The 144,179-nt window shown below is 33.9% G+C and overlaps 7 protein-coding genes and 2 long non-coding RNA genes across 21 annotated transcripts; 6 read left to right on the top strand and 3 right to left on the bottom strand.

Moving 5' to 3' along the window:
* The first annotated feature begins 46,132 nt into the window (after window positions 1-46,132).
* Window positions 46,133-48,248, top strand: LOC145041730 ((+)-neomenthol dehydrogenase-like). Its single transcript, XM_078989891.1, has 5 exons — window positions 46,133-46,260; window positions 46,655-46,901; window positions 46,979-47,044; window positions 47,177-47,356; window positions 47,433-48,248. The coding sequence occupies exons 1-5, from the start codon at window positions 46,238-46,240 to the stop codon at window positions 47,808-47,810; spliced, it is 894 nt and encodes a 297-aa protein (XP_078846017.1). The 5' UTR covers window positions 46,133-46,237; the 3' UTR covers window positions 47,811-48,248.
* A 13,901-nt stretch (window positions 48,249-62,149) lies between these two features.
* LOC145039541 (lysine--tRNA ligase, cytoplasmic-like) lies at window positions 62,150-70,496 on the top strand. Its single transcript, XM_078987578.1, is given in 17 exon segments — window positions 62,150-62,297; window positions 62,388-62,463; window positions 62,582-62,647; window positions 62,739-62,904; window positions 63,003-63,096; window positions 63,180-63,265; window positions 63,341-63,438; window positions 63,506-63,568; window positions 63,633-63,758; window positions 63,834-64,120; window positions 64,223-64,333; window positions 69,468-69,624; window positions 69,708-69,851; window positions 69,967-70,035; window positions 70,106-70,249; window positions 70,335-70,375; window positions 70,457-70,496. Coding segments are annotated over 17 exon segments (1,845 nt in total). The 5' UTR covers window positions 62,150-62,220.
* Window positions 70,497-92,222: 21,726 nt separating this feature from the next.
* On the top strand, window positions 92,223-97,068 carry LOC145041728 (uncharacterized). 12 transcript variants are annotated; one of them, XM_078989886.1, is made up of 6 exons: window positions 92,225-92,421; window positions 92,530-92,688; window positions 92,812-93,187; window positions 93,537-93,702; window positions 93,789-93,892; window positions 94,881-97,068. In XM_078989886.1, the coding sequence occupies exons 4-6, from the start codon at window positions 93,618-93,620 to the stop codon at window positions 95,010-95,012; spliced, it is 321 nt and encodes a 106-aa protein (XP_078846012.1). In that variant the 5' UTR covers window positions 92,225-92,421; window positions 92,530-92,688; window positions 92,812-93,187; window positions 93,537-93,617; the 3' UTR covers window positions 95,013-97,068. The 12 variants fall into 12 exon arrangements, 3 of the variants coding, with proteins under 3 accessions (XP_078846013.1, XP_078846012.1, XP_078846011.1); XM_078989887.1 differs by having other exon boundaries at window positions 92,223-92,452; window positions 92,812-93,702; XR_013680373.1 differs by having other exon boundaries at window positions 92,812-93,680; window positions 96,662-97,068.
* A 981-nt stretch (window positions 97,069-98,049) lies between these two features.
* On the top strand, window positions 98,050-99,897 carry LOC145038462 ((+)-neomenthol dehydrogenase-like). Of its 2 annotated transcripts, XM_078986820.1 has the most exons (6): window positions 98,054-98,201; window positions 98,685-98,754; window positions 98,854-98,931; window positions 99,026-99,094; window positions 99,213-99,383; window positions 99,462-99,897. In XM_078986820.1, the coding sequence occupies exons 1-6, from the start codon at window positions 98,179-98,181 to the stop codon at window positions 99,837-99,839; spliced, it is 789 nt and encodes a 262-aa protein (XP_078842946.1). In that variant the 5' UTR covers window positions 98,054-98,178; the 3' UTR covers window positions 99,840-99,897. The 2 variants fall into 2 exon arrangements, with proteins under 2 accessions (XP_078842945.1, XP_078842946.1); XM_078986819.1 differs by having other exon boundaries at window positions 98,050-98,201; window positions 98,685-98,931.
* A 109-nt stretch (window positions 99,898-100,006) lies between these two features.
* Window positions 100,007-103,033, bottom strand: LOC145041726 (N-terminal nucleophile aminohydrolases (Ntn hydrolases) superfamily protein). Its single transcript, XM_078989884.1, has 11 exons — window positions 102,791-103,033; window positions 102,203-102,253; window positions 101,911-102,031; window positions 101,688-101,772; window positions 101,509-101,590; window positions 101,295-101,418; window positions 100,952-101,052; window positions 100,728-100,867; window positions 100,540-100,651; window positions 100,362-100,466; window positions 100,007-100,277 (listed from the first exon to the last, which is right to left on the bottom strand). The coding sequence occupies exons 1-11, from the start codon at window positions 102,935-102,937 to the stop codon at window positions 100,179-100,181; spliced, it is 1,167 nt and encodes a 388-aa protein (XP_078846010.1). The 5' UTR covers window positions 102,938-103,033; the 3' UTR covers window positions 100,007-100,178.
* A 276-nt stretch (window positions 103,034-103,309) lies between these two features.
* On the bottom strand, window positions 103,310-104,880 carry LOC145038461 (uncharacterized). Its single transcript, XR_013679387.1, has 3 exons — window positions 104,518-104,880; window positions 104,217-104,351; window positions 103,310-103,607 (listed from the first exon to the last, which is right to left on the bottom strand). It is a non-coding gene; the product is annotated as an uncharacterized LOC145038461 (long non-coding RNA).
* A 589-nt stretch (window positions 104,881-105,469) lies between these two features.
* LOC145038460 (LIM domain-containing protein PLIM2b-like) lies at window positions 105,470-107,121 on the top strand. Its single transcript, XM_078986818.1, has 4 exons — window positions 105,470-105,800; window positions 106,078-106,177; window positions 106,267-106,370; window positions 106,589-107,121. Exons 1-4 carry the CDS (start codon window positions 105,666-105,668, stop codon window positions 106,895-106,897), a joined length of 648 nt encoding a protein of 215 aa, XP_078842944.1. The 5' UTR covers window positions 105,470-105,665; the 3' UTR covers window positions 106,898-107,121.
* A 361-nt stretch (window positions 107,122-107,482) lies between these two features.
* On the bottom strand, window positions 107,483-111,914 carry LOC145041725 (uncharacterized). Its single transcript, XM_078989883.1, has 6 exons — window positions 111,756-111,914; window positions 109,452-109,984; window positions 108,812-109,010; window positions 108,624-108,688; window positions 108,261-108,471; window positions 107,483-107,907 (listed from the first exon to the last, which is right to left on the bottom strand). Exons 1-6 carry the CDS (start codon window positions 111,912-111,914, stop codon window positions 107,545-107,547), a joined length of 1,530 nt encoding a protein of 509 aa, XP_078846009.1. The 3' UTR covers window positions 107,483-107,544.
* Window positions 111,915-125,803: 13,889 nt separating this feature from the next.
* Window positions 125,804-127,473, top strand: LOC145041724 (uncharacterized). The gene is made up of 2 exons (XR_013680367.1): window positions 125,804-126,270; window positions 127,118-127,473. It is a non-coding gene; the product is annotated as an uncharacterized LOC145041724 (long non-coding RNA).
* The last annotated feature ends 16,706 nt before the right edge of the window (window positions 127,474-144,179 follow it).

The raw sequence follows: 144,179 nt of genomic DNA, 5'->3' as shown, positions 1-144,179 counted from the left end.
AATACGTTTCTTCGAAAATGTTTTAATAACGTATTTATCATGTTTTTCTGGGAACAAATTCCGCAACATTTTTATTAAAAGAAGTACTCTGATTTTTATAAAGCATAAACAAAATCGGTTTTTTCTGGCCGTGAAAATGGGGATGTCACACCAATCATATGTGATTTGAATATAATGTAAACACTATATTATTAATACAATGGTTGTTGTTGCTTTGATTACTATTATTCAACTATTGTGATACTATACATGACGTCCTCCGCCGCTGAACGTTTCCGTCGTTCTGGTTTGGGGGTGTGACAGTATGGGCTACTCTACCAACTTAGGATGATAGATCTAGGCTTTTCGATGGTCCCTTGTATATAAAAATGATAAGTTGATGGGTTTAGCTCAACCATGAAAGCTTGATGTTCTTTTTAATGGAGTTAAGATGCTAGAATTGGACTCTAGGGTGTTTTTAGCCAAGCAAAGGCTTAAAGTCTTCGATTTTATCGTTTAGGACCTTAATATGATGTTAGTTTGAGGGTTGGATGTTATGCTCTTAAGTGGTTAAGACTTTTGCTCAAGAATTTGGAATCAGGACACTACACGAGGCGTACTCCTAAGTATAATGAGCACACTAGGTGCGAGCCTCGTCTCTGGATCAATCACGTACATAAGGCGTACGAGCATGGTACGCCGGGTGTAGGCTAATAAGTGAGCCGATGGAGTTGTGGACTTGGTTTATTTGGGCTTTGATTTCATTGGGCTTGGACCCCTAACTTCCTTGGATCATTTCTAGAGTTTTGGGCCTTCTTGGATTAGGACATAATGGGCTTTGAAGCCCATTTAGGATTTTGGTCTTTTGGCGCTATTAGGTTAGGCCTTGGCTATTGGGCCAAGTGAGGAAGGGGTAAAATGGTCTTTTACCAAGGGAAATGGACTGATAAATAAGATTCATAGCTTGGTTTATAGCCCAACTTATTAATTGGGTTTTTTTATTGGTTAGCACGGGGATTTTCCGGATCGGTAGTCCGAGCTTTTATTTGTGATATTGTAACATCTGGACTCCTAGGTATATTATTTATTTATTTTATTTTTGAGGTCTATTGAGCAACTGGATGAGTAGGTGCTTCAACTCGTCAAGTATAGTCGTATTTGGCCATGTGGGATTAGTAACCTACTCGACGAGTTAGAGAGTCGACTCGCCGAGTAGGTGTTGTGTGATGAAACCCTAAATCCCTGGGGTTGGGGCCTATTTAAGGGAACTTATGTCCCTATTTGTGCCTCACCAACAGCCCAACTTCACTGAGAGAAACCCTAATTGGCCATTGAGCTAAGAGAGAGTGTTTGATCTAACTTTTGAGTATTTTGGTGAATCTTTTGGAAGGAAAGAAGGGTGATACAAGCAGGGGACGAGGAGATATTGTGGGATCCAACAATCGCTTCACTTAGAGCTTCTATGGAAGGTAAAAGTGTGCACCTTTCTCATTTATTTGGTTAGATCTCTTAAGTATGGAAGTTAGATTTTTACCACCTTTGGTTGGGACAATGAGTACATGGAGTCTATTAGGAGGTCTAGACTTCATATCTGGACATTGTGAGGTCCCTTGAGTCCAAAGGTCACAACTTTATTCAGCCAAAAGAGGGTTTTTGTGCTTAACACCTTATGAGAGCATGTAGTTGGTAATATGGAGCAAATATGCTATGCATAAACGTAAAGATCGAAGCTTTAGATGAAAATCGAGTCTTGGGATTCTAGATCTAGTGTTTGGAGTGGTAGATCTGCTTTGAAACGTCTAAATGAGAAATCTGGTTTAAGGGACTCACCGAGTCCATGAGCTGACGCGATGAGTCAGTTAGGGTTTTTCCAGATGAGCTTGATCATGCGATAACTTGGCAAGTTGGGGGTCAGCTCGACGAGCCGAGCTGGACCTTCACGAGACTCTTGAGGAAAATAGTGGACTCGACGAGTCACATAGGTGCATTTGGCGAGTTAGGTCAACATGGACGGTTGACTCTAGTATTGACTTATGTTGACTTTATGATTTGGCCAAGTCAGAGATTTAGGGACAATGGAGGGGTAAAATGGTCTTTTACCCATCTTAAGAGTTAGAGAGAGAGTGTGTGTGTGTGTATGTGTGTGTGTGTAACCTTCATTTTATTTTGAGTGTGAATAGAGTATTAATTAGAGGTAATTATTCTATGTGTTAGGCGGAGGCTAGTTCGAGACTACATGTATGAGGTTGTTACTTGCTTGCTTATGAGGTAAGTCTTCTCACTATACATACCTAGAGTGGTAATCTGAGTTGTGTGACCGGAGGGTCTTATGTGTTTATATTGAGTATTGTGATATCCTACATTATGCCTTTGTGATTTATGTATTGTATTATTTAGAGCTTACTGAGTTATGACCAGAGGGTCCAACCGAGCTTTGGGACCAGAGCATCCCACTGAGACACATTGAACAGAGGGTCTTATTGAGTTATAGCCTTGAGTGGCTAATGAGCTGTGTGTGGTATTTTGGGGAACTCACTAAGCTTCGTGCTTACCGTGTTATGTGATATGTATTTCAAGTACTTCTCAGAATCGCGGGAAGGCACCGGCTTGATTGTATACCCATCTAAGCTGGAGATATATTTTTGGAGGATCTTGGATTTGCGATAAACAATTTGAAATATGTGTTGATAAAATGATACTTGTGATTTTGAGAAAATGTGACATGTGTTTTAATGTGTTTTAAAATGAAAAATTTTGTTTGAAAATTTCAGTGTTACAAGTTGGTATCAGAGCCTTGGTTTGAGGAATTCGGATGCACTTCCGATGTGTTTGGACTCAAACTGAGGATTTGAGAAAAAAATTCAAAAGAAATAATTTTTCTAAAATGAGAAAGAGTTTAAGAGAAAACGAGTTGAAGCAGTGTGTATAATCAGCCAGAGCCCGAGCGTTGATTTCCCAAAATACCCTTATTTTCTATGTTATGAGAGATTTATGAGATATTATTATGCATGCTAGAGGGTAGGCTACAAATTCCATATTTTAGGACTAGAGTTGCCTGAATTGTGATGCCTTAGCCTAGGAGTTGCTGCTATCTATGATGTGCTTTTGAGTATGAGCTGAGTAAGTATTTAGCAGGAATCACCTAGAGAGGGTTTTTAAGTTGTGAGATAATCTAGGAGAGATGCCTATATGAGCTTGAGAGGGGTCTACTGAGAGAGTAGTCTGATATTCATGAGAGATAGAGTACCTGTGACTTGGGATCCTAGGAGGAGGACTTAGGGTGACTGCAGGTTGGTGTGGAAGGTAGTATTGGGCCTGTACTACTGAAAGCACCGGATCTGTAAGTAGCCCAAGTAAGAATCCTTAGGATGCTAAAGATCAAGTAGGGGTGAGTAATCGAGTATGAGTGTACTCGAGCGAGTATCTGATGATTTTGTGTTGTGTTTTAAAGACATCATGGTGGGTACACGCCACAACCTAAAGAGCAGTGGAGTTAGCGATGACGAGATTCGCAGGATGATTCACGATGACGTGGCCGCAACCATACGAGAGGCTATATCAGAGATATTTGGTTCTATCAAGACCACCCTGATCGAGACATTTGATTAGCAGTATGCTGCTGTTACTGAGGCTGTTGCAGCTGCAGCCACCACAGATGTAGTCGCTACCAGGCTACAAGGAGGCGACTCGTTGTTGTATCGAGAGTTCAGCAACATGAAGCCACCAGAGTTTGATGGGACTCAAGATTCGATTGCTGCGATGAGATGGATCTCTGATATCAAGGGATGTTTTTACACTTGTTCATGTCTGAAGCATTTGAGGGTTCGATTCGCGTTGAACCAGCTTCGCTTTGGGGCAAAGGACTGGTGGAAGTTTGTGACATCCAATTTCACTCCTGTAGAGCATACTGCAGTGAAATGGGAGAGGTTTACGCTGATGTTCCGAGATGAGTATGTTCCCCCGGTGGAGAGGGAACGATTTGCGTAGGAGTTTATGTCTCTCAAGCAGAAGACAGAGTCAATGACGGAGATTAAGAGGATATTTCACGAGAGGGCGTTGTTCTACCTTTAGCACGTGTCTTCTAAGCAAGCATGCATGAACTGGTATTTGAGCATTCTGATGAGGGATATTCGAGAGTTCGTGGCGAACTCATCTTATCAGAATTTTGTCAAGCTTCAGGCAAATGCCCAGAGGAGGGAGATCGAGCTGGAGACTCAATCGCAGCCGGCAGCCAAGCGGGCTATGCCTGCTAATTCAAGATCAAGAGGCCAGAAGGGCCGCACTTGTGCGAAGTCCAACAAGAGTCATGAGGGGACATGTCGAGCAGGGATTTGCTACAAGTGTGGCAAAGAGGAGCATATGGAAAAGGATATCCCCAACGGGTTTGCAGTTTTCTTTCACTGCACCCAGACCGGCCATCGAAAGGCCGAGTGTCCCTAGCTCATTCAGGGGCCAGTTCAGGGTTCTACACCTGTATCTTTGTGTACTACTGATAGTCGACCAGCGAAGGTCGAGACACCGAGGGTTCGCGGGAGAGCCTTTCAGTTGAAAACGGAGGAGGTCCGTGCAGCACCAGATGTCATGGCCGGTATGTGTTCTTTTACTTATGCTATTTTAAGTTATGTTATGCTTATATCATGATGTGTATAGGTACATTTCTTGTGAGTTTTGTACCTGCTTTGCTATTATTCGACTCGGGTGCGAGTCGATCTTTCATGTCACTAGCTTTTAGTCGTCACATCAGTATTCGATGTGATGTGTTGAGTCGACCTCTGAGAATTTCAATAGCCAATGAGCATGCGGTGTTTGCTACTAATGTGACCTAGGGATGTGTGCTTGAGATTTTTGATGTTGAGTTTCCGATAGATCTGGTGTCGATTGCGATGGGTGATGTATGTGTCAATGGGGGCATGGACTGGTTGAGTCGGTTTGGAGTTGTGATTGATTGCGAGTGTTAGGTGGTGACCATATGAGACCCTAATAGGGGTGCGCTTATAGTGTATGGCAAGGGTACCAGATTTGGGTCAGCTTTCTGCTCTGCTGCCAGAGCGAGACAGAGTTTGCAGTAAGGTTGTAGGGGCTTTTTGGCATATGTGATGGATACACGGGTTGCTACAGAGAGGCCAAGTTCTATCGTTAAGGTTTCAATAGTGAGTGAGTTTCCAAATGTTTATCCCAAGGAGTTACCAGGTGTGCGTACATAGAGGCAAGTGGAGTTCCAGATTGATTTAGTACCAGGAGCGGCGCCTATCACCAAGACACCTTATCGCCTTGCGCCACCAGAGATGCAGGAGTTATCCTCACAGCTCCAGGGGCTGCTGGGGAAGGGATTTATCAGACTGAGTATCTCGCCGTGAGGAGCACCGATCCTTTTTTTCAAGAAAAAGGATGGTTCACACCGGATGTGTATTGATTACCGGGAGTTGAACAAGCTGACGGTCAATAACCGTTATCCACTTCTGAGGATCGATAATTTGTTCAATTAGTTACAGGGGGCGTCTTGGTTTTCCAAGATCGATTTGAGGTCTGGATATCATCAGATGAGAGTCTACGAGGAGGATATCCAGAAGACGGCCTTCAGGACGCGTTATGGGTACTACGAGTTTGTGGTGATGCCATTTGGGCTCACCAACGCACCGGCAACGTTCATGGATCTCGTGAACCAGGTGTGCAGGCCCATGTTGGATAGATCAGTGATCATGTGCATCGACGATATCTTGGTGTATTCAAGATCCAGAGAGCATCATGAAGAGCATCTTAGAGAGATTATTGGAATATTGAGGGTGGAGAGGCTTTATGCCAAGTGTGATTTTTGGTTACGAGAGGTCCAGTTCTCGGGGCACCTCATTAACCAGAATGGGATATTGGTCGACTCGGCCAAGATTGAGGCAGTGATGAGATGGGAGGTACTGAGATCCCCCACCAAGATCATGAGTTTTCTGGGTTCGGTCGGATACTATCAGAGATTTATCAGAGATTTCTCCAAGATTGTCGTCCCTCTCACCAGGTTGACCCGGAAGGGTGTATCTTTTATTTGGGGTCCCGAGCAACAGACCTCATTTGAGACTCTTCGCCAGAGATTGTGCGAAGCCCCATTGGTGGCCCTTCCCGAGGGGGTGGAGGACTTTGTAGTTTACTGTGATGTGTCCATTTCAGGGATAGGTGTGGTGCTGATGCAGAGGGGATACGTGATAGCATACGCATCGAGGCAGTTGAAGCCTTACGAGATGAGATACCCCACCCATGATCTAGAGCTAGGGGCGGTGGTGTTCGCCCTCAAGATCTGGCACCACTATTTGTATGGGGTTCGGTGTACCATATACACGGACCACAAGAGTGTGAACTATATCATGGATTAGCCCAACCTGAATATGAGACATAGGAGGTGCCTAGATGTGGTGAAAGACTATGATTGTGAGATCCTGTATCATCCGGGAAAGACTAACATGGTAGCTGACGCCCTAAGTCGTAGAGAAGCGAATTCTTCGATCCGAGATGTGTGTATGAGGATGACGATGATGACTCTAGTCTTAGATACTATTGGAGAGGCCCGGGTGGAGGCTGTGAGACCGGAGAACCATAAGAGGGAGCGGGTGATTGGGCACGTGTCTGAGTTTGTGACAGATAGTCGTGAGCTTATGACTTTCTAAGGGAGGATTTGGGTTCCCTACATAGGCGGAGCTCGGCGTATACTGATGAAGGAGGTGTATATATCGAGATTCTCGATCCATCTAGGTGCACTAAGTTGTATTTAGACCTGAAGAGAGATTATTGGTAGCCTTGTATGAAGAGGGATGTGGCATGGGTAGTTGAGAGGTACTTGACCTGCCGTCGGGTTAAGGCAGAGCACCAGCATCCACATGGTCCATTACATCCTTTAGAGATTCCCAAGTGGAAGTGGGAACATATTTCTATGGACTTTATCACCAAGTTACCAAGGACTGCGCGTGGGGTTGATGCGATATGGGTGATTGTGGACTGGCTGGAGAAGAGTGCTCACTTCCTCGCTATTAGTGAGAGCTCTTTTGCAGAGAGTGGCTGAGATTTATTTGAGAGAGGAGGTAGCACGGCATGGAGTTCCAACCTCGATAGTGTCAGATCGAGACGTGCGTTTTACTTCCAGATTTTGGAAGAATTTCATGAGGAGGTGGGCACATGTTTTCATTTTAGTATTACGTACTACCCGCAGACGGATGGGCAGAGTGATCGGACGATTCAGATGATTGAGGACATGCTACGTGCATGTGTTATGGACTTCGAAGGAAGTTGGGACACTTACTTACCCCCGACTGAGTTTTCTTACAACAACAGCCATCATTCAAGTATTGGTATGCCTCTCTTTGAGCTTCTATACGAGAGGAGGTTTCAGACTCCCATTTGTTGGGGAGAAGTGGGGCAGAGAGTGATGGGTGGCACTGAGATAGTGATGAAGACGACTGAGCAGATTCAGCAGGTCAGACAGAGGTTACTGACAGCCCAGAGTCGCCAGAAGAGTTATGTAGATTGGCGACGATCCGAGCTAGAGTTCCAGGTTGGAGACTTTGTCCTCCTGAAGGTATCCCCATGGAAGGAGTGACCCCATTCAGGAAATAGGGCAAGCTGGGGCCTCAATACATCATTCCCTTCAGAGTGACCAATAGATTGGGTAATGTAGCATACCGGTTGGAACTACATGCATAGTTGAGTCATATCCATAACACAGTTGAGGAAGTGTGTAGCTGATGAGCCGGCAGTGGTGCCATTAGAGGACATTCAGGTGGATGCGAGCCTGAATTATATTAAGATGTCGATTGTGATATTGGATTGAAAGGTGAAGGTTCTGAGGAACAAAGAGGTTCCCTTGGTTCAGGTCCAGTGGCAACATCAGAGAGGGTCTGAGTTGACTTGGGAGCCAGAATCCGAGATGCGAGAGCAGTACCCAGAACTATTTCCAAAGCATGACTTCGAGGGTGAAGTTTGATTCCAGTAGGGGGAGAATTTTAACATCCAGAATCCTAGATATATTATTTATTTATTTTATTTTTTAGGTCTATTGAGCAACTCGACGAGTGGGTGCTTCAACTCGTCGAGTAGAGTCGTATTTGGCCGCATGGGATTAGTAACCTACTCTACGAGTCAGAGAGTCGACTCATCGAGTAGGCTCTGTGTGATGAAACCCTAAAATCCCTGGGTTTGGGGCCTATTTAAGGGAACTTATGTCCCTATTTGCACCTCACCAGTTGGCCAACTTCACTGAGAGAAACCATAATCGGCCATTGAGCTAAGAGAGAGTGTTTGAGCTAACTTTTGAGTATTTTGGTGAATCTTTTGGAAGGAAAGAAGGGTGATACAAGCAGGGGACAAGGACATACCGTGGGATCCAGCAATTCCTTCACTTAGAGCGTATGTGGAATGTGAAGGCTTGCACCTTTCTCATTTATTTGGTTAGATCTCTTGAGTATGGAAAATAGGGTTTTTACCACCTTTGGTTGGGACAATGGGTGCATGGAGTCTATTAGGAGTTCTAGACTTCAAATCTGGACCTTGTGAGGTCCCTTGAGTCCAAAGGTCCCAACTTTAATCAGCCAAAAGAGGGTTTTTGTGCTTAACACCTTGTGAGAGCATGTAGTTGTTAATATAGAGCAAATATGCCATGCATGAACGTAAAGATCGAAGCTTTACGTGACAATTGAGTCTTAGGATGCTAGATCTAGTGTTTGGAGTGGTGGGTCTGCTTTGAAATGTATGAATGAGAAATCAGATTTAAGGGACTCTCTAAGTCCATGAGCTGACTCGACGAGTCGGTTAAGGTTTGTCCTGATGAGCATGATCATGCGGTAACTTGGCGAATTGGGGGTCAGCTCGACGAGCCAAGCTGGACCTTCACGAGACTTCTGATGAAAAGATTGGACTCAATGAATCACATAGGTGCATTTGGCGAGTCAGGTCAACATGGACAGTTGACTCGAGTATTGACTTACGTTGTAACACCCGCAGATCTAGGGTAGTCAATTTAGAGACAATAAGCATCAAAAATGAGTTTTTTATGGAAGACAAATTAGAAGGATTAATCTTTTCCAAGTGGTAGTATATGTTACAAGGGTTAAGTACATATAAAGAACGCCTAAATCCGAGTTATAACAAAAAAGTTATGACTCGTCGAAGTTTTTCGGCAAAACCAACACGGCACCGAGAGACGTAAATAGTGAATTTACGATGGAGGACTTTTTAGCCGTAGTTATCGAAAAAAATTTGTAGTATACGTTAAACTGAGAAGATACAAAAAAAGAACGCCCAAATCTGACTTCGTATGAGGAAGTTATGAATTTATAAGATTTGGCATAGCAGTGCACGACCCGAAACTCAAATTTTAGTTCAAGCAATTTTTCGCATACGCGACTTAAATGAGAGTTGAATATCTCATTAATAGGAACTCAACGATAAAAAGACAGACGAAAACGGAGTCAGTATGTAGAAGTTATGAATTTTACGCGGACATTTAACACTATAATCTCCTCGTACTGTTCAATTTAAAATAGGTCGAGAACAAGCTGACGGAGTTAAAATGAAATTTGTAGATCTTATTTTTACCTACGTGTGGATATAAAGAACGTCAAAAACGAAGCTTGTATGCGAAAGTTATGAATTTTTAAAGGTTGGTTGTCAGCGCCACATGTTATCACCAGGAGAAGCCATGGAGCCTACGCATGTCCACGACGTGAATTGAAGTTTCACGATGCGAATTCTCCCTAGATATCTTATAAATAAAGGCTCGGGGGAAGCTCATTCCTCACACCTTTTACCCTCTCTTCCTCTCTCTAAACTTTCTCTCTCTCTAAACCCCAAAACCCCCTAAAAGCCTAGGTAAACCCCCTAGCACCTGAAGGAAGCCCCGAGGCTCCCGAAGTCCCAAGAAAAGGAGCCTTTCAGCTCGGAAACGTTGCTCCAACAAATTCCGGTTTTGCGAAAAAACCTGTTGTAAGAGAGCTACGCCTACCCTATCGTTAGTATATCTTATGTTTCAATATAATAATGTTATTAGGACCTTATAATAATTATTTAGGCTATTATTATGAGTTATATAAGTATTATTGTAATATCTTTTTAACCACTCGTGGTATGGGGAATCTGATTTAAAGGGCCGCATAAGGTTGTTGGATTTCAGAAGTGCTATATGCCAAAATGGTCCTGCCCTCCGGTGTTTTATGTCTGGCCCCTGTTTGTATATAGTGGTTGAGAAATATTGTTTCGTGCTTCTATAATAGTAATAATATCAAGACTATTAAATAGTCTTGGTGAATATTAGACTAAACTCTAGTGGTAATGATACTAGGTTTTGTCAAAGGAAAATTGTGTTAAGAGTAACGGAGTGTTGTCCGAGTGCCGAGTCACCACCTTTTCAAGTGAGTGCATAGTTACTTTAATCTTACACATAGATATGAAGTATTTTATATAAATTATATGTTATGTGTGCATATTATCTGAATACTTGTTGTCTATGTTGGATGAGTGATTTTATACAAGTTTTATATGATTTAAACCGTATATGTATTTATATCTACATAATATGTTGGGTAAAACATGGGTAGATGAAATATGAGTTGAGAGGTGATATAGACCATGATGTAAGGGTGAGAGGTGGACGATGTGAGAAGCCATGTTCCCAAATGTTGGCCCCGTCATCTAGTTATAGACAGTTCAGTGGAACACTAGTAGACTTTCAACTTGTAGGTGTTGTGAACGATGTGTTCACCGGTGTACTTTAAAAACCCATTGACATATATTTCGAGTGGACTCTCGAAAACGATACTTTCAATAAACGAGATAAACCCGGGTGACTATGCAGACTTAGTGCCCGAATCCTTGCAACTATACAGACTTAGTGCCTAAACCCTGGTGACTATGCAGACTTAGTACCTAAACCCTGGCGACTATGCAGACTTAATGCCTAAACCCAGTGACGATGGACTTCGTGCCAATTCCTTATGATGATCCTTAGGAATAAATGAATGAGGAATAGTTGATTCTTAGGGTATACCCTTAAGAGTAAAGAAGATAATGGAGATGGGTAATTGAGTTGATTAATTGTTTGAAGATTAAACATAATAATTATATTATTGTGGGTTAAAAACCCGACGTATTCACCAGGTTTCCCAACCTGACACACTCAATTTATTTATATCACAGGTGTTGATATGAAGTCACATTACACTGAGAGATTAAGGAGATAAATCACTAGTGATAATGAATGTAATTTCTGTTTATGCTTATGTTTTTGTATTGACGATGACATCCCAAATGTTTTAAAACGAATAAAAATACTTTTATTCGGAAATGCCTTGATAACCTAGTTATCATATTTTACTGGGAACAAATTCTGCAACATTTTTATTAAAAGAGGTACTCTGATTTTTATAAAGCATAAACAAAATCGGCCTTTTCTGGCCGTGAAAATGGAGATGTCACATACGTTGACTTTAGGATTTGGCCAAGTCAGGGATTTTGGGTACAATGGAGGGGTAAAATGGTCTTTGACCCATCTTAAGAGTTAGAGAGAGAAAGAAAGAGTATGTGTGTGTAACCTTCGGTTTATTTTGAGTGTGAATAGAGTATTAATTAGAGGTAATTGTTCTATGTGCTAGGCGGAGGCTAGTTCGAGACTACGTGTACGAGGTTGTTACTTGCTTGCTTACGAGGTGAGTCTTATCACTATACATACCTAAAGTGGTAATCTAAGTTGTGTGATCGGAGGGTTTTATGTGTTTATATTGAGTATTGTGATATCTGTGACATCCCCATTTTCACGGCCAAAAAGACCGATTTTGTTTATGCTTTACAAAAATCAGAGTAATTCTTTTAATAAAAACGTTGCGGAATTTGTTCCCAGTAAAACATGATAAATACGTTACCAAGGTTGATGAGATTAAACCAACCTTTAATCTATAAAGATCGATTAGATCTTGAACAAGTATGTAAATATAAAACTGAATGAACGCAATAATAAGAACAAGTCAAGATTGAATCAAACGTGTCGAATGATTAAACAAAATCCTCAGAAGAGCTCTATTAAGAACATCAACTGTAGAGGATTGGAACTTTACAAGAACGATTAAAGAAACCTGTTATCTTCTAGATGAATCGCAATTTCGCAGATCTCTTAAAAACCTTAACCTAATATGCATGCAAGCGTAAACTTATATACAAAACATAAAAGGTTCACGGCTGGACAGGCCCAAACCGGAATACAAAATAACTTATGCTATCGAGCCCAAAAAGACGCAATCTTCAAAATAAACTTCAGCCCAACAATCTCCCCCTTTGCGTCAATTTGGAGCGAGACCTTCACTAGTTACTTGGGCCAGCAGCTGAAGCAGGTACCTTCTTTTTCACGGTGCTAAACAGACATTTGGTGATGGAGAGAATGGTCTGTCTAAACCGGATGTACCAATTAATCATATCTTCGAAGTACTTGATGTCATCAGCCGAGTTCTCTTTACACCTTTTGATAATGAATAACACATGTTCCAAACAAGTTGTGGTGTAAAGATGCTTGTCAGCTAAAGCGAAGAGACATTTCTGTCCTTCCGCTCTAGTGAACATAACCGAGTTGCGTCTCGGGTCGATCCTGCCCAATAGCATTTCGTTGAGATCACTGGCCGATCCCACAGGAGCGATCTTTGGTTTCTTCTTGAAGACTGTGGCGACCTCCTGATCCATTAGGGCAACCTCCATGATGTAGCAGGCTAACATCCTTTTGACATGGTCTAGAATGGGACCATATTCGGCTTCATTAGTCAAAAGGATATTATACAGGACAATCCAATCATGAGGATTTAGATTCGGTAGATCTGCCAGGGAGATAATATGAGCAGTTCTTGCAGATCCCCGAATCAACTTGAACCGAACATTTATAAAACGACCTTCGGTTTAGGTTTCAGCACCCGAACGTTTACAATCTTCTGAGCGATCCAAGTAAGGTATTGTGGACGAGCAGCCGCCAGATAGAAGTCAATGAGCTCCCTGTCAAGCTCAGCATTCGGGTGGGGGACTTCAAATATGTTTGAGAAGACGTGGAAGATGAACGTCTTTCGAGTCAGCGGCATATCGAACTGCGAATCGACAGTGTTGTTGCAGTCGAACGAGATAACCGGCTCGAGCCATAAAATGCTAGGAGTTTCAATGGCCTCTTTAATCAAACGTTCCCTAGTCCAGGCAGGGAAGAGAGTCTTTCGGCTCTCAAGAAGATCGTGGGCTTCTTTTTGTTTGCGTTCGGCTTCTTCAGCTTCTCGCGCCACACGACTGGCATCTTCGTCAACCTTGCGACTGTTCTTTCTTTTTAAAATGTCAGCAATGGTCTCCTTGTCTCCTTCTTCATCTTCTTCCTCAGCTATGTTTTTGCCTTTGTTCTTCACACCCGAGCCTAAGGCTTGACCAGTCGGAGATGGTTCGGTCGTGTGAGTAGCTTTGGAGGAAGGAGGTGGTTTCGATCCTGACTTCTCATCTCCCCCTTGTTTCGGAATGGATACGAAACTAGGTAGCCCTTCGACTTTGTTGAGAAGATCGATGGCCGGAGAGAGTTTTTCAGCAAGAGAACGCCTCACCGAAAAGTTTAAGATGGGATCGTGTGCTTCCAGAATGTTGGATATAGCAGCGTGGACATCCGAAACACACGTCTTGATCACCTCCCTTTCGGATCGAAGATCTTCCAGTTGTTGTTGGGAGTGGCAGAGTTGAGTTGTTTTGACCTCAAGGGCGGTTGTTTTGGTTGCCAGATCGTCCATCAACGAACGCTCGGTTGCAAGATCTTCTTGTAGCTTGGCGAGGCGAGCATCAATGGAGGCACGAAGGGCCGAGTTGTCATCGCTTATGTTTTGGCGAAGAGTAGCGAACGAAGGCAACTCCGATGAGACAAAGTTGGCCAATTGTTGAACAATTGGTTCCAAAGATGTCTTGGTGGCATTGGCACTTTCCTGCAAGGACTTCGGCAGGGTAGAAGCGTCAGAAAATAGTTTATCGACTTTTTCGGTCGCTGCCTCACAGGCTCGAGTGGATGCATCAATTGCAGCAGTTGCTGAAGCCACCGAATCATGTTGAGCCCTAGAGAAGGCATCAACAATTTTCTGAAGGGCAGCTTCAGAAAGAGAGGACTGCTGGTTGGAAGAGGAGGCGAGAAGTAGGTCAATCTTCTTGTTGAGCTCTTTGAGATGCTTCTTTGTTACTGGAGCATCATCCTCCTCGTCACTCTGAACCTGAAACGGACTATAGTAGACCGAATCAAAGATCATATTTTCACCACCAAGATAAGGGTGTTCACCCTCAGAGGCATTTTCAGGAGAGGAAGGGGGTGGTGAAGTTGGGGGTGTTGTGGGTTTGGTAGGATCAGGTTGAGTGGGTGTTGGTATAATTTTGGGTGGTGGTTGAGTATGGGTAGTTTCGGTTGTATGGGTTTTGGTTTGAGGTGGTTCGGTTACGTGAGGTGATTCGGTTGTAGTTGTAAAGATTGGTGGAGGTGAAGGAACTGGGGAATTGGGAAGTGCCATTTCTGGGGTAGGGAACGAGGTGGTGTGTTGCCTCGTTGAGGAGATTCGGCTCCTTGAGAGCCGTCAGAACCCGAACTCTCACCCTCAGAGTCACTTGAAGAAGAGGGAATAATAAGCTTTCGCTTCGGTTGAGTCTTCCTCCTCTTTGGCTGGGGGGATTGTGCAGCTTTCGTTTGTTTCCTCTTTTTGGGAGAAGGTCCCTTTGGAGCTTTGGACGCATGCTTCCCTTTTTCCGCCTTTTTGCCCCTGCTCACCGGTTTGTCTGCATCGTGAATCGACCTGAGCATATCCGGTGTCAGTTCCCTTGGACCAGATGGCCTTAGCTCCTTGATCTTTCGAATCAACCTGCTGTCAGAGGGCACGTCGCCATACATTGACTCCGGGATGGAGCCAATGAAGGAAAACTTCGATGCATCTGAGACGATGATCTTCTTGGTATGGAAAGTACCAACAGAAGACATCGATGCACCGTCAGCAATTGGAACATCAAATCTATCCATGGCTCATTTTGTAATCAGGATCCAGAAGCGGGCCAACAACACCTCAGAGTGTCGGGATGATGAGGAGAGACTTTGAATAAGTTGTTGCCATAGGACAAACCCATAGTCCAGGTTAATCCCATTATAGACCCCGTACATTATGGTTAGGAAAAGACGACTTGCACCGTCTGATCCTGAGCTTCTTTCCGACAAGCCCTTGAAGAGGACTGTAAATAGGCCATTCCACTGTGGCGGCAGGCATGACTTTTTGAATTTAGCAACAGAGGTAAGAACTTCTGTGTATCCCATGTTGTAAAACATGTTATACAGATGACCAATCTAAATCGACTCCGGATGAACTCTTGAAGGGTCAACAGCAAACCCTAGCAAGGTGCAGAAACGTTGGCGAGAGACTGAGGTTTTGTGTTCTGCAATCTCGAAAAACACCCGGTCGACGGCCTTGTCGTAGTATGCAGTCGCGTAGACCTGCGATAGGGCCACCATCGGCACAGATTCGATTCTGGAGAGAGCCGGAACAAGTTGGGAATACTTCAAACACTCTATGACCGGCGACATATAGGAGTCGTACGCCAGTGGGTTAAGATCAATGACCAGACATTGTTGTGGGCGAATGGGAAGGATCTGTGAGGTATCATGAACAGAAGAGGAATCAGCCATTTTTGCAGGTATGAAGAAGATGATGAACAGGAAACTGTTTGGGAGTATTTGCGCTCTGGAAATTTTGAAGGTGGTAAAGAGGTAAAAGGTGGTGTAGTGGGCTATTTATAGTGGGTGATAGGAGAGAGAAAAATCGTTTCAAATCTCTTATGGAAATTTGAATCGGGTTGTTGAGTGACAGATGGATGACAGTTGGGGCGTGCGATGATCACGTAGGAGAGAGAGTGTCAGGTTCCTAGGATCACGCCGCCCAACAAGCGTCGTTTCATAGGGACAAGCCGTTACTATTTCCACACGCGCATTTAATGCCACATGACAAGAGAGAACTTAAGGTTTAAAAGTGGATTCCCGTTAAATTACGATCAACCATTTATTAAGAAATGTTGAAAGGCTTCTTTTAATTAGGCTAAATAAGAGTGGCTTGGAAAAAAAAATTGCAGTAAGAAAAATAAGAACTAGATCCCAAGGGAAGAAATGTTATGGGTTTTAACAATTTCATAGGAATCTCATAAAATTGGAGATTTTAATAGGGTACATTCGTCAATCCTTTAGTGAAAACTTGAGCAACTTAATTGGTCACCGTCAATTCATTAGGTGTTGAATTTTGGGTTTCATTTAGCTCGTAGTGACACGAGACTAAGATCATAAACACAGATGTTGTGTAACCATAAACCTCAGCGGTAATTTCTGAGACTCTCAAGGGTTACTATGATGGAATGAGTGTAGTGGAGAAGTAAAGAGGAGATGGTGTAAGAGAACGTAGTACCTCTGCTGCGAAAATAAGGACCAAGCAGGAAACTCTTAACTCATGTGAGAAAAGAGTGAGGTAGCTCACGATTAGAATAAATGAGTTGGCCTTATTGGGAAGACAAGGTTTGTGTATACCAGGTCATGAAGGCCATTATTCAAAATCTTATGAGGCTTGAGACACATACAGCAGCATGCTTCTAGGGACACTTAGGTATTTCATCAAATTTATCCCCATAAACGAACACGAACACACAAGAAATAAAATAAAAAAAATATTTTTGGAGTTTTTGAGATTAAAAAAATAAGTAAGAGGAAAAGAAAAAGAATAAGACTTATAAAAAATAAGACATAAAAAAAACTTTGGAAAGAATATGAAAAACCGAACCCGAACGTTCAGTTGGTTTCGGTTCTTGAAAATTTTGAAAAACCGAACCCGAACCTTCGGTTGGTTTTGGTTCTAGAAAATTTTGAAAAACCGAACCCGAACCTTCGGTTGGTTTCGGTTCAATAAAATTTTGAGGAACCAAGAAATTTAGGCAAACAAGGAAAAAATTAATTTTAACACGAGGAAAAACAAAATTGTACAAGAAATATACAACAGAGAAAAACTACCTTTGAAGGAATGAGCGAGTCAGATAGTTGAACCGAACCCAAACGTTCGGTTGGTTTCGGTTCTTACGTTTGAGTTTGAGAGGTAGTGTGAGGTACTGACTCTGATTCCATCATACCTAGTCCTTGCAATATTTTATTGAATGATGCTTCAGGAAGAGCTTTTGTAAAGACGTCAGCCAGTTGATCAGTGGTTCTTACGAAGTGAACTTCGACGTTTCCATCTTCCACGTGATCTTTGATGAAGTGATACCTCAGTGCTATGTGTTTGGTTTTGGAGTGTTGCACTGGGTTATGACAGATCCTAATTGCACTTTCAGAGTCACAATATAGTGGGATCTTCTTCATATTGAATCCATAGTCTCGAAGTTGACTTTGGATCCAAATCACTTGTGATGTGCAGGATGCAGCTGCAATGTATTCCGCTTCGGCAGTGGAAAATGACACACACGTTTGTTTCTTAGATTGCCAGCTGACCAACTTCCCGTCAAGGAATTGATAGCCACTAGTTGTGCTTTTACGGTCGAGTCCACATCCTCCAAGGTCAGCATCAGAATAGGCTTGAACAAAGAAGCCTGAGTTGGATGGATACCATAGACCTAAGGAGGTGGTTCGCTTGAGATAGCGTAAGATGTTCTTCACTGCAAGCATGTGAGGTTCGCGTGGGTTTGCCTGAAATCGAGCACAATAACACACAGAAAACATGATATCAGGTCTGCTAGCAGTTAGATACATCAGTGAGCCAATCATTTGACGATAGAGCGTGATATCGACAGCCGGTTTGTCTAGGGATGGGGTAAGCTTGGTGCCGAATGCCATTGGGACTTTGACTTTTGTGTCTCCCATCATACCAAACTTTTCTAGGAGAGTCTTCGTGTAAGCTTCCTGATTAATAAAGATGCCTTCGGGTCCCTGTCTTATGTTTAAACCAAGAAAAAAGTTAATAGGACCCATTGAGCTCATTTCAAACTTAGTCTCCATCAGCTTTCTGAATTCAGCTGTTAAGCTGGGATTCGTGGAGCCAAAGATGATGTCATCGACATAAATTTGAACTATCATAAGGTGGTTACCTTCCTTTTTGCGAAAGAAGGTTGGGTCAACCGAACCTTGTTTAAATTTAGACATCTTTAAAAATTTTGTAAGCGTTTCATACCAGGCTCTCGGAGCTTGCTTGAGGCCGTACACAGCTTTATCCAGAATATAGCAATGATTTGGATGCTTTTCGTTCACGAACCCAGGAGGTTGCTCCATGTACACAGTTTCTTCGAGTTCTCCATTGAGAAATGCACACTTGACGTCCATTTGGAAAACCTCAAAGTTCTTGTGAGCAGCATAAGCCAGAAATATTCTAACAGATTCTAGCCTAGCTACTGGAGCGAAAGTCTCTTCATAGTCTATCCCTTCCTCCTGACAGTATCCCTTTACCACCAGACGAGCCTTGTTCCTTATAACATTACCTTCCTTGTCCATTTTGTTCCTAAAAACCCATTTGAGACCAACAACCGAAGCATCTGGAGGAGTTGGACTGAGGCGCCAGACTTTGTTCCTTTCAAATTCGTTCAGTTCGTCTTGCATTGCTTGAACCCAATCAGAGTGATCTAGGGCAGAGTTAACTGTCTTCGGTTCAACTTTTGATACGAATGAGTTAAACATACAAAACTCAACTTTTGAAAATAAGGATGTCTGTTTTGCCTTCAGTTGTGATCGGGTCAGAACCTTTTCAGATACATCACCAACTATTTGAGAAATAGGATGATCTCTGGTCCATTTGATAAGAGGAGGGTAATTCAGATCAAAGGTTGGGTCTAGTTCAGCATTAATTATTTCTTCTGGCTCAGATTGGCTATCATAACCGAGCGTCATATCATTATGTTCCCCCTCAATTGATGAGCTTTGAAAAACATGAGGTTCAGGTGTTTCTTGTGGTACTGAGCTTCCAGGTGTTGAGGCTTCTTCGGTTGATGAAGGACCTTCGGTTGAAGTTGTAGAATTTGGCTCCCCCTGGACTTGTGAGCTCGTCCCCCCCTCGACATGAGAGTTTGGCTCCCCCTCAACATGAGAGCTTGGTTATCCCTCGACATGAGAGCTTGGCTCCCCCTCGACGGAATCGTTGTTGGATGGAGAGTCGTTAGTGGTTGATTCTCCTTCATGCATTCTTCTTGCAGCATCTTCGACAATCTGCTTCATATGATCAACTTTGTTGTCTGCTGCACCTGCTTCGGAGAGTGAAGCTTTCTCCGGTTCGTCAAAGAGCTCCAAAAATGTCTCGTATAAGTTGGCGACCGAGACTGTGACCTGGCCAGTTAGAAGAATGATTTCCCCAGCGGTGTCTTCTTTAGCCTGTAGCTTCTTGACATAGTTGTCATCAAAGGTCACATAGTATGTCTCTTCAATCCTTCTCGAATGCTTGTTTAGGACCCTGTACGCCTTGCATGTGAGTGAGTAACCCAGAAAAATTCCCTCATCGGCTTTGACATCAAACTTGTTGCGGTGTTCTTTAGAATTAAAGATGAAACACCTTGAGCCGAACACATGGAAAAATTTCACATTCGGCTTTCTGTTGTTTAGTATCTCATATGGAGTGAGTGTGAACCTCTTGTTGAGATAGGACCTATTCTGTGTAAAACAAGCAGCCGAAATAGCGTCAGCCCAAAAATAAAGAGGTAAGGAAGCGAAACTTAGCATAGTTCGGGCAGCTTCACACAAAGATCGGTTTCGTCTTTCGACTATTCCATTCTGTTGCGGGGTGTAGGGAGCTGAGAAATTGTAACTAATTCCCTTTTCTGCAAGAAACTCTTCAAACTCCCTGTTCTTGAATTCGAGACCATTGTCGCTTCTAATGTTGCGAACAACCTTCTTGAGCTGTACTTCAATTTGCTTGATAAACACTTTCAGCTTTTGAGTCGCTTCAGATTTGAGCTTTAGAAAGAACACCCATGTAAATCGTGAAAAGTCATCAACAATAACAAGAATATACTTGCTACCACCGATGCTTTTGATAGATGAAGGACCACAGAAATCGATATGAAGTAATTCGAGTGGTTCAACAACTTTTGTGTTGATTATAGATGGGTGACTTTGACGACTCTGCTTTCCCATTTCGCATGCAGCACACAAATGATCTCTGTCGAACTTGAGTAATGGAAGACCCCTAACATGACCTCCAGTGACAAGTCGGTTGATATCTTTAAAATTGAGATGAGATAATCTTCGGTGCCACAACCAGCTTTCGTCGGATTGAGCTTTTGACAACAAGCATATAGTTGGGTTTCCTTTGATGGGTTTAAGGTTTAAGGGAAACATTTCACCCTTTCGCTCTGACTTGAGAATCACTTTCTTTGTCTTTTTCTCTATGATTTCAGAACCTTCATTATCGAACGAGACTTTGAGAGCTGTACCTCCAACAAGCTGATATACACTAATGAGGTTGTGTTGGAGTCCTTCCACATAAGCCACCTTCCTTATAGTAAAGTCCCCATTTGTTATCATCTCGTATCCCTTTATGGTGCCGAAAGAATTATTTCCAAACTTGACGTTGCCACCATTTGCAAGAGATCTGTATTCCCTAAGCTCCTCTTTCCTCCCTGTCATGTGACGTGAGCAGCCACTATCGATGTACCATTCTTCGTCGAACTGCTCGTCACTTATAACCTGCAAAAATTAGGCAGATTTAGGAACCCAAAGTTTCTTGGGTCCACGTGAGCTTTGCATGGGAACGGGAACAGTAAGAGAGACGTCAACAAGATAAGTTCGTTTTATAAGAGTTGTTTCATCTTTCTTTTTAATGGTAAAAACTTTTATTTTGTTAGGATTGGGTGTGTTCGGTTTGGACTCTGGTTTGGATTCATTGACCTTCTGCTTTCCCTTTTGTTCAGCTGACGAATGAGATTTTTGAGAACAAGAGGAATCGGTGGAAGTAGAAGAATTAGAAGAACGAGAAGAATTAGAATGAAAGGGTTTGGATTGAGAGGACTTCCTGGCTTGAGACTCTAGGTGAACCTTTTGCTTTTGATCGTTTGAGGGACCGTCCTTAGAGTCTTGGTCTCTTTTGACTTCAGAACCGAACCTTTGCCTTCGGTTGATATTTTCTCGTGACCCGAACCTTGGCTTTCGGGTGTTGTGACTTTCAGGCTTTCCTACAGGATTGTTTTCATACTTCAGATTCTTGTCTTGGTGTGAGAAATATGCATTCTGGGAATGCCATAATTGTTTCCTTTCAGAAAGGTTCTTCCTGTATCTATTGTTCCTTTCTCTCTTCCTATTCCTCATCTGATTAGGTTGATGATGAACATTCGCTTTCGTTTTTGGTGTCCCCTTGGCTGGTTCCTTTTGAACTACAGAAGTATTACTTTGAGCCGAAGGAGCAGAGGGAATGTCTTCTTTTGCCGAATGATCATTCTTCTGAGGAATATCTTTTGTACCACTGGTGCTTGGCTCATCGAAGTTGTCCGGCTTATTCAAGGGTTCAGGTATGTATCTTCCTTTGCTCTTCCAGGAGGTTCTTTCAGATAAACCAATGGTTTCGTTTTCATTATCTATTGGAGCTTCCCAGAAGTACTCATCGCAGCCATCAGCATTGTCTTCGTTTACAATAGATGTGAGTTTAGCTGTTTGATTTTCGGTTACTCCTGTCACCTTGTATACTTGATTCGGAGTGGTCCTGACCTTTTGATACACAACTGCTTTCTCAACTAATACTGGGAACTTTTGATGGGACAAACGAGCGAACTCTACTGAATTTTCAGAAATAAGATTCTTGTGGTTTTCAGGTTCGTTTTTAGTAAATTCTGAGCAGTCAACCGTGTCTTCTACAGAAATTTCACTCATGTTTTCGTCCTCGTTAAGCTCAGATGCATTTTCAACATCAATTTTGTTTTCTGAGCTTACGTTGGCGTTTAAAGAGTTAAATTTTTGCATGGTTTCGGTTCTCAGTTTAAGTCTGTCATTTTCATCCAAAAGGTTTTTAAGCATGGCCTTGTGGTCCTTGGATTTAATGAAGGACTCAATTTTGTCCAGTCCATACATGTAGGTCGGATTGACATTATCAGACGATATCACACTCTCACAATTGTACGCTTCGGCATCGATTTCATCCTCCTTAAACTCTAGGAAGGGCAAAATCATGCGATGGATCTTTTGGCCTATTTCACAATCCAAGTGAAGCTGAGTAATATTAGAGTACAAACGTTTAGCAATTAAACAAAAAACATTCCGCTGTTTTAACAATTTTAAATTGTCTCTTTGCAAATAATTGTTTTCGTCTTTAACTTTAACTAATTCCGACTCCTTTAACTCGATCCACATTCTCCGCTCCTCACTTTTCGATGCCACCCTGCTTAATTGGTCAGTTAGGTTAGAATTGGTGACTCGAGTTTGAGTTAAGCTACTATCTAGATGAGAAATTCTTGTATTAACATTTTTTAGTTCTTTCTCATATGAGATTGATGGTACTTTGGATGAAACAAAAACAGATTGTACCTTCTTTATCAGTTCATCGAGCTCATTGAATTGCTGGCTGAGAGGTTTGGCCGTAAAGCACATGTCCTCCTGTACCTTCGGTCCATCGCTTCCTCCATCGGTGTTGTATCCCCGCATTTGAGATACATCAGTTACCATGAAGCATCTTCCTCCACTGCTTTCCTCCTTTGCCACATAAGCCTTTCCATGGGTAGGCTTCCTCACTTCATCGTCTTCTGAGTCGGTAGACCAAACTTCCGTGCTACCGAACTCGTCATCTTTAACCGAACCCTGCACAATGAGAGCATTAATAGAAGGGTTAGCGGTAGACTTCTTCTTTCTCAACTCGTCCAATCTTTTCTGCAACACAGCTTCCTCATCATTTCCATCATCTTTTTCAGCCATCTTCTTAAGGACACAGTCCTTGGCATAGTGGTTTTTCCCACCACAGTAGAAACAGCTTACTCCGGAATCGCCATCCACCTTCGGTTCCTTCTTGTGCTCCTCAGCCTTCGGTTCATTGTTCACCTTTTCAGAGCTGTAACTCCCCTGCCAGTTTCGGTTTTTGTTGCTGCGGAATCTCTTCTTTATGAACCTCTTGGGATTGGACACCATCATGGCATAATCCTCAGACGTGAGATCATATTCCTCCAAGTTGAGATCTTCATCTTCCATCACAGCTTTACTTTTAGATAGGAGGGCCAGCGAACCAAGACTAGAAACGACGTTCTTTTCTTGCACCAAAATCTTTTCTTGGGACTTAAGAATACCCACCAGTTTCGCCAAAGAGTATGATTTAAACTGCTCATGGGCTTTGACTGTGGAAACTACTGCTCTCCATTCAGACCTCAATCCGTTCAAGAAAGTAACCTTCTGTTCGATAAGCTTCCTTTCAATATCGTGTTTGATCATCTTGTTGAGAAGATGATTAAAACGATCAAACGTCTGGGTCACCGTTTCTTCGGCTCCTTGCCTGAATTCTCCAAACTCAGATAAAAGCAAAGTTTGAATAGAATGTTCAAGATCCTCGTCTGTAGAGTACAGTTCACGAAGTCTATCCCAAACTTCCTTTGCTGTCGTGCATGAGCTTACCAACCTGAATGTGTCGGACTAAAGGGCGAATCTGATCAACCTTAATGCCTTAATATTGCACTGGAATTTATCCTTTTCATCTTGTGCAATATCCTTCACGTCCTTTAGCAGATCATTGTACTCCTTTTGTGTCTTGATGATTCTGGACGATGCAGAATGAGAAAACGGTCCATTGGTGATGACTTCCCATATGAGGTACCCATTATCCTCCGATCCAATCACGTAGTCTTCAAAGTGATGCGCCCATACTTCATAGTCATGGGTGTATAAGATTGGAATCTTTGTCGTTGAACCGATGCTGTTGGAAATATTAATAAGGTTTGATTGCGTCGCGTCCATTATAATCGTAAAAACCTGTTCACAGATCAGACTTGTAATAAAGCAGATTAGGGCAAAACAATAAATATCAAGATACGTCAATAAAGAGATGACGGCTCAATAAATATTGATAATTGCGGAAAAACCCTAATGGAAATCTTTTTCACAGAAAAGATGTGTATAGATTACACAGCCTCCTGCTCTGATACCAATTGATGAGATTAAACCAACCTTTAATCTATAAAGACCGATTAGATCTTGAACAAGTATGTAAATATAAAACTGAATGAACGCAATAATAAGAACAAGTCAAGATTGAATCAAACGTGTCGAATGATTAAACAAAATCCTCAGAAGAGCTCTATTAAGAACATCAACTGTAGAGGATTGGAACTTTACAAGAACGATTAAAGAAACCTGTTATCTTCTAGATGAATCGCTATTTCGCAGATCTCTTAAAAACCTTAACCTAATATGCATGCAAGCGTAAACTTATATACAAAACATAAAAGGTTCACGGCTGGACAGGCCCAAACCGGAATACAAAATAACTTATGCTATCGAGCCCAAAAAGACGCAATCTTCAAAATAAACTTCAGCCCAACAAAGGCATTTCCGAGGAAATGTATTTTTTATTCATTTTAAAACATTTGGGATGTCATCGTCAATACAGAAACATAAGCATAAACAGAACTTACATTCATTTACACTAGTGATCTACATCTCTTTAATCTCTCAGTGTAATGTGACTTCATATCAACACCTGTGATATAAATAAACTGAGTGGGTCAGGTTGGGAAATCTGGTGAGTACATAGGGTTTTCAACCCACAATAATATAATTATTAAGTTTAATCGTCAAACAGTTAACCCAATTACCCATCCCCATTATCTTCTTTACTCTTAATGGTCTACCCTAAGAATCAGTTACTCCTCGTTAATTCATTCCTAAGGAATCAGCACGAAATCCATCGTTGCCAGGGTTTACTCAACAGGCACTAAATCCATAGCTGCCAGCACTATTTCATTTATCGACAGTATCCACTCGCAATACATGTCAATGGGTTTTTAGAGTACACCGGTGAACACATCATTCACAACACCTACAGGTTGCGAGTCTGCTAGTGTTCCACTGGCCTGTCTAGAATAGTCTGTGGTTGTCATCCATACTCTGTTGAATGAAGGGGCCATCATTTGGGAAAAAGGCTTCTCAGATCGTCCACCTCTCACCCTCACCTCACGGTCTATTTCACTTCTCAATGCATCATCCAACTCATACTCCATCTATTACATCTACCCATGTTTTACCCCAACATTATCGTAGATATAAAATACATATATAGTTTAAATCATTTAAAACATGTATAAAATCGTTCATCCAGCATAGATAGCAATTATACAGATAATATTCACACATAGCACGTAGTTTATATAAAATACTTCATATCTATGTGTAAGATGAAAGTAACTATGCACTCACTTGGTAAGGTGGTGATTCGGCACTCGGACAACACTTCGTTACTCTTAAAACAATTTTCTTGACAAAACCTAGTATCAATATGACTAGGGTTTAGTCTAACGTTAACCGCGACTAATTAAAAGTCTAGCTATTATTATTATTATTATTATTATTATTATTATTATTATTATTATTATTATATAAACGTTAAATAACACTCAATATAACTCATAATAATATCCCAAATACTTATTATAAGGTCCTAATAACATTACTATATTAAAACATAAGTTATACTAAAGATAGGTTAGGCGTAGCTCACTTACAACGGGTTTTCTCGAAAACCGGGCTTCGCTGGAGCAGCGTTCCAAAGCCAAAAGGCTCTTTTCTTGGGGCTTTGGGAGCCTCGAGGCTTCCTTCGGGTGCTAGGGGGTTTACCTAGGTTTTTAGAGGGGTTAGGGAGCTTAGAGAGAGAGAGAGTATATAGAGAGAAAGAAGAGGGTTGAGGGGTGAGGAAATGAGGGAATCCGACACCTCTATTTATAGGGGTGCTGGCTGATGGACTCGCCGAGTAGGAGGACCTACTTGCCGAGTTGGGGCATGTGGCAGCCTTCTGGTGGTGCCACATGTCCAATTCTGGTGGTTCCACGTCACCCCTTATCGCGTATCAGCCTTCAAACTTAGAAAAATTATAACTCTCGCATACGAGCTCCGTTTTTTATTTTCTTTTTTTCAACTCGTAGGTAAAATCAAGATCTACAACTTTCATTTAGACTCCGTCGGCTAATTATCGACCAATCTCAAATTTAACAGTAGGAGGCGTTTAGACTGTCAAATGACCACGAAGAATTCGTAACTCCTTCATACGAACTCCTTTTTCGTCTATCTTTTTACCGTTGAGTTACTATTAATGAGATCTTCAACTCTCATTTAGGTCTCATAAGCAAAAAACCGCTCGAACTAAAATTCGAGTTTCGGGTCGTGCATTACTAAGCCGAATCTTAGAAAAATCATAACTTCCTCATACGAAGTCAGATTTGGGTGTTCTTTTTATGGATGTTCTCGGTTTAACGTATACTAGAACTTTAGTTTAGATCACTAAGGCTAAAAAGTCATCTATTGTAAATTCACTATTTACGTCTCTCGGTGCCATGTCGGTTTTGCCGAAAAACTTCGACGGCCATAACTTCTTCGTTATAACTCGGATTTCGGCGTTCTTTATATGTACGGAAACCTTGAGACATATTCTAAAACTTGGTTAAGATTAATTATTCTAAATAATCTTTTGTCGAAAAGTCATTTTCGACCCCTATTATCTCTAAATTGACTAGCCTGGATCTACAGGCGTTACAATATCCTGCATTATGTCTTTGTGATTTATGATGTGTATTATTTTGAGCTTAATGAGTTGTGACTGGAGGGTCCACCTGAGTTGTGGGACCAGAGGGTCCCACTGAGATACATTGACCAGAGGGTCTTATTGAGTTATAGTCTCGAGTGGCTAATGAGCTGCCTGTGGTATTTTGGGGAACTCACTAAGCTTTGTGCTTACCATGTTATGTGATATGTGTTTCTGGTACTTCTCAGGATCGCGAGAAGGCACCAACTTGATTGTACACACATATGAGTTGGAGATATATTTTTGGAGGATCCTGGATTTGCGATAAACAAGTTGAAATATGTGTTGATAAACTGATACTTGTGATTTTGAGAAAATTTGACATGTGTTTTATTGTGTTTTAAAATGACAATTTTGGTTTGAAAATTTCGGTGTTACAGATATTCGGCAGCTTGAGGTGAGTTTCTCATTGTGCTTGATGTTTAGAAGGCACCAATTGCATCCCATGATTTCTTACGGATAAGATGCTAGTTGTCTGTATGACTCCTACATGTGTTGTATGTGATATGTATGTCGGGGGAGGCCCAATGTCAGGCAGGCCCTGATGAATGTATTGTATGTTATTTTTCTTAGTGATTATTCCATGTGATTATGTGTTTATATGTATACCGAGAGGGGCCCGACGCCAGGCAGGGCCTGATGGATGTGATGAGGCGGGGCCCATCACATGATATTGACATATCTATTCTGAGCGGGGCTCGATGTTGGGCGGGGCCCGATAGGTGTTGGGCAATGGCCCATTGTATCGTAGATATGTATGGTATTTGGGGAACTCACTAAGCTTTGTGCTTACAGTTTTTATTTTATGTTTCAGGTACTTCCGGATCTAAGGGGAAGAGCTCGGGGTGATTGAACTGCATACACCATATTGTTCCGCATTTTATTTGACAATGATGTATTTGGATGTTTTGGTCATACTCTGATTATGTTATGGTTTATGAACACATTTTGAATGATGGTTTTATTATACTAAAAATTGAAATTTTTGATCTTAATTTTTGGGACGTTAGAAAATCAATTTTTTCTGACTGTAAAAATGGGGATGTCACGGTAACAAAGGTTAAAGGGTGTGCCTGTGTGCTTCGAGTTGTATGTATGTGTATGTATGTGTGAGGTTTTTGGTAAATTTAAGAAGATGGGAAGGATTTGGGGGATTATAGCACCTATGAAGTCAATAATATCGGGTTTTGTTTGGTTGAAATCTTTGAGCTCCAATGGTTGATCGTAGCCTAAGACGACTGAAGCAATAGTGAAAACCATTTTTATGGAGATGATTTGAAAGTCCCAAAAATTTGAAGAGAGAGATAGATAGAGAGAGAGAGACACAGAGAAAAGGGCAGAGAGAGATAGAGACGCATGAGTCTTTGGTGTCAGTTTCTTGATGATATATCCCAAACGCCTTTGTTCTTCATAGAATTTTGATACTAGACGTGCTAATTGATTGAGAAAACAAAGGGTGGGTCTCGATTTATTTCTTTTCTTTACTACCAGATTACACAAACCATGAGACCCTTAAAGAGAGAAAAATGAATCAATAGCAGACCGTAAACATATTCTTTATGGACGATTTATTTTGTCTCTTCTTATGAAATGTCAAGCAGAAAAAATTGGCATTTCTATGCGAAGAGATTGGCTTGGAGAAATCAAAGGAATATGTATCACACCTATAAAATATGAGAAATATCACACAATTATTATATCATAATGGGTATTCAAGAATCAGTATATGAAATTTTAATGAATGTGAAAGAAGTTGTATTGAGAAATAATCTCTATGGAACTTCTGAGGTGTTTATTTGTGTCAAGGGTCCTGGATGTGTAACTACTCTAGGTATCATCTTACCTTCTTATGTAGAAACCCTTGATAATAACAACGTATAGCTAGCCTGACGGAACACATTGAGTTGGTTATTGGATTACAAATAAAGAAGAATCGTGAATATCTTATAAAAGCGTCAAATACCTTTCAAGATGGAAGTTATCCTATAGATCGTGTATTCATTCATGTTCGAAATGTGAATCATAATATTCATTTATGAAAATGGTAACAAAGAGATACTATTGCTCGAAATATAGACAAATGGAAGTTTATGAAGCCTCCCGGAATTCGATTGATTTATTAATTCTCTTTTTACATGCCAAAGAAGAAAAATCAAATTTAGAGGGCAAACAACACATGGTTCCTTTACCCTTTTTTTTTACCTTTTATGATAAATTAGTGGCGAGTCCTATTCTTTTGTTTTTATTTTTAATTAATAAATTATTATAGAAAATAAAAAAAAAATACAAAAATAAATTAAAAGGGCAAAATCATCATTTCATGTTTTCCAATGATCAAAACCACATGAATTTCTTGATTTTGGGACCAAAATGTCCAAAACCACGATAAATTTTTGATTTTGGACCTTTCATGCAAATCGAAAACTTTTTGGACCCTATTAACAAATTTTTGCAAATCACAAGGAACAAATTTACATTTTACTTCCATTTAAACTTCTCTGATTCCTATATTGTTGTGATTATCAAAAATATGAAAGACCAAATTAAATTGACTTGAAATGGGCTTACAAAATGAACTTGAGCATAGTTAGTTGTTGGACTTGTAAACTCTTGCAATTTGATCTTCAATCAGGGACAGTTACACTATGGTTCCCGTAGTGGCATCAGCAACCTCTGTTTTTCGGATACAGTGTAAAAAATTTCGAATTTTTCGTTTTTTCTATATTTGCGCCACTACGTAAAAGGAAAAATGTGTCACCGACAACACCTACGTGCCACCGGCAACACCTACTACGAAATCCTGGATACATCTCTATCTTCAATTTAAAACACTCACTGAAATTTTGTTTGAAATTGATGAAAATTGATTTTAACTCTTGAGCGCATCTTTAACCAATCTTGTACATTTAAAACATGAAAAACACCAATGATAAAACTCGTGCATGTGAACCATATTCGTCAATTCATTATAAAAGTAAATTGGACTTCATAAAACGAATACCACCACACCGTCAGTTCCTTATAAACTTTGGATGTCATAATAAGATGCTCAATTCCTACCAAAACCAGGTGGTGGGGAACCAGTGAAGCATAAGTTGCACTTGCAATAACAAGTGAAATAAAAACCTTCAATTCAATTAGAAAACAAATCATTTTATATTTTGATTTTCATAAAAAGAAAACCAACTCCCACGAAACTCATTGAATAGGCGGAGGGGAACCCATGGGACTCGGCCACTCGGGCTACATTACTTTTTTACGACAAATAAAACATCTTTTAATTCTTGTAACATCTGCAAGACAATTATATTTTAACATAAGCATGTCAATCCCCGTATACATACCACCAATCCACTTATATGCGTCTTTTTAGTTTTTCTTAGTAGCATCGACCATTCTTCATTTTCTTCCATATTTGATAAGAGAATAGTTGCACAGTGATTAAGGAAGGAGGGAATCATTCCCTCTCAAGTCACTGAACCAACTGCCACATCATTTTTTCTTTTTTATTTTTTATCATCTTTCTCAACCCACAACACACGAAAATCCTATCTTTTTGAACCCACTCAACCCATTCAATTAAAATAAAATACGAAACAATCAAATGTGAAATATTAATTAGCAATAGAGTTACCGACGGTACCACTCCCGCTTCAACGAGTTGATTAATTGGTTTTACTAACTCACTTCATCATCTCTCTCTACTTTCTCTCTCATTTTCTGTTGTACCATGTGTTTTAAAACTTGTACCTTAGTTATTTTGTATTTTTTTTAATTGAGCGGGTTGAGAAATATAGCATTTCCATGTGTTGTGGATTGAAAAAGATGAAGAAAGAAAAAGACAAAAATTGATATGACAGTAGGTTCAGTGGGTTGAGAGGGAACGACTCCCTCCTCCCTAAGTATTAGACTTTTTTCTAAGTACTTTTGGTTGGCATCTTCAGCTAGTGTCATCGTTTTGAATATGTAATCGGACATCTTAGTTGGTAGCATTTTATTCGGATCATCCACAAATGGATTTCCATCGGAACAAATATAACAATCTTTTTATTCACAATGTCAGGTATCAACTTTAGATTAACTCATTTTACAATTAATATGAGAATCTTAAGATTAACATTTTATATAGTATTCAAATAAGGTGATAGTTGGAAGTAATGTTGTTAACTGTATTTATAAATAAGATGGGAGATTGAAAGTAAATATTATATAATTAACTGTAACTGTACTAAAAAAATCATATTTTTTGTTATTTGGTAGTAGCACCTAAAATGGTCATCAAACATTTTGCAATGATACATATATATCTATGAAATTAATTGATGGTTATTTTTAATTTTGAGTATGGGTTGGTTTGGGAGGTTTTGGGGTAAACCCGAACCTAAATTAACAAATTTGATTTTTTGTTTTTGAACCCACTGGGTTTAGGTTTTGGTTTGTTGGATCGGTTTTTCGATTTTAACGATGGGTTTTGGTTTTTTGTTTCAACATATGGGTTATTCGGTTTCAAGTCAATAAGCAGACAATAACTATTAATAATATATTAAATGTATCAACTAATGGTTAATCCCTAACTTATCTTCTAGTTCTAATTCTAACAGAGTAATATAACAATTATTAACAATATATTAAATGTATTAAAAAAGTATAATGTATGAGTCGGCTTCGATTCCTTGGGTCGGTTTATGGTTTGTTTTACATATCGGGTCGGTTCCAAAAACCAAACCGAATAACAAACGGAATTTTTCAGTTTTAAAAAATTCAAACCCAAACCTGAATCGACGGTTTTGATTTCGATGATAGAAATAATATTTGCTCGAAGGAATTATAAATATTTACCAAAAGACTCTTTTTGCCAAATGTTATTAGATGCCTTGACATCAGTGGTTGGACATAAATAAAATTACGAGTAGTCTAGTCAAATTTTAGATTAGTCTTTGTAAAAACTTTTAGTTGAAATTATAAATAGGGATAATGACTTAAAATGGTAATATACTTTTTGATTTGTACACATTTTACCACTAAGTTTTTTTTTCCATCCACATTTGCCCCGTCAATTTTTTTAACTGTACATTCAGTCCTTATGTCCGGTTACTCCAACTAAACTAGAAAAAATGACTTAATAAGGTAATATATTTCTCACTCTGTACACATTTAGTCATTAATATATTTTTTTTTTGCATATTTAGTCCTTAATATTTTTTTGTTGCAAAATAAATCATTGTTTTTATACGTATTCAATACTTATGAAAGATTTTTTTAAGTTTTTCTCACGGCATCCTACATAGAAAAAGTGTTCAAGGTGGTTCATGCTTATGACAACTGTGACCTCGAGTGCTTGGTGCTTAGGTATTGTGTTTTGAACATCGAATTTCTTCATACGATCTTAGATTTTAACGATCTTTATATCAATCCATTCGTATTTGAGTTTATTTCAATTTTCTTTTAGATTTACTCACGTTAAAAAATAATATATTTTTTACTTACGATATTATAAAAAAAATGTTCAAACATATATTCATAAAGAACGTATGTATATAAAGATCGTAAGTAAAAATATATATTACTTTTTAACGGGAGCAATATAAACGAAAGTTGTAGTAGACTTAAATACGAACACATGTATACAAAGATCGTTGGAATCCGAGATTATATGAAGACGTTAAAACGTTCAGAACACAAAATCTAAGCCAAAATATAAAACCTAAACAACCAACCAGCTTAGATTAGTCCCGTTAAAATCTGAGTCGCGGCAACCATAAGTATGAACAGCTTCAAACACATCATTAATGATTGTCCCATGTAGGATGTCGTGAGAAAAACTTAAATAAATAAATCATAAGTACTAAATGTGTATAATAACAACAATAATTTATTTTGCAACAAAAAATATTAATGGCTAAATATGCAAAAATATATTAATGACTAAATGTATACAAAGTGATAAATATATTATCCTATTAAGTTATTTTTTTTGTTTATTTGAAATAATCGGTCATAATAACTAAACGTGTATAGTTAAATAATTTAAAGGACAAATACGAAAGGAAAAAAAAACTAAAAACTATATATATATATATATATATATATATATATATATATATATATATATATATATATATATATATATATATATATATATATATATATGTATATTCACCCTTTTAATCATTAACCCTTATAAATATTTATGAGAAAATGACAAAAATAGCCATTTATACAAATTACATTACAAAAATAGCCAAAAAAATCAAAATTGCAAAAATAACCCTCAATTTCGCAGATGGAATTGCCCCATCTGCGAATGTACAAGTGGCTAAAGCACAAGTGTGCTTTAGCAGCTTATACATTCGCAGGTGGATTTTTTTTTATTTTTTTCTCTATATATAAGGCATATGAAGCTTAAAATCTCAGATGGACTGTGTCCATCTGCGATTTACTCTGTATCCATCTGCGAAATTACTTGGTTTTTTAATTTTTTTTCTAGTTTGACTATGAAATCAATTGGTTTGACTACGAAATCAGTTGGTTTGACTACGAAATAATGTTACTATATAAAAAGTTTTGTAGAAAATTACCAGTTTAGTGTTATTTGTTCAGGAAATTTCTTTAAAATTCTCTCTAAAAATGATTGAATATTTGGTTTGTCTTCTAACCGGTGGGAGATGGCAAGTTATTGGAACAAATCTGGAATACATATGTCCTCAGGGAGGTATTTCTGAATTTGCTTTGATATTTTCTGAGTATATTACGTATAGTGATTTTGTATCTTTGGTGAGAAGCAAAATTGGTTTCTTAGACAAATATAGAATTAATCTTCGTTTCCATCATCCTGAATTAAATTATTATATAGCTATAGTTGAAGACATGGATGTTAGAATGTTGATAAATGTAATCAAATGTAGTGGAGGAAGGGTTGTGAAAGTGTTTGTGGTGGTTGATGAAGTAGATGAGGTTAATGAGGGTGGTCACAGTGGAAATCAGTCAGTTGGTAATTTATGCAGTTATAAAGGGAGCAACGATCCGATAGGTACTTTCAATACTCCTAGTGCACCTCAATTTCACAGTGTTGCTGAAAATGTTAATGTTAGTTATTTACCTATTAACATGTGGATCTTGAGAATTACAAGTATGTTGGTGATGATGATGTTGGTACATATCTTAATAATGTGGGTGGTCGTTGTGATGATGTTGTCAAACAAGAAGTTAAAGTTATGAATAGGCGTGTGGTGGATAAAAGTAAAAAGAAAAAAAAATCAAAGTCAAAAAAATGAAAAAAAAAAAAAGCATGTCTACGGGGATTATGTTGATGTTGCTGATGTACGTTTAGATATAACCGACCTACAAACCAATTCAGATAGAGATGACTTGGGTGATGAAGTTAAAGCTAAATTTCCCGATAACCTTTTATACGGTATGCCCCCTGTACAGGCATGCCCAGTTGATATTAATGAAGATATCCCAACACAGATGGTAGACAAGACTCTTCAAAAGATTGAATGTGAGAGTATATTTAAGAACAAATAACTTTTAAAGTGGTGTATTGGTAAAAAATGTCTTCGAGAAGGTTTTCAAACGAGGACAAGTAGATCCACCAAATCAAGGTATGAGGTTGTGTGTGTTTCAAAAAATTGTTCTTGGTTACTAAGAGCAAAAGCAATTAAAAATTCTGATGGACTTTTCCAAGTGAATAAATTTGTTGATGTACATACTTGTTCCTCAACAATTTTGCAACCTAACATCGACAAGCAAACAAATATGTTTTGAGTGAATATCTTGTTGGTGTTTTGGCTGAAGATTATAGTAGAGTTTATCGGGGAAAAGATATTGTTAATGATATGAATGCTCAATTGAATATCAATATCTCATACCATCAGGCATGGCGTATGAAGCAATATGCATTGTTGTCGTTAAGGGGTACGAAAGAGGATTCTTTTACCAAACTTCCAGCTTATTTCCACAACTTGGCCAAACATAATCCGGGTACTGTCACACATATTAAAACAGATGGTGATGATCGCTTTGAGTTTTTGTATGTCGCACTCGTTGCTCGGTTAGTATTATAATATTTTATTAATTTTTTAATTTTTTTTGTTGTATTTGAATAGATATACAATGTATTGTAGGTACGCGGTTTTGTCAAATTTTGTAAACCGACCCTAGTAATAGATGAAGCTCATCTAAAGGGAGAGTTCAAAGGTACCATGTTACTTGCAGTTACTAAGGACGGACAAAACCAAATATTACCGTTTGCGTATGGTATATGCAAAAATGAGTGTACCGATTCTTGGACATGGTTTTTCAAAAACTACGTAATTGCATAGGAAATATGCAGGAGCTTACAATTATATTTGATAGGTCTCCATCTATAGCAACATCCGTTGCCAACATTTTTCCTCACGCTCATCATGGAATATGTGGTGTCCATGTGTATTTCAACATAGTATCTAGATTCGGGAAGAGTAACACAGTTAAAGGAATTTTTTGGGAGGCTTGTAGGGCGTACACAGTTGATGCTTTTGACGCTGCCATGGATGTTATGAAAAAGACAAAAGAACCAGTATGGGAGTACTTAAAAAGTATAAATCCAGAAAGCTGGTCAATAGCACATTTTAAAGGGAACCGATACAATCTTATGTCGTCCAACAGTGCAGAGTCTATAAATGCATTATCTAGACACGCACATAAGGTGCCAATACTTATGTTGATCGATTTTTTTCGTGCAACAATGCAACAATGGTGGTTTCAAAGACGTAACTTTGCAGGTATTAAGTAAACTTTTAATATTAATGTTTTATTAATTTTGATGTTATTGATCTTAACTTCTTCATTTTGCCTGTTTTTTTAGCGGAAGCAACAACAATACTTACCCCGTGGGCCGATGAAATTGTAAGAGAAAACAAAAAAACTTTTACTAAGTGGGATGTTCGCATGATCACAAATACGAAATGCGAGGTCAAAAATGGGGCACAAAATGTGATTATTGAACTCCAACGTATGACATGTACATGTAGGTATTGGCAACTTGATGGGATACCTTGTGGTCATGTCATACGATGTTTAACAGTCAACAATTACCAAGACTGCTCTAGGTATGCATTAAATGCTTACTTTACCGAAACATTGAGGAAAACATATGAGGAATCAATAAACCCTCTGCCAAAGCCATCCGAATGGGAGATCCCCGATGATTTGATGATTGTTAAGCCACCTATAATGGATAAACGTCAGCCAGGCAGGCCAAGAAACACAGACCGCATTTCATCCCAAGGCGAGGGTCCAATTAGAAAAGAGTGCTCTACATGTGGTCAAGTAGGACACACGAGAAACAATTGTACTGGAAGGGCGTCTGGTAGTGGAGCACGTCACACAATTTCTACTGCATAAATGGCATTTAATATTGGTGGTTCAGTGAGTTGCTCACAAATGTATGATGCTGATTTTGATATAAAACAACCTTGAAATGAAGAGTTGTTAACTTATTATGTATTGTAATTTTTTAAAATCTTACAAGACATTGTTATGCTTTCATATTTTAGTTTAGTTTGTAGATTATAACAATTAATGAAGCTTTTTTATTATAATATTTAGTTTATAGATTTTAACAACAATTACAACATGGTATTTAAAAAAAACAACCACGATCCTTTTGCAACCTAATCAGTATCATGATAATATTACAACAATTTTGTAACTAATTTTTAAACTCAGGGAACTGCAATGGGTATTTCTCTTTCTCCATTGTTATATAGTCATCCCTAATTCTCATTTTGTCTTCCAAATGATCCTTTTGCACCATAATGTGTATCAACTACTCGTCCTTCTAAGCAAGTCATTTTTCAGTCGTTTTGATTGCCTTCTTACTCTTTTTTTATCCAATCTTCATGCTCTTTGATTTTGTTTTTATTGAGGTCTATCCATTGTTGAGCTTGTTGCATTCCGATGCAATATCATTAGCACGTTCAGTGAGAAGTCAGGATGACTCTTTGTCCTCTTCTTGTTGTTCTTCAGCCTTCTTCAATTCTTCAAAATTTTCATCTGACATATATGGCCCGTCTGAAGAGGGTGTAAAAAAAGGGTCGCCTGAATCACAGTAGTAACAATCTACTTCGTTGCATGAGCAAACTTCAAATTTGTGTGAGGAACTCATAATAAGGTCCACATTATAATAAACTGATGCTATAAGTGGTATTTATACATACTAGATAGTAATGACAAGTCCAACTTTGAAATAACTAGACAGTAATGACAAGTCACTACAATAACCTGCAAATCGTACTGAAACTCTTAAGTGACAAGACATAAATGACTGTTCGACATGATAAGTCACTGCAGAAAGCTGATAATCGTAGTCCAAATGCAACCATTTCGTAGCCAAAGTTGTAATTCATAGTCCGTATTTATTTATATAAATAGATGTTTAAGATCTAAAAACCAAACACCCAAATCATAAAAAAGAAATGAACTCCCATATTAGAAATGTCGTTGACTGCAACAAGTTCTTCGAATGAATTACCTGGTTCCAATTCTGAAAAGTCATGGACGACAAACGATGTATCGTTACTTGCTCCCCCGTATTGCCTAGTTGGTGATGAATGTACTCGCATAACAACTTTGTTCAACCATGAGATGGGACAAGAACAACAACGTGAAAAATCAAATGTTGTTACTAAATGGATGGATGTAAAGGAAGAAGTGACATAGTTCAATCGAGCGTGTAATTATGTGAAAAGTAGCAAACTTCGTTGTCGGGACGAAGAAGAGTTTTTGGAAGTTGTTACAGATTTTTACATATGTGAGCGTGACGGCAGAGACTTCGAATATGAGGAAGTTTGGAAGGTTGTAAAAAATAATCAGTATTTCATGTAGACCGCTCTATTTTCCGTTAATAATAACCCATGGACTTGTGTTTTATTTTAATGGTTTGTTTGTAGTATGTCCTTGTTTTTCATGTAATTGTTGTAATGTTTGTAATGGTTCATGGAATTCTTGTTAGTAATGTATTCTAATGTATTGTCAAAACTAATGCAATGGGCATTTATTAATAGAACGTTGTTAGATAGAAGATGCATCCAATACATACGAAATACATGAAAATAATGCAATGGACATTTATTAATACAAATTAAACATAGGAGATGCATCCAATACATACGAAATACATGAAAATAAAGGTGAACTCACATAATAAAGTGAAATAGATTTTAAACAAACGGGATATATTTCAAAATACTCCAAGGGGCTTCAAACTGGAATTCCAACCCGTTACTTAATGACTTGTATTCCTCCTTTGCAGCTTCCAAGATGACCTCCTCATTAGCATTTAAACGGTTGTCGTCAATTTTGGTATAAAGATCGTTGAATAATAGAACTTCGGTTTTCAATTCATACCATCTTGCTAAGATGTCTAGTTCGTCACGATCGTTTCTTGTAGCCATTCGGTTTTCAGCGTTGAAAATATTGGTTAAACGGGTCCAAAACATTGGATCGTTCAACTTGCTCGTCTCGTACACATGAATATAAGCACGTGTAAGAACCAAGAGCTCTTCATTGCTCCATGATATAGAACTCATTTTGATTGCAACAAAGAGAGTAAAATCTCAAAAACAATTTTTGAACAGCTGTATTGGTTGTTTAGTAAACTAATTATTTAACTTAAAACTGAATGTCAATTTATAGTAGCTTATACACATAATCGCAGTCCAATCTTCTAATATTTCTGCAATTCATAGTCAAAATTAACTGACGAACGCAGTGTACACAATACACTGCTACTTGAGTTGACATGCCATTGCACCGGGAAAATAAGGAGTCTCTATAAAAAGTTGTTAATATCATTTTAATTGTATCGTATTACTTCCCCCTTGAAATTATGGACTCACCTGTACCACATATATGGAGGAACGAAGAGGAGGTCACTTTGGTTCAAGCTTGGATTATAACTGTAGAGGAGGATTTTCCACCGGGCCCCCCACAAGTTCGCGTTGGATCATTTTGGTCTCGTATCTGACATTTGTTTCACCATTTAATGGGGCGTACTCAATATCGAAGAAGAAGAGATGTCAAAGCGAAGTTTCTGGATTTGAAAATAAAGGTGAAACAATTTCAATGTATTTATAAGAAGTTTCTTAGATGCATGGAATCTTTTAAAGAATGTCCCTCATTTTTAATATGCATGTTGGTTAAGTTAATTGTTTTTCATTAGTTAAGTTGATTGTTGTTGTATGTGTGTTTTGTTACTATTTAATAAATGTCCCTTACTTTTAATGTATGTTTCCTCAATCGCTAATAATACGACATAACTTAAATAACTAATACATAATACGACATAAAATATAAACGGGGTACATGAATAACTAGTACATAACATGACATAAAATAAAAACGGGGGACATAAATAACTAACACGACATAAAAAACAAGAACGGGGTACATAAATAACTAATACATAATACCACATAAAATATAAAGGGGCTACATGAATAACTACTGCATTGAGGGAGGTAACAGGACCATCGTTTCATTTGGTATTTCCCAAAGCACATGTGATGGTATAGTATTCACCAACTCAAATCCATATGCAAGTCGATACACGAAATTAGTGAACTTGTAATCAACCATTTTGTGAATGGCTTCAGACGTACGGTTCTTAGACATGCTATAGCGTGGCCACATGGTATACTGCTTTTTTGCCATTTCCCACAACTACATACCCTTCATTCAAGTTGTACGTTCGTGGTGGCAAAATTGTCATCGACTTCAAGTGTATCCCCATACAAACGTCTTGCCATCCAATTATAAGACTTGTTGACACGTTTTTGAACCTTACTCTCAACATAAGGGGTCAACCCACCAGACAACCTCCCTGGAAAATCTGATAATTTTAGAAAAAATATTAAAACAAGAAAAAAACTAAATATAACAAACTCCCTTACCCACCACTTCAGCCCGTTCAACATACTTTGATTGTATCGACGTATTGATTAACTCAATTATTGTTGTTATAGGAAACTCACGGGTGGATATAATTTGCAAAATTTCAGGGACGTCAATCGATTTAACATTGTAACGTACTTTTGGGAAAAATACTCGTGTCCATTTTGAAATTGCTATATCGTCAAGCCAGTAAATTGGACTCCTAAGCAAGGTGTAGAAAGGTTATTTCATACATGTACTTTGCAACCTTTCCAGACATAAGTAAAAATCATCAATGCTATATGCATTGCATGACTTCCAAAACAACGATTCGACTTCTGTATTGTTATGTCCGACTGTCTCACGTATTTTTCGAGCTATATCTTTAGGACAATATCCATGATACGAATCTGGGTAGGCACTCTGATCACCAAAGTCTATTTTATCACATAGGTTACTTATGAAACCAACCTCTGTATCCTCACCTAAACAATCTTTTAACCTCATCATGAACCATCTCCATGATTCTTCACACTCTAACGTTCCCAAACCAATTGCTAAGAGTAGGGGTTCATGATTTCCATCTAAAGCCACTGCGAAGTGCATTGTTGTCATATAGCTCCCAAGAAGGGTTAAGTAACCCACATATATCAACGGTATCATGCACCTAAGGAAGGTACAAATCTACATGATAAACAAACATATATTAGTGATAAGTAAAAAGTAATTGAAATACATTACCATGAAATATTATATAACTCAATAAAAGAAATATATTATACCACGCAACCTAAAGCCACAAAACATAATTGAAAGCGGTTGGTATCCGTTTTCTTAATGGCTGTGAAGGTATTAGGATTTGTTCTTTGAAGATTATGCAAGAATATTGGTAGCTGAGAAAAGCTTCTTTCGGTGTAAGTACTCATTTTCACAAGCAATTAAAGTGTTTTACAATCCTGACACACATGCAATTATAGTTATATTGAAATTAGTGTCTCTCTATAACTCATACTTCATCGTTCAACTTTTTAAATTCATAGTCAAACCAGTTCATTTCATAGTCAAAAATCACTGACCGACAAGACAAGACAAGACAATGTACTTGTCTGCAGTTCATAGTTCAACTTTTCCAATTCATAGTCAAACCAATTCATTTCATAGTCAAACATCATTAACTGACCGACAAGACAAGACAAGACAATGTACTTGTCTGCAGTTCATAGTTCAAATTTTCCAATTCGTAGTCAAACCAATTCATTTCATAGTCAAACATAATTGTCTGCAATATAATTTCTTCTATAAATAGGTGTAAGTCATTATGAGAAATTTATCTGAGAAAAGAACTCGTATTTAATAGAAAAATAAGGCTAATGGCATACTGCAATTGTGGAGGTGAACGTATCGTTAGGATTTCGGGTACAACTAAAAACCCAGGAAGATTGTTTTACGCTTGCCCATATTTGGTATGATGTTCTTAACGTCATTCATATTTAAACCCTCGTGTTTACATGGCAACAATTCTTACTATCTATGTTTAAATTTACAGGGACCAAAATGCGGGTTTATCAATTGGGTTGATGAAGAGAAGGACCAATCATCTATGGTAATAGCTAAAGTAGCTAACTCTAATAAGCTCTTACAATCAGAAAATAAGAAGTTGAAGATAGCGTTGGTTTGTAGTTGGGTGTTGTTCTTGACAGTTGTTGTTTACAAGTTGTAAGCTTTTTAATATTATTTTGATAGTTTTGAAGTTGTTAGGTCAATAAATTGTTGTATTTGTACTTATGTTTAGAACCGTGTACTTGTAACGTTCAAATGAATGTTGTTGTCGTTCTTATGTTGTAACGTTAAAACTAATAATTAACTAATAATCAAATCCAACATTAATTTACATATACAAAAATATAATCCAACTACATAGGACCAAGACTCGACCCCCAAAAATTTTTTGCCATCCGTTGGCGAAACTCTAAAGTTGCGTTCTTTGGGTCAATAAGTTCACGGATTGGTTGACCTGAGACTAATTGCTCCATAAACATACAAACAAAAACATCGCAATCTCCCAAATGACTACTTTGTTGGGGAACATTTTCTTCATAAATGAATTGCATATTCAATGGAATCCTTGGGATGTTCCTTCGGGCCCAATAGTTAATCTTGTCCAAATAATTTGCCACCCGAGATTCAAATTTGGTAAAGGTTCTATCAGATTTGAATTTTTGATAAGCCACTATACCAAGACTGTCATAAATATGGACTTCCATTGACGTCAATCGTAGTTCCCCAAATAGCCAGTGATTAGGGGATGAATGAATCTGCAATAAGACTTGTATAAGGATAAGAAAAAAAAAAATATATGTTTTTTATATCACAATACAAAAACATAAAGACAATATCGATAATATTTTGAATATAACAAATTAAGTTTACCGTATCGACATCCCACCAAGCAACCAAGAAGTTGGGGTACGTAGCAATACCAGCCATAAACGCCCTCCAATCCTGGCCTTCTTCCAAAGCATGACAAACAAACAAATTTGGAGGCATTATTGTATGTCGGTCGCCCTCAAACCGTCTCTCCATCAATAGTCTATACCAAATGGTTATATGTTGCACAAAATTATGATAGTTTTGTTATTGACTAAAAAACAAATTACTTTTAAAATAATAAATTAACAATTATTTTACTGTTGACTCCAACCATCCGTCGTATGTATGCCCAAACAAGGCGCTCCAAAAATCTCTAACACGAAATTAAACAAACGATGCTGGCAATCATATGAATGAAATAAATAATTTTGGATGACAACCTCACCGCCTTCTACGTAAGGTTGCAGGCGCAACACGGAGAAGTCGTGAGCAACAGCAAAAGCTGGAGGAGGAACGGGGCTTGTTGATTTGATATCAACCTTCTTTTTTGCTCTTCTTTTTCGCTTCGGTGTCGTGTGACTAAAAAAAATATTCAAATGTTTAAATCTCTATCTTTCAGATAATTCACATAAACATAAAATTATAAGTTTATAAATTAAATGAATACCTCGGTGTAAGGAGGGCACAAATACTGTGATGGTTTTCGTGTCCTCGGTTTATCGGGTGTAACTTCTTTGCCATCAACACCATAATCATCATAATAATCAACATTTCCCGTAATTATTACTTCATCTTCGTCCAACACCTAATTTAATAAGCAATAATCTCTAATTAAAAAAATGTTTCAATCTACTAAAAACAAAATAAAAATAAATGTAAGTATAATAACCTCTTTAGCTTCATTATAATCATTTACATCAAACACATCATCATCAAATTTGTTCCCTGCATTGTCATTCCTCTCCTCCGACTCCTACATTAAAAATAAAACATTATACTTACTAACAAAAGACACATTAAAAATTAATTATTAAAATCGTAAAGGTAATATCTATAACAACCTTCTCGTCTTCAATATCACGAAAAATATTTTCAGTTGTATTATTTTTATTCATCACTTCATCTTGTACAACCTAGATTTTTAAATATAAAATATGAACACAAATATTCATATATGTTAATAAAATTTAAAAAATAATGTAGCGTGTAACTAACCCGTTCATCATATTTTCTTTGGAATACTACAGGCTCCTCAAAATTTATGTTATTCCAAATTTCTTCATTATTCACTTCTTCAACAAAAACCTATGTAGGTTGTCGGTTCATAAACACATGTTGCTCTAGTGCATGCAGCCGTTTCAACACCTCGTCTAGATTGGGTTTCCCACTGCCTCTACCTCTGCCATGAGAGCGACCACTGGACGACATACTAGACGAATATTCATCTTGTCTCCTAAAATGGTCCCGTACTGGGGATGGAACTGATTTCCGTTCACCATGTACATACTCTTGAAATGACATATAATAAAAAGATGTCATCTCACCATCACTCGGTAACATGTTTTGTCTTGGTGGTTGTCCCTCCTAAAAAAATAAACATATTAAAAATACATATAAAAGTATAATAATGAAGTTTATTAATAATGAAAAAAAATATTTATAAACCTGTATCTTTGAAAAAATCTTGTTCACGTCAACCCATTTCAATTTTTTTGTTCCACTCCATCGTTTCATCCGAGACAAGTCTCTATTTTTTCTCAATACAAATCCACATGCACGGACAGCCGGAAGCATCTCATATATCCATATCTACAATTTTTTACAATTACAGTAATAAAAATTAAAATTAAAATAAAAAACATAACAATAAAATAATTTAAATATAAGAAAAATTTTATATCCTTATTGCAGCCGTAAATCCTGAGACGGAGTATTTTAAAATTTGACGACGCTCATGAAGTAATAAATATTTATTTATCTTGTTCCATGTATCCTCAAAGTCATCATGAGTAAAATCCCAAAGATAGCTACCCCAAGCGAAACTAACAAAACAAAAAAACAAATTAGTTATAATATAAATTATAACTTTAATAAAATAAAACTTTTAATGTAAACAAAATATACCGATTCCAGACATCCAAATTATCAGCCAAAAAATACCAATATTGTGGCACCCGATCATTTATTTCTTTTACCAAAAAACCTTCACACAAAATGTATATCAAACATACTCTAACTGCATCGGCGTCGTCAACTTCTAAGAATGTTTGATTTAAAATTAAACTTTTCAGGTCGCCGATTTTCACCGAATGGTTCGGAAATAGCCGCTCACGCAATAAACATCTTTTTTTACTAGTTACTAATTTTTCCGACACTTTTTTCCCAATGTTTTTTTAGATACTCCCCAAAATTGAAGTCGGTTATCAAACAAAACTCTTCCGGCCCATATATACTATTTTCGTATTGTCTACTCTAAAATATAAGCGTTTTATTCCATCTTGAGATAAAACATGGTCCGGCCGGATCTGATGAAGGAACATTTTATGGAACAACAATGTGTCCCCTTGTAAACGAGGGACATCCAACAAATAACCAAATACGGTATCTCTAAAAATGTCACGCCTGATACCATCTAAAACTTCAAATATTTCTCATATATTACAGCCCGAGTCTTTTAAGTTTACAATTGCTTTCACATTGAGATAACTAAAATCATGCTGCAAAAAATACAAAAACATATTAGAGAACTAAACAAATATTTTGTTTTTAAAATATATGATTATTAAGTGCAATAAAAAACAATAATATACACATAGTATAACAATTTTTCAACTTAAACCACAAATATATAAACAATTTTCCAAGTTATACGACAAATATATTTACGATAAAAAAAACAATAATATACACAAATAACCAAATAACATTTTGTTAAACGATTTTTCAACTTAAACGACAAATATATAAACAATTTTAAACTTTCTAATTATATAAAATATTTTTCTAATAATTTTGCAAACAATTTTTGCAAGTTATACGATAAATATATATAATTTTTCAAATAAAACGACAACCAAATTAACAATTTTGCAAGTTATACGATAAATATATACAAATTTTCAACTTATACGATAAATACAAACAATTTCTAACAATAGTATAAAAAAAAAATTATACTTCTAAAACAAATATATACAAATTTTCTACTTATACGACAAATATGTATACAAACGACTATTGTGCATATACTGTAATTTAACTATTTTTCAATTAATAGAAATAATTACAAGATAAAAATATACAATTTTTCAACTTATACAACAACTAAGCAAACGAAAAATAACAAATTATAAACATTATTTTAACAATTTATTTAACTAATCACTTAAAAAAATTAGCATATTCTAACCATTTTACTAAATGTACAACCATCCGATGCACACTCTACGCAGTCTCTACTTGTACATTCAAACAACCACTAACAAAATAGCATTTAAACTTCAAATATACTAATAACATATATTTAAAACTATCAAATCCAACTAAATTACCCTTTCACAAACATTATAATTTCTATTTTTTTACACTAACTAACACAATAAATAATAAAATAAAAAATAGTTAAAACATTTAAAGAGTTAAAATCTAACCATATTTGCGGGATTATTGAAATAATCCTCCATGTTTTTCAAAAAACCGCCAAAATTGCGAAAATCGCCCCGAGAGAGAGTTTTTCTATGATAAAGAGTGAAAAATGAAGAGAAAAAAAAGGCTTATATAGGATTTTCGGGATAAAATCGCAAATGGAAAAATCCAAATCGGGATAAAACTGTGCTTAGCTGCTTGTACATTCGCAGATGGAAAAGTCTTTTATCTCAAATGGAAAAATCCAAATCGGGATAAAACTGTGCTTAGCTGCTTGTACATTCGCAGATGGAAAAGTCCATCTGCGATTTGGACTATACCATCTGCGAAATTGAGAGCTATTTTTACAAGTTCGATTTTTTTTGTTATTTTTGTAATGTAATTAATATAAATGGTTATTTTTATCATTTTCTAGTATTTATCTTATATTATTCTTAATCACTTTTCTTTTCCGGAGACCAAAATCGTAAATCAATTGAAGGTCATCATGATAAATCAATTGAAGGACAAATATGAAAGGTCCTCATTCTCGTTCATAAACGATCGCCGCCGAGAAATTCAACCAAAAAATGGCAGAATCTGCGGGAAACAGGTAACTGCTATTACAGTGATTGTTTATCGACCAAGTGTAGTTCTTACTTCTTAATTTTATCATTAGAATCTTAGGGGGTGTTTGGGATATCTTACTTCTTAATTTTATCGTTAGAATCTTGATCTTCAAACTTCAAACCTAATCGGCTAACATTCTATAAATCAAGTATGTCGTCAAACTTTTCTGTTTTTTTTTAGCTTTGCAGCTGTTCCACTAGATTTTTTCTTCCTAATTTGATGCTCTTATTAATTTTTCTAGTAATTAGTTACTATTTTATTGTGTAGTAGATAAGATCTATTTGACAGTAAAACGTCAAATTTATCAAATCTTTCCTAATCAAAAAATCAATTTAGCAAAGAATTGATGGTAAATGTGGGTGTGGGTGTGTATGTAGATGTGCGGTTGTAACAGGGGCAAACAAAGGGATAGGATTTGAAATTTGCAAGCAATTGGCATCAAATGGAGTGAAAGTTGTGTTGACTTCTAGAGATGAAAAAAGAGGGATCGATGCTCTTGACAAATTCAAAGGAACTCATCTTTCTGATCTTGTTATATTTCATCAGCTTGATGTTACAGATCCTGCAAGTGTAGCTTCCTTGGCTCAATTTGTGAAAAAACAATTCGGAAAGCTTGATATATTGGTATTATTCAAAACCCTATTACCAAATATGTAGAAGCAATAAGATCTTACTTTTCATGTGAATTAAATCATGTACAGGTGAACAATTCTGGGATTGGTGGAGTTATGAGAAATGAAGAAGCTTTTAAAGCTTCAAGAGCCGAGGTAAGTGGTTTAACATCTTTTGTTTCATAGCTTGAGTAAACCATTTAATCATCTGTAAATATAATAGTTTTATCAAAGAAAAATAACTGTAAGTTGGAATATTTTTATGATTGAATATTTTCTTGAATATAGGCAACAGGAAGTCAAATCGATTGGAATAAGATACTGATTCAGTCCAATGAGTTGGCTGTAGAATGTCTGGAAACAAACTACTATGGAGCAAAAAGAATGGTTGAACATTTCATTCCACTTTTAGAATTATCAGATTCACCAAGGATTGTAAATGTCTCCTCCTCCATGGGAAAGTTAAAGGTAAAAGTTTTTTGGGAGCTTAAATTTATAGCGTACTTAAATAACATAATTTAAAAGAAAAACATGTGTGTTTCAGGATTTGAAGAATGAATGGGCTAAAGGGATACTGAGTGATGTTGAGAACTTAACAGAAGAGAAAATAGATGAAGTGCTTAATCAGTATCTGAATGATTTCAAAGAGGGGTTGTTGGAAAGCAAAGGGTGGCCCACTACATTGTCAGCATATATGATTTCAAAAATAGCCATGAATGGTTACACGAGAATATTGGGGAAAAAACACACAAGTTTTTGCATCAATTGTGTGTGTCCAGGATATGTTAAGACAGATATTAACTATAATAATGGCATATTAAGTACTGAAGAAGGTGCTAAAACCCCAGTTAAGGTTGCATTGTTTCCGGATGGTGGTCCTACCGGATGTTTCTTTGATAGAAATGGTGTCACATCCTTCTAATGAAGATATACATAAGAGTAAATTACAGTTTTGGTCCCTGTGTCTAGCGACTTTTTGCAATTTTAGTCCCAAATGGTTTTCACTTGCAATTTTGGTTCGTGCTCCAAGTGTTTGTAATGTTGTTGTTGTTGGTTTTTTTTTTTTTTTTTTTTTTTTTTGTGTGTGTGTGTGTGTGTGTGTGTGTGTGAAACAAAATGACTATTTGTGGTTCTTGAATATAACTGTTTTTGGCCACAAAAATATAGTCGTTTTTTACTTGGAACATGACCAAAAATGTTTAAAAAAAACTTTTTGGGACCAGAACTGAAACAACTGGCCATGCTCAGGGACCACATATGTAGTTTACTCTATACATATCATGAAGTAAACTGTATTCTTATTCTACCATTGCTTGATGCTTGCTAGTGATGAACACTGGTTGTTTGTATCTTTTGGGTATATGTACTATGATGACTGCGACTCTTTATTTATTAATATAAGGGATTTGATTTAAAAAAAAGTTGGGTGGTAATTATCACGTAATTTATAAAATTGTACACACGATGAGTCTTGTTATGACAAAAATTATCAAAAACGAAATTTAACAAACAAAAACATAAATAAATCAAATTTATATACTAGGATTCACAAATCAAAAGAACATACTTGTATTTGGATGTTTATAACAGTTTCACTAATCACGAAAATAAAAAGAGATTGATGTCTGCTTTGCAGGGTCCTAAGACAGAAATTCCCTAGTAGGAATCTATCTAGAGAATACAACAATTTGATTAAAATTGACTCTTAATCGTGAAGAAATTCTCCATGCTATCTTGATTTCCCAGAAAAAACGAGAGTGAAAGAAAGTGGTGTTATTGTGTATGTGATGAACCATTTAATCTGTCAATTGATCATCTATTTATAGTGTGCAAATAGTAGTTAAAAACTAAACACTTATACTTGTTCCAAAACCAAAATTAATTGCCTAATTAACTTTCAATCAATTAATTAACAATTAACAGATTTGTAATTAATATTTCAATTTAAGAAGTTGTGTGTATACAAATTAATTAATTAGTCAAGTAGAGCCCAAGAGCTTAAAGGCCATTGACCATTAATTAACTCGATGACAAGCCTAATGCAAGATTAATTTGATAGCTCAATACCATAATTCTATTCAAAATACCTTTTTGTCATGCTTTATACATTTAAAAATATGTAGAGACAAATGTTTATAAAGCTAGTCAATGTTCTTTCTTTACTCTATGTGGGATAATGCTTTTAAGAGACAAAGTCTTATAAGCAAAGTTCCAACAAGTCTAAATCAATGTCGGTAATTTATAAAATTGCACACACGATACGAGTCTAAATCAATGTCTAATGTGAGGCTAGGTTAACTAATGTTGCAAATTAGCATGCGTCTCTACGGTTCTCTTGTTTAGTACCTCTCAGAATGAAAACCCTACAAAAGTTTCATAAGACAAACAAATAGCTTTTTTAACAATGGCATCTTTAAAATTATCATTAAAAACGATGATGGTGGAACTAATGGTTATATCTCCCTGTCTTTGTGATGAAGATGAATATGAAGATGATATCGTAGCTTAGTTGAAAATAAAAAAGGTTGAAGGACCAAATATATTATGGGAACTTTTCGAGTTAAAAAAAATAAAATTTACAATGGGGATTGTCTGAGTTAAAACAAAAGTTAAGGACCAAATGTGCTGATTACCTCAAATTATAGGGACCAATCGTGTAATTTACTCAAAAATATTTGTAGAGACTTCATTGTTGTTTAAAGTAATCTAGAGGGTTAACACATGCTTCACAAGGGATGGAGATGTATGCTAGTGCTTGTAACCACATAAACTACAAATTAACACTATTAACATTGAAAGTCAACTGTTTGATGGCCTTTTGTATAATTTTTAACAACATAATATAGTTATTAAATTTAAAATTCCAAAGCATTTTTTTAAACTTGGTGAATTAGTCACATTAGTTTACTTTCATCTCAATCATGCTTCATTGAAAAATCCTTATCTATCAGTTCTTGAAAAGCTTCAACCTTCACAATTGTAGCTCTAACCATGCCCACATTCCTGCATACAATCAATGAAATTTCAATGTCAATTATGCATCTTTTTTAAAAGAATAAACAATATAAAAATATGTTGCTATTTATTGTATTTAACCATTTCTTACGTGAGAGTGGGCTTATGAGAGATAAATGTGACATGAATTTAATTAATTGCAACAACTACGCAAACTGAACAACATTCCATCATAATTTGGGAAAGAATAAATAGTCAATGAAATTTCATTGTCAATTATGCATCTTTTTTAAAAGAATTAACAATATAAAAGTATGTTGCTATTTGTTATATTTAATCATTTCTTACGTGAGAATGGGCTTATGAGAGATAAATGTGACATAAATTTAATTAATTGCAACAACTGCGCAAACTGAACAACATTTCATCATAATTTAGGAAAAAAACATGTTAATATAAAGCGAACCAAATGGACTTTTATATATAATGCATAATCGTAAGAAAGTTGCACGGATAATTATAAGTCCAACATGTTTGAAACTAATAATTTGTACTTTTATAATTGGGAGAATTTCATATATGCCCCTCTTAAACTTTAAAATACATATTTGTCCAGCTTAATTTCTCAATATCATATTTACCCTTCATAAACCTTCAAAATATCATATTTGCCCAAATCCTTTTTTATAATGTTTTTAATATTTTATAATCATTTTTTATACCTTAGAATTATTATAATAATTAAGAAATTTAACCATATTATCCTTACATCTATTAATGGAATGTGAACTTCTAAATTGTTGGAATGTCGTCCTCTTGATAGACAAAACGATTCATCTTCAATCCTTTCTATGGAATGTATATTTTGATTGTTTCGTTTTTGTTGTTGTTGATTATTATTATGTTCTAGATGGAAGATATTTTAAATATTATCATTGATATTTTGGTGTTTAAAAAGTGCATATACGATATTTTGATATTTAAGAAGGGCATATATGATATTTTGATGTTTAAAAATGACAAATATGATATTTAAAAATTTTATGAAGGGTAAATATGATATTTAGAAATTTTATGAAAGGTAAATATGATATTCAGAAATTAAGTTGGGTAAATATGATATTTTGATGTTTAAGAATGACATATATGAAATTCTCCCTTTATAGTTTGTATTAGAATAATCAATAACCTGATATACAGCGACATATGTAACTTGGCCTTTACTTCTTCTGTAATTATATGAACAAAAACATTATCAAGAACGCTTGGTGTTGTGTTAAAAAAAAGTTGAGGAGAGTGCCTCTCTAGTAAATCAATTGATATGCAAATGTAAATGAAAAGAATCAAGTTCTATGATGTGTTTTATATAACCACATAAAAGCTTTAAATTTATATCTCGATTATTCAACTTAGCTAAAACACAATAGTTAGTATACCTAGTCGCGTAGTAGTAAAGCAATACCTAGTTGTGTAGTAGTAAAGTAAAATAAGTAAGGAGTTGAACATTGGGAACGAAATTTTAATTTAGAAAATAATGCTAATGATTAAAGTAGAGAAACAAACTTTTAAATGGGATTTTTTTTAATCTGATTTTCTGGTTCAGTAAGACTTAAATTAAATAACCAAAAACTTTAAACCTAAGCAAACAACTAAAAACTATTTTCAATCAAAAGAAGGAGATGCTTCCATTTAATTTCGAATCCCTCTTTTTCCTATGGTTAATTTCAATTTATGGATTAATTTTAGTTGGTTACCAAATTAGAATTTACTAGTCTCACGATCAAACTAAATAGCATATGTCAACTAAATGATCATGTAAGTTAAGTACACCAAATTGATTTTAAGATATATTTGGACTATGAATGAATTATCTATCTATGATCAAAATAAAAAATCAAGCATATATTATGATAAAATAATTCTCTTTAAAATAATTAAGCAACTAACTTTACCACTTATACTAGGGTATGATCAACCTTTAGCTCTAGCAATTTAATGATCAAACAATTAGGAAAACAAGGTCAAGCAATCAACGACCGTCTAAGTTCTCAAAACTCGAGGGGAAGGCCATAAAGATAGAGACTTTAACATGCTACGATGATGATATACCAACCACAAGCTAAAACCAACTTCAATAATCCATAAAGTAGAAATCAACACATAGTATTAGAGTTCACCTAATATAAACGAAAGTAAAGGGTTATTAGCCCATGATTACAGAAAAAGAGCACATAATCAAATAGCAAACTAGATTAAACATTACAAACTCTAACCAAACCGAATGATTAATGTTGATTCTTCACTTCAATCTCTCTAAAACTTGTTCTCCACTTGAATCCTGCCTTCCAAAAGGGTTTTCGGTTACTTCTGGCCGAAGAAAGCCGCGGCTTACCGGAATTCGTCCCTGAAATTTGACCTAAAAGTCGAAATTTATACTTTCCATATTATAGCTTCCACGACATGGCACAATGCTCATTAAATCATGAGAATCACTTGCGATCCATATGCGTAAAGTTTTCCATGCAGATCCGGAGAAGCTTCTATGTTGGACATGTGGTCGTGTTGTGGCATATAAGTGACCACGACGTGGGGTATTCTTTTAGCCCATTTTCTTCTCTTTGTTTGTTCTTGAATGCATAATCCAACCTCCAAGTTTCCATCTTTGTCTGGTTTTAGTCCTTTTTTCCTTGAGAATCTCTTTCTTTGGTTACAAAATAGAATTTAAACTTTATAAGTACTAAATATCTTTGTCTTTAACCAAACTATAGCTAATATGTATTGAAATACTACATAAATATATGTATAAATATAGCAATATCAAAATACCTAACACCTATCATTTGATTGTCCACAAGCAAAACTTTATTTTAATACATCACATTAAAACATTGTCCACCAATATCACACAAAACAATCCAATTCAAACTCACTAATTATGCATTGCCTCAATGCATGTACTTATGTCTAATTTACCTAATTACTTTCCAATCCTAAATACTCACAATCTTCATAAATGTTTCCCACTTATTTTGAATGACATTCATTCATACCACCTATGCCCTTTTATTTACCCCATTTTATTTCAAAAGTTATTGTCAAATTCCAAGTGACTCGATTTTAAAAAGAAAAATACTATATAAGATAATTGACCTAAAAATATAACTAATATTTTACTGCAACTTCATATTTTTGTGGAACCTTTTCTCTTTTTAATTTTTTTTTTCACAGGCTTTTTTTTCATAACTTCAACTTTCACATATTTAAGCAAACAAATAACTTAAACTTTATTATTACTATACCATAGTTCATGACTTTCTAATAAATTCATTGGGGTGCTCAGAATTCCAAAGGTCACTAATGGAACCCATGACTTACAATGAAACCCATGTAGTGATTTTCTTCTCATCCATCTAAGCTTTTATAATTAGGTGGATAGATATAAATATACTCAGGGGGAATACTCATCGAGTCTCAAAGGTCCCATATTGGTTCCACTCTTGAACTGTTAATTATTTTTCATATATAACTAGACTTAAAATTCAGAAATTAAACATATAATACTTGGAATTTGACTCTAAGGCTGGCAATTCTCGACACGACCCGCAACATGACACGAAATAAATAGGTTTGGGTTGAGTTTTTCAACCAGCCAACCCGCTAACCCGCCAACCCGTTTATTAAATGCGTCATATATGGGTTTCTCAAAAAATAAATGGGTTGACCTGTCAACCCGTTTATATTCTTAATAAAAAAATTATTTTATTTTTAAATGTATTTATGTATCAAGTATTAATATTTAATAAGTATTATATAATATATATCATTGGTTCATAGACCATTTGACCGTTTAGACATTTTGACTTGTGGTGGATGCTCTAAGGTCGTAAGTCTTAACCTATAAGGCTAAGTTTATAAGATGTTTCTATGAATGTTTTTAATTTTCATTTGGATGTTTAAGACTTGAATGTCTAAAATTCAGATATGTTTGGATCAACCATCAAAAATTTATTAATGTTTATTTGTCAATTTTATTTATGGAATCTGACCCACGAACCCGCCAACCTGTGAACCCGTATAAATAAATAGGTTGACGGGTCATATATGGGTTTATGTTCCAAACCTGCCAACCCGTGACTTGTAGGGTTGGAATGATAATGCAAATGATTATACAGAACTTGTATAATTGATTGTTGCAATTAAACCCTAGAGTAAATGGTGAGTTTGATAAATGATAATGCAAATAGAAGCATAGCAACCAAGGTACATGAATATTATTATTATAATCTTTTTATTTAAAAAAATGCAGAATCTTTACAAACATTCTAATATTTATATTATTTTTTGGACATAAACTAATTATATAGTGTTTAATAATCACCATCTGCTTCTTTAGTATTCTATTTTTGAATTTGTGTTTTGGAATTCAGCATCCCATATCGTTATAGAAAAAAATCACATGTAATTCACATATGGATCACATGTGATTCTCATGTAAATAACATGTAATTCACATGTAAATCACAAGTGATTCGCATTTGAATCACAAGTGATTCACATATAAATCACAAGTGAGTCACATGTAAATCACAAGTGATTCACATGTAAATCACAAGTGATTCACATGTAAATCACAAGTGATTCACATATGAATCACATGTAATTCAATATAAAATCACAAGTAAATCACAAGTGGATCCCATATGAGTTACATATGAATCACAAGTGATTCACATATAAATTACATGTGATTCACATGTAGATCACAAGTGAATCACATGAGAATTACATGTGATCACTACAAACAAAATTACATTTAGTGGCACACATTTTTAATGGCATATCTTTTTTATAACATTATAGTATGTTTTTAAAGGCACATTTTACATATGCCACTATAAAATTAATAGGTTTAATGATATTTTATAATATATGTCACTAATTTTAATATTTATTAGTGACATAAAAAAATAAAAATGTCACTGAAAACTCTATATTTTATGGCATATGTTCTTTTACATACCACTAAAATGTTATTTTGCTTCTTTAGTATTCTATTTTTGAATTTGTGCTTTGGAATTTAGCATCTCATATCGTTATAGAAAAAAATCACATGTAATTCACATATGGATCACATGTGATTCACATGTAAATCATAAGTGAATCACATATGAATGACATGTGATTCTCATGTAAATAACATGTAATTCACATGTAAATCAGAAGTGATTCATACAAGTGATTCACATGTGAATCACAAGTGATTCACATTTTAATCACAAGTGATTCACATATAAATCACAAATGAATCACATATAAATCACAAGTGATTCACATGTAAATCACAAGTGAATCCAATATGATTTACATATGAATCACAAGTGATTCACATGTGATTCACATGTAGATTGCAAGTGAATCACATAAGAATTACATGTGATCACTACAAACAAAATTACATTTAGTGGCACACATTTTTAATGGCACATCTTTTTTATATCATTATAGTATGTTTTTAAAGGCACATTTTATATATGCCACTATAAAATTAATAGATTTAATGACATTTTATAATATATATCACTAATTTTAATATTTATTAGTGACATAAAAAATAAAAATGTCACTGAAAACTCTATATTTTGTAGCATATGTTCTTTTACATACCACTAAAATGTTATTTTGCTATTTTACCCATTTATTTTTGTGCCACTAAAAATAAATTTGTGACTCTTCAAAATGAACCGGTCTTTATTATGTTTGACCTTTGACGTTTCCCCAATTCTTATACCCTAATTGATTGCATTTCACAGCTCTTAACATCATACATCCAGCCGATGGCGAGTTTGCAAAGATCAAACCGTTGATTTCATTTGATTCTTATCTAAACTACGATAAGCAAACTCAAAATCAAAATCAACAAGATGAGAATCAACACTCCTTATTGTGTTATCGCTCTTCTCCAAGTTCCTTCTTTTCGAATATACTCAATGAGAATAGAGAGTAAGAGTTTCCAAATCCTATCACTGCCGCATCGAATCATGAGTCAGAAGAAAGGCTCTTCAAGCAACAAAAGAGATTTGAATATGATTCACGTGAGTTCCTGACCTTCTACATTATGTGTTGCTGTCGTCAAGCCCTATGCAATAGGAAAGGAGAAACGTTGATTCATATCCAATATCTTCCACCTTCGTCAACATCTGTGATGCATGGTTGGAGTTCATCGCAAGTGCCAAATTCCCGTGGTTATGACTATACAAATCAAAGTAATTTGGATTTTGAGTTGTCTTTTAGAGCTACGGATTCAACTAGTTCAAATCTCCTCAGGCAAAATAGCGCTCCACCTAAATTTTTATCCTCCTTGACTATTAAGGGCATCTCCAACCCAACCCCATTTCTTCTCTCATTCTTCTCCAACCCTATCCCATTTTCACCTCCATTTTTGGAGATATGAATAGTATTCCCCCATATATGGGGGAATACTATTCATATCTCAAAAAATGGAGGTGAAGTTTGGTTGTCAACTTTAGTCCCTCTCATTTTTATTTTATACATTTCTAGTTTATTTTATCTACTAATAATAATTTAAATACAATATTTAATATTTATAATATAATGTTATATACTAATTTATATTAATTAATCATAAATATAGAGTTTAATTAGTAGAGGGATGTATTTGATAATATATAAGTTATAAAAATGGAATATTCCAAGAATATATTTTTTGGGGTAAAAAATAGGGTAGAAAATGGAGTAGGGTTGGAGATGAAACCCTGTTTACTCCATTTTTTACTCCATTTATGGGGGGGGGGGGGGTGGAGATGGGTTGGAGATGGTCTAAAAAAGGTAAACAATTTAACCTACTTGTTAATTCCATTATTTTTTTTCAACTTGCAGTTGATTTATTGTCTAAAACAGTTCGTATGTATTAAAAATTGACATGTATTGACAGTTGCCTTTTTGCTACTAGTTTATACATCCCAAATTTGTCATGTTGTGTGATGATCTAACGAATTGAAGACTTCATGTTATTTATTGTGTAGATTTGTTAATTGTAAGATCAATATCCAGAGTAAGAATATTAAGACTCTATTGAATTTAATCTTAAAACTAAAGTCGTAAGGGTGTCAAAGAGGTGAGAAAAGGTAGTTCATCAAGTACTTGTAATAACCAATATCTTCAAGCTTAGGTTTTAGAATAACTTCTAATTTGACAACATAGATTTTAAAGTACTAAACAACATCTTTAAGTTTCCTAAGAGAAAAAGAATACTTTTTTCTTTGGCATTAATGTTGTGTATGTAGATTGAGTATGTAACTGACAGTAATCTCTCTCTCTCTCTCTCTCTATATATATATATATATAGATATATATATATATATATATATATATAGAGAGAGAGAGAGTTAGGTTCAAATGTTTTTAGCATCTATTGTGTGCCTAAATGCACCAATCACAAATCAGCAAATAATTAAATAATTAATTAAATCAAAAAGGGTATTTTGGGTTTTTTGCAACTTGCAATTAATGTGATCATTTAATTAAATCCCTACAATTAAGGAAACAAAATAAATAAGTTTTATAAACCCTAATGACGGCTTCCTCCAAATCATATGTACCTCTTTTCCATCTTCAAAATCCATCATCCACAATCATCATCATCTTGGCTGCTGACCACCACATTCGTGATCTTCATCTCCTAATCTTCGTGCTTCCTTGCCGCCACCGTCGGAAACCCGACAAGTCTTTTCCCTATTTCGACTGTAGCATCTGCTCCGCTTCGTTAAAGATTCGGTGGTCACTCTTTGCGACCACCTTTATTGTTGATCGTGTATCTACAAATGGTTATCTTTCCCCACCGATTTTGGCGCCAAGAAACTAAAGATCGCATCTTCAAATATTGGTTTTCCTTCAACAATCAAATCGATGTAAGGTAAAAATCCTCTATTCTTAATTGTCGATCAACATGAAATTCAATTGAATTATTAAAGATATATATTTAATTTTATGATTTTGTTGATTTTTTTTCTTAAAACTAATGAACGCATAAAAATAAAAGTAATATTTTATCTTCATCATCGAAAACGATTATTGTTTCAAACTTATCTCAGTAAGTTAAGGAAGAGAACGATAAATTATAATAAAATAGAATTAACATAATAGTCAATTTGCTTTAATTTGTTTTCAGTGGGGCTCAATTTCAAACAAACATTAAAATTGTTTTTGTTTGACGATAAGTGGATAGCCGAAATTTGTTTTTGATAGTATGTATATGGTAGTATTTTATAGGTTCAATTTGGTATTATGTGTGTATTATATATATATATATATATATATATATATATATATATATATATATATATATATATATATATATATATATATTTGTTGTAGCCTTGTAGCTTATTTACTTTAACTACTATTTGAATTCATTTGCTGAACACAGTAGATACAAACATAAAGATGATTTTTTTATGTGGTGATGGTTATGAAACTCATGGGGTTTTTTGGCTTGAATGGGTTCCAGTAAGTTCTTTTGGTATTACCATTGTATTCAAGAAAAATGTTATTGAAAAGGATAGAAATAGAATACAGTAGATACAAACATAAAGATGATTTTCTTTAATTGTCAATTCTCCTCTTCCCATAAACGCAAACATAAAGATCGTTTTGTTTTAAAATTGATGATTCTCATCTTCCATTAACCATTATATTTGCTCTGTGCAGTACCAATCACATGATTGTTCTTCTTCTTCATCCAATTTAACATTCTAAAATTTCATTTTGTATTGATATATAATATTGGTGAGGGGTCATTCTGCCAGAATTGAATCCAGTTCTGTCGGAATGGAATCAAGAATTCCAATTCAGTTGGAATGGAATCATGATATTTCATCACTAATTTGTGCATTTTCTACAATTATTGGTTATGGATTTTGGAGCAATTCACAGGTCTTCATATTTGTAAAAAAGACTTTAGTTTTTTATTTTTCATTTGCTAATGTGTTATTGGGTTCTAAATCATAATTGGATTTCGTTTCACAGATACTTGAAGAACGGACTGCAAAATTGAAAGTGATTCTCATCAACAATATTCTTTTAGAATGTATTAGTGTCTTTTGTTAGATTTTATTGTTTTTTTTTATCAATTTTTAACCGTTCTTAGTTTTATTTTTTAACAATAAATGTAATTCTTAGCAATTGTTACCTATATTCGTTAAGAATTAGTGTAATTTTTTGTTTTTATTCTTCAATTGATGGTTCAAAAATTTGTTATTTTTCAATAAGTTCATTCCATCAAAATATGTATTCTGTCAGAATACTTATTATTTTATGGTTCAAGAATGTTTCAAGATATTCATAAACGTATTCTGTTAGAATGACCTGATTTAAAAGAATGTTTCAAAATATGAATTGATATTCATTCTATAGGAATATGTATTCTAGCATTCAATATGTATTCTGGCATTCTCATAGAATTTATCATTTTAACAAAAATATCATTCTGACAGAATGTATTCAGTTATTATAAAAAATACATTAGAATTAAATCAATTAATATTTAATTACTTTAAAAAATTCAGAATTTTAAAATTAGAAGAATTAATTATCCCTAAATTCTCGAAAATTTCCTTTTTTAAATATAGTTAATTGTCCAAAATACCCTTATGCTGAAAATTATGTGATTATATGGTACACGCTACCTTACTATAATATCATAGACTCTTAGATCAGAACCATTGATTATATTTCTCCGATGGTCCAGATCTGTGCATTCTGGTACACAATAGTTAGCAAAAACAAAATAACCTAAGCCTATATATATATATATATATATATATATATATATATATATATATATATATATATATATATATATATATATATATATATATATATATATATTGAACCCATTTCATTACATCATTAACCATCATGAAGTATTTGGAATACAACCCTTTCGAACAGAACTTTATTATCTATTTGCATGTATAGTTAATAAATTCCTTTAATTTTCTCATCTTTTTGGCTCTCCATTAAAACTAATGTCATATGAAGTAGGGTTTTCTTCTTTTTCTTCTTCTTCTTCTTTATTCCTAATGTTTGGTTTCTTTTACAAAATTTCCTGATTTCTATTTTTAAATTTCAATTCAGATTCTTGATTATCTTGGTAACTCTCCTGATGCTGATGCACTAGTACAAAAATAAGTTATGGTCACACCAAAAAACTGTGACCATATGCTTATAGACACACCATTTTTTTTCATCGGAAGTGTCACCGAAGGTCGTGCTAACTCACCAGCTGGATATATTTCTAGTAGATCCAGGTGATGACGCAACATTTACCTGGGTTAACTTAACTATTCGTCTAGTTAAGATTAAATCATTATCTGATTCGGTTTTGTTTGAATTTCGTGTTTGTTCAATAGCTGAAATACATTGATCTATCTGATTTTGACTTTGTATCACATGTATCCAAAATACGAGTTCAGGTAACAACTTTATTTTAATATACCTTAGATGTTATTCAATTTGGCTAGAAAGGGTAAATTAGGAAATAAAATAAATAAAGAGCAATCTATTAGTGGGAGGGTATTTTGGGTATAAATGTTAGTTAGTTTATTGCAACAATGCTTATAAGAGGGTATGTAGCATCATCATCTATCATGTGATAAATCTAATATTTCATACATTAGGAGAGGCTAGGCTCTCAAATCACTAGCAAATTACAAGTTTTATCTTGTTATTTTGAGTCTTATCAATACATCAGTGAAGTATTGGTTTTCTATTTCTGTTTTGATCTCATATACTAAATCAATTCATAGTATGCAGGGGCCTGTATGTCGTTGCATATCATGAAATTCATAGTTATCATGTCTATTTGGTATTTGTTTCCATACTTTGTCGGTTGTGGCGATACTTAGTAAAACAAAACTTTGATTTTCTACAGGAACATTTGAATTCAGTAGCACCAAATCATGAGAGTTATTAATTTATTATTGCACCCACCCTACCCTTCATGGCATGGTATATTCAAAAATTTTGTGATTATTTATAGAAAAATATGCTAGAATCTTACATAACCAAACAACAACCAAGTAATGAAAAGAAATTAAGAGGTTGTTCCTTTTTAACTTAATGGGCTTAATCAAGCAACAACCAACCAGATCTGCTATAATCTTATTTATTACACCAACCTACCATTTTGTATGCAAGTATCTTATTTGGTTGTGGTGTTTTATGTTTTAGGAAAGTGTGGTGTTCAAGGATCAAATTAAAGTTCTTTTGAGGGATATGCATGAACATCAGAAAGAGTATGATGAAATGAACCAATAAGTGCAAAAGTTGAATCAGTGCTTATCCCAATATCAACAACAAATCATGAAACTTGAGGTTATAATTTTGTCTTCCTTATTTTAACATTTCAATTCTTTATAAAGGGGAGAAAACTCAGAAAATATGACAATGTTGATACAGTTAGGAAACTAATCAAAGTTTTCTTAGATTAAGTCTCCTTATTATCCAATAATATAATTTTTAAGGTGGATGTATGAGATGTAATATTATAACTTTTTTGGCTTAAAAGAGTCAATATTTGATATTTGAAGGTCAAATGCGTAACATTGTAACAAGTAACTGAACTTGCTCCAGATTGATGCTGCTAAGCCTGTTGGAGAAGTTTTTGAACCAGTTAAGGCCCTTTTCACCCCATTGGTTGAATAGGTAAAACAAGTTATGTCCAATATTTACTAAAATATCCCTATATGTCTTGCATGTTGTTGGTCGGATATTATAAATTACTGTAACATCTTCAGTCTCATGTTTAAGTAGGTAAAATTACAATAAAACCTGACATTTTCATTTGTGTATTTTACAGGGAATTGCTAATATTGGCTCTATGAGGTTTTTCCAAATAACATGAAGTATGAAGTTTTGGGAAGAAGTTCAATTACAATAAAGTTTAAATTTTATTCTTGTTGTTTCGTTATATTTTATATTTAGAGTTTATGTGTTCCACATTTAAACATATTTGACATTGATGCAAAAATAAAATGAAATTTTAATTAATTTCCCTGGATTATAATTAATTAGCTTCTTTTTATTTTATATTATAGCTAAAAAATGTGTCGCTAAAAATATATATATATATATATATATATATATATATATATATATATATATATATATATATATATATATATATATATATATATATATATATATATAAAATTTAGAAGTAATATTATAAACTAAATTCTCCCTAATATAAAAACCGGAGTCGTGTACGTGTAACCCTACAATCGAAAAACCTGGAAAACCCTAATGCGCGACATTACAGATTTTGATTCTTTTCCACGCACAGTCTTTCACGTACAATGGGGGAATCGGACGCTAAGTATGCTGGCGTCTCAATTGACAACTCTGCGTCGGAGTCAGAGGTTCTAAGCAAGAAGTAAGCTTTCATATCCGCTGCAAGGGTTTGCTATTATAATATGTGCTAGAGATTCCAAGGTTTAATATTTTGTGTTTGATTTTGTCGAAGTGCTCTAAAGAAGGAGCTGAAGAACAAACAGAAGGAGGAAAAGAGGCGTCTTAAGGAAGAGGAGAAGGAGAAAAAGGTGAATTAATTAAGCTTTTTGTATTCTAAAAGCTTGGGTTTAGTTTTACGAGTCATGATTTGTAATCTTAATTTGAAAATTCTAGATCATGTGACATGTCACTGTGCTTTTTAATTAGTTCTTACAGCCAAAATCAGCAGTCCGAAATCAGTCCGCTGCAGATGATGAAGACACAGATCCAACAGTATGATTATTTTCTTAATTATTAATTTATTATGTAAGCTGCATATTCTCTTTACGCGACTATGATATACACATCTCTTGTTTGGTTGCAGCAATATTATGAAAACCGCCTGAAAACACTTGCTGCTCAAAAGGCAGCAGGATTGAACACCTACCCTCACAAATTCCATGTCTCCATGTCCATTATTGAATACGTAAAGAAATATGAAAGCTTAAACAGTGGAGATCATTTGGAGGATATTCAAGTATCTTTAGCTGGTTAGTCCATCATTAACATATATATATATATATATATATATATATATATATATATATATATATATATATATATATAATTGCACCCTTACTCCTTCCAGGGCGAGTTATGAGCAAACGGTCTTCTGGATCAACACTCTTCTTTTATGATCTTCATGGTAATGGTGGAAAAGTGCAAGTTATGGCTGATGCAAGGTAAATATAAAATATTGACCTTTATTTTTATTTTTATTTTCAACTCTAAAATCTATCTTTTTTTTTTCTTCTTTTTTTCTTAGGAGATCTGATTTGGATGGAGCTGAATTCTCCAAGTACCATTCTGGTGTGAAACGTGGAGATATAGTTGGTATTGTTGGGTTTCCAGGTGCGTAGTTTTGTTTTCTTTAGATTTATTTTTTTATTTTTTATTTTATTTTTCTTAAAGTTTTGTTTATAACAGGAAAAAGCAACAGGGGAGAGCTGAGTGTGTTCCCAAAAACATTCAAGGTGTTAACTCATTGTCTTCATATGGTGCCAAAGCCAAACGCCAATGTGAAGGTAAAAGTTTGTTAGTGTTAAATATTAATATTGACGTATTTACCCCTAATGGTTTGGTTTGTTACAGAAAACCGAAGCTTGGACTCCAGGAAGTGGCAGAAATCCTGATGCATATATACTAAAAGATCAGGTATTCAATATCATTATTTGCATGTGAATATGATTTTTCATTTAATTTATTTTTTTTATTCTAGGAAACACGATACCGCAAACGTTTTATGGATCTGATGCTAAATTCAGAAGTGACACGAATATTCCAGACACGTGGAAAAATCGTATCTTACATCAGACGTTTTCTTGAGAATCTTGATTTCCAGGAGGTAAATTATTAAAGTAAATCACTTTTACTTTTGTTAATGGCTAATAATAATTATTTGTTGTTATTGTTATTGAAGGTTGAAACTCCGATGATGAACATGATTGCGGGTGGGGCAGCAGCCCGCCCGTTTGTGACCCATCACAATGATTTGAATATGAGGCTGTTTATGCGAATTGCCCCTGAACTTCATCTAAAGCAGCTTGTTGTTGGTGGAATGGAGCGTGTATTTGAGATTGGAAAACAGTTTAGGAATGAAGGGATTGATTTGACACAGAGATAACTGAAGAATTGTTAAGTGGTAATTAAGCTTGTATATTTTTATTCTGTGTTTAGTCCAAAAACTGATTTGATTCTTGAATCAAGGTTTCTTATCGATTTTGGTCCTTATTCCAAAGTTCCAAAATCGAAATATTAAAAAAGGGGGTTTCAGTTTTGGATTTTTTTTTCTTTTTAATATTTGCTAAGATATAATGAATCAGGCATGGTGAAGGAGCTAACAGGTGGCTACAAAATTAAATATCATGCCAATGGGTTGGATAATGATCCCGTTGAAATCGACTTTACCCCTCCTTTCAGGTCAATATCTTACTAGCTATATAATTGGTTTTAGACAAAATTACACAGATGGTCCATGTGGTTGGCACGAGAGACCAAAGATAGTCCTTATGAGGAATTTTGGACGAGTATGGTCCCTGTGGTTCCAAATTGTTGCACGAATAGTCCTTATGACATACTCCGTTTAATTGTTGTCGTTTATCTAAATCACGTGACCCTCACACGAGGGTATTTTCGTCATTTGCTTATCCCTTCTCTCTCATGATCTGCAAAAGATAGTCCCTTTCCCTATAAAAATTAAACCCCCATCACTTCCTTCTTTATTTATCGTCTCCTCTATTCTCTCTTCTCTCTTCTGTGTGTTTGTAAGAAAATTTGCATAAGAATGGTAAATTGTTTTTGTGGAAGGCAAGCGGTGATAGTGACATCATGGACGGATCTCAACCCAGGGCGTAGGTTTTGGAAATGTCCTAGTAGTTGCGGTTTCATTGCATGGTTTGATGAGCCCATGTGTCGAAGGGCTGTGGCTGTCATTCCATGTTTGCTAAGATCCAAGAACAAGCTTCAAGAATCTCTGCTGCAAGCAAGTTTTGAAGCAAAAAAAGTGAAGATGATGCTAGTTTTTAGTTGGGTTTTCTTTTTCATGTATGTGTACAAAAGATGCTAATAGTATTAGTCTGGAGATGATGGTTCTTTTGCTTGTGGGTAGATAGATGATGGTTCTTTTGCTTGTGGGTAGAATCAGATAGTACTATTAATTTGAAGATGATTTCGTTTTTTTGTTTGTGATGTAAGAAATGTTCGTATGTATGAATGGAATGCTTTTTATTTGGGAAACTTTTAGTCTGCAACTATTGAAAAATATTGGTCTGGAACGTAATGAGTGTAAAATATTGGTTTGCAACTTAATGAACTATCCAGATCCATTAAAGTATAAAAAATGAAAGTGAAAGGTTTTTATAGGGTTTAGACCATTGTAGTATAATGTGTGAACCATTGTAAAGCCATAACAACATTAGAAATGTTCAAAAATAAAATGCAAACTTTTGCATAGTCATAAAGTTCATTACATAACCTTAAAGTGCAAAGTCATAATACCAAAAAAATATCAAAAGAGCTTGCAGACTAATGTATCATAACCAAAAGAACCATCTTAGTCTAGCACCCTGTGTGAACCATAATACCAACAAAAGATAAAGACACACAATAACCAACTTAGTCTGACCTTTCTAAGGTACCAAAACAAACAACACAAAAGACCTTTCTAAGGTTCCATAACAAACAACACAAAAGACAACAAATCAAACTTTTTCCTTCATTTTGGATTTATCCTTAAGTTTGGTTTTCTCTTTCATTTTGGATTTCTCCTTTTTTCCATCTCCCTGCTTCTTTGCCTTGCTAAGCTTCTTGCCCCCTGCCACCACATTTCTAACTTCAGTTTGTCCCCCTTGTCCCTTGCAACTCCTAGAGTTGTGACCCTTGTTCTTGCATTTGCTACAAGTAACTGTAAGGAACTTCCTGGTCAAACTTTTACCTTGATTATTTGGTTCTTCAGTTTGAGCTCTCTTTCTCTTCTTTTTTGGTCTGCCTACCTGCATAATTAATAAATTATAAAACAATATAAACGTATACTAACTTGTAAATTGAAAATTATTTACCTGTTTAGTATGTTTGGGGGGTGTTAGTATTGTGGGGCAATCTGACTTTGGCCACATACTTCTTCCATTGATTGGTTGAACTTTGTACTTGTACATTTCATTCCATGTGCTTAACCTATAACATGGATGTACCCACTCCTCAAGAGGTGGGACATTTTTTGCCCCATGCTCAACCTTATCCCAAATGGCACTAACAAGATGAGAGCATGGTATCCCAGTGATCTCTGTATGCCTGCAACTACAGTTCCTGTCCCTCCAATTAACCACAAATTGTTCCCCCATTGTCCCAGTAACTTGAGTCTTCTCAGCACCATTAAATATGCAAGTGTATTGAGAAGCATGTTTCTTAACTCCATCTAAAAGTTTTGTGGCTGTTGGGGTAAGAGGCCCTTGAGACTTATCTATCACATTTTGCACAATACAAATTCGTTTCATTAAGTATTCCCTAATATATTCTAAACATGTAATTATAGGTTTGTCTCGAGCATCTAACAACTTTGAGTTGAAAACTTCACATAAATTATTCAACAAAATATTTGTATGTGCTCTTCCTGTACAATGCAACAAAATATCTTATAAGAATCTGTCAAAGTGTAAATCTTCCTTGAATCTGTCAAGGTGTCTAACTGTTATATAAGGGTAAATATACCTGAAATATGTGCTCTGGCCCAATGTTTGGGTGGAATTTTCTTTAACCAATCACATGCCTTTGAATTGAACTTGTTAAAATCTTCCATGAATCTGTCAAAGTGTCTAACTGTTGTTGTTGTTGCACATTCCCATAAATGATCTCTGTGCTCCTTCCCCCTCCATTGTAGCTTCATGTTTTCGTGAATATGTCTTAAACAAAACCTGTGTTCAGCGCTAGGGAATAGGTTGGCAATGGCAGGTAAAATCCCCTAATAAACAAGTAACAAAAATGTTATTTTTTAAAGGTAGCAGACAAAATTACACAGATGTCATGAACAAGTATCATAAGAAGACTAACCTTTTGCCTGTCAGAAATAAATGTGAAGTTTGAATTTGTAGACAGCTCCAAATCTTCACCTAGACACTCTAGAAACCAACTCCATGAGCTTATGTTCTCGGCTTCAACTATGGCATATGCTAGTGGGTAGATCCCATTATTGGAATCAAGACCCACAACAGTGAGAACCTGTCCAGGGTAAGGTCCCTTCATGAAAGCCCCATCGAATCCTAAGAAATCTCTTAAACCTGCCTTAAAACCCAGTTTTAATGCACCTAAACAGACATAAATTCTCTTAAACATCCTAGTTTCCAAGTTTGCATTTGGTTCACTGTATACATCAATCTTCACAGTTGTTCCTGGGTTGCACTGTTGTAATTCTAGTACATAATCCCTGAGAAGGCTGTATTGCTTTTCATAATCTCCGTGAACATGTTTCTGAGCAAGTTGTTTAGCCCTAAAGACCTTCATTCTTGACATCCCCACCTCGTATGTCTTTTGTAACTCTACACGCAAAGCTTTGACTGGGATAGTTGGGTTTCCTTCCACTTGTTGAAGAATGGTGGTTGCAAGAAACTTAGAAGTACACGCTTTAATAGATCTTGACTGCACACATCTATGCTCATGAACCAAAGTTTTCACCATCCAATTGCTTTCTTCATCAGATCTAGAAATTAATACCACCCAAGGGCATGTTGTTTTTTGTGAACTGACTGTTTTGTCCTTGCATTTGATTCTACTTTTTGTCCATGGCCCACCTGTCATTTCTAGGACCACACCCCTGCATTTTGCCCTAATTCTTTGTTTATCATTTTTTGCAAAATAAATGTTTCTCCTAGTTCGAATTGAATGCATTTTAATGTAGTCCTTCGCTTCTGATGAGGACTTAAATATTTGACCCAGATAGGATGCAGTTTCATGTATTACTCCTGATGAACACGTGGTTGGTTTGTTTAACCTTCTCATTAACTTCTTCCTCTCATCTTCTTCTACACCAGCTGATTCAAACAACTGTGTATCTATCACCTCCAAATCGTCATCAACTGTGACATCAGGTGCATTGAATGATTGGTGGTTATCTAGATTTGGAAAAGAATAAACACCACTGTGGAAGTCTTTCATATTCACTTCGACATCCTCCACCAAATTAAGTTCATCCACTAAAAAGTCACTATCCTCGCTTATACTTCCATTGGTACTAGTCTCATCACTAATAGCATCTCCAATTTCTTCATTGTCCCCCATCTGTTGGTAATCATCGTCCCCCATCTGTTGGTAATCATTATGATCCATATAAAAGAAAGGATCAAAGTCTTCTGAAGGTCCAACATCTTGGGCTTTGTTAAGCTCCTCACTTGCAGGCTGAACTCCAACATCTTTCAATACATCTCTATCAAAATGTCCAAAAGGTACAACAGACCTAGAAAAGTCATAGTTCTCATTCAAGTCCAATTTTCTACTACATGATCCTACCTCTGTACTTGTAAACTTTTTTCGATTGAGTTCCGGAGAAATAGGCTCATTGATTTCTTCCAATACGACCTTATTTGGAGACATAAAGTATGTATGGAGTCGAGTAGTTCCATGTTCAGTATACACTATAATCTCTTTATGATTAGCGACATGCTTACTTAACAAAAGTACGTCTGAGTCATTACCTAAAGGAAGTAACCCATAATCGATTTCAATCTCTGGAATCAAGAAGTGGTAGTAGATAGGCTCACCGTTGATATAACCTATCTCCTTCATCATATCGTCTAACTCATGTACGGAGAACACGTCCATGTCTACGTAGTCAACATAGTCGATACTCCCACCAACGTAACGTCTTCCTGGGTATTTTGTGAACATACCCCCATGGTGAATCTTGAATGTGCAAAAACTACTTAACTCAACTGAAAAACAAATAAATAATGATATGAGGAAAGAATGAAGTCTCAAAATTGAATGTGCATAAATTACTTAACAAAATTGGAAGTTGTTAACTGATCACTCACCATAAGCTTTGATCAGGTCAGGATTTTCTGAGAATTTTGAACGGACATTCCACAAAGTTAGAACCATCGCAAATGATGAAGATGAAAACCCTAGTTTCCGTTTGATGTTTTGCAGTGACGAAGATGATAAACCAGAGGAGAAAAGAAAGGGACGATTTCTTGGGGCAACGTAAATGGCAGCTGGATGTAAGGATCATTTATGTATATGATCATTTCGTGTAACAAAGCAAAAGACGAAAATACCCTCGTGTGAGGGTCACGTGATTTAGATAAACGGCAACAATTAAACGGAGTATGTCATAAGGACTATTCGTGCAACAATTTGGAACCACAAGGACCATACTCGTCCAAAATTCCTCATAAGGACTATCTTTGGTCTCTCGTGCCAACCACGGGGACCATCTGTGTAATTTTGTCTTGGTTTTATTTATTTGATTTATTTATGTTACAACATTCTACATTGGAAAAATCTGTTTAACTATAGGAAGTCCATCATCTAATGTGATTTTTCTAACATGATTGAAATTTTTCAGAAGGATTGACATGATTGGAGAGTTGGAGAAGATAGCTAATCTTAGCATACCCAAAGATCTAGAGAGTGATGAAGCCAATAAATATCTAGCTGATGCATGCACAAAATTTGAAATCAAATGTCCCCCACCCCAAACAACCGCACGTTTGTTAGACAAAGTAATAAATAATCCAAATCCATTTTACAAATTGCTAAATTAATGCGGATTGTAACTTTTTAATTAAACTGTTTGATGTGTCAGTTGGTGGGACACTTTTTGGAGGAGACATGTGTGAATCCTTGTTTCATAATCGACCATCCTGAAATCATGAGTACTTTGGCCAAGTCCCACAGATCCAAACCAGGTTTGACTGAACGTTTCGAGTCGTTCATCAACAAGCATGAGGTATGTGATATGTGTATGTGTATGTGTATGTTTATGTGTATGTGTATGTGTATGTATGAATTCTTTTTTTTTTTGTACATTAATTATTTTTATCTTTTGTTTCTGATTTTGTTAGCTTGCCAATGCGTACACTGAACTGAATGATCCAGTGGTACAGCGCCAACGATTTCAAGATCAGTTAAAGGTAATCAATCAATGTTGTGGTGTTTGTGTTTCTTTATTAATTGTTTTAAATTTTAAATAAATGTGTTTAGGATCGACAATCGGGGGATGATGAAGCAATGGCTTTAGATGAGGAATTCTGTACGGCTCTTGAATACGGGTTGCCGCCAACTGCCGGTTGGGGATTGGGTGTTGACCGCCTTGCTATGCTGTTGACCGATTCACAGAACATCAAGGTTGGTTTGTGCATGCCATTCGTCACTCTTACTTTTTTTCTTTTCCATTTTTGAATTTTGTTAATGTTTGGGGGAAAAACAACAGGAAGTTATACTTTTCCCGGCAATGAAACCACAGGATGAAAGGTACATTTGTTGTCTTAATATTTTTTGTTTGTTGGGATATATGTATGTTGCATACAAACTGATGAAAATAATTATATGCAGCCGCCTGCCTGCAAGGGATGCTGAAAAGTTGAGCTCATAATGTACACATCTTGAAGCTCTTATATTTTTATGGAAAGAATTTTGGGTTAATGACTTAGAAGGGTAACATAGTTTAGGTTGTGCTCACGTTTAGTCCTTGAAGTTATTTTTTGTTCATATATTACCACTGAACTTATTTGGATTGTTCATATTGCATCAGTATTATTGGTTGGTGTAGGTAACGTAGTTTAGGTTTTGTTCACATTTAGTCTCTTAAGTTTTTTTGTCTACATATTAGCATTGGACTTTTTTTGATTGTTCACATTAAATCATTATAAACTTATTTAGGGAGTTGGTATTATGTTCTTATGACCTTGAACCATTTTTCAACTAACCTTTATGAGAAGTGTTTATGTTTGAGCTTGAAACTATTCAATCTTTCATTTTCTTTAAATTGTCATAACTCATTTGTTTGAAGTTGGAATGTCATAATCTTTTTCAACACATAGTTTTATGTGTATATTTCATTTTAGAATTTAGAATATATAAACACCTTATTTGGTTACATATTGATTGGGTTATGGGTCTCGAAACATAGGGTATTAAAGCTGAATTTATGTTATTTCAGCATTGAGTTTACTATTTCTACTTCATTTTAGACTATATAAACACCTTATTTATTTATATATTGGGTTAATTTTTGTTTGTTGGTTTGGTATTATTCTAATCACTTGGCCTAAAATCATTAATTAGTTGTAGCAACCGCATAAGAACATGTGCCGATTCTAACTGGGTATTGAATCGAAAATTAGCATCGACACCGAAATCGATATAGTCAAACAGGCCAAGTTCTCGGTTCTCATTATTAGTCTAGCATGTTTTGGTTCCAAATCGGTTTCAGTCCGAATTGAGTTCGGATTGGTTGCTCATCTCAGTTCCAACTAAGCACCATAGGCTTAGTCAACCTTTATCTGACCAACTACCAAATACCATGCAGACTCATCAAACAACGCAATCGGTCCTAAAATGATCAAGGCATTTCTCTAGTGATGTGAATAAACAATTGTTGAAAGGTTTAATGACTTATAAATGTAATATAGTTTAGTTTTTGTTCACATTTGGTTCCTTTTGTTTTTTGTCATTATAATACCATTAAATTTGTTTGGACCGTTCACATTACAACCTTATGACCGGCTAAAGCCTACAATAACCGATCATAATGATGTAATGTAAATAGTCCAAACAAGTTTAATGGTAATATGTTGACAAAAAATAACTTCAAGGACTAAATGTGAATACAACCTAAACTATCAGGTGAGTTTCATCACTTATTCTTACTTGTGTAGTAGAATAGTTGTATATTTTTACATTTGATGACAAGCTGGGTCTGAGTGTTGTTCATGTGTATGTGCTGATTATATATGTTGAGACTGACAAGCTGTATCTAAGTGGTGTTACTATGTATGTGATGATTATATGTGTTGAGACTTCGGGTAGTCTCTAGGGTTGCTGATAACCTATAGGATGTGTTGTTTGTGCACTGAGACTTCAGGTGGTCTCCACTGTTGCCGATAACTCATAGCTGTTTATTTGTGTTGTGTGTGGTATTTTGGGGAACTCACTAAGCTTTGTGCTTACAGTTGTTGTTTATATGTGGTGCAGGTACTTCTGAGGATCGCGGGAAAGCGAAGGTCTGATGTACACACTCGTTGGGAGATTTTGTTACTGGGCATTTTGTGGCTCTCTGATATTTGTAGTGATGATTTGTATTTGATACTTGTGATTTTTTGATGGTTTGGTTTATGAACAATATTTTGGGTAATTTGAAAATGAAAATTTTGGTTTGAAATTTGAAGCGTTACATTTTTAACACTGAAAATTTGATAATTCTAGTATTAAAACATTGAAATAAAATTCATACAACCAGATTACACTTACAATAACAATTTGAAATCTTATCTTCATTTCAACACACAAATATGATATACTTTAAACATTATTATCCATGAAAATTCACAAAAAAACAAAAATTCAAAATGTGTATTATATGAAACACTTTAAACATCAAGATCAAAATGGTGCATGAAGGAGAAACTTCTTCACCTAACTTGGTAATTCTTTATTATGAGAAATTAGAAAATGGATCCATGTCTGCCATTCTTTATAGTTGATATTTACAAAATAAGCTTCTCTATAGTAAAGCAACAACATGCACTAATAGTATTATACCAAAAATATCAGTAAGCTTATACCTAAACTTACAGTTGCAACAAGGTCAACATGAAAATTAGTTTCAATCACTTACAACAACAATTTGAAATCTCATCTTCATTTTAGCACACAAATATGATATTTTTCAACATACACTTCTAACACACAAATCGATAACCACTTCAGCACACAAGAATCAGAAAAGAAAAGAAAAAATAATTCAGAAATCAACAACATCAAGAAACACATTACCAAATCAGAAAAATATATGAAAGGTGAAGTAAATCAGCAAAATCGATTAGAAGTGGAAAATAATTTAACCAAAAAATCGATTTTAGCATACCAGAAAATTGATTAAAATTGATTTCATGTTCAGCAAATCAATTTCAGTTCAGAAAAATGATTTCACTGATTTTAAACAACTAAAAACAAGAATCGAGGAACATACCTATCGTTGGTCAACGATCTGAAGGGTTCGATTGGGCACCGATGAGAAGAGGGTTACACTGACGAAGGGCTAAGGGCGGTGACGAGTTGAGGCCAACAATCAGAAGTAGTGGAGAAGGAGGAATGATGGTTGAAGGAAGAGGGTAGAGAAAGCGGTGTTGTGCAAGACGCCAGCCAGAAGGGTGTCAGTGACGACGAGGGCGGACCTGTAAGCTGCGAGTGATGGCGACCGGCGACTAGTGACTTGTAAGCTCTGATCTCTTACGATTCGATAGGAATGGAAGAACGATGAGAGTTGTTTAAGAGCAACGTTTTCTTTTTACTGTTTTATGTCCCGTTCTTTTTTTTAGGTTTTGGTCATGAAGAGGTTAGAAGTGGCAAACCCAATGCTATATGGGGTACAGGATGGAAAGAGGTTTTTGAGTCCGAAGTCGTTTAAAAAACAAACGACTGCGAAATAAAAAATGTTGTTTATATAGTACACAAAAATAAATGGTAAGAAGAGGTGTTTTTTTTACAAAAAAGAAAAATTAAATTGTTTCCTACCTATTATGCTTACAAATATTCCTACATGCTATCTTATTAAAAGTACTAGGTTATAACCTGTGGAACCACGGGTAGTATGTTTAAAATATTTATATGGACAAAAAAGAATATTAAATGTTGATAGAAGGGTTCCAAAAAAGAAATTCAAACCTAAAAAATGATAGATAAGGGGTAGAGAAACCAAAATTGTATTTCAACAATCCAATTACATATCAAAATCTCCATTGTTGCCCTCCATTTGATGTTTCTTCCTTCATTAGACATGTCTCACATTCCCCCTTTCCTATATATATATATATATATATATATATATATATATATATATATATATATATTCAAAACAAAAAATTAATAAATAATGTTGAAAACCAATTTGAAAGTTTATATAATAGTTATTTTTTCTATATTAACTCATTACCTTTCTTCTTTTTGCCACCTCCTTTCTTTTTTGTCTTCACAAGTAAATCTAATCATGCTTTGATTTCAGGGTCATCAAGCATTTTAGTTGGTTGCAACTCTTAAAGTGTATGAGAGGTTATTCGATCGGATCCATTTTGCATCTAAAGAACTATAAATCTTATATGCACCACAAAATCATGACACCGTGGATAAAAATTGAACTTTTGCCCCTCCAAAGAAAAAGTAAGAAAAGTCATAAATGCCTTTATAATTGGGGTTAACTATGGGGTAAAGTTTGATGAATTATTTTACCAAGATTTTCATGAAGAATAAGGTGTGGTTGTAAAAGCTCATGATTAACATATTCACCACTAACCCCAACCCTAACGAAGCGTATTTTTCTTCCAAAGCTATATCACCAACACAAATAAATTGTGAAAAATGCCCTCACTTATTATAACTATATATAATTTTTTTTATTCATTTCAATGAAGGTAATTTGGTCTTCTAATAAATAAGAAAATATAGAAATTGGATTCTTTTATTTTCCACTAAGAATGGTGAACTCCATCAAGCAAAGATTAATTTGCAAGTAAAGATGTCATGGAATGGAATCTTGAATTCCAATTTCTTCCGAAGCAAAAATAACTATGCCATCTACTGTGCTTGTGACTATATCAATTAGATAAACTTCATTATCCTCAATCTCTGCATTACCCACTCTTGTTTCTAGATTTGAAGCACTTATCTATCTAAATCATTATCTACTTCCTCTCCAATACATAACTAGATTTGGAACTTGTACATATCAATATAAAATACATGTAAACATACTTTTGCAAAGAAATAAAGAAATAGTAATCAAGTATTAGAATAGGCTTCAACTTTCATTTATATAAAAGAAAGAAAAATTTATTAATTCACCTAATGAAAATATTTGGATGACCAAATTTATAAAAAACAAATCCACTTTCACACACACACACACAGACACACACACACACACACACACACACATATATATATATATATATATATATATATATATATATATATTGTTATACTTCAAAAAGCTAAATTTACATAATAAAATTGATTTTTTGAATAGTCCTCTACTACCCTAAATATGTGATCAATAAGATCATATGATTAGGAATGAACATTTTCCGCAAGGGAACTTCATTTAGAGCAATTCTAAGAGATTTAGTAGAGAAAGGTACATGCAAGAAGATTAAAATTGACTTTCTTATTCTTTTGTTAAAAAAGGCAATACATTTTATTACTCAGTATATTTTTTTCAAGTTCCTCGTCTCACCATCTTTCAACACATCAGAAAAATTAAAGATTAAATAAATCTCAAGAAATAAACTTTTTAAACTAAGAAACAATCAGCAATCCCTACCCAACAATTGGCCTATATGGACTCACATTTCCCTCTTAAATTAGTAAATGGGTAAAGAAAGGTTGAAACTTCAAACTACCTTCATCAATGGCTTCAACATCATCAAGTTGAGATCCAAAAACCATAATGTTACCTAATGGTGTCATCCAATTTGACATACAAATGTCAACTGCATTAGTCTCCCTCATTTTACATAACCAGGCCAAAATGATGAAACATGATTAGTCTAAGTTTAACTTAAAACATCTATTAGGAAGAAAACAAATACCCGTTATGCATAAAGAGCATTTTTATAGAAAATGCAAACAAGGGCCAGATCGATATAACCTCCAAATTTCAAGGAGTTCTATTCCACTTAACTAAGCCATGTTCATCATTTGGTAATAATCAAGGAACATTATCAACTTGTGGAACTTCATAATCCTAATAAAATCAAAATATATATTGTTACCTAGGAACATTGATAATGAGGAGTATTGTGTTTATTTGTGTGGTAACTTGTAGCTCTCGGAGAAACATGTTTCTTTGACAACAACATGATTTCTGGAAGAAGTTTTAAGCAAAATAAGGGGGATTCAAGTTTCAAAAGGCCGGAGATGACAGTGAGAAAGGAGAAGATGTAGCATGGTGGAGGCGGTGGTCACACAAACCTCACTCGCATGAATCAATTCAGCAAACCAATGCTTGGTTTGTAAAATTTTCAAGAACAGAAAGTTATCGTCCTTTGAAGATTATAACTTTGAATAAACTTCAAGATTGTGATTCATATAGATTTGAAACAATAAACCGAGCAAAAAATGTAATTATTACAGAAAATACTTGTTGATCTAACAAATCCAAAAATGGCAAAAGAAAGAGATGGTATCACTAAGGTTTCAGTGGTGATGGTTGAAATTGAATTATTTACCCTTTAATGATTTAATTCCATGACATTGATTATGTTAGTAGATAAGGTTTTGCTCGAGTGTATCTCAACCCTCACCAGAGAAACACCAAAGCCGCCACTAACCAAGCCTACAAACCACAAGCAAATCGTGATTTCCTGAATAAATGCATAACACAAACAAATCACATAAACTAAATATACGATGAGAAAGAAAATACATAGATGAAGTCAATATGTAGTCCATTATACAAAATCAAAGAAAGAAGACCTATTGAAAATAAAGTAATGATTTTTTATTTTAGATTGTCTGTCGAGGTGGTGGTCCATGTGGATAGATGGTCGATTAGGATTTCGGAGAGCAGTGTCAGAGTCGGAGTCACATAAAAAAAAAACTTAAAGAACGTTTCTCATATAAAAGAAGATGACAACAAGATCCCATTCAATATTTTGCTTCCTGATTTCTTGCTAGATTTGTTGAAAATTTATGATTGATTTCATGGGATATTAGTAACCAAAAAATACAAAGAATCGCATATAATCAAGATTGAACGGGAAATGAATTTAAGTTTATTGAAAGCGTATACGTGCTAATTTTTTGCTAAATCAATGGTAATCAATTTCAACTAGTGGGCAAGCCCGTGGCAAACCACGGGTCACCATTGTGGTTGTTCTTGTACGTTTATTAAACCTATTATTACTGAAATGTGTCTTATCTTATTCACAAAACATGACAAATTGAAATCCTAAAGATAGACGAAAAAGGGACAAAAGGAATGTCAAAATGGTCAAAGGGACTGAAAGTGAGATATTAAAACACATGTGGCTAATCTGTAATGAAAAATAAGTAGTAAGATAAAAAAAAGGACAAAAGGAAGACGAAAATTAAAAAGGGACTTAAAGTGACAAATATTAAAAGATATGTGACCAATCTCTAATTACAACAGACAAGAAACCAAAATTCTCAAAGTATACACAAATGGATCAAAATTGTCAAAGTATATAAAGTATTGTGGCAAATTTTTAAAAGATAGAAAGTACATTATTCCTAATAACGAGTTAATATAGTATATAAAATTTAAATTTCAAATGAATATTCAAATTTAGGAAATGCATGAGAGAAGGACACGTGTCAATTGCTCATCTATAAAACTAGAGAATTGATGGTAAGAAGAATTATTTTATTAGTAAAGATAAATAAATATTAAAAATATATCTAATAGAATTAAATTTAGGCTTTATTTATTCCTACTTTATCTCCACTTATCTCTACCCTTTAATCATTTTTTCAATCATTGTTTTTACCAACCATTTTACTTTTTTACTAAACATTACTACTTTTAAATATTTTAATAATTAAATTATGATTACATTGTTATTATTAATAGTTTTTTAATATATAATTAGTTAATATTTATAAACCTATTTATTAAAATATTATTTTTTTTATTTGGCTTAATTATAGATAACATATTTATATTATTTTTTTAAAAGATACATCAATATTTGTAAATAGGTTTACTAAAATATTTTTTATATTTTTGATTCTATAAAGTATGATATATATATATATATATATATATATATATATATATATATATATATATATATATATATATATATATATATATATATATATATATATATATATATATGTATGCATCACAGTTATCCATTTGTGTTCCTATAAAAATACATAAGGCTTCATTTATTCCTACACCATCTCCACTTATCTCTACCATCTAATCGTTTTTGCAATTATTGTTTTTACTGATTATTTTACTTTTTGTTTTTATTAATCATTACTACTTTTAGTTGTATTAATAATTAAATTATGATTACATAGTTATTATTAATAGTTTTTTAATATATAATTAGTTAATATTTATAAACATATTAATTAAAATATTATTTTTTTATTTGGTTTAATTATATATAACTTATTTATTTTATTTTTTAAAAAGATACATAAATATTTGTAAATCTATTTACTAAAATATCTTTTATATTTTTAATTCTATAAAATATGATATATATATATATATATATATATATATATATATGTGTGTGTGTGTGTGTGTCATTTTTTTTTGTTACGATAACAATTTTTTTTAACTTATTGTGCCTCACATATATAATGAATTCAAAATTTTACCTTTACTAATAAACATCATTAAACATATTAAAATGGTGTTTGGGATTACTTCTTAAAATAAATTTTGGAACTTTTAGCTTTTTCAAAAAGTTAAAAGTTTGAAAATGTGTTTGGCAATTCTAAAAATCCTTTTAGAATGATTTTTTGGCAAGAAGAAAAATGAGTGATTTTAAAAGCTAGAAATTGTAACTTTTTGTGATTTTTGGCTTTTTAGCCTTTGCTTCTTCAAAAAATAATCCAAACACATTTTAAAACACTCTTTTGCAAAAAGTTATAAAATAAAAAGTCTTTTAGTTGAAAATGATTTTTTAGGTTAAAAAGCAATCCCAAACACCCCTAAAAATATGATATGAAAATGTTAGTTGGCAGCCATCAGATGAGAGTTAATCGTGCCACCAAATGGTAGTTAATCGTGCCAACCTAGCAACCAAAAAGTTATATATTACTAGTAAACATTATTAAAACATATGAGTTTGATATATTTTAAAAGAAAAATAAGTTATATTTTTAAAAAAAATCTATAAAAACATTGGTTGGTATATCTTAAATATAATTTGTTTTTTTAGCGGGTCAAACAAAATAATTTATGGCTATAAAGAAACTATAACCCAATTCACTTATCAGACTTCGATGGTCAATATTGTTGTGACAATATTAAATAATAAAAAATATATATTTAACTCGCCGTCGTTGTAGTTATTTTGAAGACCAATATTGGAAAATTTGAAAAAAATCCAAGCGAAACACTAGGAAATAGGAAAGTGTAGGAAACAACATTTATTTATTAAAAAAAAAAAAACTAAACTAAAAAAATGATTTTTATGAAATTTATCCAATATACGACTGGTATATATATATATATATATATATATATATATATATATATATATATATATATATATATATATATATATATATATATATATATATATATATATATATATATATATATATATATATACTAGTCGTATACCCGCGCAAAGCAGCGGGCGGCGAATAGTTTTTATCGACAATTAATTTCTTTTCTGCTGACAATGATTTGTTCCGGTTTAACGATTACTTTGTTTTAGGAAACATTCCACATTAAATGTATTGACAAATATCACTAAGTGTTAGTTTCAATTCAATGATTCGTTTTCTTTCTAATGGTTATTAGTTAATCGTTTTCTTTCCAACGATTATTAGTTCATTTAGGTGAACAATTTCTTTGCAACTATCAGATCAAATCATTAAACCATTAAGTATTAACCAAATTACAAAACACAAAAGGACCAAATTAAATAAAATAAAAAAATAAATTACATAGTAAGAACTCATTTCCAAACCAGCGACGTTGAATAGTTTATCTCCAAGAGGAGTTTATATTCCAACGAATAAGCAGCGAACGTACATGGTCAGTTTTGCGGTTTTGGGTATGTGTTTTTAATCTATTGATCGAATGTAAAAAAGAATTTTTTTATTCCAAAGAATAAGTAGCGGACGTACCTGCAAAATACAACAGGTGGTGAATGCGAGGTGTTTTTGTAGTTTAGCTCCGAGAAAGATTTTCCTTCTGGTGATTGTTTTATTTTTCACGGACTTCAAATAGTTACTCAGTAAAAATAGTGAACAATTTCATAGTGCCCTTATGTTGACTATGTTAATAACCTAACAGTTAAATGAAGATTAATATACGTTACAAAAAACTATGTTATTACAACAAAAATATAAAGTTATAAAAACTATGTTATTTTATTCATCTATTTTACCATAAATTAAAAACAAAAATATAAAGTTAATTTAAAAATATTTTTTGAACAACAAAATCAAAGTCATCATTTAAAATCTTAACTGGAATAATAACTTTTGGAAGTTAGAGATAATTTTTTTGAATTCAGATTACAAGACAAAAAGTTGATATAAAAGAAATTATAGATATAAGTTATCTTATTATATTAAACTTTACAAAACGTTTACTACTTTTGCATAAAAAATATTATTTAAAATGTATAAATTAATATAAAAAGAGCACTACAAAATTAATTGTGTACCTTGTTCATTCCCTTTATTGTTTATTTATTTAAAATAATATAAAATCTTTTCATTTTATCTACATGATAAGCACCCGTTTGATGCAACTTGTATTAACCAATGGGTTTCAAAACTACAAAATGAATAGTTGAACTTATTTTTTATGCATACTTCAACATTAATCTTAGTTGAAACATAATTTATAGTAGCAAAAAAAATCTCAACAACTCATAAAGTATGTTGTTATTTTATGGAAAACAAATACCTACAGACAAATCATTTCCGACAAAAAACTCATTCAAGTAACTGATTCTCTAGGGAAACTTGTTTAATTTTTGGGTCATTTAAAAATGAAGAAAGTGATGAACTTGAGGTTTTCATTCGGTATTCTTTAACCACTCTGTACTCAAGCTGCAAGAAAATACAAATATTAGACACATTAGTTGGACAAAAGGAAAATACACAATACATTGCAGCCTACTTATGTTTCATTACACACATAGATATTGGCCTACTATCATTTCACCAAAAAATTATGTTTCATTACACACATAGATATTGGCCTACTATCATTTCACCAAAAATTCACAGGCTATTATAGATTGGCCTACTATCATTTCTTTAAATTAAACAAATGTTTTATTCTTTGAAATCCAACAAAAGTATTAATAAAAATTTAAATATGCATTCTCATTTCTTTGAATTAAGCAAATGCTTTATTCTTTGTTTCTTTCATTTGATACACTAAAAAAAAAATTCAATACCAAGATAATAAATGGTTAAATACCCTACGATTGTTACATTAAGCAAATTAATCTACTGTGAACTTCTTCCTGAAGCTTTTCTTCCCAAGCATAAAAGATAAAAAGGATACTAATGCTACTACTAACTTCAGAGCAACTCCCTCTTTCTACAATGTCATACACTGTCACATATCAACATAGAAAAGAAACATGAGTACCTTTCCATACATGTAATATAAAAATATTAAATGACTGATCCAAAGTAACTTATCGACAGTAAAATTAAAAAAAAATGTTTTAAAGTCTTTATTTATTATTAAGTATTGACTTGTCGTATTCCTCATGTCTACAATTGAACTTTCAACACAAAAAACATATATTAAGTATGCCTTTTAGATATTAATATTCAAGCCAAAACCATTTGACATAGAATGCAAACCTTACATTATACATAAAACACATATACATACACACACAAACTTACAAAGCACATAAACGTACAAAGGAAGAGCATGGGTGGTTTTCAATATGCACATAATGATGAAGAATTTGCAGAAACCTCTTAAAACCAAATTAACATGGAAATTAAAAAAATCATGTTTATTTAGTTATCAGTTTGTAAACTAAATCCCAGCTTAAATAACTTAAACTGGGTAAAAGCATCATCTAACCCGTTCCTTTTTCCTATACAAACATAAAAACTGTGATTTGATCATTTTGGGGTAAACCCTAGGAAAAGACAGAGTTTCAGAGTACATGTCTGCTTCTTCTCTAGGATTGCTTATTCTTTAGATTTGCTTCTTCTTCATAAACCTAAAACCAAAGAAAAAATAGCCAGTGAAAAAGTAAAGTGATGAACAAAAAGGAGAAAAGACTAATGGAGATGAAAGTTCATAGAGATTTACTCATTTTCATTGTTATTCAGCCCAATAGTTTCATGTGGTCCTTCCTCTTCCTTCTGTCTCAGACCTAGTCATCGAAGATTTCTCATTATTACTTCTCCAAACATACCGAAGAAACACATGAGCCACCAACAATAAAGCATGCAAGCCACAAAACAGTATATTAAAAGAAACTTTTATATGAAACAATCTAAATAGAGAACCTAAATTGAGTTACCATAAATTTCATGAGAAAAAGGAGATATTGAAAACATTTGAGAGAAATTGAAAACCTGAAGAAACATAGATTTCGTTGGCTGTTAAAGAGAGATGGTGGTTGTGAACGGTGGCGATATGAAGTAAGATGGGGGTGAAGGTGGTCAAGAAGATTTAGCCAACAATGACTTCATAGTTCATCATGTACAAGATGAAAAATTTTATGAGAAGACAAATCGATAACTAAAGGATAAAATCAATAGATGAACCAGAGACTCTAAGCATCAGAGCAAAAAAAGATGTTAGCTTTACTTATTTGGTGTAGTGAAGTAGACAAATCCAAACCTTTACTCACAAACCCACCACCTTCTTATTTATGTTCATCATCTGCTGCTGCAACAAAAACACAACATCATTTTTCACTAAAAATCATACGAATACACCTAAATTCAGAAAACCTAAGTACACGCATGATGAATATGGTCAATATAAAGGGCATCAAAATTCAAAGTAAATGATTAGAACAACTTGGGAGTTTAGGCATGGAAATCTGAGATTTGTAGTAGAAAGTAGTTACCTCATGGCATCTTTTCCACCTTCATTTTCATTTTTCTGTAACAAAATAACAAAGTATTAGCATCTTGTCCTTTAGAAAACGAAAATCAAAATACATAAAGAAATTGTATATTTCCAACATTCTTTTCCAAATTTAAAGCAACTTTCAGAGTATTTGATACCAAATAAAAAAAATTCAATTCCAACAACATTGATGTTGACAGGTAAAAAAAAAACTAAGTTGCAGATATGCCAAAGGCTACCACATACTAAACTGTTTTGAGATCGACAGAGGAGTGATAATTGCCAAGATTCGATTCCTTTTGCCTAAATATAGAGTGATACGAAGAGACCGCCAAGACTCAGGCCTCAATACACAAACAAACACACAGTGGTTACCGGTTCCTTGCCCAAAACAGATCAACTCTATACGAAACCTTTTAGGCTTACAACATCAACTCAACCACTTTTGAGTTGTTTCATTTTAACCTATAATCACGTTTAATTTCTTATTTTTCTCACATTTTATTACCTTCTGTGATGATAAACTTTCAGATTATGTTTTCACCAACTCAAGTTTATCCAGCGTTGCTTCATGGAGCTTTGTAGTTCCTTTTTTAGTGTGTCAATCTCTCTTGCTTTTGGATCTGCAAGCAAAGAAGTCTGAAATATATTAAAAAAACTGAGATGATTTCCCAAATTTCTAGCTTGAATCTAGAAAAATACTGGAAAAAACAAACTAATTATCGTTGATTTTCCACAGTTGTAGCTTGAATCTTCAGAAAAACATGTAAAAAAAACAAACATATCTTTGATTTCCAAAACTTGTACCTTCAGACTCAAAGAAGTGAGGCAGGAGGGTCGACTATCGATATACACAGTGAGTTAGAAAGAGGATTAAAAAAAAGAGCTATGGTGAGTACTTTATAGAGATGGGTTCCATCACCAAAGGAATCGAACATCGACAAAGAGTTGAGGGTCATTGCAGCATATTATGATGAAAAAACCCAAAATAGGACAACAAAAATCAAGAAACCTGTGGGTAGGAAGGGTAAACTTGAGTTGCTTACGGAAATCGTTGCCAGATGGGTTGGAGTCGTTGTAGCATTGAGAAAAATGAACACTTGAGGTGGTTGAGTTTGGTGGCAACAACGAGAGAGAGAGGGAGAGAGAGAGAGAGAGAGAGAGAGAGAGAGAGAGAGAGAGAGTCTAACGACATTAGGGTTTCTGTATTTCAAAAGACATGAAGAAGTGGGAGAGAACGAAGGCACTCAGAAGATGGAGGAATCCAAGGAACAAAGGAATTTAATCTTATGTGCCTTACTGCCTTCAATATATTTATGTTGTTTATATTTAGCTTAGATATAGGAAAAGTTCAGCACGTTTGTTGAAAGATTATTGCAGATTTATAAGGAATTAAGTGAGTCAATCAACTGGGAGATGGAGATAAGAGGGAAAGATAAAGGAACCGGGTCAAAGATCTTTTATGTATCGTATTAGCTACTTGTATACGTTGTATTATGTTTGTACGATTTAATCTAATTGGGTTAATTCAAATAATTATTAATATTTTATTGGTAGTGACTTGTACTATCAGCTTAATGGTTTGGACGTCTTAAAAAAATAATATTATTATATTCAATCTATTTATAGAAATAGTAAGATTTCTTTTATAAGATAGTAAAGATATATATATATATATATATATATATATATATATTTAAAAAAATAATAATAAAACTATTTGTCTAAACAATAATTATTGCTTTTACTTAAAAGTGAGAAAAGAAAAAAGAGAAACACTTTTACATGTTAACTCCTATCATATTCTAATTATTTTTACCTAAAAATTAATGATTGAGAGGGTATGATAATAAAAAAGGGATAGTAATAGCATATTCCTTAAATTTAATGGTGTAAGGTCGAGTGATCTCATAATCTTTTTGTCTTAAAAAAAAGGGGTTATTGTCACTATAGTCCAACTATGTTTAGTATATTGGTTTAAAAGGTCCTTCATTTTTTTATTTTTATTTTTTTTTGCATTTTAGGGGTATGTACTTCTGTTTTACCGTTTTAAAAGGTTATTATCAAAAATATGAAGGGGTCATGTCACACCCCGAACCTAGATGACGGAAACGTCCGTGGGCAGACGACTTCGTGTATAGTATCATAACAATTGAAGATGAATGAAACATATCAACCAAACATCATACATTGAAGATACACGCTTACATAGTTTACATATTGAATTTGTTCATCAGTTACATAAAAGTAAGAAAGTAAAATTTCTTGAAGTTGTACCACTTGACCTCATAGTCGAGCTTATTACCTGCTACTGGAATTCCTGAGAATACAAGTTGTTTTGAAAAGCATCAACTAAAAAGTTGGTGAGTTCATAAGCAGTTTTAAGTAAAAATGGTTTTTGTACTTATTTAGAATCGTTTTCATAGTGCATTCAAAAATCCGATATTTTCTAATAAGAAATGGTTTGAAATATTTGTGTCCGATCTTATATTAATGCATGTGTGTTAATGTTTGCGAAAATAGAAAGAGAATGATTTCCAGACAACCCGATGTTGTCTGCAATAGATAATGCTGAAATCTCAACCTCAGTGGTTCAGTACCGGTGCGTATAGATTGTCGTTTGATCAAAAAGAAAGTTTCCCGTTTTATCCCAAAAAGAAAATAGAATGGTTTCCTGTAAATCTTATAACGTTAATTCCTCTAAGTGAGTCGTTATAACTATACTAAATAATGACAATTTCACTTGTCTTTGCGTCTTTGGGACGCCGACGAAATAGGATGAGGTTTTTGTCACCCTAGACTGGCCTAATCTAACTGTAGCGAACAACTCACGTGTGGGGCGTCACCCCCGTATAGATCTATACACAAACTCCCGCTTGGAAACTTTGGTTATAACTACAAGCTACGATTGTACACTTAAAGGTGCCAACCGACAAGTCTCACTAGATCCTTAATCGAAAATTTACACGGAAAAGAAGAGAAGAACACATATAAAACTCATTCCCAGGCCCAATAAACATGTAAGTGGACCACTAAGGCCCACTATACGTCTCTATTATTTCCAGGCTCAAAAGGAATATGAATGTCTATCCTGAGCCCAATATACATGTAAAAGGACACTAAAGCCCACTAAACATGTATATTATATCCGGGCCCAATAAGGAGAAGAATATCGTTTTTAACCCGTTTATTATAGTTTTGTTTATTTTAGCTCGATTATTTACAAAATTGATAAAAAAATCTCACTTTCTGTAAAAATGACGTTCTTGGCCCAATAAGCCACAAAATTTTCAATTAAGGCCCAATTATAGTAAAAATAACACTTTAGTCCCCATTTTGTTCAAAACTTGTGTTTTTGACTAGTTTGTGGTAAAAATAACATTTTAAACTCACTTTTGTCAAAAATATCATTTTTGGTTTGATTTCTTTGAAATACACATTTTTTTGGTTTTTGGCTTTTTTGACCTAATTGTTGAAAAATTTGCAGAAAAATCACCGTAAGTCGAAATTTGGATCCGTAAATTCTGGAAGTTTGGAAATTTTGTCTACCTTTGTTCACAATGTTTCTCATAATTTTTACTGGCCTCTAACAAATGTGAAATTGCTCACATTCACAGGTTGGTCCGAAATTATTTCAAATCTGATAGGCAGTTTTGTAAAATTCGCCAAAAATAGTAGAAAATTCGTATGAAAACGTGAGAGTAGTTATTTTAAAGGTAATAACCTAAAATATTTACATGTAAAACAATTTTGAAAAATATTATATTTAAGGAGGTCAAAACAGTTCGAGATTGGACTAAAACTTTTCTGTCAAGGGCTGATTTTTGAGTTTAAGTTATCTAAGTTTGTTCACAACACTTGTTTTTGCTATTTTAAATGGATAAATCCCAGATCTACAATTTTACATGTATTATATGTGATGACAAATACTTTTCTTAAGGTTTTTATGAAGATCCAAGTGATAAACTTCATTTTCAAGTAAAGATCTAAAAGTTAAACTCATAAACATGCATATATACATAGATCTAACACAAAAGCACTTGTATTCTCCCCCAAAAACATTATAAAACCGAACACAAGGGGGTATGAACTCACCTTGAGGTTTTTGAGATGTATATGAAGAAGAAGATGAAACTTTGAACCTATCTTGTGCCTTGAAGAGATCTCGAAAATATGGGTGTTCTAAGAAGTTTAACACACAACAAATTGTGTGAATGGAAAGTTCTAAGCATAAACATGAAGTAAAAACTCTTGAGTTAGACAAGAACTTACCAAGTTATGGATCTTGAAGAAGGCTTCTTGAAGAACATATACACACACACACCCACGAATTTAGAGAAGGAAGATGGGAGGAAAAATTGAGGGTTTGAGAGAAAATGAGAGGTGAGAATGAAAGTTGAAATGATTTTTGGGGTGAGAGGATGGCCTTGGGCCGATCTTTAAAGAAGAGAGGGAGAGAGAGGAATAAATGGTTAATACTTGATGGATACTTAAGTTGCATTGATGCATGTAATGTAATAGTCTAATTACCTAGTGTATATTAATGTGGTGTCAACTTTTATTAATTCCTTATTACTTCACCTTCGACCCCTCGGGGCAGAAGGTAGTCAACTGGGCGGACTCGATATCTGCAATCCATCGCCTGGCGACAATGGGGTCCTTCACCCCATGGAAATCCGGTGCACCACTGCCCCTGGAGTCCTTGAAGGACAGTGTGCGAGATCCTGACTGGCTAGAGACTAAATCGCTCCTGAATGCTCGTAGGTGATCCTCCATCAACTCCATGATCCCTTCCTTGATCGACCCAAAGAGAATGAGGGTCGACTCAAGGATGCCCCTGGTGATCTCCGACGTGATGAACTCACGTAGCCTCTCATCAATCGGCTCGGAGCCTGATCCCGAACCTGACCCCTCTCCCGAACGGCCATCTGTCGATCTCGGTCGAAGTACCACCATTCTGCAAAACATCATAATAATCATTAGTGATACTGCTACTTTCTGAGGGATCTCAACTACTTACAGGTTCCCTGGTCTCATCTTGGCCTTCCTTGGTTCAGGTACGGATCCTCTGCTTTCAGTAGTACGGGCCCATACTACCTTCCACATCTATCCGTACCTTCTCCAAGGAATTCCTCGACTCCACCAGATCCCCTTCACTACTGTTGATCAAAGCTATACTCATCCTAGGCTTGCCCTAGGGAGATCTCTAATTCTACTCTAACCAGTCCTCAGCTGCTGCAGGCCTCATTATAATGCCAATTGGCCATTACTCGAATGCCATCACACGTGACGAGGCTCAGATAATCCTTCGAGTACCGGACTCGTCCCTACAACGGTTGGACTCAAACAAGAGCTACGCAGTATGATCAAATTCGGCACTCTAAGATTATCCAATCCTGGTTACATGTGATGTGACGCATTCGACTAATGGCTAACTCCCATTATTCAGAGTCCCACGAAGCACGAAGCAAGCAGCATCCAGACAAGGGTAACAGTCTCAACTAACTCTATCCACTTTCAGGAACTGAGCTAGCATATAGTGCTAAGCTCATACTACCAGGCATAACCTATTCAGGCTATCCTACTTACTGTCTACTCCGTAACTAGCATGCAATTTCTCATACAACTGAAACACAAATAGTAGGCACATAAGGCATCACTCCTAGATCCTTAGTCCTATTCTAGCATGCGGTTCTACGAAAGCTGATAAACATAACATAATCTTGTATGGGTACTATGGGGAATACTTACTTGAGCTCGGCCGGTCGCGCACGTCACACACTTCGCTCTTTCTCATGACCCTTTTCTAAGTTTCAGAGAACATTTTCTTTTAGAAAATCTTTCCATCCCTCGATTTGAGTTCAGACACTCCCGAAGGCGTGTCTGAATCCCTCAAACCAGGGCTCTGATACCAACTTGTAACGACCCAATTTTCACATCAAAATTTTTTTTGTTTAAAAACGTTACTTTAGAAAATATTAATAACTAAAACATCATTCGATCATCCATAATATAAATTGAACCATGTCTGAAAACCAAAACATACAACTAATCAGAATATCAGAGTATCAATCCCAGAAAAGCTCGTAAATGCGGAAACCGAAGAGTGTGTGTGTGACATGCTACTACCGCGCCGGCTCCTTTCCCCTAGCTGAGGAGGTACCTGAAACCAAAACTGAAACCGTAAGCACAAAGCTTAGTGAGCTCCCCCATAATACCCCATACCATGCAAGCATTTAACAAACAACATGCAATTAGGAGATACGGGCCACGCCCACACTCGTGAAGATATGGGCCCCGCCCACACTTCGCTTTCTGAGAGATACAGTCCCCGCCCACACTCATGAAGATACGGGCCCCGCCCACACTTCGCTATCTGGGAGATACGGGCCTAGCCCACATTCCATTCTCGGAGAGATACGGGCCTTACCTACACTCAACCGCCAACTCATATCATACAAGTATCGCACAGACAACAAGTGTAAACAATTCTATCATACTGTCATATGTCATAATCAACTCAACTAAGAGATACGGGCTCGGCCCACACTCTAATACTAACGTCTCGTCTATACGGGTCGGCCTTGGTGCCTTAGACCCATTACTACTGGAAGGAAACTCACCTCGAAATAGCTGCTGGTCTGTGTGGGAATTGATCACCTACTACTGCTACTGCTGCTCCGGAAACTCCCCGGCTGTAATTCCCACAATATACTTAATCATACACTGCTAACTGTCCTTTGGGTAAAAAGACCATTTTACCCCTGGTCTAGCCCTAAGTCAATTCGAAGTCAACTTTTAGTTGACCCGACTCGCCGAGTCCCTGTCCAGACTATTGTCCTGGGTACCTGATTCTACTCGTCGAGTTGGGCTATGACTCGACGAGTTCATCTTCTAAACTGACATTCAACTCCTTCATCCTACTCGCCGAGTTGTATGAACAACTCGTCGAGTTCATCTTCATCCGAAGAACACATATGCTAAGACTCGCCGAGTTGTATGAACAACTCGCCGAGTCTGTTCTTGATCTATGAAGATTGCCTTGGACTCGCCGAGTCAAGGCATTGACTCGCCGAGTCCTAACATGGGTGAGTTCAGCTCCCAACTCACCGAGTCACCCCCTGTGACTCACGGCTCAACTCGACACATCATGAAGGGACCAATTCAGTGACTCGCGACCATACTCGTCGAGTCACATATACGACTCGCCGAGTCGCAGCCATGCATCCATCAAATACACCGATTTGCTCGATTCCAGTCCATGCCATTCACAGATCTGGGCTTCTAGGACACAAATCACACGTAAAGTTTCCAACTTTACGTGTAGATATTCACCAATATGGATTTTAAGGCTCAAAGTGCACCAAAAGAGGTAGATCTAGGGCTTTCATGCAATATGACCCCATAAAGGCATTAGATCCAAGCTCCAGGGACTAAATCATGCCTAGATCTAAAGGCTAACAACTTATTACAACCCACAAAGCACAAACAAGCTTGGGGAAGAGCCCAAGAAGGACTCATATGAAGCTAAAAGAGATTACAAGCTTGAAAACAGAGGGGAAACGAGCTATACCTCAAGGAAAACATTGAGATGACACAAAGATGCCTGGTCTCCTTCTCCTCTTCTTGATCTACTCTTCTTTCTCTTCAAAATCTTCAAGAACACTCCAAAACACTTCAATCTCTCAAGGAAATAAGGGAATAAACGATGTTGGGAGTTCTGGGGTGAATGGGGACGAGTTTGGGGCGGAATGAGGGTTTAAATAGGGTGCAAACCCTTGAAATTTAGGGTTTCATCCAGCAGCGGTGACTCGCCGAGTCGCCAACTTAAACGTGTCCTGAGTCTCGTCCCTACTCTGCGAGTCGGACCTTATGACTCGCCGAGTCCAAGGCTAAAATAGGGAAATACTCAAATAAAATTCACATACCGGAAACCAGGTGCTACAATTCAACTCTGCGATGGACACCAACTCATCATACGTTGCTGGCTGCTCGCATCCTCCAAAAGTCATTGTCACAGATCCCTTGCTTAACTTTGACTCTAGAATCACTACAATTGGTTTTCAAGTGATATTGTCATAAGTTCATAACCACTGTCTAATTCATTTCTACCCCAAGGAAATTGAAAATCACTCATGAACACTGAAACATTAACCACTTGTAAAACCAAGTCATGGATTGATTAGAAAGGTGGTTTCTTTTCCTTGGATAATTTTTGAAGCTATAATAACATCAAGTCATCAAGTAACATTCAGATTCGAAGTAAGTACATAAAACACACACATCCATAACACATACAAAGAGAGAGAGAGAAAGAGAGAGAGAGAGAGAAAGAAATAGAGAGAGAGAGAGAGAGGTATGTATCACTTTGGGTTTGCCGATCAGGTCGACGACGGTAGAGGTGGCTTCAGAGAGGACGACGGAGGCATCAACACCATCCAAGCTCACGTTTTTTGACAGATTCAGGCACGACATCTTCCAAAAACTTTGTTGGTCGTGAGATTGCTTCTTCATCGTATTCCTCCTCCAGTTACTTTCCGGTGACTGGTATTGTGACATTAAGTGCTTACTGTCCCGACAAACTCTCCAAAAACTGTCGTCTAGTCTCAACTCTTGGTTCCCTTCCCCGTGGAACTCTCACATAACCCGTATTCGATTCCAATTTTGCAAATCTAGTTTTGTTTGAGTCGAATTTTGTGTTTGATTCGTTGATTTTGGGGGAGGACAAAGATAGTAAGAAGATGTTGTCAAGGAATCGTCGGGAGGGAAGAGGCGTTCGTCATCACCATGGTTATTCAACTTTTGTGTTCAGTGGTCAACAAAAGTTGAACAAAGAAAAACATGGGCCCCGAGGTTTTAAAAAGAAAAATGAAAAGCAACCGGTAAAACCGACTTAAAATACAGTCTATCCCTTTGTTAGCAGGTAAAACACAAATACATACACCTAAAATGCAAAAAAAAAAAAAAAAAAAAAAAAAAATCATAAGAGACATTTTAAACCAATATACTAAACATTGTTGGACTTAGGGATGAACGTGGGACGGAATCGGTACGGACCCGTCCCGTTTCCGATTTCCTGAATACCGAATTTGATCAAAAGCTAATCCCGTGTACCGAACCAAATTAACATCACTGGTACCGGTACCGGAAATGGTACGGATACTCGTACCGGTACCGATTCCCGAATTTCATGTATTTTGGAGTACTAAGTACCATCCCGTATTTTTAAATTCAGTACGGTTCCATACGGTTCCGGTAGGGATCGAAATTTGGGACTAACTAATCGTTCCTAGAACTGATAATAACCTAAAAAACAAAAAACTTCTAGAATATACGATTCCGTAGGAAAGGGTAAAACCTCTAACCCTAGTCGCTGCTCTTTTTTTTTCTTCGGTACAGGAACGGCGAAGGGATGGAGTGAACGACTATAATCGAAATAATCTTCAAAATCAAAGGAATCGACATGAAAGAGTGGAACGGCCGACGAAGAACAACTCAGACGTCCATTAATTGTGTAAGTTTTGCGTTTTTTGGGGTTCCAATTGGTAAGGAATAACAAACCGAGTAGAATTTTTTTTTGGGTTTCTTTGGATTATAATGCAAAAACTATTTCGTTTTCTAGGAATGTTTCTGTGTACGTGACTTGAATCTGGCTACTTTTTGTTGGGTATGGTTTGGATTGTCTATCTATGATGGACAATTACTTGTTGAATCACAATTAGCAAAGCCATGATTTCCAGACATTTAATCTTGCCCCTTTACAGATGAATATGTTGAAGAGGTATGCGCCTTGTTCTCTTGATTCCTACTTATATTTAACAGGCAAACATTCAACATTTTTTTTTTCATTTTTAAAATAGAGTTTTATCAAAGTTTCAATCATATGTTGTTATGTTTTTTGCAGGTTATATTTTCTGAAGTGATTGAATTTCAAACCTATTTCATCAGATATATCAGTCTACATGAAGCAGTTTTAAATCTATCTTTCAAGATTTTAGAGATTTCAATTCATTGAATAGTGTCTGCAGCAGTAACATATATTCAACTCAAGGCTTGCAATGTGCATCTACAAGTCAACATTTTGAGGGTAGATTGGTTGCTTTGACTTTAGTCAAGCCAGAAAAGATCTCCTTGATATATTTATATTTACTACCCTTTTGACAACTTCAAGAGATAGAATGCTTTTCTCGAGTCCAAGGGTGATTTCGTCACTTTCAAACAATTGGTGGATACTTTAAGACCACATTATCTCTTTTTCAGTAATTCTGAAAGTCTCACAGGTTGTTTCCTTTCTCTCTGTTAGTTGGATTTGATAATGGTGATGACAACTTGCAATAAACTGGAGAAATTGATGAATTAATTTCAGTTCAATAGTTGAATATTGCTTGTTCTTGGTGAAACAGATGGTTTGTTTATTGTCATACATAGCTACTAATTAGTTCAGCAAATAGTTGGTTTCTAAATTGGGATATACTAACACCTCCTTTTTCTTCTTGAGGCATGTTTTTATTAATTTTTTTATCGTAATATTTCAAGATTTTAGTAATTTTGCCATACTGGAAAGCGGTTTTCTTCCTTCTATCATCTTCTACACACTGTTATGACCTCTTTATTTTGTTTCTTAACCAGGGTTAATGCTTGTTGTGAGCTCTCAACTACGGTTATTCTTGTGATCTGCTTCGAGGGTACAAGAGTCAATTCCTCTTCGTTATGCATCTCCAAAGGCTTTATTTTTGTAGTCCACGTGAAATTGAAGTAGTTTTGAAGACACATGTGAGAGTGGTTAGCATAATATGTAAGTTGAAAACGTATTCTTTTTGCTTGACATGTCCTAATTACTATTTTTTCTCTTTCCACTTTTTTTTTTTTTTTTTTCTTCAGTCGGATGTGATAGATCATCTGACTACATCATTCTGAATAACCTGTATTTGGGTTTATGGGAGCTTTGTTGTCTTTCTAGGTCTGATTGTGGACATTTTCCAGAGGTGAGCCCGTTATGAATACTAAATATTTATTAGGGTTTAGTCATTATTGCAAGGAATAACAATGTGCTGCCATTGATTTCTTTATTAGATGATCATACTTTCACTTCTTTCTATTAGAGCATTGTACTTAGATAATATACCTAATTATAGCAATGTCATCGTTGCTATAATTGGGTAGATTTTTGAAAGTATAATATCATAATAAGAAAAAAAAACTAAAAGTACAATGTTATAAATAGGTTGATTTTTTGAATTACAATGCCCCAATAAGAAATTTTTTCGAATCACAATGTTATAGTTGGGTAGAATTTTTGGAAGTTTAATTGCCCTAGTAAAAATAAGAAAAAATAAGTACAATGTTATAGTTGGGTGGATTTTTCCCAATTGTAATGCTCTAAACTTCTAATAAGAAAAAAAATTAAGAGTACAATGCCATAATAGAAAGACATGACAACATCATGCTATAATAAACAAATAAACAAAAGTATATTGCTATTTCTTGCCTAATTCATCAATATCCTTACTATATTTTTTTTCACGTTGTTTCGGGTTCTGATTGTTTCCTTACATTCTGTCGCGGTAATTCCTCTTTTTCCCTTCTCAAACTACTCTTTACACTCATTCTCTAATTTATATTAAATATTAATATCTATGATCCCCAAGAATTTCACCGTTAAACCTCATAGACCTCGACACCACATCATCATCATCATCCTCGGTCTCACGCCAAACAACTTCACATTTGATCTTTCATCCTCACTTGGATCTAACATCCAAAAGAAAAGACACCCCCAATAGACTTTACTTTTGGAACTAATCGATGGTGGTGTAGTTTGCCTAAAAAAATGGAGCTATAGGTCTTTTATGGTACTATAATAACTAATCAACACATTAGTGAGTCAAACTCCAAATCCAGATATTATGATTGTTAGTCACTCAAAGACCTAACTAACCATCATCATGTCATTGCCGATTGTGCATTTTACAGGCTGTTGCCATGCCAAAATTTAGGAAAGACAAGCTGGTTGCAGAAGCGATACGTAAACTCAAGATGCGTGCAAAAATGGTAAATGACATTAGAGATTTTCTTGAGAAAAGTGATTTCATGGAGGTAAAGTAAAACCATTCTGTTATTTTCTTTTTTCTTTTTTTATGGCTAATTATTATTTGTTATTGAAGTTTGAAATTTTGATGATGGAGTTGATAATTGTTGGGGATTTAAAGAAGCTTGTTGATGGTGGAGTGAAGTGTGCATTTGAGTTTGTAAAAGTGATTATGACCGAAGGGATTGATTGGACAAATATTAACTGTGGATTTTATATGGTTGATGCTGACTATGGTAACTTTATGGAGATAGACTGAAAAATTGTTAAGTGGTAAGTTATATATCTTTATTAGTACAAGGATGATTTATTATGTGGTTAGTCCAAACTAAAACTTATTTGTGTTTTGATTCTTGAATCAAGGTTTCTTATGGATTTTTACCATGTTTTGGTGAAACCTATTGAGTTTTGATTCTTGAATTTTTTTGGGACTATATGTGTCTTTTTGGACTAAACACATAATAAATTATCTTTGTACTAATAAAATATATAACTTACTACTTAACAATTCTTTAGTCGTATATCATCTCCATACACTTACCATAGTCAGCATCAACCATATAAAATTCATATGTAGTATTTGTCAAATCAATCTTGGTCCTAATGTTTTTTACAAACTCAAATGCACGCTTCACTTAACCATCAACAAGCTTGTTTAGATTCCCAATAGTAATCAATTCCATCATCGGAATTTTAAACTTCAATAGCAAATAATAATTAGCCATAGAGAAAAAAGAAAATAAAAAATGGCTTTATTTTATCTCTATGAATTCTTATTTCTCAAGAAAATCTCTAATGTGATTTGACATTTTTGTACGCATCTTGAGTTTATGTATCGCTTTTGAAACCATAGATTGTCTTTCCTAGAATAAAAAATTTAAGGTAATGACATTGAATACCTGAATTTTCTGTAGATACAAATCACAAACCCACACTAGTGAACATGCCAAATAGTGATAAATACGAATACAACAAAATTTTACAACTAAAGAAGAGATGTGTATGATAATCAAGTAAAGAGAATATAAGTTTACATACATACAAGAAACAGTCACAATATGTGGATTTGGAGTTCAATAATATGTTGATTAGTTATTATTGTTACTATCTATTATCATGCTAATTACAAAACCACTTTTTTCAAATATCACTGCAACATAAAGTAACAATTCCTTGTAGCTTGTAGTAGTTAATTCAGTTGCTACCTTGCTATGGAGGTAGTTGAAGTTTTAAAAGCAAACAAGACAGACCAAAAACTATGTTGCTACACTCTTTATTCTTTTCGATTCACAAATCTAAACATCAAAGCACATAAAAAGGTTAGTCTTTTTTTTTTTTTTTTGTGCACCATACAAGCATCGAAGCAGAAATGTCAAATCCAAATCATTAATGTCTATATTGTATAGTGGAGCTCAACTATAACAGGGTATTTGTTTGCAATCCCTTACTCTTATGTTAATGGTTTTGCATATCCAATAAATGATAATGATTTTTTTGATCTCACCTACTCTGAGTTAGTGATCTGGTTTCAATGTTACATGTAAGAAGAGTGCACGAAAGTTTATTACTACGAGCCAGACAACATTAGTGGGAGGGATTTGTTCTATTGCTAATGATGTTGACTATGCAGCTATTATATTTGATAGTAGATGGATTTTTTTTGTAGATATGTTGACCATGCTGGTGCTTAAATATAAGAATCATTTGGTGGTGAACTTGATGGATCTTGGTGTTGTTTCTACAAAACTGTTGTTATGAGCTGAACATCAAATGTGACTTATTGAGTAAACTATATGCCTCAGATGAAGAGGATGACTTGTATACCACATTAGGTGATGAGGGCTGGATTAACCTTGTGGTAAGGTGCATAAGTTAAAGAAGAGGACTCTGATTCTGATGAAGAAAAGTAATACGAAATTAGTCTTCACTAAACTAGTTTCAATACTAAAACTAGCTTAAATAAGTCATAAACTAGTTTTTATCAAATATTTAGAAGGTATTTATTATTTTTTTTCATATGATATATTGTTTACATTTGCTATATCTATAAAATGTGTCTCAAAACTTAGGTTCTGTTTGAAAGTTTTTGTTCGAAAAAATGTTGTCTGGGAAAGTGTTGTATGGGAAGGTTTTTTAACTAGGAAAGAAACTATGTTGTTTGATTGTATATTTGATTGACTGTGTTATCTGTTTTATACTGTGGTGGATGAAATTGCTGAATAATTATAAAAACATACAAATTATCATCTAAAATAAAAATTATACAATAATCATTTAAAAATTCAAATAGAATATTGATTAAGTTGTTTTTAGTTTATTGTTTTTCAAGTTGATGTTACATTGTTATTCTTTTTAGTTATTTTTTTTAAAACTCAACATGTGTTTCTTGATCCGGTTTGTTCGATAGTGGTTGGATGGATGAAATTTTTTAAAATATAGTAGGATGATGGTGTTGTCCAAAAAAAAAATTAATCTAATAAAAATGAATTATAAAATTTAACTAAAAAAATTTAATAATCCAATAAAGTAATATTTATTAATATATAAATATTATATATATATTTATAAATAATATTTATTAATTTATAATAATCCAATAAAAAAGAATTAATCCATAAAAGGAAATAAAAAAGAATTATTTAAAAGAAATTAATAATCGAATAAAATAATATCAATCAATAAATAAATATTATATTAAAAACAATATTTATTAATATATAATAATCCAATAAAAAAGTAATAATTTAATAAAAAAATTACAAAAAATATTTAAAAGAAATTAATAATCCAAGAAAAAAAAGATGCAGAGTTTAAGGCACAATTATCTTTCAAGCTTATTCAGCCAGAAAAATATAATTTTGGAACTTTTTTGGAAACACATATTTTACTGGGAAAGACCTATTTTTTTGTGCATATCAAACAGTATTTCCGGTCCATTCAGATAGAAAAATCTGTTTGAACTTTGGACCTGGAAAGATATCCATCAAAGTAGCCTTTAATCATTTTATGTTAAATTGATGCTATTTTATGACTGTTGAAAGAAATGTCAATCTATTAAATGTGTTTCACAACATACTCCTTTTTTATGATTATGTCGGCTGTATTGCAATTATAATATCTTACAAAGTCTTCATAATCTCTCCTCCATTATCGATCAAAGCAGCTGAGAAATTCAACCAAAAAATGGCAGAATCTGAAAAAAACATGTACTGATATTACTCCGACCAAGTGATTTTTCATAAATCTAATTTAATTCATCATTATATATAATAACTTTTTTGTTCTTCGACTCACAGGGAAAGCACAATCTGTTCATAACTAGAATCCCCATTTACTAACTTCAAACCTAATATTCTTTTTATACTAAATATTAGGACAAACTTTTCCGTTTTTGTCTTCGCTTCAAACTTGTTGCACTTGATTTTTTTTTTTTTTTTTTTTTTTCAGCTTGATGTAATTATCAAGTTGTTAATTGTTGTGGTGTAGCAGATAAGACCTTTTACAAATTTGTTTAGGGCGAACATAGTAAATGCTTTGTTTTGTTTGGAGTCATAAATTTCATTAAGGCCCTCACTTTTCGTTTATAGCTTAAAACTTGTTCCATAATAATTTAGTACAATTATATTATACTTCCCTAATCAGAATCATTTTAGCAGAAAAGTAAAGTGTGTTTGTGTGTGTGTGTGTAGATATGCAGTGGTAACAGGCTCAAACAAAGGGATAGGATTTGAAGTTTGCAAGCAATTGGCTTCAAATGAGGTGAAAGTAGTTTTGACTTCTAGAGATGAAAAGAAAGGGATTGATGCTCTTAACAAATTCGAAGGAACTCATCTTTCTGATTTTATTATATTTCATCAGCTTGATGTTACAGATCCTGCTAGTGTTGCTTCCTTGGCTCAATTTGTTAAAAAAAAGTTCGGAAAACTTGATATCTTGGTATAATTCAAAACCCTAGCTATTACCAAATGAAAATTCTAAACAATAAATCTTATTATTGTTCATGTGGATTATAATATGATATTATGTAAAGGTGAACAATTCTGGGATTTGTGGAGTTTGGGGAAATGAAGAAGCTATTAGGGCTTCAACTGAAGATTTGGTAACTCGTTTAACTAAAATATTTTATCATTTATAAATATCAAAGGGTTTTATTTATTTATTTATTATTTAAAATTTGGTTGGAATACTTGTATGTTAGATATTTTTCTTGAATATAGGGTCTATATGGATGGAACCAGAAAGTGATAGAGTCTCATGAGTTGGCTGTAGAATGTCTGGAAACAAACTACTATGGAGCAAAAAGAATGGTTGAACATTTCATTCCACTTCTAGAATTATCAGATTCACCAAGGATTGTAAATGTCTCCTCTTCCTATGGAATATTAAAGGTACATATGTAACTTAAGAGTGCTCAAAAGTTTTTGGTAGCTAAAACTCATAGTTCACTTGAACAACATAATTTTCAGAATTTGGAGAATGAATGGGCTAAAGGGATACTGAGTGATGTTGAGAAGTTAACAGAAGAGAAAACAGATGAAGTGCTTAATCAGTATCTGAATGATTTCAAAGAGGGGTTGTTGGAAAGCAAAGGGTGGCCCACTACATTGTCAGCATATATGATTTCAAAAATAGCCATGAATGGTTACACGAGGATATTGGCCAAAAAACACACAAGTTTTTGCATCAATTGTGTGTGTCCAGGATATGTTAAGACAGATATTAACTATAATAATGGCATATTAAGTACTGAAGAAGGAGCTAAAACCCCGGTTAAGGTTGCATTGTTTCCCCATGGTGGTCCTTCTGGATGCTTCTTTGATAGAGATGGTATCTTGTCGTTCTAAATAAATGTTGGAGGGTGTATTATGTATTATGATGATGATACATGGCTACTTGCTAGTGTATGATGTATTATGATGATGATACATGTCTACTTGTTAGTGGATGATATTTGGTGATAAATGTATCAACTATTGGTGGATTGAAAACATTACTTAAAGATTTATAAATATTGAATATGTATAAGTATAACTGAATTTTGAGTAAGAATATAAAATTAAAAGTTGGATAAACACTCTAAATAATCAAACATCCAAAATTTATATAAACACGAGTAATTTAAATCTAAAAGAGGTTGGGTAATATTTTTTGCAAGAGTTATACACAAAATATTTAAGGCCCAATCAATGATATCTAACGGGAGAAGAGGAGAGGTTAACTAAAGCTGCGAATTGGCATATATCTCTTGTGTTCTCTTGTTTTGTACTCCTCAAAATGGAAACCTGCAAAAGTTTCATTTTTTAGAACACAAAAAGATGATCCGATTTAACATTTTTATTAAAAGTTTCATCAAAAGAGTTCCATACCTTTGGGTGGTCCATGGAATTACCAAAATACCCTATTCCAAAAGACAAACTAGTAAACCCAGCAGCTATTTCAACAGCTTTCAGCTCTCGTGATAATCCAGGACCCTAACAAAATCAATTCAAAATTATCAAAAAAATAAAATAAATTATTAATAATTATTTGAAAATTTTAACTCACCACCAAAGGAGCCTCAGCTTGCACAAGCAAAAATCCAGCACTTGTATCACTATTGTGTTCAATTACAGACTCTAAAACTTTTGAGCATGCGGCTACTGGTCCAGCATGTGATCTTCAATAAATAATATACATAATCACTATTTTAATATTTTTTTAAAAATATAAAAATGTAAATGAGTAAATCATACAGTAATGGAGATATGCAGCATTGGTGAGCAGCAAAAAGTTTCATCAGGCATTCACCAGCACCACTAACACAACAACCAACATTTGAAGATGCCCAACAACCACAACCGTATGTTGCTGCTAATCCTACACGCCCACTCACCTAATTTTGAATTTTCTTTTTTAAATATTAAAAAAAAAAAATTGCTAAAATATGGTTAGTAATGAAGATGTAAATAAATATTACTTTTAGTGCAATGCCACCACTAGAAGCTCCGGAAGCTATGTTTCCTTGTTTATCAATACATATAACTCCTACTGTATCCATGATGTTGTCTTCTCCTTTATCTGATTGTGGAATAAATACAAAATTCATTAAATTTTGAATTTGATAGAATGGTAAACAAAGGAATGGAATGAGTTTTATTAAGATAAACTTTAGATATAATTAGAAAATGCTCATGATTTTTTCTTTTATTGTAGTGCTTCATTCCATTTCCTCTTTGATTACTGTTTGCCAAACACTATTTAGTTCACTCGAGTTTAAATGAATTAATGTTCTTGGAAAAAAAATTGTTTATTAGTCATACCCGATGAATTGTCAATCTGTTGATGACTAGATGATGATTTCACCAAAGTAATTTCAGCTTTGGCATCATCAAGCATTGCTTTATATTTCTTCCACTGTTCTTTTGCCTTTCTTGTTACAAGCCACTAGAAAATATGTGGTCACGATGATATTTAGGTATTAAATTAGGAAAAACTGTGATAATAAATTAATCCTCGTAAATTTTAATGTATTACCTCATTGGCCTTTTCAATGGTTTCAAAAATATTAATGCCCTTGGAATTTGCCCAAACACGAGCACCATCACCAGCCAAAAACCTGAGTATATTAAATAATAATAATAATATTTATAATAAGTTTTTATGTAAAATGTAAAGCTCCAGTGATAAATTGGATGCAAAATAAGTTTGATTACATGGGAGGAATTCGACCCAACAGTGATGAACCCAGGATTTGCTCCTTCACCAGCAAAGCTGCAATCTTAATGGGATTTCTTACACCTGGTAATCATTTGCTTCAAAGAAAGGTAGAATATATAATATATTAGAATAAAAAGCCTCAAATAATATAAGCAAACTCAAGAAATAGATGAAATATAAGTCTTTAGAGATAATGAAATATATATTATATGGATATACCTGGCACTGCTCCAACAGCACCAAATGCTCCAGAGCTACCATCCATGATACTTGCATCACATTCAACATCACCATCTTCTGTCAAATTCGACCCTCTTCCAGCATTTGTGCATGGATCATTCTGCACTTCATCATTCAAGAAATGAGTTTTACACAATTTTTTAAGATTGTTGTAACACAAAGCAAAAGGAATTTTATGCTCTGAGAGTCTAATCATACTATGAGAAAAAGTAGAGTTGGAAAAGGAGAAGGCTGATCATATGTATACACAGTAAAAGTAGTCTAATCATACCTCCAAGGTCTCAATGGCTGCTGACACAGCATCTACACATCCTCCAGAGCCCTATAACAAAGCAAATGAGCATGAAAACTATACAAAAACCAATCAAGTAATGAATCATCTTTTAAATAGATATCTGCAGCTGTTTCAACGATTCTAAGTTAAGCTTCAAATCGTCAAGCCAAATTCTCTTTTCTATTTAGTAGCCAACATTATCAACAGTAATAGTAAGTTAACAAGCTTCATAATCACATACATTCCCTCCCTTCCATGGAAATTAAGACTCCCTGTTGATTTTCAATGACATGGAAACCTAATACATTTGAGAAACAAATGGAATCTAATTCGTTGTAATTTAACACATATTATTCGCCTATGCATAAAGTTCAATCAAGTGAAAAATCATTCTCGGAAACTTTAAAACCATATGAACTTTAAAGTTGAAAAGTAACTATAGATCCAAAACTCGGAAGCTCCTATTCGTGAACGAGGGAATAAGCATCATTGAAAACTCAAAAGCCGATATACTAATAACAAAATTAAACATTTGCAAAGCTACAAATGTTTATCGAGATATGTATATAGAGACAGAGGAGAGACCGTTCGTAGAACAGATGCGGCGGCGAGACAGGCAGTTTTCATTGCAGATCGGAGAGCCTTTTCGTTAACCGGTGAGTGGTAACCAGCGCCGACGTGGACGGCGACGAAGAATCTCTGGTTGATATGATCGGAAACTTCACCGGCCATCAGTTTACCGGTTACGAAATACGTCCGTTAACGTCAAATGGGACTGTGAAAGGGAGTTAGCTGACTAGTTAGAAACTGAGTTAGAAATTATGATTAGAAATTATGACTGAGTTAACTTTTGATAAAAACTTTGATTAGAAATTATGACTGAGTTAACTTTTGATAAAAACTTGATGTTTGATTTTGCATCTGACTGACTGTGTTAAATGACTATATTACCCTCAACCTATCATAAGATTTTTATTACTAAGTTAACAATATATTTTGTTATGTTTTGTGCCTCATAACATGTTTCAGTTGATAAAAGTTGCTAAATAAATTAATAATTATCAAAAAAAAATATACGAAATAGTATATAAAATACAAATTAACTAAAAACCATTTCAAGCCGTATTCCTTATAACCATAACTTGATTTTCCTGGAGCAAAGTAGCATTATAATACAACATTTTACAATTTTCATACACACATAGTCCATATTGAAAAAATTACAAAATTGTTCTTTTTCCTTCTTCCCATGCTCTTATCATCTCATCATCACTAGCAACCACACATACCCCTAAACTGCAAGTTGTGGACCAATTGTTTTTTCCCTTTCTTCTTCATAAAGTGAATTACCATAATCATCGTCATCAACCCCATTATGCTTTGAGGTGATTCCATTTTGCACCTGCTCAAAGATTGCCATTCTACCTTATTTTCTGTTTGGAGTATCAACATCAACCATAATCAACTTTGATTATATACATGAAACTATTAAAAATTTACATGGATTTAGGATTTAATTCATACAAAATAGCCTTTGAAGCATTTTTCTCAAACATCCCTCTTTATGCATCTTTTGGTGACCCAACTACTAAAGCTATAGAAAACTTGCTGGAAAATTATAGATTGAATCATAGATTTAGTTACAAATTTTAGTAATCTCATGTTCATAAATGTAAGGTATACTAATATTAGTAATTTCATGTTCATAAATCCTATACTGTCACAAGACATGGGAATCATGGGTCATAGAAAGAAATTTACTTCGTACAACAAGTGAAGCAGAATTTCAACCACTCTATTTGTCAATTTGTTGTAGAATATATACTATTGTTCTTTTTTAAATTCTATTCAAAACACATAAAATGAAAAACTATGGTGATCGTTTGCATTCTCACAAAACATTAGATCATCTGCAACAAAATGACAAGTAATACAATTGCATTTTCACGGAACCATTTATTCAGAAAAAAAAGGATTAAAGAGAAGTAATAAGAAGGAGGACAAATTAAACCTGAAATTGGATGCAATTCAATGCAGGAGAATATTGAAATCGCACCTTGTCGATCATCTGGAGTCAGCATTCCCGCAATTGAAAAGAAATCGATTTTGTGTGAAAAAATAGCAATCACATTGAAATTGATAGAATCTGAAGAAATCAACAAGCAGTATATTGAAATTGAAAATAAATTGACCCAGTTAAGATGGGTTAACCTCATTGTCATTCCAAATTAACATACCCATAATGCCAAATCGTGTTCCACAACCCAAATCGGTACAAATTGAAAAAAAAAATGAAAAGAAAAACGAAATACCTAACTGGTGATGGAAGAGGAAGACGATGAACGAAGGGGATGTAAGTAGGTACTGTGATGTTTTAGGGAGTTGGAAGTTCGACAATGAAGGAGGTGGTTGGCGGTGAAGAGGATGGCAGCGACATAGGTTTCCAGCGAGGCTGAAGAGGATAGACAGAAGCATTGGAGAGGATGAGTGATGTCCGTTCAAGGAGAAGGAGATGGGCTGGGAGAGGACCGATTTGGTGGAAGGAAAAGCAGCTTCGATCGAGTGAAGAAGATGGAGAGCTAGCGTCAAGGCAAGGGCAAAATGCGTCCATTTTCCAGTCAGCTTCTTTTTTTTAGCGGACCGAATTAGAGCACGATGGACTGACTGAGGACCGAGTAAGCTGCAAAACAGATGTTACCAAACACATTGACCGGATCAGGTCAGTCAAAATGTCTGTCTGGACTGGGGCAACAAGAAATCAAACAGCCCCTTAGTGGGCCGTAGTCAGCGGTGGTGCAAAACTACATGAATGAGAAGTGTTCACTTTGCACCTCAATGTTTACAACTTTGTTAATTCCTACCCCCAAATATAAGTACCGACTTTTTTTAGGATAATACTTTTCACTTGTGTAAATTGCCAATGATACGTAAATTTACATCTTCTTATTGTTTTCATCTTATTATTGTATGTATCAATCTAAACCTTAATCCAGGGTGTGTGAGGTAAAGTTAAAAAATGAAATCACGATTATTGCTTTCACTAATGTTAATTGTCTTTAATTAGTTTTTGTTTCTATCAATGAAAATTTATACACCTTGTTAATTAATTATATATCAAAAAGTATGTGATTATCGTTTTATTGAAGGAATAGGTCAAAAGTAGAGAAAAAACCACCTTGTTTCTCTCCATGAGTATCGGATTATTGCCTCAAAATTATTAGGATCTCCACTCAGGTGTCATTATTTCACTAAATCAATCCTAACTCGGCCTCTAATCCATCACAAAAAACAGAAAATTAAGATGAAATATATTGTCAAATACAAACTAGGAATTCTTTTTCCTTTGATCTTCAATTAATTAAATATTTGACAACCCAATTTTGTTGGGTGCCTTTCCTCTTGTTGGGATTTTTTTATTTTTTTCAGAAAAAAATTGAGAAGAAAATAAGAAGGAAAAAAGATGTCTTTCACAGGAACTTTGGATAAATGCAAAACTTGCGATAAGACTGTTTATTTTGTTGATTTATTGACTGCCGATGGAGTTACTTATCATAAAGCGTGCTTTAGATGCACCCATTGCAAAGGCACTCTCTCGGTTTGTTTCCTAAATCTTCTTTTATTTATTTCTTTCTTGTTTTGTTGCTTTTCTTTGCCTTAATGTGATACGAATCGCTTGTTTTTTCCCCATTTAATTGCACAAACAATTGACTCTTTTGGTTTTTCTTTTTAACCTCAAGGAAACGTTTGATTTTGGTAGGTTTCCGATAAAATTTGGTGTTAGAATTCATCAATACAGAAATATACCAAGAATTCATCAAGTTGATTTAATATAGTATTATTTACAATCATCTTTGATATAAATTATATTGCAGATGAGCAACTACTCCTCAATGGATGGAGTTCTTTACTGCAGGCATCATTTCGAACAACTCTTCAAGGAATCTGGAAATTTCAGCAAGAATTTTCATGCAAGTAAGATTTAATGTAATATAATTTCGTGTTATTTGTTTTCCCATTACTATGAAAGCTTTTGTTTTCAATTTTGTATCCAAATTCTGCAGCAAAAGAAAAAGAAAAGGCGCCTCCGAGCAAAGTCTCGTCTATATTCACCGGTACGCAAGATAAATGTAGACAATGTAACAAGACTGTGTACCCTCTCGAAAAGGTTCGTACACTGCTTCTTATAAATTATAAATTACTTGTTGATAATGATACGAGTTTAAAAATTAATTTTGAAAAATAATGTATGTAATTACGTACATTGATAATTACAAAAGCTGTGACATGATGCGATATATAAAATATACTTTTTTTGTTAAAGCACAAGATTGGATGCACTTATTTCTAATCATATTCGATTTTTTTTTACGAGCATTATTATAGATCACAATGGAAGGAGAACCATACCACAAATCATGCTTCAAATGTGCTCATGGAGGGTGTCCTCTTACACACTCATCATATGCTGCCCTTGATGGTATTCTTTATTGCAAACATCATTTTGCTCAACTCTTCATGGAGAAAGGAAATTACACTCATGTCCTCGAGGCTGCAAATAGAAGGAGCAATGCAAAGCCGGAGGATGTAGTTGAGCCAGCCGGGGAGGAGGAAGGTGAAGGAGGAGGAGGGGAGGATGAGGATGGCCAAGCGGAACCACCAGCTGAGGAGGAGAAACCACCGGAAGAGGACTAATCCTATACATATTCAAATACTTTATATATACATACTTACATATCTTGGTTTCTTTGTTAATGTAATCTTTTGAAGACCCCTTTTTTCTATTTCATTTTGTTGGACCATTGAATATTCAGTGGTTTGACTTTTGAAATTATCTTCTATATTTTATTTTCAGTTGGTGACTATAATGTGTAACCTTTTACAATTCAATTATAAATCAAGTAACTCTCTTGAGGGTATGTCATAAGTAGTTGTTACATAAACCTTCTGTAGTAATTAAAATATGTTGGTGACACATTGAGCAACACGTTACAAAGAGTAAATTTTGGCGGGATGGATTAAGTTAAACCGTCTAGCATGTTTTCAACTTTTTTTTTTTCATAAATAATTTGATAATATAAATCTGATTATATATATTTTTTCTTCTAACGATCCAATTTTTTAAATAAGATAATTTACTTTTCTGTAAACAGGAAGGGAGCAATAAAATATCTTATAATTGTTTTCTGAATTTTACTTCGTTCACAACACAATATAACTCATTTTTACATACACATATTCAAATTATGGTCTCTACATGTTTGATACTTGTAGATATAATGTAAAGTATCGATGCTACTAGAACCCGAAGCAATTTTACCACTGAATACTACAAGATTTGGTCATTTGTTGAAGTTGTGAGTCTTCCAAAATTCATCTTCCCACATTTCAACTTGTTTTATTGCTCTTGTGTTGTTGTCAATGATATATTTAATGGTGGAGGGATCATAGGGTGGAGGCATAGTACACGGAGTTGTATCCGAAGGGTAGCGCACGAGGGATTCTTCCATGAACTCCTTCCACTTTCCATCTGCAAAGCACGCCATCGACTCTGAACATAGCTCCATTGCATTTGGAGGGATAATAGGTTTGAACTTCAAGAGCTTAGCGTATTCCGTCAATAAATGTAACATGTAGTCATAAACATATTCCATCTTCACATCCTCTTGAATGAACCGGCTTGATGCCTTCCCCATCTCTTGTGCCTAGTAGGGTCGTAAATTAAAACACATAACACATACCCTTAGGTTATGTTTGTTATACACGACATGATTGGACGAAGTTGGACAAGCTCAATATATAGGATTACTTTCAAAGTTGAGAATGAAATGATACTTACATCTTTTACACAAATAAGAGAGTAGTAGTTAGTCCTTGTTCCTCCATTTTGTTTGGGACAAATGTAACTTTCATCTCATTGATCATGTATTCATGTTATTCTCATTTTTAGTTTAATACAAACGAAACACAGGACAAATACAAGATTGTCATGTCATGTGTTGTCCTACATAACAAACAAGACTTCAATAAAAAAAATGTTTGTGAAATGTGAACTTACCTTGGAAGTGTGATTGTTGCCCCATTCGACACCAAATTTAAGAGATCTACATTTATTAGTTTCCCGAATAGGCCAAAAATGTTCTAGGGGTGTCATCCCTCTTGAAAAGAATGTGTAGTAATGCGGGGTTATGTATAATGTTGGAGAGTCACACGCCAATATGTATTTCTCGCTAACCGACCATGCCCATCCTTCAACATATATCTTATACCTATTCATGAAATTGTGTTGAATAATATTTTATCAATAGTTTCAAGGAAGTGTAATAAAATATGATGTTATAATACACAAATAATTAAATGAAAATGTATTTTTATGTTTTTCTACATTCAAATATATCTTATATTCACAATTATTCTCTACCTGTAAGTACATTGATCTTCAATATTCGACTGCTTGTATCCATTTGCAGATTCATTGGTCCAATTCTATCCAAGTGTTAAATCACCAATAAAATTATTTAAGTTTATCATCCAAAGAGTTATCGGAAAATTTACTCACATCTTAACATTTAAAAATATATTATAAGTTCAAACTGAAGGTTAATGCACCTGAAAAAATAAACGAGTATTCCAGTCAACATGAGAAGTTTGGTTAACATTGCACTTGACAAGATCACCCCTAACAGGGGACACCCCAGGGTTACCCTTCCAATACGCGTAGGGTACCCTTTCGTTCCATTTGACCCTCTTGTTTCCTTCTTTAATGTCCTTCAATGTAATTTCCCATGGCTTTTGGTTTGTCTCGGGCCTATTACAATACAAATGTACAATCAAATTATTCATTTGTTTTTTTGGATTTAAATTTGAATTAGATCCATTAGTTTGTTTCATTTAGATTCATGTATTGATTTAATTCTTTTTGTTATAAGATGAGAAAAATGCAAACGTTTCAACTAAAGTTGGCAAAATGGAAGGTGTGGTTATTACTTATTAGATACAGAAAACAATTTATATATTTTGATGGTTTTGTTATATATAAGAAAAAAAATAATTATATACCTTAAAATCATATGGGATTTAACTATGAACACCTTCATGTTAAAATATCATCCACATAAAAAACAAAACTAGGCCTTCAACTACAGTTATCGTTGTTTATGAATGAAGGAAGACATAACCATTATTGTCACTTAGAGCACCCAAATATTTAAATAAATAAATAAAAAGATTTATTGGAGAGAATAATTACCATCCCCAAAAGGACCAATCGGGTGAAACGATATCCAAGCTCCACGGATCAGAACAATACTTGAACAATGGAGGAGGCCCAGGATTTGGCCTCCTAAAGTATTGTTTTGCATTAAACACCGGCCGATCATCACAATCAAATATAAGTTCAAGGTCAGGAACCCTGCCAGGGTACCTTCTTAACAATTGTTGAAACCCCCATAGCGTGAACAAATCTCGAGTTTGAATTGATTTTCTAAATCTTTCTACATATGCTTTTCCATCAAGGATTACTAGTCTGAAATGTGCATTCCACTTTGCTCTCTCCACCATGTCTCTTGTGATCCCTGTCCCTCTCCAGTGTCGTAGATCTTCGTGGATCCATCGAAAGTAATCCGGACATGTCTTGTTCAACGAATGGTCTAGATTTTTATGCGTTGTTGGATAGTTTTTTGGACATGTTGGTGTTTGATTCCATCTACGACAATCAAGAGGGAAGTCATGTTCTTCTTTGGTTATTTTAATTTGCAGGATTGATCGACCTGAAAACATAGACTACATACATGTACAAGTTAGATCAACACATTAAACTACTAAATACATTATTTGCATAGAAGATATAACTATATGTGATATGTGATCAACAATTAGTTGCCAAAAGGACTTATATAAATTATATGTTTATTTAAAGTTTGGTTGTTACCATGTGTTCATTGTGTTGACTGCAAAATTTTAACTATGGTTTAGTTTTCCATTTAATATATCTAAGTGTAATGGATGATGACTACTTTTGCATTTACAGAGCAGTCAATTTTACGATATAGGTTTAAAAATAATTTTATTTTCATTAAAAAGTTAATTAAGAGACTTACTATATGTCTGACCAAGACACAATCAACAAGTATATGATTAAGCAAACAAAGGTCAGAATAATGAGCCACAAAATACAAACTCATACAGCATGATTCCGACAACGACCAGTTTTTGGTCTTGGCCTGTATATAAGTTCTTCATATTGCTAATAAAGTTGTTGAATATGTTATTTGTCTATAAATGCGCAATGTATCACGTTTTTAGATGGAGTGTTTTTCTTTTTCCTATTTTTTTTGGGTGTCTGTGGGTGGGTGACAGGGAGGGAGGGGGGGGGGGGGGGGGGGGCATGTTTGTGGCCATATGGAGTCACATGTGGAAACAAGCACTAATTACAATTAAGTGAAAATTTGGATGAAAATGTAACCAAAACACAGACATATCACGTTTTTAGACATTGTTCAGTTTTTAATATTTACAAAGCATTTTAAAAATCACGTGAGATACACGTGAATATACGAAGAAGCATGTGAAACTTAAAAGTGGAAGCCAACCGAATGATATATATATATATATATATATATATATATATATATATATATATATATATATATATATATATATATATATATATATATATATATATATATATAGGGAAGGGTTCATGCGAAAATGCAAATAATTTGCGAAAACGCGAAAACAAGAAAAACCTATGATATTATGTCACCTCAACATTATATTTTGGAAAATAATTCATCCAAAATTTGAAATACATGATGATAATCGATGATAGATGATAAACTGTTTCATATTACCAAAGTATGATTTTTAACATTTTTATTATGAAAACATGAATTTAAAAATGATTAAGGACGTGAAAAAAATATAATTATAAAAACCGTCTTTAAATCTATATTACCATAACACCATCCAATGTAAACTTACTATCTTTAATTTATTGCTAATAAAATTATTTTTTTGTAGTACATGTGTTTAATTTTCATAATATAAAATCTGTTTTCGCGTTTTCGCAGAATATTTATATTTTCGCATGAACTTACTTCTATATATATATATATATATATATATATATATATATATATATATATATATATATATTTGGAAACATAAAAATCACATAAAAAAAAAATTAAAAATCATTTTTTAAAATTTTTTCTTCAGCCAATATATAGATATATATGGTATTTTTACATTTTTTAAGTTAAAAAAAATTAGATATCTCAAAGTATTTTTTATGTATGTATTTCTATTGACCATTTTGACGAGGCTTTAAATCCTTGCCAAATATCTAAAATGTAACTACATTATGCAACCACTATTAAGGTGGTCTAATGATGATCATTAGTGATTTAAACATTCCAAAATTGGATTAATTCAGCGCTGGGATGAACTTCTATTAAAAAAAAACACTATTGTATGCATGTTCATTATCTTACAAGCCAAAATACAAATATGTATCTTCTTATTGAAGGTAGTCGAGTTTAAGGATACTTACAAGGTCTAACCAAAATGCAGCTATGAAGAAGACAAAAATAAAAGCAAATGCCACGACCATAAGCCAATGTTTATGAGTTGCTTTAACATGGTTGTGATGAATGAATGCTGGCCTTAACCAATATATCTTCTTACACTTCTCTTTATACAAGTTCTCCATATTTTTTAAGTTCTTAAAAATGGTTTCACTCATTCTATCTTATATGGAGTATGCACAATATATTACATTTCAGTGGAGCCGGGGTGGGAGATGATCCGTGTTTGAGACCATGAAGTTACATGTGAAAACAAGCATTGGCCATGAATCTAATTGTGAGAACTTTGTGATATAAGTAAGTTTAATCATGTGGAAAAAGATTAAGTTTATAATGATTTCCACAAGGATAAAAAACATGGCCAAGACATTGAAATATCGTGAGACCTTCTTACACTTGTACCTCATGCAGTCCAACTAATACCAGAGAAATTAGAGACTTAGAGTTGCATTGATCCAGCCCATAAAAATCATAATCATTTGTCTTTTTGATAAATTGCAAAACTAAAATTATTATTTATTTATTTATTATTATTATTTTTGCCTATGGCCATTATTTCTATTGTTTTTTATAGAGAAAGTTTCTTGGAAAATGATTGCGAACGATGTCATTTGTTCCCCATCTTTCGTTTATGTTTGCTAAGGTTATATACTATGCAATTGGTAATGTACTTGACCTAAACTTAATAGTAGTATGGTCCTTTTGGATTGCCTTCATCATAGCAATTTGATAGATGAATTATGGAGAAAGAGGTTAATTGTGATTTATATATTATAAGAATAATATATTAATTCAGAAACCATATTATTTAATTAGTATTGATCAGAAATTAATTTGGTGATAAAAAAAGATTAATTAAATTATAGGGGATTGATATTATAATTATATAATAGTTACAAGTTAGACTTATGGATCCCTAGGAAGGGGTGGACGAAATTCTATGTGTAGTCCACATAGATTTCGTCCAATGGGGACTTCTAGAAGGATCTATTGGACTGCTTAAGGCTTAACCAATCAAATTAGGGTTTTACCTGAAACCCTAGTAGCTCAGCTATATAAGGAACCCCTTAGATCCCTAAAATCGGCCAATGCTTCCAAGCAAAGAACCTTAGCCGATTTTTAGAGCTTCTCAACATCTCTCATATTCTTCCAATTGCTACTTGGTGTTTGTGACTCACTAAAGGTGCAATAATTGAGACACTACATTCTTGAAGGTTAAAATCTACAAGCTACAAGGAAAATGTATTCATCTAACTTTGTTTGTGAAAATGACATATATACCCTATTATGTTTCTAAGGTTTCCCATTTAGCCACTTAACTTATTTTGTGGCTTTATAAGGGAACGAATTACACTTTGACGGGTCGATTAGGTCCTTTTGAGCAAAATGAAGGGGTCATCCGGTTACCCATTTGCCACATCAGATGTTTGTTGACCAATTATTCCTTAACCCAGTACTATTCATCTTCTTCGCCCCACTTTTTCCCATTTCTAAATTGTCCAACAGAGAGCCTTCTTACTACCGTTCTAATGTCGATCGACAACTTCTCGTCTCCTACGCTACCGGTTTTCATGCGAATTATGAATGCTGATAACCTCGAACACGAGTTTGGTATAATTTCATCCTTCATTGATGATTATGCTTTTGTTTCATTGGATATGGAGTTTGTCGGCATCATTTTACGTCCAACAGATGATAACAACAACGTCGTCTTCCGTCACGTGTTTCTGTGTATGGGAGGAGAATCCAATAGACTTGTAAGTTGTACCTCATGCATTAGCAGCTTATACCCCCTGCACTTCTTTGACTTGGTGGTAGTGGGGTTATCTTGATTCAACCCACCACTGTTGTTCAATGATTTTTTTAATGTAAAACTAGTCTTCTTCAACTTTGTTGCAGTCTGAACCCACCTTCCAAAACACTAATTTATTATTCCTCATTATTCAAATTTATGTGTTCATTATCACTCAAACATTACCAATTGCAAAGATTTTGATTTGAGAAGATGTGTGATAGAGCCACGATGTAGAAACTTGGATTCGTGGGTGGAACCTATAAATGTTAGAGAAGTGATGATGATGAAGCTACCAACAAAACGACACCGTAACACAATATCCAAACAAAAAAAATTCAAAATCGAAACCCTACCTTTTAACCAATCAAAACCCAAAATCGAGACAGTAAATATATTGAAACCAAATCCTTATTCCAAAATCATAACCACCGGATCGAGCAAACCACTATATTTCGTCTTTAGTCTCCAGTTGTTGGACGGAGCAGGTTAAAAATATGTGATGCCATTGGTGGGACGTACGACACCATCTAAAACTCTCCCACATTCACCTTCATGATATGCCCTCCTTCATTTCAAACTGCGTCCACATTCACCTTCCGAAAAAAGCATCGATTTTGAGAAGAATCGTGATTACGGGATAGATTCGGCTGCCCGGGAAGTATTAAGATGAGGTTTATGGTTTATTTGTATATAATAAGAACAAAATGGAAATCAATTTTGAGAAAGTCAAAATGTGATTTTGACTTTTAAATGGAAAATAGCCGATGTATCCTTGAAACCTGCTACAATAGGTTAGAAGGACTAAAAAGATAGGTTGCTTCTAACCTTATGCCCCTATAAAGACACGAAATTAATTTACGGACTTAAAAGGTCAACCTTAGAAAGTTTGTTGGGCATTTATGTCATTTTCCCCAACTTTGTTTTATGTTATAAATCTCGAAAGTTGTATGCTAGATAGAGTTCATGCTTTGGATGATTAGAATTGCATGTATAACTTGAGAAAAACCTAGATCCAAAGCATTAGGATTGCATGTACACCATAAGAAAGTTGTAGTGCTCAAAACCCATCAATGGTAACAGAACTTAGGGTGTTTTTCTGTTATATTTGATATCATGGTTAATTGTTCAAAGCTGAAAGCAGTCGAAATCTGGACTCTGCCAGATGAACTCGACGAGTCCAATATGGGACTCGACAAGTTGATTCGTCTGACTGCACAATTTTCGAATTTTAAGCCTAAATTAGATAAAAATAATTACCATAAGTCGTTTTGACTGATAAAATTCGATTTTTCTATCACGGTAATGATTATCTGTAACGCCCGTAGATCCGGGCAAGTCAATTTAGAGGCAATATGGGTCAAAAACGACTTTTCGGCAAAAGATTATTTAGAATAAATAATTTTAACCAAGTTATAGTATATGTCACAAGGTTTCCGTACATATAAAGAACGCCGAAATCTGAGTTATAACGAAGAAGTTATGGCCCGTCGAAGTTTTACGGCAAAACCGGCACGGCACCGGGAAGCGTAAAAAGTGAATTTATGATAGAAAACTTTTTAGCCTTAGTTATCTAAACCAAAGTCGTAGAGTATGTTAAAATGAGAAAATCCGTAAAAAGAACGCCCAAATCTGACTTCGTATGAGGAAGTTATGATTTTTCAAAGTTTCAGCTTAGTAGTGTACAACCCGAAACTCGAATTTTAGTTCGAGCGGTTTTTGGCTTATGCGATTTAAATGAGAGTTGAAAATCTCATTAATAGGAACTCAACGGTAAAAAGACAGACAAAAATGGAGCTCGTATGCGAAAGTTATGGACGAAGCTTAGTCCCTACTTTTCGAGCGCGGCGAATTCGATACAGTTTTGTAAATCCGAGATAGAATGAGAATTAGCCAACGAGGTCTAAATGCAAGTTAAAGATCTCATTAATAGGAACTCAACGGTAAAAAGACATACAAAAATGGAGCTTGTATGCAAAAGTTACGGACGAAGCTTAGAGACTACTTTACTATAAAGCTCCTATAAATACAAGGGTGAACTCCTCATATTTTCTTCACACCATAAGCCTCTCTTTCTCTCTCTAACTTCTCTCTAGCCTCCCTAAACCCCTCCCAAGTCTACGGAACCTCCCTAGCACGAGAAGAAAGCCCCGGAGCGCCCGACGGCTCCGAGAAGAAAAGCTTTCGGCTTGGAAACGCTGCTCCAGCGAAACCCGATTTTTAATAAAAACTCGTTGTAAGTGAGCTACGCCTATACTATATTTAATATAGATTTTATTTAATTATAGTAACATTATTAGGACCTTAAAATAATTATTTGGGCTATTATTATGAGTTATATTGAGTGTTATTTAACGCTTATATAATAGTAATAATAGCTAGACTATTAATTAGTCGTGGTTAACGTTAAAAACTAAACCCTAGTGGTATTGATACTAGGTTTTGTCGAGGAAAATTGTTTTGAGATAACGAAGTGCTGTCTGAGTTCGGAATCACCACCTAATCATGTGAGTGCATAGTCCCTTTCAACTTACACATAGATATGAAGTATTTAATATAAACTACGTGCTATGTGTGCATATTATCTGAATACTTACTGTCTATGTTGGATGAACGTTTTATACATGTTTTAAAGGATTTAAACTGTATACGTATTTTATATGTACGAATATGTGGGGTATGATGATGGGTAGATAGATGATGAGAGATAGAAGATGACGTGAGTATACATTGGCAGCTATAGACTTAGTGCCTATGGGAGAAACACCGGTAGTTATGGACTTAGTACATGTCAGACGTTGGTAGCTATGGATTTAGTACCTGTTAGAAATTGGTAGCTATGGACTTAGTACCTATTAGTTAGACGCTGGTAGCTATGGATTTAGTACCTGTAGGAATTGGTAGCTATGGACTTAGTACCTGTTGAACGCTGGTAGCTATGGATTTAGTACCCGATGAGTAGGATATAGCAGCTATGGAATTAGTGCTTTACGAACTAACATCGGCAGCTATGGATTTAGTGCCAGTCCTATAACCCTGGAAGTAAGGGACTTCGGAATAAACAAATGCAGGATAGACGACTCTTAGGTTAAATCCTTAAGAGTAAAGAAGATAACAAGGATGGGTAATGGGGTTAATTGTTTGATGATTAAACATAACAATTATATTATTGTGGGTTGAAAACCCTATGTACTCACCAGGTTTCCCAACCTGACCCACTCAGTTTATGTATATCACAGGTGTTGATATGAAGTCACTTTACACTGAGAGATTTAAAGAGATGTAGATCACTAGTGTAAATAAATGTAAGTTCTGTTTATGCTTATGTTTCTGTATTAACGATGACATCCCAAACGTTTTAAGATGAATAAAAATACGTTTCTTTGAAAATGTTTTAATAACGTATTTATTGTGTTTTTCTGGAAACAAATTCCGCAACCTTTTTATAAAATGAAGTACTCTGATTTTTATAAAGCATAAACAAAATCGGTCTTTTCTGGCCGTGATTTTGGGGATGTCACATTATCCTCATCTAATTAAAAGATAATGGTCAGATTTTAAGATAATTACAAGATTATGTGATAAACTAATTATTTGTAAAATTTGATTTGCATTTATCTTACCAAATTAACTGGATTAGGTTAATTTTTGATAAAGATAAAATTATATGATTAATTTAAATTATTTTAAGATTTGATCTAAAAGTTTTGAAACATTTCAATACTTGCACTCAAGTTTTGAAATTTAAAATTTGATTAAAAAGCTTTAATTTTGAAATAGTAAATTCTAAAACCCTATTGTTTTAAAAGTTCAAAATACAACCCGTATAATATTATAATATTAAAAACTTAATACTTATATATATATATATATATATATATATATATATATATATATATATATATATATATATATATATATAAGATGAGTCAGTCTTACCGTTAGTAGGCCTCATTCACGAAGCTGATCTATAAAAGGTGTTTAAGGAAGGGCTTATAAAATGACCGTCATTGGGTATCCACTCTTACCCACCGCAATCTTGACTAGTGGAGGGTCATTAGCCGAACAGGTAGGATAGGACATTAATTCCTCATTAATAAGTTCAATGATTATTATAAAGTAACTAAATGGTTTTGTAAATTCCCAATCTTAGTTACTTTAGGAAAAATGTGAAAATGATGCTATTCCATGAAGTTACACTTTTCACCTTGTCAAAGTCGTTAGTGGGGCATGTGTGGTAAACCGACACACTAACTTGGACTAACAAGGGTGGAGAAGGGTAGCTCGAGAATTATCATAGATCAATGGAGCGTGTGTGATTAACCGGCACATTGATTAGATGGTAAATGACTTTAGAGTACCAAGCTAATTTGCATGGTTATTCACACCTTATTTGTGATCCTTGGTATCCCAGTCACAAACATGAAGGGAATAATCGAGATTAAACATGCCATTGAAAATTTCAATGAATCTTAAAAGAATCTAAGAATTTCATTTCATTTAAAACCTAGATGTTTACTTCGTTTTTCATGGTGGAAATTGGTAAATCGTTACCTTCATGTAATTTGCAACTGGATTACGGAATCTCTCTTCCGTTTTGTGAATTATAGTGTTGGATCCTAGCCTTAATATTTCATTTGGGTGTTATATTAAGGATTGCTTATCTAATCTAAACTTTGTTCCTTTTCTTTTTCAGATGTATGGCTCAAACAACGCTTCACGCTTGAATCCCTCAAGCTCCTTTTCTCTTTTGAACATCTGTGGGAGGGTCACCTTCGATGGGTCCAACTTCAATGATTGGATCCGCAACATCCGCATGGCCCTCTGATATGAGGAGAAAGAATACGTCATCGATGAAAGGTTAAAGAGATAGATGAAACTAAAGCCTCCGCTGAAGAAATTGTTGAGTATAGGGCTCACGAAAAGGATGCGACAAAGGTGGCATGTATAATGGTAGCCACTATGACTCCCGAGCTGCATTAGTTCTATGAGGACTACTGGCCTTACGAGATGTGCCAAGACTTGATGGAAAAGTACCATCAAAGTTCGCATCAAGAAAGGTACGAGATCGTTGGCTTGTTAATAACGACCAAGATGAAAGGTGGAGAGTCCATCATGAGCCATTTGCAAAGAATGCAAAGGTATGTGGATCGTTTGCTTAATTTGAATGTCAACTTTGACGAAGAGTTGGATATTGATATCATTCTCCACTATTTACCTCCTTGTTATGATCACTTCAAGATGACTTATCATATGAATAAGGAGGAACTTTGAGCAAACTTCAAGGGTTGTTAAGAACTACTGAAAGTGGGTTGAAAGGCAAAGTTATCGTAACCACTATTACTATTGTTGCCCCAGTCTTGGCTATTGGACATGGGAAGGAGAAGAAGAGGAAATCTCCCTCTAAGAATTACAAGGGAAAGTCTAATGATGGATCCTCTTCAAATGGGTCCAAAGGAAAAGGTGGTTCTGCTGCTCCTTCATCTGATCCAAAAGATGCATAGTACTTTCACTGTCACGACAAAGGGCATTGGAAACAAAGTTGCCCGAAGTATCTACAAGATATCAAGGATAGGAAGATAAAGCCCACCTTCACAGGTATTTATATTATTCATTCTAATAACTCATTGCATGCTAGTTCTTGGGTCCTTGATACAGGATGTGGTTTTCACATTTGTTCTGATTTGCAGGGGCTAAAAAGAAGTAGGGATGTGGAGCATGGGAAGATAAACTTGACCATAGGGAATAGGAAAGTGTCGCATGTCACCAAGATTGGAGTTTATTCTTTAGTGCTTAGTAGTGGGTTAGGATTAGATTTGAACGATTGTTGCTACTCATCAAAAATGACGAGGAATATTATTTCCTTTCGTGATTTGTATAGAAAAGGTTTTAGATTTTCATTCAATAATGAAATTGGTTCTATTAATGCTTTCTATAATGGTACTTTTTATTTTGAATCATTGCCTTGTAATGGTATATATGAAACAGTTATGGTTGTAGACAACTTAGGAAATACTATGTTGCATATTGATTCGTCCAATGGTTTAGACAAGGCATGCTTGTGACATTGTCGTCTTGGACATGTCAACAAGAAGCACATATCCTAACTCCAAACGGATAGAGTGTTGGAGTCATTTGACCTAAAGTCGGATGACACGTGTGAATTTTGTCTGCTTGGAAAGATGAACAAATCACATTTCACTGGTACTTGTGAAAGAGGTGAGTGATTGTTGGATATCATACACACCGATGTGTGTGGGCCCTTCATATCCACTATAAGGGATGCTAATCGCTTCTATGCTACGTTTACCAACGATTATAGCAGATATGGGTATATTTACTTAATCAAGCACAAGTCGGAAACCTTTGTAAAGTTCAAAGAGTTCAAACAAGAAGTGGAGAATCAATTGGGCGGGAAGATAAATATGCTCAAATCCGATAGGGGTGGTTATTATCTTAGTATCGAGTTCCACGACTATCTTAAGGAATGTGGAATTGTTTCACAATCGAGTTCCACGACTATCTTAAGGAATGTGGAATGTGGAATTGTTTCACAATAACGTCAAAAATGAAGCTCGTATGAGAAATATACCATTTTTAGAACTTTTTCAAAGAGTGTAGCATGCTGGCTAGGTAGGCGCGACGCGCGCTTCTAGAAGGGGCAACGTGGACCAGGCAGAATGCGACATGTGGCAATGAATCGTAGGAACAACGTCCTAGTAACACGTAGCGCAGTCCATGTATAGGCACGACACACCCCTTTTCCAGCCTATAAATATGTTGCGTTAACTGCTCATTTTTTCACCCATTCAGCCCCAAATCCTCTGGAAACCCTCCCACACCCCTAGCCGCAATAATCCATAGTTCCTGACTACTTTAGCATGGCCCTTCAGCATCAGAGAGCCCGAAAAATAGAAGCTTTTTGGTCAAAGTTCTACCCTTGTAATTTCCCGATTTTTGCTAGTTGCACCTAAAATACTTCAAGTGTAACTTATATTTTTATTCATATTCATTTTTATGAATCTATAAATAAAATTTATTAGTGATTCCAAGTCAAAATCCCGATTGATCTACTCACGGGAATTATGTCTAGGTTAGATTTAGTGAGGTGTTTACTTTGTATACCAAATAGACATTACCTATGATATGATATTACCTAGTTGTTCATTATCAACTATAGATCGGTATTTATTGGGATTATTAATGAAGAGTCTAGACTATCATCATTATAGTCACAGTAATTATGAAACAAAGATTAAGGCTTAGTGATATTTATATGTAGGTCTTTCAAAAGGAAAAGTTAAGGTGTTAGGCGAAGCACTGTCCAAATCACAAGTCATCCACTTTAACAAGTGAGTGTATGGTTACTTTCATCTTACAAATAGATATGAAGTATTTAGATAATTAATTGTTATATGTGCTTATTACCTGTGATTAGGATATTATGTGTAACATGAATCAATATAAGATGTTTTTTTATTTAACCGTATATGTATTTTCATACTTATAATATATTGGGTAGCAATGAGTGATGAGAGATGAAAAATATTGAGGAGAGGCCGTGACTTTACTAGCGATGTGCGATGTAGTCATCTACCATAGTATATATGATGACCACAAACTATTTTAGACGGTACAATGGAAAATTGGCAGGTTCGCAACATGTATGTAACGAACTAGATGTTCATGCGATGTACTTTATTCCTTACTGACATGTATTGCGGAGGAATCCCCGAAGTAGTATTGTCTACTCAATATTTGTGATGATCCTTAGTGCAGGTCCTTAAAGATGAATATATAAAAAAAATAGGGATGCGTAATTGGGCGTATTGTTTGATGTGTAATATATAATTAAAAAATTAATTATAGTATTATGGGTTGAACACCCTATCTACTCACAAGGCTTCCCAGGTTGATCCACTCAGTTTTTTTTATCCCAGGTAGCGGTACGAATACATGGATAGTGATGTTTGGATCTAATTAAAGATTCGAGATGTAGGCCATTAGTAGAATAAGATGATGTAAGGCCTGCATAGACAAGTTTATATTTATGTTTTTATATCAATTAGGACGTCCCAAGTATTTATATGAAGACACTTTCTTCGAAAATGTTTTGGTCAAAACAACGTTTTGGGAACAAATTACACAGTAAAAGAATACTCTGAAATTAAATAATCATAAAGAAAAAGTTTTTTCGAGCTGCAAAATGGGGATGTCACAAAACATTTGGTGATCTTAAACTTTATCATGGTATCATAACTAAATATGGGAACCCAAAAATAGCTCTTTTGTCAAAAGATGACCAAAGGTAGTGAATCCATTTGACCACCAATACACAAGTTTGCCATAAATGTTTCCTCACCCTAATTTGTCACGGATGTTGATGGCTCGCTTCTCATGCCAAAAGAAGGATTTGTTGAATTGATGAAATGGAGAAGATGTGATGTCTTAGTTAGAGGATGACTCATTAGTTTCATGGGGAATAAGATTAAAAGCATTCTCAAATACGTTGTCACAACATGAGACATATGGCTCTATCTTGAAGAAAGATTTGGAAAAGAGAACACACCAAGAGCATATAAATTATAAAGTAAGGAGAACAATACTGATGATTTGCCAAGACAACATAACGATGTCAACCTGCTACATAAAACTAAGGGGAGTTTGGGATTGCGTTCAATTAGTTAGTCCATCACCAACATCTACATATGGAATACACATACGACATCACAATGGAAATCGGAAATATGTGTGAAAACGAACATATAGTATATACGATTTTCTAGTGGATTTGAATGAAGAATATAATGTAGTGAGAATTTAAATTCTAGAGTAAATTACACGAATGGTCCCTATGGTTTGGGGTAATTTGCATATTTGGTCCCTAACTTATTTTTTTAACTCGGAAGGTCCCTACTGTTTGTTATTGCTACACATTTGGTCCCTATTGTTTGTTTCTGTTACGCGTTTGGTCCCTACCTTACGTAAAAAGACAATTATTTAAATAGAAAAAAAATAATAGAGTAGGTAAGGTAAGGAGAGAAGATGAGATTGAGGGTGTGTTTATTTAAATAAATTAAAAATCAAGGGAAAAATAGATTTTTTATGTAAGACAGGGACCAAGCGTGTAACAAAAACAAACAGTAGGGACCTTCCGAGTTAGAAAAATAAGTTAGGGACCAAACACGCAAGTTACCCTAAACCATAGGGATCATTCTTGTAATTTACCCTAAATTCTAAGCATCAGAGTATTTCAAACTATGCTTAATTACCACTTCGTGAGTCAAGATGGACAACAGAAGATAACTAGAATTGTTCGAAATACAATGGGTGGGGCAGCAGATGTCTAAACAAGTGGAAATTCACTTCGAGAACAACAGGAAGAACTATTTCACTATCCTTGAACAAGAAAGAAGAAATAGGAAATAATTCAAAATGATGACAGATGGTTTACATATTGCTAAAAAATATTCCATACTATAGATATATGCTTTAATTTGGTTAGATATGCGGAATAGTGGTCCACCAAAGCATCAACATTTAAAGCACAATATGGTAAAGCCAAGCAACAGTCACTAGTTGCTGATGTTTGTGAATACACGCATGTTAGCAACCTCACTAAAGAGTAGAACAAGAAGTTAGTTTAATTAATTAGATAAAAAGATAAGCGAAAAAATGTGCACCCCGACTGCAGATATGACTAATAATGAAGAAAGGTAATATCTTTGGGTCATATATTATGGTGTTAGTCATCAAATCACTCACCAAACTAAATGTTGAAAATAAAAAAAGAAAATAAAGAAACTTTAAATGTATCAAACTTTAAATGAAACTTTATATATGTGAACATATTAAGCCATGACCTAGAGTGTTCGTTAATGTTCATTCCACATATGTTTTTTATAGGACTTGCATTCTAAGAGCCTGATTGGGATGTGTAAGGAGCAAGATGGTCTTTTACTTGGAGTCATTCGAGAGAAAGAATGTGGCAGTGTCGGTTCCAAAAAGGTATGAAGTTTGGTACATAAGATCAAGACACACTTCAGAAGATATCCTTTTTAAAATACAAAAATTATGAAAAATAGGTACATACAGTCAGTTTTGTGATTCATGTATTTGTGCAAAAAAAAAAAGTAGACTTCATTTTCCCATTAATTTTGCAAAGACGATCGAGTGTTTTGAATCAAGACATGTCAATATATAGGGTTGTTATCAACATGTCTTTCTTTATGGTATGTATTATTTTTTGTCAGTTGTTGATGCTTATAATCGTGGAGTATGGGTGCATTTTATAAAAAAAACAAAATAGAGGTAGCTTACTTACTAACGACGGTTTATAAAATGATTGAAAAACATTTTGGAAAAGGGTGAAACGAATAAGCACTGACAATTTGTCAAAATCCAGACCAAGATTTATGTTGGAGTTCTATAAATAAAAGGCAAGGTTATTGGAAATTTCGTGTACCTATACACCACAATAAAATAGAGTGGTAGAAAGAAGACACTCACATTTGTTGGAATTGGGAGAGTGTTGTGTTTTCAAGCCTTACTAGCAATTTGAATTTTGGTATGATTATATCTTGACTGCAACATGCATCATAAACAAGTTTCTCACACCAGTTCTTGGAAATAAAACACTGCATGAAATACCTGTTTGGAAAGGTTCCCTCATATCCACGTTAATTTTTTAGTTTGTCGAGAGTGCTTTTCCTTTTGGTTAATGTTATGAGGACACACATCCATAGAAAACGAACTCCTAGTTGATTATTTAAATGAAATGCAACACACCATCAACAAAAATATACCAACGCAACAACATGTAAATGTTGGATCAATGGATTGGGCCACGAAATCATATGCATGCTTGCAGCCCACAACTGGTAGAGAAAGTGGACACAAATCTATAGAAAGTTAATTATTTGCTGATACATTACACGAAGTTTAACACACCATAAACAACAGTGGCGGAGCTAGGCTCAAAGCAAAGGGGTATCCCGAATTTTTTTTCCTGGGTATCACCGCAACGGCTGAGCATGGGGCAGAGCAGGTTAATTTTTCCTAAAATCAAACCCAAAACCGACAGCCACAGTTTTGAAAATTTTAAACCAAACCTAACCCAATACCATTGGTTTGGTTTTTCGGTTTTCAATTTGTACTTGAGTTTCCTGGTTTGGTTTGGTTTTAAACCCAAACCTTAATCGTTAGCTAACTTCAAGTATTGTTATATAAATATGAAGTTGAAGTATCTTTTAATACTTCAATGGATGTGGACTTAAAGTAGATCAAATAAAGCATGAGGATAACAAGCTTATATAATAGATGAAAATGACTAAGTTTACATGTGTTTGGCGATGTGAGATAGAATAGTTGGAAAAATAAAAGAATAAAATAGTTGGAAAAATAAAAGATATGTAAACAAATGATTTGTAAGGAGCAAGAATTGATCCTGAAATCTTTATTTCATTAAATCAACACTTTAACCAATAAACTAACTATTTATTTGTGTTTATAAGTGAATGGATGCGTATATATACACTACATAAAATGATTTTTTTTTTTTCTAAAAAATTTACACTACCGGAATTAGTCCGGGATACCCCTTGGATCCGCCCCTGCCAAGGGAACACATGTAGATGTTAAATTGGGCCAAAAAAGAGTGATATGTTTGCAACCCATGAGTAGCAAAGAAAGTGGGAGGAAGAATGCGGAGTTAGGGTAGGGTTATGTTATTTATGAAAATATTTATATAGAATAAAAGCAAATAATTAAAATGCATAAAGTAAGGGTACATTAATAATTTTAGATCAAATATGAAATTTAATGAAACTATAAGGACCAAACACGAAAAAAAAAGACAAGAATATTTACAACAATATTGAAAAAAAAAAAAGTAAGTATGGGCGGAATTTGTAACTTTGATAAAGCATTAAGACCATTTATATAACTTAGTGCATTACTTATTACACTTTATTAATATTTTAATAACTTTATAGAAAAATACAAACATAAAAAACGGCATCTCATTTTATTTAGTCTTTCGTAGACTTTAGAAAAATCGGCAAAACAATAAAACAATGTTGAAAGGAAATAAAGGGCAAGTGATTCCCAAAAAACACATCATTGTCACCTAACACTTCCACCCAGCTTCTCAATATGACTTTTCATTCTTTACAATATATGTGTGGTTGTGGTTGGGTGGGGTATTAAGATTTTATAAACATATTTGAAGAAATAATATTAATAGATTTTTTAGTTCTCTTGGTAAGTTGTTCGGTTTCTAAGTGGGAGTTCAAGGGTTCAAGTCCCCCTCGATCTTCCTCTCACTTTCTTTTTCATCTGATCTCCGGTGTTATGACACCGATGACCTTCTCCAGATTTACAACTTCTAGCCTCCGATGAACTCATGTCGTCGACGACGTCAAATCACCACTAGATCTGTAACAATCGTTGCTAGCTACCACCATTCCACCCCAGATCTATAATTTGTACTTTGTTTCTAACTAGATTCCGACCGACGACCTCCTCCTTCTCCAGACATGTTTCGTTTAAAGCTACCTCAAGCCACCTTTTTCATCTCCAACCACCGAGGACCCTTAGTTATCGCAACCTATGCTCGGATCGATGCATTCCTCTTCGTCTCCACCATTTACTATGTTTAGATCGACTCCTTCTTCACTGTATTCATAGATGTACGTTCTATAACACTTTCACTCTCTTGATCTGAAGTTTTATCCTTTTTTATGAGATTTTGTAAAAATCAAGTTGATATTCATTCAAATCGAGGTAGTATAACTTCAGATCTGATTTTATTCTTGAAGTTTTTATGCTCTAATTCATTTTTATTACAAAACATTTACATTTGTTATCATATTTTATTATTCGTTTATATGTTTTTCTTGTGTTTGCTACTTAAATAAGAGATAAAAAAAGCATTATGCAAAGATATGATTTTCTATAATATTAAGAAAAAAAATATGTAAATGAATATTGTTTAAATTAAAGGGTTATTTCCATAAAAGACCCTATATTTTGATTTTTTTTCTTTTTAAACCTAAACTTTTTTTCTTTTCTGAAAAAAACATATTTTTACATATTACTTGTTATAAAAGGTCCTAACAGGTAAATTAGATATTTTTTGTTTCATAAAAGGTCCTAACAGATCACCAACATGTGATCATATTTTTACCAACATTATGGTTTTATTTTCATTCATTGTCGAATAGGCAGAAAACAATATTACAATTATTAACTATAAGTGTGTTTTTCTTCATTTATGATTATCAAATATTAGGTAAATTTTAATTGTATTTTTTATCTTATTTACTTGTGATTAAACCATAATAAATAAAGTGTCATTGTTATTTTGGCTTATTCTGTATTTGTGAAATCATTAATAAAGATTAAAAATTGCATCATTTGTAAACAACTTTTAACTTACTTTGGTAGTATATGAATGAAAGACATAATGAATATAACATTTTTCTTTCTTGTTTGTAGCGGATCGAATTCATGTAGTTTGATTGTTTATTTTTGTAGGACCGACAACAAGGAAACCGAACGTCTATAAAATACATATTAACATTGGTTAAACAAGTTCAAAAAAGATCATTCAAAACCGTTGTTGTCTATCAAATACATATTAACACTGATTAAAGAAGTTCAAAAAAATCCTTCAAAACCGGTGTTGATAGATATGGCTAAAGATGAATCATCATTTTATGTGCATGTGTAGATGAATCTTTATTTATTTATAATTACAAATGTATTTTTTTGTATTTTTATTACGTTATATTCATTTATGATTACATTGTTTTTATTGCGTTATATTCTTTTAGGATTCCAAATGTATTGAATGTGTTATTGATCTATACATGATGTTTTATTTTTTCTAATATTTATTTTTACTTATAATCAATCATATTTAACATAATACGGTTAAATAACAATTTTAAAAATTAATTATAGGTATTTTTATATCATTAATAATTATGTCAGAAAATGATTTTTCTATCTTGATAAAAATAGAATTAAATATCAAAACCATTAAAAGTATATACCTAAATATGGGTTTAATCATTTTGATAGAAATTATATAAATCAATAATACAAGATTATTTAAAAAATAATAACGGAATATCTCAACTTATAATAAAAAAAAAATTAAATCCTTTTCTAGGTAACAATCAAACATAATCCTTCAATTTTAGGAATCTTATTTAATTTATTTATTATAATTTAATTGAAAAACATAATTACTAATATGCCATTATATATTGGTTAGTCCAAAATTGTTATTGTGTTCTTAATCTTTTAGGTATATATATATATATATATATATATATATATATATATATATATGGTTAGGTTCATAAGAGACGACCTCATTTTGTGAGATCGTGAGACGCAATCCTACCAATTCATTTGTTAGATAAAACAAAAAAACATTTTAAAAATGCAAAATAATTGAAAATTTTCAGAAAAAAAAATTTCAAATATTATTTTCGGAATTTATATTTTCCAAAAAAAAATACTAAAAAAATATATACAAAAAAAAATACATTTTTTTACATATTCTAGTAGAATAAATTACACATCTGAGAAATCTAGTATAATATTCTAACATTCTAAAAATCACATTAAAATATTTACAGTGTAATATTCTATTAGAATATTTCATGTATTAAAAAAACGGTAACTTTTTTATTTTTATTTTTATTTTTTTAAGGTAACTAAAGTTCCAAAAATAATAATAAATTTTTTTTTGGATTTTTCTATTTATTTTGTATTTTAAAATTATTTTTAGATTTGGTCTTATGATCTCACAAAATTAGCATGATCTCAAATAAACCTGAACATATATATATATATATATATATATATATATATATATATATATATATATATATATATATATATATATATATATATATATATATATATATATATAGGAAAGAGTTATATGGAAAACAAAAAACCCCTAAAAATTATAAAAGTGCATAAAAAAATACTTAGAGATCACAAAATCTTTTTTTTACTATGTAATCTTAAAAACTGTAGTCTGTTTTTTAGAAATTCGCTGAAAAAAAATTAAAAAATCTATTTTTTTGTTTTTTTGTTTTATTTATTTATTTTTTGTTTTTTTTTTCAAAAACATTTTCAGCGAATTTATATAAAAAGGTGCGGTATCAAATAATATAATGTCAAAAAAAAAATTGATCTCTAAGTATTTTTTTATGCATTTTTATGATTTTTAGAATTTTTTTAGGGTTTTTTTTTCCATAGAAAGTAAACCTATATATATATATATATATATATATATATATATATATATATATATATATATATATATATATATATATATATATATATATATATATATATATATATATATATATATATATATATATATATATATATATATGGAGTGGTTCAAATTATAACCACAAAAGATTAAGAACTCTAAGAACCTTCATTTTATTAGTAAATATGTGTTATGAATATTACTAAATATATTAAAATCCAAATTTTGTCTTTTTGGTAAGAAAAGGGTAAAATCATAAAATTTTTAAGTTTAATATTTCATTCATGTATTTATTCATATTTTAATACAAAATTTATATAGAATACAAATTTATACAATCCATTTACAATTTAATACACAAAATTCATAACTCAATACAATCAACTTTACACTAATTCACAAATTCAAAGATTTGTCAAATCCAAACTGTGACATCCCCAATTTCACGGCTAGAAAAAACCGATTTTGTTTATGCTTTATGAAAATCAGCGTACGTCTTTTAATAATAATGTTGTGGAATTTATTCCCAGAAAAACAAGATAAATACGTTATCAAAGCATTTCCGAAGAAACGTATTTTATTCATTTTAAAATATTTGGGATGTCATCGTCAATACATAAACATAAGCATAAACAGAACTTACATTCATTCACTAGTGATCTATATCTCCTTAATCTCTCAGTGTAAAGCAACTTCATATCGATACCTGTGATACAATTAAACTGAGTGGGTCAGACTTGGGAGTCTGGTGAGCATATAGGGTCTTTACCCCACAATAAATAAATTTATTATGCTTAAACATCAAACAATCAACCCAATTACCCAATCCCCATTATCTTATTCATTTCTTAAGGATTTACCCTAAGAATCAACTATCACTCATTACTAAGGATTCATCTTAAGGAATAGGCACTAAGTCCATCGCTGCTCAAGGTTTATATTACAAGCACTAACAACGTCGATCCCCACATACTAATCCTATACAGTGATCTTACTAGATCTGGCCTAAAGGATCGATATGAACAACCAACTAACGAAACTGCTTCGGAAATTCCCTAGCAGCAAACGAGGATCGAAGAAGACATCAAATGAATGGAATAAGTTTAATCACCAACCTTTGTTTGTAAAAGAAAGAACCACCAGACAATTAAGTCAGGGGTAATTATTAATGCCTAGGCTGTGGTTTGAATATCATGAGGTATATAACCCCCAGACGCACCCTATCCAACAATGGAAACGCTGACTAATGCCTAGGCTGTGGTCTGAATATTGTGAGGTATATAACCCCCAGACTCACTCCTATCCAACATCGAGAATGGAAACAGTGACTAATGCCTAGGCTGTGGTCTAAATATCATGAGGTATATAGCCCACAGACTCACTCCTATCCGACATCGAGAATGGAAACACTGACTCATGAAGCTCGTCCGATCACTTCACAAAAGAAACAAAGACTCCAAATCTCTTCAAATAAAGGTATAGGGAAAATACTAATAAAGTACTCCCGTACGCTCCCGTACCCCGACATGTAATAGTGTCAAAAAGAAAAACTAACGGATGAACACATAGTTCAAAAACACCTAATGAACATATAGTTCAAGAAAACCTTATGAACATATAGTTCAAACATACCTACCGATTACAAGTCTGCTAACATTCCACTGGACTATCTAAAATAGTCTGTGGCCGTTGTCTATACTCTGCTAGATGACTAGATCATCTCAAACATCGATACCTCTCATCACCTTTTATTTTATCACACATCATCTAATTCATCTACCCATGTTGTACCCAACATATTTGTAGATATATATATATATATATATATATATATATATATATATACAGTTTAAAACTTGTATAAAACATCTATTCAACAGTCACTTAATTAAACAATTAATATAATTACACATAGCACGTATTTAAAAGAAAATACTTCATATATATGTGTAAGGTGAAAGTGAATATACACTCACCTGAGTAGGTGGTGACTCGGTTCTTGGATAGTACTTCGTAACTCTTAAAACAATTTTCCTCGACAAAACCTAGTATCGATACCACTAGGGTTTAGTCTAACGTTAACGCGACTAATTAATAGTCTAGCTATTATTATTATTATATAAGCGTTAAACAACACTATATAACTCATAATAATAGCCCAAATAATTATTTTAAGGTCCTAATAATGTTACTATAATTAATTAGAAGCTATATTAAAAATAGCGTAGGCGTAACTCACTTAGAGCGGATTTTAAAGAAAACCGGGCTTCGCTCGGAGTAGCGTTTCGAAACCGAAAGACCCTTTTTTCTCGGGACTTCCTTCGGGATCTAGGGGGTTTACTTAGGGTTTAGGGGGGTTTAGGAGAGCTAGAGAGAGAAAGAAGTTAGAGAGAGAAGTGAGAAATGGTGTAAGGAAGTGAATGGGTCGATCTTGCTATTTATAATAAGTTTTTATGACACTCACGTCGTGAGTGTCATACGAATCACTTCGTGAATCTCATGATTCACTCTGTAGACTTGCCATTTGCGTCCCTAGCTTCGGATGGTGGCCATGACACCTCACGTATTGAGTGTCATAAAGCTCACGTCGTGAATTGGATCTTATCCTCTCGCAGCTTCTAGATTTCGAATTATGACAGATTGTAGTGAGCGTCATAATTATCACGTCGTGAATTAGCTAGTTTAGGGTTTTTAAAAGCTAAATCTTCGGAATGCCATAACGTTTGCATACGAACTCCGTTTTTGACGTTATTTATATCCACGCGTAGGTGGAGACGTAATCTACAACTTTCATTTAGATCCCTAAGGCTAAAAAGTCCTCTATCTTAAATTTACTATTTACGTCTCCCGGTGCTGTGCCGGTTTTACCGAAAAACTTCAACGGGCCATAACTTCTTCGTTATAACTCGGATTTCGGCGTTCTTTATATGTACAGAACCCTTGATACATATTCTCAAAATTGTTTTACCTTATTTGTTATAAATAATCTTTTGTCAAAAAGTCGTTTTCGATCCCTATTATCTCTAAATTGATTAGCCCGGATCTACGAGCGTTACACAAACTCTACCACCACCACCACCACCATGCGTCGCCACGAACCACCTGTGTCAGAACCACAACCATTCTTCATTGCAAATCAGATCTACATATAAAGTAATGCAATAACAAGTTAAATACTACAATCATAGTTTAATAAACCGATTAATTTACTCATTTGAAGTTTAATACAAACCAATTATAAAAACTAAAGCATTCTTACATAAGCATGCACCACACAAAAAAAATATTCACAAGAATATTTATACAAAAATTAATACGTAAATCATTTATATTTTAACACAAAATTTATATAAAAAAATCACAGCAAAATGAAATCAATTCACAGTTTAATATTATGTATGATGCTTCTTTCTTCACATATTTCAGAAGCACACACAAAATTCATAAAAAAATCACAGCTTAATATAGTAAAAAAAACATATGCATGAATAATAAAAGTGGATAACTTATCAGAAATCAGCGAAGAAGTCGAAGATGAGTGAGAAGTAAAACATATCATTACTCTACCACCACCACTAGCCTTAACTCCGCCAACTATCACGCACTGTCATCAACCACCTCGACCACCAACCATCTGTCCCAACACCGCCAACATCATTCCCTCAAAAATCAGATTTAGATAAAAAAAGAATCAAATTCACAATATAATTTATCATTTCAGACACTAATTCACAACTCAATTTAATATTTCAAAGTTTAATTTACACGTCAGTCAGAGTTTAAAATTTACATATTTTATTTAAAATTAGAGAAAATCATATATATATATATATATATATATATATATATATTATATATATATATGTGTGTGTGTGTGTGTGTGTGTGTGTGTATAATGTTCATATTAAGTTTATAAAAAAAATCACAACTTAATAAAATTAAGTTATAGCATAATACAATCAATTCACAGCTTAATACAATTAATTCAGATCTTAATACATCAATTTTACAACTTAATATAATAAATTTATAGTTTAATATACAAAATTCATAACTTAATACAGTTAATTAATCACTTAATACAATCAATTCACAACTTAATAAAATCAATTCACAATTTAATACACAAAATTCACCACTTAGTATACATTTTTCAATTTAATTCATAAAAATTATATATTTGCAACCATATTCTCAGTTTAATAGACTTGTTCATAACTAATTCACAACTTAAAACTTTTAAAACTCATGAATTCACTGTTTAAAGCTTATATTTTCTTAATAATAACAATTAAAACTAATATTAACAGATCTAAACAAAATTTATAAAGAATTCACAACTTAATATAAGTTTAATACACTTAATTTACAGTTTAATAAACAAAATTCACAACTTAATACATTAAATTCACAGTTTAATATACACAAAGTATACATTAACAACCATATTATATACTTAAATCTTATATTTCAAGACCTTAAGTTACAGTTTAATAAAACAGTTAATGACTCTTAAATCTTATATTTATACCTTTAGATTTATAGGCTAGTTCTTCTTTCAAATTTTATTTACATAAATATTCACAGTTTACATCTTACATAGTTTATTCAAATTATATAGAATTAGATATGTGTATAATGCTTCTATTCATATCATATTTCATAAGCAAAAAATTCATAAAATAATCACAGCTTAATATAGTTAATTCACAGTTTAATATATTCAATCCACAGTTTACTACAACCAATTTATAGTTTAATGTAGTTATTTCATAGTTTAATACATAAAATTTATAATTTAATATTATAAATTCATAATTTAATACACAAAAGCTTACAAAAATTATACAATCAGGACCATATTCTTAACTTAAAACATACATGTATACCTTCATTTGTATATACTAATGTTTCTTTCAAATTTTGTTTACACAGATATTTGTGTAAATAAACTAATACATTTATACATCACTATCGTTTCCTTTGGAAACTTCGTTCACAGTTTAATTAATCAATTAATTCACTAATTCAAGGATTAATACAAAATAATTATAAAAACTAATACATTCTTACATATTTATACACAAAAAAATAAATCTATTGTCACGCTCCCGAACCAGGATGGCAGAAACGTCGGGTGCCGAATGACGTCATCGAGTAGTATCACAACAATTGAATATACATGAAACATAGTAACCCAAGCAACATACATTGAAAATACGAACTTACAATGTTTACATACAGTATTTATTCATAAGTTACACAAACATGACATAAAAGTAAGAAATTCCAAAATACAGTAAATTTGGTTCTTAGGTACCCGGTTACTGGTTCCATGAGAATACAAATAGTTTTGAAAAACATCAACATTGAATGTTTGTGAGTTCATAAACATATTTGTATAAGAAGATTTGTAACATCCTTGTTTAAAAATGGTTTGTGTATCTCCAGAAAATCCGATATTTTGTATGAAATTGAGTTGTAAGCCCTACACCAAAAACTGAGAATATATGCATGCATGTCCTTTGTTTCTTTTACTTGTAATTGTAAAGTGTACGTTCCCAAAAAATCCAATATTTCCAGATGTATTAAAACTGTAGTCTTAAACCTAAGACCCAAAAATGTATGCAATCGTGTACTGAAGACTAGTATATGGTTTTATATTTTAAGAAAACCAGTGAAGTGTAAGCTTCCCGTAAACCAAGATAGTATTGTTAATCCCTAAGTGAGTTATTATAACCATGCTTGCTGTGACGGTTATGCATGTACGATGTTCTTTAGGCATCAGAATAGGTAATATATTTGTCACCCTAGACTGGCCCATCTAGCTGTAGCGAACAACTCAGGTGTGGGGTTGTCAATCCCCGTATAGATCTATACACAACTATCTTGCTCTCTCTCTAGGAGACTCTGGTTACAATGCAAGACTTAAAATTTACGCTCGGTAGGTACGGTGAAGTGAATGTCTCACTAGAGCATTAATAGATTTACGCGAACTACGACTCCCTTTTGTTGTATAACGAAATGGTTTCACTATTGAAAAATTCATGATGGTTGTTTTATAACACATGTTTATGAGTTTCATGACAGTTGGTTTGCGACACGCATTTTATCAGATTCCTAACGTACGTTTTATGAAATGCAAACTATACTGTTATTAATTTGTTTTGTATACTCTTTTGTGTAAACTATTTATAAAACTTTATATAAATAGTCAATAATAGGTATGTCTAGTAATAATATACGTTATAAATATTACATAATATTCTTGGGTTTTAACCCATCTAAATAGTGACATCAAAATTACGACCATTTTTACTAGAAAGTTTATTTTTAGTAAAAATCTCCAAGAAACTTGTAGTTTTTGCACATCTCATATTTTCTGGTTGAAATTTTGTAACACCAAAATAGTTTAAGTTGGTCATCCTTAACAGATCACGATTTATAAAAAGGAATCATATAATGACCTCAACATATTTATATTTATACAAAATTTTAACTTGTAAAAGTAGGACGTGAAAATATTCAAAGATCAAACATATTTGGGCTTTTGTAAACATATGTTCTTGTTATATTTGAGTATATTGACTTTTAAGCCCGATTTTGGAGTAATAAAAGTGTTGACAATCACACATGTCACAATTTCTATGTAATTAACAAATGATATCAACCTTTCTATACAAGAAATTACTTCATATTCAACAAACAATCATAGTGCATGAAAATGTCCAATGAACAAACCCATTCTAGCTTATATCAAGCTTGTAATTCACGATTTTTATGTGTGTGTATGAGGCTTTCAACATCAAATGCACAAATTATTACATAAACAAGTTGATACATGCAAATATCCAATGGGTAAACAGGTTTTGACTTGTATCCCCCCCCCCCCCCCTAAAAGCATGTAAAACACGAAAATATGGGGGTATGAAGCTCACCTTGATGATTTTCGTGTGTGGTAGGAAGGAAGATGAAGATGATGTCGAGCTTAGGAAGAAGATGGTGATCTTAAAGAGCTCCTTAGATGCTAGTAACCTAGTGATTCTACCAAATGAAAATTTGTGTGTAAACATGGTGATTTTAACTTAAGAATGCACAAAAACACTCAAGGGTCACAAAAAGACTTACCAAATGCCCTAGAATTTAGCCTTGAGATGAGAAGTCTTGAAGAAGGTAGTTGGTTCTTAGAGAGAAAAAGAATGAGTGAGCAAAACAAGTGGCAATAGTGGTAACATTTTCTTGATGCATGATGGTTAATAAGATGTCATGCATGGAGGTATGATGTACAAGAGTGTGCATGCTTTGGATGTTTGGTGGGTAATGTAATGTAAAGCCATGAGGTGTCACTCTATTTATGTAAAAAAAAATTATCATGGTTAATAAGATGTCATGCATGGAGGTATGATGTACAAGAGTGTGCATGCTTTGGATGTTTGGTGGGTAATGTAATGTAAAGCCATGAGGTGTCACTCTATTTATGTAAAAAAAAAAAAATTATCTTGTGCCAAACCCAAAACCTCATAGGATTTTCGGCCCTTATTGTCTAATACAAGAAATTTTCGGTTTTTGTTGAGCTAAATTCATGGGTTTTCGGTTTTAATATGGCCCAAAGAATAGGGTTTTCAGCCTAGGGTTAATTTTGGCCAAGAACTTTTTGTTTAGCTATTAGATTAAACTTGGGCTTATGAGACGTTATTACAACTTGATTCCTAGTGTAAGCATATAAGTACTCATATAACATTGTCATTTTGAATTGACAATAATCCATTTGAACAATGTTACATAGATAATTTGTTTGTGGATGAATGAAATCTCGACCCCAATTTTGCTAGTTGAGACATATATTCATAAGAAAATTAATACAAACATTTATACATAAATCATTCATATTTTAACAAAAAAATCATAAAATAATAACAACTTAATACAGTCAATTTGCAATTTAGTATACAAAATACACAACTTAATATACTAAATTCGCAATTTAATACACAAAAATAGATACATTTACAATTATATTCTCTATTTAAAATTTAAATTTATACCTTCATATATCGAGGCTAGTGTTTCTTTCAAAGTAAATTTATACAATATTCGTAGTTTTGAAATTTACATCATATATATATGGATAATGTTTCTTTCACCTTATATTTTAGAAGCAAATACAAAATTAATAAAAATCAAAGCTTAATACAATTAATTTACAGTTTAATATATAAAATTCACAGCTTAATACAATCAATTTACAATTTAATACATAAAATTCACAATTTAATACAATAAATTCACATTTTAGTGCATTATTCTAAACAATAATTCACGATTTAGTATAGCACATCACTCATTCACAGTTTAAAGACCCATATTAATCCACTACGGAATTTTATTAAACACTTTATGTACAAAATATTAAAATTTTATTAATCACTTTATGTACTAAGTATGAAAGTTATACAATATTTCATCTTTCCACATAAACAATTTCATATTAAAAGTTCATTGTATATATAAAAAATTAAAGCTTTTAATTATATTATTTAAAAGGTAACGATTCATATCAAATACAAATATTTCCATGCTACTTGATTTGTTAGAATATGATGTCTATAATTCAATTAATGTATGAAAAAACTAATAACAATTTCCATTAACCAATTCTTATGACTATTTCATCTAATATGTGAAGTCATTAAATGTAAAAGTGTCATACTCAATGAATGTAAATGGAGATATGACACTAAGAAATCTCGTTTAAAGCAAATGAAAAATAAATGATATTTAATCAAAGAAAAAAATAATAACCTTAAGTATGGTCATATTTTGCAATCGTTTGAGCATCTCCATTATATCACTGTCAAAGCACTTGTCGGAACTTTGTGGAGCTAAAACTTGGAATGTCATACAAGACATATCATATGTCCAGATCCTGTTGAAAAAAAAAATCTAAGCACAATAGGAAGGAGTTTAAGGGGCTTTTACAAAAACAAAAAGAACACAAAAGCTTACATCTAGAAGAACTAAAAGAGAAATGTCGACATAACGATCAATACATATTCCATCAAATTTAAATTTCATGACTGGAACATGAGCATCTGGAACTAGTTGAAATTCAATAACTTCCTCCATTTCTGTCAACATTTCCACCCTAGCACACACAAATACACACAAAGCAAAAATTATACTCAAATATCACCTCACTACAACGATGCCTAGCAAAAATTATACTCAAATATCACCTCACTACAACGGGGGCAGAAGCGGGGTCAGAAGGGGAATTTGGGGGGGGGGGGGGGGGGGGGGGGGGGGAAGGATGGAGATTTCGGGGGCGGGCGAATAAAATTTTTTTGGGGGCTGGGGCGGGGGATGCAATCCCCGTCCCGTTTGCCCCCGTTGACATCCCTACTTCCAAATGCAAAGGAAAGAGCAAACTTCCGTTTAAACTATAAATATACTATAGATTTAATAAAAAACGGCTGACTGCTTGTAAGTTACAGCTATTCAATGATTTTGATCGAAGGTCATAATTAGTTGTTGCATTCTCACCAATTTTATACTTATTTTATATATGTCTCTTTCAAGTGAAAAATAACGTAATAAAGTCATATTTAAAGTAATAAATGTGATCATATTTCTACGTTATCCATTACATTTATTTAATTAGATATGTTTTATATTGACATAAAATGATTTTATTTTAAAAGTATATCATACAGAAAGTTCAGATGTCCCTATCGACATCATATTTAACAACTATAACTCATTAATAAATATAAAGTTGGTTTGTTTAAAGTTGGAAATTTTGTGGTTCAATTTAAAAACCCAATTAAATTTTAATTATCACCAAACCAACAAATTAAACAAAATATTATATCGTTTATTAAAGGAGGCTATGAATCCTCGATAAAATTTAGACGTTTTTTACTTTTAATCTTGACATACAAAGTTCTATACTTTGACACTATTTGAGGGGGATCTCACAACACTCATTTGCGAGACTTCTAGCACATTGTAACAATATCAAAAAGGTGACATAAGGACACTTTGACATACATTAAGATCTCTATGTAAGATCTGTAATCTTTAAATGGATTTAAAAGTTTTTATCATTTCTAATCTTTAAATGGATCGATTTAAAAGTTTTTTATCATTTCTAATTAAAACTAAAATAAAAATATATAATAAAAAGTCAGTAAATATAATATATGATAAATATCAAGAGTTTTAAAATATAGACAATGACACTATTTAATAAAGGTAAATGTTTTGACCTAAAAAGTAGAAAAACAAGATGAAGGAATAGGATTGTCAAATGGCAAACTTGGTTGTCTAGAGTTGACATAGTCAAATAACCTCATAGTCAAGTAATCTTTATTATAGTCCTTATTTATGAAATAAAATAGTTTTATCGAAGAACGTAGAAAGTCATTTGTGACGTAAGAGCAAAGATTCGAAGTAGTTAGGGGTGTTCTCCCCATTTATGAGAAGAGATCAATGGAAAGGTTGTGAGAAGAGATCAATAGAAAGGAGGGAAGAAGAGAAGAGATCAATGGAAAGGTTGTGAGAAGAGATCAATGGAAAGGAGGGAAGAAGGCTCCATGGCTTTAATTTTGAACTTTTGAAAAAATCTAGGGTTAGCTTGTTGGAGACAAGTATGAAACTGAAGCTAGAGATTCAAACATCAAGCATAAAAGGTATAATTATTTATCCTTTATGTTTGAAATCTAGTTAGGGTTTGATCCCCTTGAGATCAAATTTGAAAGTATGTTGAGTTTATGAGATTAATCTAGTTTCTTAGCTTATTTTTGCTCTCTAGATCATTAATTCATACACCAATGTTCTTTCTAATGGTGGAATATGATTTAATGAACTTCTTTGAGTTTTGAACCCTAACTATGGGTTGAATTCGAATTTATGGAATTATTTGTTATTATAATGAGCTTTTAACACTCGAATTGTACTTTAGAACACTAAGTAATCAACATTTCCCTATGCAATTATTGATTCCATAATTGATGATGGAGTTCGGGAATTTGAAACCCTAGCCTTGTGTTTTAAGTAGTACATAAGCTTTAAAGACTTGTAATCTAGTGTGTGATGGAAGTTTTGAGTTCATTTCTAGATGCTAGATAGTTAAACATCAATTTGTGTCGATCCTCATGATGATTCCAAATTCATATAAGTGTTTTATGTGATTGAAATTGATGATTCCAAGGTTAACCTACTACTAGAAGGGAGTTAACTTGATTCAAAACAATAGTTATCTCAAATCGCAATGTAATTCTTTGGAAAAAGGTAAAGATTTAGAAACCATATGTAATTTTAGGTTTTTAAAGATGGTTTAAAGATCTAATTAATCTCACTAATGTTTTTATGAGAGATGAAGCTTCATAACCTCAAATAGAATTGGAATCATGTATTGAGGATGAAGCATGTAATGACCGATTTACTAAGATGGTTAGAAGCTTATTAAGATGTTTAGAAGTTGATATAGAGTTTTTATGATAACAAGCATAATGATTGATGTGGTTGAAAGCCATAAGAACTTATGGAACATTGAGAAAGTGGGGATATTTACATGAGCTTCCCTATAGTTGTTATAATGTCTAAATGTCTTAATCATTAAGACATGAGTAAGAAAGGGCGTATAAGAGATGAAACAATGTTATTAAGATGTTTTAAATTCATTAAGGGTCATTGATAAAAGTTGGGAAAGCTTGGGAGCAAAGTAGGAATATGTAGGAATTAATTTGTTCATATGTACCACTTAAGACCCAATTTTTGTGACAAAACTTGAAATGTCAACTTTTGCATCTAGTATCTAAATTAGTCATTGTTTTCTCTTGCGTTCATGTTTTAACTTAAGCAATGTTTTAAAACAATAAAAATCCACTTTTTGAATTAACATCTTAATAACTTACTTAAAAGGACATTTAGTATGATTTTTGACACACTTATTCATACTTATATATGACATTTAAGTTCTCAAACCATTATTGAAGATGACGGGTATAACGTCTCAAATTTTCAACTATTTTTTTTAAATATAATTAAACAACCCAAAATAATTTTTATAAAAAGGAACATAATATTTATTTGTTTCGGTTGACATAAAAGCATAGTATCAAGTCAAATTTTAGTGGAAGTCTTAATGAAGTTGGTGGGAGTCTTAAAATGATGTAAATTGTAAAATTCAGGGACAAAAATAAGTTTTTTGACCTTAGTGATCGAAAAATGAGTACCGAATAGTATCCATCTTTGAAGAAAGAACCAAAGCTCCAAAAACGGTGTCTCATTTGCCAAAAATACCCTTTAAAAGAAGGAACGATACTACTCATTGATGATGACTAAGAAGGAACGATACTACTCATTGATGATGACTATCAATACGATAATAAAGAAGAATACGAAAGTGAAGAGAGAGAGAGAGAGTGTGTGTGTGTGTGTAAGATAAAGAGAGGTGGATGGTGGCCCATTTTTGTTTCTAAGAAAATAATAAAATAATCAAAAATGATTTCTTGGTCTCTTGTGAACATTTAAGCATTATTCTTCAAAAAGTTTGGCAAAAGGACCACAAATGACATTTTGACACCATGGGATCCAGATTTGAAGCGATTTAAGGTTGTCATCAACTTCAACATGTCACATCTTGAATAGCACACAAACCAATTATGAAATTTTATATTATAATTTCTTTGACAAGTTTTCAAAAAAAAAATTATAAAAAATGGTCATTTTTGTAAACAGTAACTAGATAAACTAGGTAGTTAGTGTTTATGGCTTCTCAAAACATGTTGATTCAGTATAACTATCAAATACGCTATATCATGGGCCCTTATTGTTTTCTTTCTTTTGTGGTTGGTCCTTATGATTTCATTTTTTTCATAATTGATCTAAAGTTACTATTTTACCCTTGATTTGAATTTTTATTAGTTTTATTTTCTTTTTTAATTTATATGGATATTTAAAATATTAGAAAAAAAATTCATATGGTTTCTTTTTATTATATCCAAAATTATCGCACACCACTTCCCCTCCATAACCACCACCAGATGCTACCACCATATATATATATATATATATATATATATATATATATATATATATATATATATATATATATATATATATATATATATATATATATATATATATATTCTCCACTACACATATATACACAATGGTTAATTACATTGACCTCTAAACCCAACAAACCCAGGAAGAATGAAGATGTTAAAATCTAGGCCTTTTATTGAAGAGCAGAAGTCGATTTATCAGTTGAAATATAATGAACGTTGACAGAGGCTTCCAAAAAACCCAGGAATGATGATGTTAAGAATGTCGATGGAGGTTTCCATAAAACCCAAGAATGATGATGAAAATACAAGTCAATTTATCATAAGAGAAGAACAGAGGTAGGGAAACCTCAACCACCCGCCTTGAACTACGGAAAATTTACCAACATTTAAATTTAGGGGTTTATTGAAAAGATAGGGTTTAATTCATTATTGCAATTAGTTTCCTAAATCCAGATTAGCAGCCTCTAATTCCTTCACTGGAATCAACTGGTTAATGTTCCATATATCTATAGTTCGTTGATATCTTCCACGGATTAACAATTTCGATTTTTGAAGAGATTGTGTGTTTCACCAGAGGGATCATTGGTTTGGAATTCCTTTTGAGGTTGTATGTTTCACTATAGGGAAACCAAATCTTCAAATAGAAGTAGTACCGGTAATTTCATCGGAGAACTGAACATCTGATAATTTCACCAAAGAAGTTGATTTGGTTCCCAAGATACAAGAGGGACACCATTTATTAGTTTAATCACGGCGCCAAAAACTTGATGTGTGTAAATTCAACTAGTTTTATCCCTACTTTTTATTAGTAATTTGAGCACACAAAGGCAGTGAACCTGTCTATAAGTGGTATAGATTGATAAGTAAGGTATCGAACTCAGGGAACGGGCAATTAAACTAATAGCTAATTTTAACTAAAACAAATAATAAAAGTAAAGGGTTTTTCTCTAGTTTTGCAAGACTAGAAACTTAAACAAACTAAATTAACTAATTAACTAAAGCAACAACTATTTACCAAATTTAATAAAGATGTTTCTATTTAGGTTCAACCAATTCACTCCTATGGTTATTTAAGTTAAGGTGGATTAATTGCTATTGGTTACCAATGATAATAGTTAGGTTCATATTCATTACTCCTAACCCTTAGACAATTAACTAATTTAAGCGTTGATCAAGTGTTTAAACTAATTAATTCCCTAGATTAATTATTTGGATTAAATAAGATTTGTAATGGTTAATTAAGTTATTAATTCAATTAACCTCTTGTTGATGGTTTCTCAAACAAGCTCACACATTAATCTTCCTATTTTCTTATTAATCTTAGTTTCATACTCATTACTTCCAAGCATACGTTTTAGCATTCACATAGACATATGAGGTTAACAATTAAGTGATGTTCATGCAACCTAATTGCCTTCCAATTAACAGAAAATAGTAGTGATTAATACATAAGGTTCTTTAACAAACTTAATTTAATAAATCACCAATAGACAATTAAACAAGAATTAATAATTAAACCATAGGAGTTCTTTGGTATTCCCCAAACAGAAACAAAAACGAGTTTAGCTCATAGTTGCAGTAGAAACAAACACAAAAACAAAGTTTATGAAAGCAAACATGTTTAATTCCTAAGTCTAAGTGGTAGAATTAACCTAATTGCTTGAATTCTTCCAACTCTTGAAGCTTAGGGTTCCTTAGCGCCTTCTGAACCTTTTAGTCGCAGCTAATCCTTCAAAAATCGCCAGGAGTTCTGTCCCATGGGATAAGGATTCGTCTTTTAAAGATATCCCAAAACAGAGGGTACTCTGCGAGTAGCAGAATCAACTCGCCGAGTAGGTCCATACTTATCCGTCTTTAAATTAGCAGTCGTGTTTATCTTCTGGCATATCGTCGTGTACTCGCCGAGTAGGTCCTTCTTTCACTCTTTAATCTTCACTTGCTTTCCCTTTTCTCCTTTTTGCCTCCAAGCATATCTTTTGGGCTGAAAACACAATTCAAAGCATTTTAAGTACCTTTTGTCCATATTATTCTCATAATTAACCAAAAATAACTAAGAATATATGTTAAATAATTAACTAATTATGCACATATCAAAATACCCCACACTTGACTTTTGCTTGCCCCCAAGCAAAACTAAATTTTAAACACATTAAAATCACATTAATAACTCCAATCCAACCCAGTCATTATGCCAAGACCGCAACGCATGCATTTGTGTCTA

Source organism: Lactuca saligna, chromosome 4 (genome assembly GCF_052625555.1).
Source record: "Lactuca saligna cultivar CGN05327 chromosome 4, ASM5262555v1, whole genome shotgun sequence".
NCBI classification, from domain to species: domain Eukaryota; kingdom Viridiplantae; phylum Streptophyta; class Magnoliopsida; order Asterales; family Asteraceae; genus Lactuca; species Lactuca saligna.
This window is presented reverse-complemented; position numbering and strand designations above follow the sequence as displayed.

Coding starts and splice junctions, on each gene's coding strand:
- LOC145041725 (XM_078989883.1), bottom strand. CDS start 111,914: ATGGAGAACTTGTATAAAGAGAAGTGTAAGAAGATATATTGGTTAAGG. Junction 109,985..111,755: donor CTGCATTTTGGTTAGACCTT/GTAAGTATCCTT, acceptor ACATGTATGTAG/TCTATGTTTTCAGGTCGATC. Junction 107,908..108,260: donor GCAACAATCACACTTCCAAG/GTAAGTTCACAT, acceptor CGACCCTACTAG/GCACAAGAGATGGGGAAGGC.
- LOC145041728 (XM_078989887.1), top strand. CDS start 93,618: ATGCATCTCCAAAGGCTTTATTTTTGTAGTCCACGTGAAATTGAAGTA. Junction 93,703..93,788: donor GAGAGTGGTTAGCATAATAT/GTAAGTTGAAAA, acceptor TTTTTTCTTCAG/TCGGATGTGATAGATCATCT. Junction 93,893..94,880: donor ATTGTGGACATTTTCCAGAG/GTGAGCCCGTTA, acceptor TGCATTTTACAG/GCTGTTGCCATGCCAAAATT.
- LOC145038460 (XM_078986818.1), top strand. CDS start 105,666: ATGTCTTTCACAGGAACTTTGGATAAATGCAAAACTTGCGATAAGACT. Junction 105,801..106,077: donor ATTGCAAAGGCACTCTCTCG/GTTTGTTTCCTA, acceptor ATTATATTGCAG/ATGAGCAACTACTCCTCAAT. Junction 106,178..106,266: donor CAGCAAGAATTTTCATGCAA/GTAAGATTTAAT, acceptor CAAATTCTGCAG/CAAAAGAAAAAGAAAAGGCG.
- LOC145041730 (XM_078989891.1), top strand. CDS start 46,238: ATGGCAGAATCTGCGGGAAACAG. Junction 46,902..46,978: donor TCGGAAAGCTTGATATATTG/GTATTATTCAAA, acceptor AATCATGTACAG/GTGAACAATTCTGGGATTGG. Junction 47,045..47,176: donor TTAAAGCTTCAAGAGCCGAG/GTAAGTGGTTTA, acceptor TCTTGAATATAG/GCAACAGGAAGTCAAATCGA.
- LOC145041726 (XM_078989884.1), bottom strand. CDS start 102,937: ATGGCCGGTGAAGTTTCCGATCATATCAACCAGAGATTCTTCGTCGCC. Junction 102,254..102,790: donor CCGCATCTGTTCTACGAACG/GTCTCTCCTCTG, acceptor GCTTTGTTATAG/GGCTCTGGAGGATGTGTAGA. Junction 100,278..100,361: donor ATTCCATGGACCACCCAAAG/GTATGGAACTCT, acceptor AAACTTTTGCAG/GTTTCCATTTTGAGGAGTAC.
- LOC145038462 (XM_078986819.1), top strand. CDS start 98,179: ATGGCAGAATCTGAAAAAAACAT. Junction 98,202..98,684: donor GCAGAATCTGAAAAAAACAT/GTACTGATATTA, acceptor GTGTGTGTGTAG/ATATGCAGTGGTAACAGGCT. Junction 98,932..99,025: donor TCGGAAAACTTGATATCTTG/GTATAATTCAAA, acceptor TATTATGTAAAG/GTGAACAATTCTGGGATTTG.